The 119,108-nt window shown below is 40.1% G+C and overlaps 6 protein-coding genes across 17 annotated transcripts in view; 1 reads left to right on the forward strand and 5 right to left on the reverse strand.

Annotated features, from left to right (window-relative positions):
* Positions 1–15,291, reverse strand: part of LOC123754376 (GTP-binding protein Rhes) — a 62,017-nt gene extending 46,726 nt beyond the window's left edge. For 2 of the 3 annotated variants that reach the window (XM_045736730.2, XM_045736731.2), the window contains exon 1: positions 14,999–15,291. The gene's annotated coding sequence lies outside the window, so the exon portion shown is untranslated. The remainder of the gene's footprint in view (positions 1–14,998) is intronic. The other variant, XM_069326465.1, reaches the window with a different exon arrangement.
* A 6,491-nt stretch (positions 15,292–21,782) lies between these two features.
* On the reverse strand, positions 21,783–39,059 carry LOC138349519 (cytochrome P450 2U1-like). The gene is made up of 9 exons (XM_045736734.2): positions 38,852–39,059; positions 37,293–37,456; positions 35,181–35,320; positions 32,602–32,792; positions 30,621–30,817; positions 27,396–27,558; positions 25,831–26,011; positions 24,198–24,291; positions 21,783–22,829 (listed from the first exon to the last, which is right to left on the reverse strand). The coding sequence occupies exons 1-9, from the start codon at positions 39,010–39,012 to the stop codon at positions 22,633–22,635; spliced, it is 1,488 nt and encodes a 495-aa protein (XP_045592690.2). The 5' UTR covers positions 39,013–39,059; the 3' UTR covers positions 21,783–22,632.
* Positions 39,060–43,990: 4,931 nt separating this feature from the next.
* LOC123754377 (cytochrome P450 2U1) lies at positions 43,991–61,637 on the reverse strand. Its single transcript, XM_045736732.2, has 10 exons — positions 61,479–61,637; positions 49,692–49,886; positions 48,710–48,873; positions 48,272–48,411; positions 47,807–47,997; positions 47,275–47,474; positions 46,705–46,867; positions 46,311–46,491; positions 45,878–45,971; positions 43,991–45,420 (listed from the first exon to the last, which is right to left on the reverse strand). The coding sequence occupies exons 2-10, from the start codon at positions 49,859–49,861 to the stop codon at positions 45,227–45,229; spliced, it is 1,497 nt and encodes a 498-aa protein (XP_045592688.1). The 5' UTR covers positions 49,862–49,886; positions 61,479–61,637; the 3' UTR covers positions 43,991–45,226.
* A 3,609-nt stretch (positions 61,638–65,246) lies between these two features.
* LOC123754378 (ELMO domain-containing protein 3) lies at positions 65,247–87,702 on the reverse strand. 6 transcript variants are annotated; one of them, XM_045736736.2, is made up of 10 exons: positions 87,325–87,700; positions 84,334–84,437; positions 83,905–84,011; positions 83,341–83,421; positions 82,519–82,771; positions 81,748–81,871; positions 81,143–81,264; positions 79,312–79,520; positions 78,436–78,563; positions 65,247–76,587 (listed from the first exon to the last, which is right to left on the reverse strand). In XM_045736736.2, the coding sequence occupies exons 3-10, from the start codon at positions 84,009–84,011 to the stop codon at positions 76,490–76,492; spliced, it is 1,122 nt and encodes a 373-aa protein (XP_045592692.1). In that variant the 5' UTR covers positions 84,334–84,437; positions 87,325–87,700; the 3' UTR covers positions 65,247–76,489. The 6 variants fall into 6 exon arrangements, with proteins under 6 accessions (XP_045592692.1, XP_045592695.1, XP_045592691.1 ...); XM_045736739.2 differs by having other exon boundaries at positions 83,341–83,465; positions 87,325–87,699; XM_045736735.2 differs by lacking the exon at positions 84,334–84,437 and having other exon boundaries at positions 87,325–87,702.
* A 1,090-nt stretch (positions 87,703–88,792) lies between these two features.
* mRpS18C (mitochondrial ribosomal protein S18C) lies at positions 88,793–94,514 on the forward strand. The gene is made up of 4 exons (XM_045736741.1): positions 88,793–88,947; positions 91,299–91,444; positions 92,423–92,630; positions 94,325–94,514. The coding sequence occupies exons 1-4, from the start codon at positions 88,857–88,859 to the stop codon at positions 94,414–94,416; spliced, it is 537 nt and encodes a 178-aa protein (XP_045592697.1). The 5' UTR covers positions 88,793–88,856; the 3' UTR covers positions 94,417–94,514.
* Positions 94,515–97,939: 3,425 nt separating this feature from the next.
* LOC123754379 (peroxisomal ATPase PEX1) lies at positions 97,940–117,310 on the reverse strand. Of its 5 annotated transcripts, XR_011229056.1 has the most exons (9): positions 115,939–116,078; positions 114,872–115,049; positions 112,457–112,605; positions 109,012–111,838; positions 107,007–107,242; positions 104,044–104,108; positions 103,041–103,246; positions 101,667–102,628; positions 97,940–98,074 (listed from the first exon to the last, which is right to left on the reverse strand). XR_011229056.1 is itself a non-coding variant. In XM_045736740.2 (8 exons), exons 4-8 carry the CDS (start codon positions 111,626–111,628, stop codon positions 101,877–101,879), a joined length of 3,876 nt encoding a protein of 1,291 aa, XP_045592696.1. In that variant the 5' UTR covers positions 111,629–111,838; positions 112,457–112,605; positions 115,939–116,137; positions 117,213–117,310; the 3' UTR covers positions 100,536–101,876. The 5 variants fall into 5 exon arrangements, 4 of the variants coding, with proteins under 4 accessions (XP_045592696.1, XP_069182568.1, XP_069182567.1 ...); XM_045736740.2 differs by lacking the exons at positions 97,940–98,074; positions 114,872–115,049 and adding an exon at positions 117,213–117,310 and having other exon boundaries at positions 100,536–102,628; positions 115,939–116,137; XM_069326467.1 differs by lacking the exons at positions 97,940–98,074; positions 114,872–115,049 and adding an exon at positions 117,261–117,303 and having other exon boundaries at positions 100,536–102,628; positions 115,939–116,137.
* Between the last annotated feature and the right edge of the window lie 1,798 nt (positions 117,311–119,108).

Below are 119,108 nucleotides of genomic sequence, written 5' to 3' on the forward strand. Positions count from 1 at the left end.
AGCAAGGCAAGCGACTATATAAAGGTTCTGGCACACCTTTGGCTGGAGGTTCATTCAGTAACTAGCCTGACTAATTTAGCAATATTAAAGTTTATTCCTCTTGGGATAAATAAGTCTCAAAGGTCATTCACATGAGATGTGTAGGATAACAGCATTTAGTTTGTTGTTTCATTAGGAACATCAGAATCGTTTCTAAGGAAACTTATTCTTAGTTAAAAAATATAAAGAAAGAGAGGGGGAGATGTGTGGGAACCGACCTGTGAGATTTATATTTATTTAATTTATATGAATTTATATTTACGTTAATTTATATACTTCGATAGCAATTTGTATAATAATGAGTGGACTGTATTTCTGCAATAATCTCTTAATCTCACAAATCGATCCTCTACACATTAGGGGGGGGGGTTATTAAATTAATATATATGCAGCCAATCAAACTACAGAAATAGACTACATACTATTAAACATTGAAGAGGTTCCTTATCTTATAGTACAGCAGGTTAGTCCACCAGGTATAACTAGGGTGTAGACACCAAATTATCCTCTTTGAGGTAGCTTCCATATCACCCAGTAACTGGTGCACATAATCTTGCATCCTCGTCTTGACCTGTCAAAAGTGCGCTAGCTGTGAAGCCAGAATCCTATATATGACAAGCTATATCAGAGAAAACACTATACAGTACATGGAACATTAAAGACCTGGCTTAATTACCTTTAGTATGAGGCGATTTCGCGTTCTAACCGGCTAACCCTATATCCTGACATTAATGGCCATAAATGAATGATAAACGGGTTTCGGATAGACACTTAACTTGTATTTGTAGACAGCGTGTTGACAATGGTACACCTTTGGGTTCCATAACACTACGTCCAAGTAAATTTAACAGGAGCCGAATTTGCTCCCGTGTGAGCCTCTGGTCTCGTATAACAACAATGGCTGCCCTCCTCCTCACTCTGACGCCTGGCTTACATTGTCCACATTTCAGAAAGTGATAGAAGGGTCACATTTACTCTACTTTAATATTGATAATTAAGTTAATTTATATAAGATGTTTTTATGATGGTAAAGTCCAAAGACTAATGTATTTAAGAATAATTCCCAGCAGAATAGCTGGTGAATTATAATAGTATGTGGTGATGATATCCCGTTTTCTTTAGATGGTAATTCCACTACAAGTTACGTTTTCTATGGGTAACTTGTTTATACAACACAGCTATTATCTGTATGATTATTAAATGGTGTCGGATTTTCCGACATAATTCCCCAGGGGGCTGCTCACGGGTCGAAGTCCTATTTAGAACAGACGAACACCGATACTCCTCCTTCGAATTATTACATTAATTTGATGTTAGTAGTTAGTAATCACACATTTGTGTGTCTGTTCGTACAGGACGGATGTCCCGTACTAGAGTTGCAGGGGTTAGAAGTCTAATGCGATTTCATTTCCCTGTCAACTCTTGAAAGGCTAATATTCAAGCCTTATTACATATTATTTAACCCAGAAGACTGGATGTGATCAAGTACTACAGTCAAGTATGATTCAGGGACTGCAGTGAGATCAGTGACATAGATATAACTTGAAGTTTGTTCAAGTAACTGGTCACTGATATATATACACTGAGGCCCATGGAATACATCTTGATTAAATAATAAATGTATCAAATCAGTCATCAGATTTATTAGGGTTTAATTTAGTTAATTGATTCAGAAGATTGAATAGCTCATCATTAAAGTAAAGTATGGTTCTGAGACTGCAGTGGGTTCAGTGACATTGGTCGCAGTGACTTGTAGCTGTTTTAGGCTACTGTTCACTGATTTGCCACTGAGGCCTCATGAACTCATCTTCAGCTTTAAATGATGATACTAACATCAAGCTCTGTTGGTATAGTCAGCTGTAATCTCCTTAGTATAATGCTACTGGAGAAATATAATCAGCTGACAAATTTAGGTTTCTACTGGTATTGTTTATCTGCAGGCATAGGTCTCCTCAGGCTTGATACTGGGCCTGAGAGTAATTTACCTCCTGCAGAGTTTAACATGGTTATGCCCTGATATTTAGTAGGGCTACCAATGAATTGATGGCAATAGTCTGTCCCTACAAGGAGACCGAAGTCGTTGAGGTGATCAGACTTAATATTATCTGCCAATTTTATTCCTCTATTTCTCAGGAATTTGGCTGTTGCTCTCAGACCTTGAACTTGTAGGTCTACTGGTATTTTGTCCACCACAATGGCTTGTACTCGACAGACGTACCTGCCTAAGCGTACTGATGGTTGTACCACCTGGTAGACTTGAGGTCCTGCATCTGTTACAAACCCTGAGATGTTGAATGACATCTGGGCTACAGGCCTTAATTGTAATTCATCTGCCAACCTTTTAGTGATGTATGTTCTTTGGGATCCTTGGTCAAACAACCCACGGGTATGGACCTTGGCCCTCTTATTCAGGATGGTAATTTGGGCAGTAGGCAAAGTCGTATTACCTTTAGACTTTGCCGATTGGACACTCTTTGTTTGTTGCACCTTGCAGTACTGTACTGTGGTGGGAATGCTATCTTCCACCTTGGGTCTTGAATACGTTAATTTCGTATATTTGCACAGTGCTGCATGGTGCCTACCTCTTCTACACCTGTTACAGGTGTTGAATTGGGTATCACAATAGTCTATGTTGTGTGACTTGAGACACCTCGAACATCTCCCTAATTCCTGGAGTCGCTCAATACGAGTGTCTCTGGTTGGATAATTAGCACAACGGTATGTTGAATGTTTCTTTTTGCAGAACATACATGTCCCCCAGCCTACTGCACGTTTGGAAGTTACCGGTTTGGGTGAACTAGTAACAGTAGGCTTGGAGGATGCTGCTGCATTGTCAGATTTTCTGCAACTTGATGTTTGAGTAATTGGTTGATGTTTATTTGGGGTGGTTGTTTTACCCTTTAATTGACTATTATTTTCTATTTCTGAAGGCTTGCAAGAGGCTTTAACTTCCTCATTTGCTCGTCGTTTGCTTATGATGGAATGTAAACCTTCAGTGATGTCCTGTACTGTCAGGATGGTGTTATGTTGATGTGCATATAATTCATCTAGTATATCGCTGGACAATTTTCGTTGAAGGACTACTTTGGTCATCCATTCACTAGTAGTTATATCAACCTTAAGTCTGAATGTTCTTAGTAGTGACTCAAACTCCATGCTGAAGGATTGTAATGAGTCAGCAGTCTGATCAGGTTGAGGTAAATCCAGCAATTGTAGTACTAGATGTATGACAGTTTTCTCATTGCCAGCATTATTCCTAGGAGGCTGGACTGGGAAATTAGTGCTGTCGCTATTTTCATTTACATTTTCTACTACTGGTTCAGCTTCACCTCTAGTTTGGAGGCATGTTAACTTAGTAGCTTCAGGTATTGGGTTTTCAGAAACCACAGAGACTGTGGATAAATTGTCTGAAAACTGCTTAATTTCTGGTGGTATATTATTGGGTGAAGCTGTAGTGGGTGAAGCTTTACTGGGTGAAGCTTTATCCTTGTTGATTAAAGGATCTAATCTGGCTTTACATTTATTCTCAAAAAGATCCAGATCATCCATAACATTATCTACTTTATTTGATGTACTTGCTATTTGTTCTGATTCAATTATCCTGTGTAAATGTTCCAACCTGCCTTGAGTTTCTTCTTCATATTGTGCTAGGTCAGACAGGAATGGTTCCACATCTTCAACTACTACATCATCGTGGACTTGATTTTGGTAAGATTTCCTATTTGCTTTCAATATATGCAATTGGGTTTGAATCTGTAACAGTGGTATTTTCAACCGATGATAATTAATTACAGGCTCATATAACAACTGTTCATATTGGTTGAGATCTCTTGTTAGTTGGCGTTTGCTTGATATTAAAGCACGCTTTGCTTTCTGTGGATTAGTCATGGTGACTTGTTAATTGAGCACCACTGGCTCATAAATTGTGAGCAAGTACTAATGGTAGCCTAGGGTAAATTCTGCACTCACTAGGCAATAATCCTACCTCTACTAGAGGTTAGCACTTAAAATTAATACACATTATATATATATACAATCATACACACTAATGATTTGAGTGATAAACCAGTGTCACTGGAAGTACCTTTAGGTTAGCTCTTCTATATCACCCTAGGATGGAAGAGACACTAATTAATCACTCAAAGGTGTAATGATCATAAGTAATTTATTATATATACAACTCAACTCGAGTTGATAAAAATTACACCCAAAATAGGGTCTGGACCATTCATTAATGGTGTTAGGTTGTTCAATATAGTACAACTGACTATTGTAATAATGGGACTAGGATGAACAATAATAGTTCAACTAGTCATATCCTACCCTGTTGTGGGTTGGCAATTAGTAAATATTATACTGTGATCACTAGTGCAATATATATGAAATAATTCTCTATTTTGGAGAAATAATATACACAATTATTGTTAATAGCCTCTTAATTAGCCTCTATGAAACTTCTAATATTATCAAGAAGTATTAAATATTATTAGTGACCTCGCGAAATAAAGTCCACAAAATTCGTAGATAATCTCTCGCGAAATGTAACACCACGAAATCCGTGAACAATCTCGCGAAGACACAGTCACTAATTTGGCTGGATTCTATATTAGCGCTGTCATTTCACGAAATAACACGCCACCAAATATCTGTGGGTGTGCATGAAACCGCTGACTAAGGCTGAACTCGGCTGAGGGAGGCTCCTGAGCTCCCTCGAGGCTACGCTTCCGTCTTTGACTGGCTGGCCTTTGTTTAAATAACACTGCACTAGTATATTTAATGAATCCACTGGTTTGGTTAACTGGTTCATCCGGTACTAAGATGACCAAATGTGGGTTCAAGGGATCAAATAATCCGTCATCCGGTTCGAAGATGACCAAATAATGTGGGTTCATAGGATCAAATAATCCGTCATCCGGTTCGAAGATGACCAAATAATGTGGGAACCGACCTGTGAGATTTATATTTATTTAATTTATATGAATTTATATTTACGTTAATTTATATACTTCGATAGCAATTTGTATAATAATGAGTGGACTGTATTTCTGCAATAATCTCTTAATCTCACAAATCGATCCTCTACACATTAGGGGGGGGTTATTAAATTAATATATATGCAGCCAATCAAACTACAGAAATAGACTACATACTATTAAACATTGAAGAGGTTCCTTATCTTATAGTACAGCAGGTTAGTCCACCAGGTATAACTAGGGTGTAGACACCAAATTATCCTCTTTGAGGTAGCTTCCATATCACCCAGTAACTGGTGCACATAATCTTGCATCCTCGTCTTGACCTGTCAAAAGTGCGCTAGCTGTGAAGCCAGAATCCTATATATGACAAGCTATATCAGAGAAAACACTATACAGTACATGGAACATTAAAGACCTGGCTTAATTACCTTTAGTATGAGGCGATTTCGCGTTCTAACCGGCTAACCCTATATCCTGACATTAATGGCCATAAATGAATGATAAACGGGTTTCGGATAGACACTTAACTTGTATTTGTAGACAGCGTGTTGACAATGGTACACCTTTGGGTTCCATAACACTACGTCCAAGTAAATTTAACAGGAGCCGAATTTGCTCCCGTGTGAGCCTCTGGTCTCGTATAACAACAATGGCTGCCCTCCTCCTCACTCTGACGCCTGGCTTACATTGTCCACATTTCAGAAAGTGATAGAAGGGTCACATTTACTCTACTTTAATATTGATAATTAAGTTAATTTATATAAGATGTTTTTATGATGGTAAAGTCCAAAGACTAATGTATTTAAGAATAATTCCCAGCAGAATAGCTGGTGAATTATAATAGTATGTGGTGATGATATCCCGTTTTCTTTAGATGGTAATTCCACTACAAGTTACGTTTTCTATGGGTAACTTGTTTATACAACACAGCTATTATCTGTATGATTATTAAATGGTGTCGGATTTTCCGACAAGATGGGAGGGAGACTGGAGAGAATCTTATCTTATGTATTATGTATATATATATATATATATATATATATATATATATATATATATATATATATATATATATATATATATATATATATATATATATATTTATATATATATATATATATATATTTATATATATTTATATATATATTTAAATATATATATATTTATATATATATATATTTATATATATATATATATATATATATATATATATATATATATATATATATATATATATATATATATATATATATATATATATTTAGTTTGTGCTAAAATCAGGTCATAGAACAGTGTTGAGCTAAGCACTCCACTCTGAGGTGTACTCCCAAGTCAACGGGTGCAGAATAATTTCTTTAACCCCATTATACACACACGCACACACACACACACACACACACACACACACACACACACACACACACACACACACACACACACACACACACACACACACACACACACATACATATATATAAAGTGTCAGATAATTCCCCTGCATATCCGTGAGAAGCTACCTCTTCCTACCTCCCTTAACACCTTCATGTTACAGTACACCTCTACGAAAGCAAAACCAGGCAGCCGGCCAGTCATCTGTTTGGATACCCTCCACCTGGTCACCCTACCTGTGACCCCATGCCAGGTGCGTTCGCCGGTCCTCGTTAGCGGACGCCAACTGGTGGCTATCTCGCCGGCTTCTCGTCACACGGCACCTTGCCACCAGGCGTGACGTCACTCGCAGGCTAATAAAGACCCCTGCTGGTGGCCTGGAACGGGCCACCACCATTTACGGGCTCACCATAGCCCGTGCTACATAGACACTTCGCTCTGAGTAGCTAAATCTAAAACGACAACAACAAGGCCTGGAACGACTCTCTGCCTTCACTCGCTATTGCTACCTGCCACGACGTGTGGATAGTGTACATAGTAATATAGTCACCATTATTTTCTTTGCAAGTATAGTAACATACTCATTTGTGATTGTGTTTTGTTGTAACTGCCAACTAATGTTTCAGGAATTATTATTTTATGTTTAAGGTTAGAGTAAATTGGTTTAAATTTTCCTGTTTTTGTTTAATCCCGCAACTTTCACACCGCAAGGGCAGAGCATTATTTGTTTTAACTTTTTTGTTTGTTTGATGTGAGTGAGAGCAATTTTCCACCTGCCCGGTATAAGCTGCACTACCAAAACACGTCACAATATATATATATATATATATATATATATATATATATATATATATATATATATATATATATATATGTATATATATATATATATATATATGTATATATATATATATATATATATATGTATATATATATATATATATATATATATATATATATATATATATATATGTATATACATATATATATATATATATATATATATATATATATATATATATATATATATATATATATATATATATATAAAGGTTAGAGTAAATTATTATAGTATTATATAATGGTACGTATTTTAAAAAAATGTAACCGAGCAATGTAATTTAAATATGAATTCGTAGTACCACGTACAGCATGGTACACACACTTGTTCCCTGACTTGCATACCAACCTGACCAACATACCAACCCCTGGCGGCCGCGCGCCCCAACACTCACATACATCTACGACAGATTAGGACGTAAGAGATGGAGCATTAAACAACAATTTTATCAATCCGGTCCAATCTAGGAAAGTGGTATAAATCTTGGTAAATACGAGCAGGAATATTTTGTTAGCGTGTAACTGGAGACATTAACCTGGGAATGGGCAGTGATGGTTCCTCTCCGTACAAAATCCAATTTTTTATTTTACTGTGATAGCTGTGACAAGTAGATATGTGACTGGTGAGGGATATATCAGCCTCTTGCCTCCTGACACGAGTTTTACCCTAGATTTTCCCTAGATTTCCTTTCCTCCTAGATTTTAAGCTCTGCAGCCTATGTACACTTGAATCTTGAATTTGATGTTTACTTCCGAGAATTTTTCACCAGCCTAGTGCTCCAGACTGAGGCTTAAGGCGGTCGTCATGAAATAATAAAAAACGGAAATGTCTTTATTTAATACGAATTGCTAGCCATATGTTCTGGTCAGATCTGGACAAAGCTTGACAGCATTTGATAAGTTGGTATCGCTAGGCGTGTCTGAAGGTGACCTAGGAAGCATCTCCAGCAACTTAAGACTGGCGTTTTTGTCTAATTTCAGTCAATTTCGCATAATAGCTGCTTATAAATTCAGGAAAATTACAAATTGGTCTCTCGGTAAACTTCCCTTTCCTCAATTTGCAACAAAATCCAATCATCATCTTCGCATGATAGAGTTAAGTTGCTAAGGGGCTTGAGGGAGAAACATCTGGACTATTTTACGAAATACATGAAAATTACCAATAAAGTAATAAATGATTTGAAGCCAGATTTTTCATAATAGTAAATCGGTTTAAAATATTTTATCATCATATTTTAACACCGAAAATTTTAGTTATCGTATTTAATTTCGCTTTTTCCACCGTATATTTTTTTTCGTATTTCCAGCGTAGATATAGACATTATATGAATCCGCTGCATACATATACACTGTACCCGTCCACATCAGACGTGGACAGAACAGATGTATACTACACACAGTACTGACAAGGGTTGCTCAAAGGATTAATTCAAAGGATGATTATACACGTATCAAACTGGAAGGAGAGACGGAGGTAATAAGCGGCTTTTTTTACGTTGCCTCAATGTTATTTTTTGCGTTGCCTCAACGTTATTTTTTACGTTGGCTCAATGTTATTTGGTATTTTATATTGGTAGAGTTTCGATGAGGCTTCCGACAGTGATGGTGCAGGTGGTGGTGGGATGATAGTGATGATGGAGATGCAATTGGTGGTGGTGGTGATGCAGGTAGGGGAGTTGCAGGTGGGGATTGTTGCACCATTATGAGTGTCTGTGGTGGGTCCTGGTGAACATGGCACCAGTATCAGTGCCTGTGGTGGGTCCTAATGAGCATGGCATTATTATCAGTGTCTGTGGTGGATCCTGGTGAGCATGCCATCATTATCAGTGCCTGTGGTGGGTCCTGGTGAGCATGGCACCAGTATCAGTGCCTGTGGTGGGTCCTGGTGAGCATGACACCAGTATCAGTGCCTGTGGTGGGTCCTGGTGAGCATGACACCAGTATCAGTGCCTGTGGTGGGTCCTGGTGAGCATGGCACCAGTATCAGTGCCTGTGGTGGGTCCTGGTGAGCATGGCACCAGTATCAGTGCCTGTGGTGGGTCCTGGTGAGCATGGCACCAGTATCAGTGCCTGTGGTGGGTCCTGGTGAGACTCGGGTCCAGAGCATAGACAATTGCTCTCATTGTGTCAGTTTTAACACGCCGTCTGCTGGGTACTTAGGGGGGAAGACGACATACAGAGCTCGCTAATTTGACGTGCGGCCACTTCCTTCGTTACACTGTGTTTACTTCCATCGTACACTGACACTTCGTTATACTGTGTGTATATTCAGGTCGTACTGTGGCTATATTTTGATTTTAATTTATACAGTTTATTATGCTTGCCAAGATCGTCGTCTGATCTAGAGCGGAATGATATGATTGAAGGGTTCAGAAAATGAAGTTGATTGTCCCACGTTTTATTCATGATCCCAATCACATGGTCTCTAGATCGGTACAGCGACGGTCTCGCCCCTTACGGGCCAGGGTTCGATTCCTCGATAGTCCAAGTGGTTGGGCACTGTTTTTTTCCCTCCAAGGAACAGCAGGGGGAATGTCGTTGTAGGGGGACAAAGTGGCCACTTTGTCTTGCTGGATGACCACACTAGTCAGACTGAGGCCGGTTTTTTTCACACTAGATGGTCACCCTGGTCGTACAGTGACCACTGTGTCACACTGGATGGTTACCCTGGTCGTACAGTGACCACTGTGTCACACTGGATGGTCACCCTGGTCGTACAGTGACCACTGTGTCACACTGGATGGTCACCCTGGTCGTACAGTGACCACTGTGTCACACTGGATGGTCACCCTGGTCGTACAGTGACCACTGTGTCACACTGGATGGTCACACTCATCACACTGGAAGGGGGTGGAGGAGGAAGAGTTCCGTGTCGTGGTTCCCAGTTATGTTAATGACCTTCACCAAACCGTTACAAATGCGACGTGTTAGTAAAAATGCAAGCACCATTATATTGACGTCTCCTAAGTGTCGGTCAGCCGCTTGGGTACGTATACGTTTCTGATTAGGTCAAAACAGTTGTATTTGTTACGGAGTGTGGGGCCAATTCGAGATAACGAGCTGTTGTATGATCATCGCCAGAGCTTCGTTAACACGTCGTGAGCCTGGCTCTGTCTCGCGTTCAAGTTCAAGTGCCCTACACCAGTCCACCGGTGCCTCCAAGAGTGCAGTTGTTGTGACTGAGAGATGGGTCCTATTCTGAGTGAAGATCTCGTATAAATATCTGCGTCTACTTCTGATAGATTTGTTCGCTCTAATCCTTTCACTCCAACGAGTTTATCCAAGTCGACGCGTTAGTTGAAGCTCCTTATCACCCTCGCGTGCACTCACCTCGTTAGCTGTGCCGTGCGTGTGTCTAGAAGATGGGCACAGATATAAAACGATGATGGAGTCAGAGTGTGTGTCCTGTGGAGTCCTTCTCGTACTAGCCTCCAAATGCATGATAGAGAACGGATGAGTTAGCTAAAGCACGTGTTCTTCGAGAGGGAGTTTGATGACCATCCTGGACTGCCTTAGAGCAGCCTGATGGCAGTAATATACCGGGGAACTGGAACATGATCTAGCAGACTTGAGGCAAAACTAAACTCACACAGTTATCAAATCTATCACCATACTAAGAGTTATTTCATGGGTCATCCAGTAAGGTTAATAGACTTCTAGACGTTACCACTGCTAGGCTTAGGTTTGACAACAAGTACCTCAGAGAGTTTGCACTACCTGCTGAAGCAGGCTTGATTAAATGTAAACTCTTGTCAGTAGAACTATTCACATAACCTACGTCAATGTATTTGTATGTGAAGAAAAAATCGCTGAATTCAGAGATAACTCTTTGCGAATGTTTAGGAAATATAAGTATTTCACTCCAAATGATGTACTGGCAGAAATGTTAGCCAAATATCCAAGATTGTCTTAGTGTACGTAGTGTACCTACTATTATGTGGTCCGTCCGTCCCTTACGGACAACCGACCAAAGTCTGTAAAGTGCTTATACTTTGATCAGGAGATCACTCTGTATGCTTCCTGCTCTTAGAGAGGGGCTCTCCACATCTAGAGGTTCACTACCCTGAACATCTTCAGGTTCTTCCAGGATTATCTACCAGGATTCTCTACAGCTCTTCCAGGCTGCTACACCATGAAGTTTTCCCTTGAACAGCAATGGTGCTTCACCACTGGTACTAGAGAACATGAAACTCCACTTCACTGCTCCTCCTCACACAGCTCGAGGTTTCTACTCACTGAGGGACTACTCTTCCTTCAACTGCTCCTTCAACTGCCTTGGAGTTTCATCCATTAACTCCCTCTACTGGCTTCGAAGTTCTCTCAGCAATTCCTTCCCCAGACAAATCTGCAACCCATTGACACGCCAATGAAGATGTTCCTCTATAAACATATAACTAAAATAAACTACACAATAAATGTCTTCATCCGACATCTCTCTGCTTCCACACATGCCGTGAGGGGACTCCCCCAAGTTCGGACGGGTCCATCGGTAGGTCAGATGCCTCCATGATCTCGACAGGAGAAGACGCGCAGCTCCTCTCCTCAGCTAGAGAGGAGAGGATATTGAGTGAGAGGATATTCTACCCACTTCAAGACCCCGAACCAATACAGTAGCAGCAAGAGGAAGTATGGGCCAATAGGCCTTCTGCAGTTACTTCCATTCTTATGCTCTCATATCCAAGTTATACCAATTGATTCGTGTTCTGTCATATCTATGTCACCTCACCCAAAACATTTGTGCCATATCACCTCACCCAAAACGAGTATAAGTATGAATGTATTTTATGCGTAAACTAAGTCTTTGAAAATGTAATAAGCATTACGAAACGCGTTCAGGCGTCAGACCAGAAATAAAGAATAAATATTGGAGAGTTAATTCATTAATTACCCTCGACAGTGAAGAAGAATGTAAGAAATATTGAGAAGATTCGTGTTAGAATTATTAATCTTACCCTTTCGGTCATATTCAACAACATATGTTTATATGTTTACAAGAAAGACTGCTACCAATATATATATATATATATATATATATATATATATATATATATATATATATATATATATATATATATATGCATATGTAGCACCATTTCGCACTAAAAACGCGTTTCGTTCGCCTTACGTCTGTGGACGTAGAAACGTCCTGTGTCTCGCGTCTTGGGGGTGACGCCCGACCCCTCCTTACCCTTGTCTGGAGCACTGCTCTCACATAGGGGGGTGTTCCCCGCCCCCATCATCTTCTTTTACCAAAAATGTTGACGAAGCCCAGAGACGCAGCTGTTTGTCTGACCATATCCGGTGCCAAACACACTCACACACACTTCAGTATTATGACACACACTCATTCCACACGTACACTTCAGTATTATGACACACACTCATTCCACACGTACACTTCAGTATTATGACACACACTCATTCCACACGTACACTTCAGTATTATGACACACACTCATTCCACACGTACACTTCAGTATTATGACACACACACACACACTTCAGAATTATGCCACACATACACTTCAGTATCATTCCACACACACACACTTCAGTATCATTCCACACTCTCATTCCACACGCATACTTCAGTATTATCACACACACACACTTCAGAATCATGCCACACACACACACACTTCAGTATCATTTCACACACACACACTTCATATTATGACACACACACACACACTTCAGTATCATTTCACACACACACACACACACACACACACACACACACACACACACACACACACACACACACACACACACACACACACACACACACTACAGGATGACCTGGATAAACTGGAGGAATGGTCTAGAAAATGGCTGCTGAAGTTCAACTCTGGAAAGTGTAAGGTGATGAAATTAGGCGAAGGGAGCAGGAGGCTGAACACAAGGTATCATCTGGGAGGGGAAATCCTGCAAGAATCAAATAGAGAGAAGGATCTGGGGGTTGATATCACACCGAACCTGTCTCCAGAGGCCCACATCAAAAGAATATCATCAGCGGCATATGCTAGACTGGCCAACATAAGAACTGCCTTCAGAAACTTGTGTAAGGAATCTTTCAGAACCCTGTATACCACTTATGTAAGACCAATCCTGGAGTATGCAGCTCCAGCCTGGAGTCCATACCTAGTTAAACACAAGACAAAGTTAGAGAAGATTCAGCGGTATGCCACCAGGCTCGTCTCGGAACTGAGAGGATTGAGCTACGAGGAAAGGCTAAAGGAGCTGAACCTCACATCCCTGGAAAACAGAAGAGTAAGGGGAGACATGATAACCACCTACAAAATTCTCAGGGGAATTGACAGGGTGGACAAAGACAAACTCTTCAGCACGGGTGGGACACGAACAAGGGGACACAGGTGGAAACTTAGTACCCAGATGAGCCACAGAGACGTTAGAAAGAATTTTTTCAGTGTCAGAGTAGTTAATAAATGGAATGCATTAGGAAGTGATGTGGTGGAGGCTGACTCCATACACAGTTTCAAATGTAGATATGATAGAGCCCAGTAGGCTCAGGAATCTGTACACCAGTTGATTGACAGTTGAGAGGCGGGACCAAAGAGCCAAAGCTCAACCCCCGCAAGCACAATTAGGTGAGTACAATTAGGTGAGTACACACTTCAGTATCATGCCACACACATACTTCAGTATCATGTCACACACTTCCGTATCATGCCACACACACACACACACACTTCAGTATTATGATACACACACTTGTGTATCATGCCACATCATATTCCTCCCAGGGCTCTACCACTTCACACCCAATTAACACACACTCTCCCCGTACCACCCTCCCTCCCATGCACACCTCCCCCTTCCCCTTACACCTCCTCCTTATTACCCAACATTCCCCCCACTTTACTTCTACACACACACACACACACACACACACACACACACACACACTCACACACACACACACACACACACCTCACCATCAACTTCACACTCCCTCTCCACCTTATCCCCCACACATATCCCCTCCCCTCTTTCACTCTCCCCCCCCCACACACAAATATATTCCCTCCCCTCTTATCATCCCCTCCCCCCCCCACACACAGTTCCTGCCTCGTTGCAATCCGCAATGCAAAATTATTCAGCTGCGCAGCATTATAGATGATTATACGAACACTGTGTCGCTGTGTCATTGTTTCTCTCCTTCACAAAAGGCGTCCTTCCCTCTTCATCCTTCCCTCTCCATCCTTCCCTCTCCATCCTTCCCTCTCCATCCTTCCCTCGTGTTAGTGCTCTCCTTCACAGTACTTACCATCTCTTATTTGTGCTTATAATATTTCACCTTCACCTCCACATACACATACATACACTTGCGTTCTGATGGAAGGGTCCCAGTAGTGGAATTGGGTTCGTTTTCGACTCATAATCGAGGATTCCAGGTTCGAATCCCGGGCGGGACAGAAATGGTTGGGGTGCATTTTCTGTCACCTAATGCCCCCTGTACACCTAGGTGTCCAGGAGTTAGTCAGCCTATTGTGGGGTTGCATCCTGTGGAGCGGGGATCTGTAATTCGACCTGGGGTGGGGTAGGGGGGAGAGGGAGATCTCGACATAAGCCTAACGTGTATAAACACACACACTGGCTGCCTGTCCCCCCGATACAATGAATTATTATAATTATTATTATGATTCATCTGCGTTTTTTCCGGTCCGGCAACTCGCCGAGGTGACGCGATGAAGGTAAACCCACCAGTTGGACGGGTGACCGGACAACCTCACCTTGGGTACCTGCCTCAGAGGGCGACCTCGAGATCCAGCGGAGACGGAGGCTTAATATCTGTGTTGCATCTCCATTAAGTCCAGAATTCACTTTGATCACGTGTTTTGAATCTTCGATGCTCTTGGCGGGAGATGAAGAGGGGACCAAAGGGCAGGTGAACTGATGGAAAATATCAACGGGGGAAAGTTTGGGTTGGTTTTAAGGTATTAAATGACGCGGGATCCGAGAGAGTGGGGTCGGGGGGAGGTGAAAATGGGAGCCGTGGGATCCGTGGTCGTCTCCGACCCTCCCTGAATAGAGACTGACTCTTGCGTGGTGCCGGGGCCACCCCCCTAACGGACACTTGTTGCCCCACGCACGCGCGCGGGAACTTGACCCCCCATCCCCTTCTCTCTCTCTCTCTCTCTTCCCTCTTCCTTCACCCATTCCCCCCTACCTTCCTTCCTTTCCTTCTTCGCACCACCGTTTTTTGTCATTAACTTTTGGCTTCGTCTCGCTTGGCAAGGTCCTCATTGGACCTTGTGTGCTTGAGATCAGGGACAGCTTCTGTGTCTTCTTGTACCCTCTTCCGACGCCGTGATTGGCCCCGACGACATGGGTCTTACTACACATTTTGCCTGTCGGCAACCATTTTGCCTCTCGCCACACCTGTTGCCTCTCTCCACACCTGTTGCCTCTCGCCACACCTGTTGCCTCTCGCCACACCTGTTGCCTCTCGCCACACCTGTTGCCTCTCGCCACACCTGTTGCCTCTCGCCACACCTGTTGCCTCTCGCCACACCTGTTGCCTCTCGCCACACCTGTTGCCTCTCGCCACACCTGTTGCCTCTCGCCACACCTGTTGCATCTCGCCACACCTGTTGCCTCTCGCCACACCTGTTGCCTCTCGCCACACCTGCTGCCTCTCGCCACACCTGTTGCCTCTCGCCACACCTGTTGCATCTCGCCACACCTGTTGCCTCTCGCCACACCTGTTGCCTCTCGCCACACCTGTTGCCTCTCGCCACACCTGTTGCCTCTCGCCACACATTTATCCTCACACCAAACATGTCTCCACCAGCATTAAATATATTTTATCTAAAGTTTTATCCAAACTTCTTTTCCCCAACACCACGCCACGCCTCCCCCCCCTCCTCTCAACACAACAGCTGCTTCTCCCAATACAATACTTATTTCCGCATGCCGCACCTGTTTCCCCCAATACCACAGCTGTCTACTCAACAGCCACACCTGTTTATCTCTCACAGTGTCACAGTAGTCAACAGGAAGAAGTACACCGACGCTGCCCTGAGTGTGTACAAGCTGCAGTGTGGCTGACGTAACATGTCTTGAGCGACAACAGCCATGTTTTGTCTGTCAGCGGCTTCTTCTTCCCTCTCTCTCTCTCTCTCTCTCTCTCTCTCTCTCTCTCTCTCTCTCTCTCTCTCTCTCTCTCTCTCTCTCTCTCTCTCTCTCTCTCTCTCTCTCTCATTCTCTCTCTCTCTCTCTCTCTCTCTCTCTCTCTCTCTCTCTCTCTCTCTCTCTCTCTCTCTCTCTCTCTCTCTCTCTCTCGTTTGTTCTAATGTAATTGCACCCTCAGGGATTGTCCACGAACTAGGGCCAGGTCCTAAGTCCTGAGATCACTGGTCTGACACAGCGAGTCCAGCCTCTTCACTTCTCTCGTTGAAAGCTCTCTTGTTCTGTCTGGTCTCACCACAGCGAGTTAACACTCGACAAGAGTTACAGGTTGCATAGGGTTGCATAGTCAGCACTTAATACCAGAGATGGTGTTACTCTTCCCTGTTTCGATCATATTTGTGTCTCCTTGTTAGCTAACACTGTCTAAAATTCTATTTTTTTTTTGTCATGGAATCATAACATGTTGTTTAGGTAAGTAGTCATTAATTAATCTAGCAATATCTTCTGTTTTTGTCGCTAGCTTTCGGCTTCGTCTTTCTTGCCAAGGTCCTCATTGGACCTGTTTCAGCATTCCCTGTTCTGTTAGTCCGAATGTATTCTACCATAATTAAAGTGATTATTGTGTGAAAATCCTGGTCTGGGTTCAGTGGAAGCCTCAGGAATCTCTTGTGTGTTTAGTAGAACTCCAGGTTGAAATCCTTTTGACCATGTGGTGGCCTGATTGTCTGGGACGTGTGCGAGGAACTACCCACAGCATAGGTTCGAATCCTCATCACGGCTTCTATGGATTGAAGCATAACGTAAGTGTGATTACTCTCTGTGTTAAAACTAGATATCCCTAGATATTTCTTAACATATGTGCCTTTTATCCACTCGGTCAAAGTTCGGTGGTCTATATAAACGCAATTATTATGCTATCATTATTTTCAATTCTGTCAAAATAGTTTTTGTGCGGTTCATTTTTCCTGCCATAATTGACACTACATTATTCACTTTCCCTGGCATATTTCTGCTCTCCCTTCTTTGTCTAGTCTGACCATTATTGTGAAATAATTTGCATCCCTTAATTTTAAATTCGCCTAATAGTTTCCTGCTTTCTATGTTCATCTATGTTTCTGTTAACCCAATAATATATAATGTGTCTGTGCACACAAGTGCATTTAAGTCAATAATTTTGTTTCTTAAACGTCCGCCGTTTCTGTTGTACACCTTAAAGTATTGTTATATTGACGATTGTGTCCACCCCATATCCCTGTTATTTTCATCCAACCCTTTCTCACTCACTCCACAACCTTCCCCTGCCAGCACACAGCCTCATTATCTCCTTTCCCCCAAGTACATTCCCAATCTTCTGTCATCTGAGTTCAGTTCTAGGCAAGTTTCGACCACCAGCAGATTCCAACTAAGAGGCAAGAGCAACAACCCGAGCCCTGGATACATGAAGCTCATTCCAGCCATACATATCATTCCTTCCATAGAAGTGTTCTCAGCTATCAATGAATGATATAGCAAAGGTTGACCAGACCACATACTAGAAGGTTAAGGGACGACGACGTTTCGGTCCGTCCTGGACCATTCTCAAGTCGATTGAGATTCTCACAATCAACTTGAGAATGGTCCAGGACGGACCGAAACGTCGTCGTCCCTTCACTTTCTAGTGTGTGGTCTGGTCAACATACTTTAACCACGTTATTGTGACTCATCGCCTGGATATTGCAGAGGCTTTGCAATATTTATCTAGTGGGTAATTGATCCCAATTGCCATGGACAGTCATTCATTTATAAGTCTCCTTCTTAGAAGAATGGCACTCCATCCATTAAACATAACCAGCTTAATACCTTTCTTAAACTTCTGTATTAGTGCCTCACTACCAAACCATCGTTACTTTAATTCCTCTTGCACTTACACAAATAGGATTAGCCTCATTGTTTCACATTTGCATCTCTTTACAACTCTTCACTCCTCCAGGCGCCACGAGCAGCGATGCGGCGTAATTAAAGATCTAATGTAATATATGAAAGGCATATTATTGTTGCGTTTGTTATTTGCCCCAAAGCTGTTATACGCCGTCTGCCATAACCTGTGACATTATTGTAATCCTGACATGTGTGACCTTTGCCCATTGCTGATCTAGACCAGAAATACGGGATTTATAATCAAATATAGAAAGAATTTAAAAGCTTCATAGTAATTACATGGATGTAAGAATTTAATCTGATAGCATTTAAACGATCAAACTGCACGGCAATTGTCACGCCAGAAAAAATAAACAACAATTTCTACATGTACAAAATAAACACTCCACTCAAATACTTTTTTTTCGGACTGATGTTCACTAACGAAGAGAAAAAGATTACCTGCGTCAAACTTTGCCACGACCATCAGCATAATCATCCAGGATAGATCAGGTGCGAGCTTCAGGCAGGGAAGAATTCCTGGAAGGAATACTGAAGTAAACATGCTAAGCCCTCAGCCAAACTGGCCCAATCTTGCCCAGACACGTTCAGGCGTGGACACGTTATCGATCCCAGGGGCTGAGTGGGAAGCTCAAGGTGGTTATCGGGCTTTCCCAGCGATGGAAGATGAAGCTATAGTGTCGGCAATAGTCTCTACTGATGTGGGAGCTGCCACGCGGAAGCAAGTGACAAGCAGGACTTGATGGCAAGGTAATTTTGCTTTTTAACCTCAAGCTGCTCCAGAAATTGCATAAAGATATGTATTTTATTATTATTATTTAATAATATAGAAGGGAGTACCAACTCTGGCTGGAAGAAAGGGACCCTTAGCCTTGGAGAAAAGCACACAATGCATTAGAGGAGATGTTTAGGTCCCCTCCAATACCGTTTATATATCACACACACACACACACACACACACACACACACACACACACACACACACACACACACACACACACACACACACACACACACACACACACACACACAAACACGTTCTTTTATGTTACAATTTCTTTTCTCCTACCACCCCCTTCCTTTTGTGTTTGGTTGTGCTTTCTTACTTCTGTTGATTGGTAAGTAAACAAATTTTCTTTGTTTACTTCTGGTTTTGTAGGTGCTGACGTACACACACAAGTTTCAGTAATAGAAAGTCGCTCATAAACTGTTTTGTGGAAGCTCCATATATCGACCTAGAGACTCCCTCGTTTCTCCTTCAGCTGCCATATAGTGGTCAACACGAGGATTAAACCCTCGGCCTCTCCAAGGATGGACAGTGTTGGCTCCGAGGACAGCGCAAGGTGTCTGCTGGCGTGACATAGAAGGAAAACACGGTTCAGGGTTTTACTGAAAACACACAATCGACTTGAGAAGGGTCCAGGACGGACCGAAACGTCATCGTCCCTTCATTTTCTAGTGTGTGGTCTGGTCAACACGGTTCAGGGATGTGAGTATGTGTGGCTGAAGTCTTCATCATTAATCGCCAAGAGAACCTGTAATGGGTTTTGATTTAAATTCAGTGTAATATATATATATATATATATATATATATATATATATATATATATATATATATATATATATATATATATATATATATATATATATATATATATATATATAGTCTTCCTAAGTTATCTTTGTTTTCCTCAGTGCCATTGACGCGCCCTCCGTCACGAAGACTCGTTCATTGTGTTTATTTAATTACTGATTATTTGTTTATTTAACTGCGTGGTGTATATATATATCTCCTAACTCGGCAACAGCTAGAGAAACATATAAATAAAGGAGGCTGCAAAAGACCTACTGGCCCATTCGAGTCACCTCCTATATCAACCAAACTCATGTATACGTCTAACCTACGCTTGAAACAGTCAAGTGAGCCAATGTCTGTTATGTTAACATCACCCTCAGCAGCAACTCCCATATGGGCAGCAGAAACATCAACAAGAGCAGTAACAACAACAACAACAATTATAATAACAGCATCAACAACAATAGCAGCAGCAACAACAACACCAACAACAGCAACAACAACAACAGCATCAACAACAACAACAACAGCATCAACAACAACAACAGCATCAACAACAACAGCAGCAGCAACAACAACAGCAGCAGCAACAAAAACAGCAACAACAACAACAGCATCAACAACAACATCATCAACAACAACAACAGCATCAACAACAACAGAAGCAGCAACAAAAACAGCAACAGCGGCATATGGTGAAAGCCTGGTGTCGGCTGACAGATCAGAACTTATCAGTGTAGACCAGCTCTAAATCAATCTATGCGAGCCAGCCCAAACTCCGCGGATTATTCTTGTCTCGGCTTGATTAAAATCCCCCGAAGTTATCAAGACTCCTGATAACCCACAGAAAGTAGTGAGAGTAATTTCAACTTCAAGTAAATGATGCTGATCTGGGAAGACATGTTTGTCGTGGGCGGATTGCGGCTTTATTCCATAATCATCATTTTTGTAATCATCATCGGCTGATATCCAAAACGATCATGTTAATGTCTAATATTTGAAGCCATACAGTTCGCGAAAGCGTAATATCTTATATCTATAAGAGTCTATTTATCAATTTGTCTGTCCAATGTGGGAGGCCAAATGCTTTATCTCTCTCTCTCTCTCTCTCTCTCTCTCTCTCTCTCTCTCTCTCTCTCTCTCTCTCTCTCTCATCTTGTCTCTTTTTAAAATCATGGCATCTCGCAAATTTGACGAGTAGTCACGTTTTCTATTCGTGAGTCTTCGGTTAGGTTAGGTTCGGGAAATTTAGTTGATCACTTTTGTGACGTTTTGACAACTCTAGAGAACGGGTTGACGTGGGACTCGTTGGTGGTTGTTTTGAAGTTGCGTGTTGTATGGTACTCCTGCTAAAGTTTGAATATCAGAAAATTTCAGTTTATTTTCCTGAAATCAGTAAAAAATGTTGTATAATACTTTTAGAAAAACATTCAGAACACTTATTTGCTTAATGTTTTTTTTCTATAATTAATGGGATTTTCAAAAATTAAATAGTTACCAATTTACTTTATATTTGAGGGAAGGTGTGATTCGGCCTTAGTTCCCTTCCTCGCATCATCTCCTATCAGGAGAAAGTGCAAGGCCATTACGAATATATAACACTTGGAAGGGGTCAGCACAAGGATTTCGGATGGGACGGGGGGAAGGAATGGTGAGCAACCACTTGGACAGTCGGGGATTGAACACCAATCTCCATGAAGCGAGGCGATGTTTTACCGCCCAAGTGGTTGGGCACCATTCCTTTCCCCTGTCCTATCCCAAGTGAGAGGACTGATGGATGTATTGAAGTAATGTTTTATAGTGCTTCGGCCAAAGTATGAATATCAGAAAATTTATTTTACTTTTGCTTGCATTAGTAAATAATATATATTAATATAAGAAAAAATCGCAGATATGAAATTATTATTTTATTTAAAAAAAATATTAACAGGGATTAATATTTAAAATTTTTGGCAACCAGTGCAAAAAATAGTTGTGGGAGTCAGTATGAATGTGGCACAATGTTCCAACTTGAATTTTGGGGATCCTGATCATCCTATGTTTGTCCCTTACCCCAGGCAAATACCCCTGCAAATTTTGTTTGTGAGGCTAACCCTAAGCATTTGTACTCCAACTTTTAGACAGAGACGGATATTCTCTCTTACAGTATAGATATAATGTTTTTAAGGGAAAAGTCGAAGATGAAAAAGAAAACACAGAAACAATTCCTTTTTAAGACTGCTCATATCCCAGTCGATATAGAGCATCGGCCTCACGCACGAGGGGTCCAGGGTTCGAGACCCATACAGCCCAGGCGAATGGAATGTTTATTTCCACTTAAGTGTGGATGACAATTCATAGAACAAGATTTTGTATTTGTTAAACTAAGATGACTGACGTGGCTCATTACAACATGTAAACCTGTTTAGGTGGAAAAAAAGACACAAAACTCTCGCCTTGACCGAGCGCATCGCCTTGACAGTATAGCCTGGGGCCAGATTCACGAAGCAGTTACGTAAGTACTTACGAACGTGTACATCTTAACCTCAATCTTTGACGGCTTTGGTTACTTTTATTAAACAGTTTACAAGCATGAAAACTTGCCAATCAACTGTTGTTATTGTTATACACAGCCTCCTGGTACTTCGGAGCTCATTAACTGTTTAATAATTGTAAACAAAGCCGCCAAAGATTGAGAAAAGAGGGGACAGATTCGTAAGTGCTTGCGTAACTGCTTCGTGAATCTGGCCCCCTGGACTATACCTAGTGTGCGAGAGTCGCCGACCTGTTGGAAATCAGGACAGGAAACTCTGGAGGGTTGAGGGTGATGCCTAGCACATAGTGGGCAGAGGGCGCCTCCTGCCCAGGCGGGACGCTTAGCCTGTACCGCTGCAGGAACCCCGTCAGGAACTGGAATGCCTCGATCCTGGCCACGGACTCTCCCAAGCAGTTCCTCTTACCTAAGGAGCAGGGAACGGGAATTATTAGGAGAAAGCGCCAAGCCATTACGACTATATAGCACTTGGAATGGGTCAGCATATTGATTTTGGATAAGACGGGGGCAAAGGAATGGTACCCCAGCCACTTCGATGGTCCGGGATTGAGCGCCGATCCGCATGAAACGAGACCGTCGCTCTACCTTCTAGTCCAAGTGATTGAGTACCTAAGTGAAGTGAAGTGAGGTACAATGACAAATATATGAATGGGATTGGGTGGATATACATAGGAGCTGCATCATATGGATCAAGAGACCCATACGTGGATAATAATAGGATAAAATAGTGGATATTATATCTACCAAATTCCATTCATATATTTATCATTGTACCTGACTTCACTTCACCTCTCTCTTTCCTGCCTATATATGTCCAAATCTACGAACTTGTAAAAGACGGGAGACATCTCCCGTCACGCAGGGTGCAGTCGCACCTCCACAGATCTCCAGTATCATCTATTGATACTGGAAATGGCTCAAAAGGGCCACCACTTATGGGCTATTCATGCCCAAGCCACCTTTTGGGTGGCTTAATCTTCTCTCTCTCTCTCCTCTTCACGACGAGAGACATCTCCCGTCACGCAGGGTGCAGTCGCACCTCCACAGATCTCCAGTATCATCTATTGATACTGGTGATGGCTCAAAAGGGCCACCACTTACGAGCTATTCATGCCCGTGCCACCTTTTGGGTGGCTTCATCTTCATCTTAACACATTCACAAGGGACACATCTCCCGTCATGCAGGGTGCATTCGCACCTCCACAGATCTCCAGTATCAGTTCTTGATACTGGTAATGGCTCAAAAGGGCCACCACTTACGGGCTATTCATGCCCGTGCCACCTTTTGGGTGGCTTAATCTTCATCAATCAATCAACTTGTAAAACCACCATTTGGTCACCATTTGGTCCGGGAGACATCCCCCGTCACGCAGGGTGCAGTTGCGCCTCCACAGATCTCCAGTATCATCTTTTGATACTGGTAATGGCACGAAAGGGCCACCACTTACGGGCTATTCATGCCCGTGCCACCTGTTAGGTGGCTTAATCTTCATCAATCAATCAACTTGTAAATCCATCCTCCTGAAGATGTATTATTAAATACGAAAGTACTTAAGGAAATTCCTGTTTCAATTCTTTCTTCGTGGTCTGATACTCTCATATATATATATATATATATATATATATATATATATATATATATATATATATATATATATATATATATATATATATGTATGGCAACTTTACGGGCTCACCATAGCCCGTGCTACTCAGAAGGTTTTGTTCTGAGCAGCTGAATCTAAAACAACAACAACAACATATGGCAACTTACCGACCGAAAAAACGACCACGTTATCAGAGCGAAGCAGCTGGCCATCTTTATTCAAGAACCGCTCGGGGCGAAAGTTCTCAGGATCGATCCACACCTGTTCAAAACAAAGGCGTACTGTAAGCATTCTTACACTATCGTGAATGAGCAGCACGTATGTATACGTGCTGATATACATAATATCAGGGATATACATAATATCCCTGCCATTGGCGTGCGGGTGATTTTCAATGGAGGGAGCTCATCGGTGTGAAATATCAAAAATTAGAATACACTTTTATACTTTGGGACTCCTGGTTCAAGCTTGATGAAGAGCAGAAGTCTGGACACCAGTTCCGCCTGGGGACCACCTCATCACGTGACGCAATTTTACCCACTGGGTCTTGATACAACCTTCGGGCATTCCTATTCATCTTATCTCCTGGGGTCACTGGGACGGTGATAGATTTTAAACGTTTTCTAACTGGTTCTTCGGGCGGGGAGACGGTGTCCGGCGCCCTCTTGGCCGAGAGGTGCCGGTGGTGGGCGGGTTGGTGGCCTTCTGGCATGCCCTCAGGGCGTGGTGGGTGGCTGGCTCCTGCTCTGTAGGAGGGTACTGGGAGGCGTTTTGCTATTTCCCCCATATGAGTACGAGTTTAGGAGGGGGCCTTGACTCTGACTACCTAGTGTGGGGGGCGGTGCTTGCCTCCCTGAGGGGTCTCCTTGGGCTCCCTAGTTAGTGTGTTTATTCGCCACAAGGCCCATTCGTTTCCGCCGACAGGCGACGTTCGTTTAGTCGTCCGGCTTTGCGATTTACCCCTCAAGGGCACGCCAGGGCACACACACAGCATCACTGCTTTTGCAACCCCTAACTAAACAACAACAAAATACTTTGGGAAACGCCTGGGGCTTGAGAAAGCTTTCTGAAGCTGTATCAGGATCATCTGTTTTATATTACTATGGCGGACGTATTGATAGTAGGAAATTTATTTGTATTTTTTATGTGTTTAGTAAATATAAGTGTATGTTACTATCAGAAAAAACTTTTGAAATATTTGTTTAAAAATATTTGCCAAAGTGTGGCCGCCGTGCTGTGCCAAAAATCGTCGTAGGGGCAGAATCGGACCCTGGTACGCTAGTCCCTCCTGAATGCTGGTGAACCACCAGCCTATGTCCATCCCATACCCCAGACCATTCCCCCTGCAAATTTAGGTGAAGCTAACCTCCATACATCTGGCCTCAAACCTTGGACAGACAAACCGACATTCATATAGATATTGCTAAAGAACGGATTAACTGGCAAATTTATCATGAAACATTTGTTCTGTGTAAGAATAATGCACATTAACTTAGCTTACTGCAGATTTGGTGATTTAAAATAAATTATTTGAAGCTGGTAATATTTTATATTCGATGTGTTATAATTGGTTATGTAAACTGAGTACCGGATAGGCACCTCAAATAGCAACAATTATCTTGGCTAATATAAAAAAATTACTCATATTTGTTAATATAAATTTATATGAGTTAGGTATCGGCTACAACTTTATATGAGTTAGGCACGTTGGAGAAAACCTTAACTGTCGATTGATTAAGCATCCAGACCTAAGTTATCTATTTGGTTGGCTAGCGACGTGAAGGCCAGACTGCCACCGACCTGTTTGTTCCAGTGTACACCCCGGATGTTGCCGATGACCCAGGTCCTCTCGGGGACGCGGTAGCCGCCCAGGGTCGTCTCCTCCGGGTTGCTGTGGACCACCAGGGGCAGGATGGAGCCATAGCGAAACACCTCCGTCAGGAAGGCCTCCGTGTAGGGCATCTTGAGACGGTCTTCGTACCTGGGGTTGGGACCGAGTCACTGCTCATTAACTGTATTGTGTCGCTCGTCTGGTGCCTAAGGAGTGTCGCAGATTTGTGTAGGAAACTAGGCATATTTGTTTTATTATGAGCATAAGAAAAACAGAATTCTGCATTAAGTCTACTAACCAGACTTAATTTACAAAGTTTTTTCTGCAGTGTTTGCTGCTTCGCGGTTTGTTCCACTCCTCTACGATTCTATCACTGGAGCAGCGTTTACCTATATTCCGCTTAAGTCTAAGTTTGCTCAACTTGATCTGTCAGTACGAGCCTCATACTAACATGGCAGCTCCAACACCCAGTTTATATCCTGCTCTTTATGGCCGTGATCCACTCATACACGTCACCCACATGTTGTTCCCAATTTTATGCCCCACAGAAGACCACTGATACTTAGGAGCAACTCATAACGCAACATGCATTATGAGTTGTATTGTATGTTGCAACATGATACATGCAACTCCTCATTACATGTATCCAAGACAACCCCCCACCCCTCTTTCCTGTCATTACTGCAGCAGGATGACACATCCTGTCATGCAGAGGACACGCGAGGCTTCATCTGCGAAAGACAAAAGAAGCAACACCGCTTCGGTGCTCACCTGGTCAACACTTTCATAGAGGTCATCCTGTCTCATCAACCCCGCCGTTCCCACGTTCATGTTGATGAACGTGTGAACAGCGGGGTTGTCGTCACCTGAAGCTCCCCTGTTATTTTCCGAAATAAACAACAAGAATAGAAATATTGCAAAAGATGCAGCGAAGTTCCTTGCTATCATATGGACAGTGGAAGCTCTGTAGACATGCCTTGTATGTGTATATATTCGACGCACGCACACATGCCCGTGTTCGTGGTTGGCACACACGAATGTATGCCTTTGCCAAATGTTCGTCACTATCTGTTTCATATATAATTCATAAATGACAGCAAATATTAAAGGGACAGTATTAATAACGTGAGGGACAAAAGTTAAAAATTAATGAACTGTTGTTTAGAGCATCATGTGTCTAATACATATATATATATATATATATATATATATATATATATATATATATATATATATATATATATATATATATATATATATGCGAACAAGCCTGAATGGGGTGTGAGTTTTCAGTTATATATATATATATATATATATATATATATATATATATATATATATATATATATATATATATATATATATATATATATATATATATATATATACGATAAACAAATAACGATAAACAACATTGTAACAACGTGAGCAATATAAATATGAATAAAAAAACAGACAACATTATGTGAGAACCAGGACCCCCCATCGATGGCAATACATTGAAAATAGGTTTTCATCCTTCAGTTGTTCTCACGTTGGTAGGCGTTCAGTGCCGATGTTTGCCTCGATCTCGTGGAAGAGGGCGTCCTGGAGGTGCGGGTGACGCAGGAGGAAGAGGAAGCACCAGCGGAGGGTGGTGACGGTGGTGTCCAGACCCACGATGAACAGGTCGCTCAGCAGCCACAGCAGCTGCTGATCTGAAGTAAAGACGACGCTGAGTGAAGGATACGCAGCTTTTTTTCCCCCTCCAGATACATTGAATGTGCTTTTGAAAGGTATTTTCATGACTACGAAGAGAAGGACTAGGAGGAAGGGATGGCATTAAGTAGCTACGTTTTCTTTACGTAAGTGGGAGTGATAGGCCTCAGCGGGAAACTGCAAAATCAAAGTTTAAAAAATATAAAATCTAAAGTTGTAAAAATCAAATTCAAGATAACCAATGTAAGGATTTGCACAATCAGGTTAGTAAGCACCTTATACGCATAGCTGGTGTAGCTGTGAATAAGCATCCATCCACGACTACCTACGTGGCCCACAGGCTGTATAGTTCACGAGATTTAGTTATTTGTCACCTGACTCGCCTTGCAGCACGCACGCACGTACGCACGCATGTACACACACACACACACACACACACACACACACACACACACACACACACACACACACACACACACACACACAACTCCTGTTGATTGACGGTTGAGAGGCGGGATCAAAGAGCCAGAGCTCAACCCCCGCAAGCACAACTAGGTGAGTACACACACACACACACACACACACACAGGGGGGAGCCGGTGGGGCCACCGGGGTGGGGAAGCCGGTCGGCCGAGCGGACAGCACGCTGTACACTTGATCCTGTGGTCCCGGGTTCGATCCCGGGCGCCGGCGAGAAACGATGGGCAGAGTCTCTTTCACCCTATGCCCCTGTTACCTAACAGTAAATAGGTACCTGGGAGTTAGTCAGCTGTCACGGGCTGCTTCCTGGTGTGTGGGGGGGGGGGGAAATAGTAGTAGTAGAAACAGTTGATTGACAGCTGAGAGGCGGGCCGAAAGAGCAGAGCTCATCCCCCGCAAGCACAACTAAGTGAATACAACTAGGTGAATACACACACACACACACATATTCAAGATTCTCAAGGGAATTGATAGAGTAGATAAAGACAGGCTATTTAACACAAGGGGCACACGCACTAGGGGACACAGGTGGAAACTGAGTGCCCAAATGAGCCACAGAGATATTAGAAAGAACTTTTTTAATGTCAGAGTGGTTGACAAATGGAATGCATTAGGAAGTGATGTGGTGGAGGCTGACTCCATACACAGTTTCAAATGTAGATATGATAGAGCCCAGTAGGCTCAGGTATCTGTACACCAGTTGATTGACAGTTGAGAGGCGGGACCAAAGAGCCAGAGCTCAGCCCTCGCAAGCACAAATCGGTGAGTACAAATGGGTGAGTACACACACACGCACGCACGCAAGTATAGTGTGAGAGGGTCGAGGCCGTATACAGCTATATGTCTAGAACATTTATTGGTTAGGATATAATTTGAATAAATATAATAATATTCCTGCCTCGTTGTTGCTAGGGCCCGATTCGTATGTCATATAGCTTAAAATAACTACCATATAACGAATTCAACTCATAACGCATGTTGAAAGATCCGATTCACAATTTAGACGCAACTGACCCACGTGAGATCGCAGTACAGATAGATATACCCCTTTGTCAGCGACGAACACCTTTGTCAGCGACGAACACCTTTGTCAGCGACGAACACCTCTGTCAGCGACGAACACCTTTGTCAGCGACGAACACCTCTGTCAGCGACGAACACCTTTGTCAGCGACGTACACCTTTGCCAGCGACGTACACCTTTGTTAGCGACGTACACCTTTGTCAGCGACGAACACCTTTGTCAGCGACGAACACCTTTGTCAGCGACGAACACCTTTGTCAGCGACGTACAGGACAACGCTCTGGTCGGCTGGAAGTGTGCTCTGCTAGCCGAGAATAAGGTCGTGTTTGATTGATTGAAGATTAAACCAGCCGAGAGGTGGCACGACCATGAATAGCCCGTAATCAGGTGGTGTTTGACAGTGGTTGATATATATATCACTGTCGGCGACCCGGTTTGGTGGTGTGGGGCAGAAACGGGTCATCGACACTGATTAGCGAACAACAGGAAGTCATCTGGGTCACCACTGCAGTGAGTGATCTGCAGGGATTGTTGGTGATCTGCGGTGCTCTGTGATCATAGTCTTTAACAAGATCCTCGGCGACATAGAGGAGACACAATTGAATCGAATGTCTATTGTTAGCGTGAAAAGAAACTACTTCAGTCTTGTGAGCAAACTGTCCTTTACAGCTAGTGTGAAATACAGTTAATATTGCCGTTCAAGTCGGTGCTTGAGTAAAGTGTGGAAGTGAGAGTGGAGTCTCTTCCTGCACACAGAGAGGCAGAGTGAGGAAAGCCCTGAGAAATTGAAATTGAAATACGTTTATTGAGGTAAAATACACACAAAGGGATGAGGTAGCTCAAGCTATTCTCACCCCGTTCAGTACATCGTGTTAATACATACATAGACGCACATCACAAGCAATAAACATATTACCGAACATTCTGAGAGATAAACATATACATTTCCTCAAAGCCCTGAGAGATGCTCAATGAAACTCAGGCTCGAAGGAACTCTGATATAGCGCTACGACGGTGGGGAAGCGTATATGGTCCTGACTCCAGCTCTGTTCCCCAATTGTGTCTTAAAGAGTTGAGCGCGATTAAGAATGATAATGAACGACAATTAATGTGTCAAATTTGGAGACTTGTACACATTTGAGGGGTGCAAAATATATGACGTGAATTAGACTCTGCTCCGGGTTATGGAGTTGGAAACTAGATTTATTCCTCCAAGGAGTGCCGGACCAATCGGGCTGTGGTGGGTATGTGGGCCTGCGGGCCGCGCCAAGCAACAGCCTAGTGGACCAAACTCTCACTAGTCAAGCCTGGCCTCGGGCCGGGCTTGGGGAGTAGAAGAACTCCCAGAACCCCATCAACCAGGTATCAACCAGGCTCTGGGATCAGGAGCCGGTGCCTGGCCAGCCCTAGTTTACACAACGGCCCACCAGCAACTAAGAGCGAATTCTTCTCCTACACCGAGGAACGTTGTCATATCTTTTAGTAGTTGAACTAGTTTATAACGATACAGGAGCTTCTCACAACCCGAATACCCTTATAGTCCTCCCCCTGGTCTTACCCGTGAAGGTCAGGTCATCTTCCCTCTGAGCCTGACGGCGGCTCTCCATCAGGTACTCGTAGATGTAGTCGTTACCCCGGGCAGGGTCGTCAAGGGTGGCCTTGTGCTGGTTGATGACGCTCCTGTAGTGCTTGAGGCGTTGACTCATATTAAGCCCGACCTTCAGAGCTTTGGGCTTCAAGAACGTCCCAACAAATCTTAATTGGAAATAAGCGGGGGGTATTTATTGCATATATGTTATTAATATATGCTCTGAACAAATAGCAATTATTTGATTGGAATCGCCCCAACAAAATTTCTGAAGATTAAAGACGAATTGTTCGTTTAGTTTGAAATGGGGTCATACAAGTTGAAAAAAAAAATATTTACCAGTTTACAGGATTTATATTTTAAAAATTTCGCAGAACAAAAAACTGTATTTTTAATATTGACGTTTCTTTACTTAAGAAGAGTAAAGGTGTCAGTGAGAGTTGTTCATGATCGCTGACAGTGACTAGGTGTAAATTATTATAGAAAGTGACTGAAAATTATTATGCCAGCCACGAAACAACAAACATCGGCAGACATCTTCATTAAGAAATTTAGTAAAAGGTAAAAATCCACTTGTCCGCAGCGCTTTCAGCTTTGACCACTCTAAGGTAGACCATATAGACGTCCAGGTTGGTCTATAGCAGCGTCGGCTGCCACGTGGACGTCCAGGTTGGTCTATAGCAGTGTGGGCTGCCACGTGGACGTCCAGGTTGGTCTATAGCAGTGTGGGCTGCCACGTGGACGTCCAGGTTAGTCTATGGCAGCGTCGGCTGCCACGTGGACGTCCAGGTTGGTCTATGGCAGCGTCGGCTGCCACGTGGACGTCCAGGTTGGTCTATGGCAGCGTCGGCTGCCACGTGGACGTCCAGGTTGGTCTATAGCAGCGTGGAATACCACGTGGATGTCCATGTGGATGGATCGCAAGGTGGGCTGCCACGTGGACCTCCATGTGGGTCAGTGGTAATGGCACCACTGCTGCCAAATTTGTTGTGAACGCTGTCACCAGATGTTGTAACCGCATGACATCAGAGGATGTAATCAAGATGTCAGATGTGATCATAATTTAACGTAACAGAATAATGAATATCAACATAATCAATTCATCCTCAACCAGTCCCTCTGAGCCGTACCGGTCGGCTCACGACACAATGAATTTACAAGGGGGAAAGTTACTGAAACCAACTATAATTTAGGAACAAAATAAATTATAACACAATTATATTAATATGCAGAATAACCACATGTGAAAAATAGAAAATGCTTAACGCGTTTTCGGCTAATTCGCCTTCATCAGAGCAAAATATTAATATTAATATCTATTTCACCCCTTCACAAGATTACGAGTCTCTTAGCCTGGCTGACGAGCAAGCCAGGTTACTGCTACCCCACATACCCATGAACTCTTAAACCCCAGTCCACACAACGTACCCTACTCGGCCCATATAACTTAACCTAACACCCTATCTCTATCTCAGAATTTACTTAAGTCAGTCCCCGGATTGATCACTCACCACTTGCCTATACTTTATACCAAAGACGTTCGACCTACACAGTCGAATGACCTGGCCTATACTTAGCTAGCTCTAGGGACTTGGCCCATACCTAGTTAGCTCTGGGGACCTGGCCCATACCTAGCTAGTTCTGGGAACTTGGCCCATACCTAGCTAGCTCTGGGGACCTGGCCCATACCTAGCTAGCTCTAGGGACTTGGCCCATACCTAGTTAGCTCTGGGGACCTGGCCCATACCTAGCTAGCTCTAGGGACTTGGCCCATACCTAGTTAGCTCGGGGGACCTGGCCCATACCTAGCTAGTTCTAGAGACTTGACCCATACCTAGCTAGTTCTAGAGACTTGGCCCATACCTAGTTGGCTCGGGGGACCTGGCCCATACCTAGCTATCTCTGGGGACCATAACAAATCAACTAAACTAAGCCAGCACTTGTCACTCACTGGATGACGGGGGTGTAGTTGAGGAAGCCGCCCTGCTCCACCAGGGTGAGGGCCATGGCCAGGGAGTTGATGGCCCAGAGCAGGTGAGGGTCTCCCATGGCGTACCTCTCCCCAACCATCATGTGCCACAGGACGTTGAGCACAGAGGTGGCGAGGTCGTGGTGCAGGTTATAAGGCCGCCCCACCTGCTCCTGTGAAGGAAACACTTTGTGACGCACCGTAATTCCTCGCGACCTCCCTTTTTTGGCATCGATGGAAAGTTATCCGAGGCGGGCAATGTACTGGAGTCGCTGAGAGATGTGAAGTGGTGCGGAACTTCAGGAAGGAGGAGGAATTAGATCACTCGTTTTGAACTATCAGCAGCTTGACGTCTATTGTGAGAAAATGGCTTGAATCGATAATTTCAAAAACCCTTCCTAAACACCTTAAAAAAAAGGAATAGATTAATAAAGGGCTCACAGCACGGCTCTACTAGGGTGAGTTCATGTTGAACATTAATTTCGTTCCATTCTATTCCAGCAGTTTTAAAGACAGTTGATAATGGATAAATTTGCGACATCTTCCCAAGGTCGAGCTACTGACCCTTCCTAGGATGCAACCCCCACAACAGTTGCTTAGCTCCCGGGTACCTATTTACTGCTAGGTGAACGGCGGCATTAGGTGAAAGGAAATATGCTCGACCATTTCTGTCCCGCACGAGAATGTCATCCTGTTATCCCCAATTGCGAGTCGAGAACGAAGCCAACTATTCTACGAGATTCTAAAGAGACATTATGAAAGTCTAATTTTCATTATCTAGAAATATGCTAAATATGTCAACAAAAAATCGAACACAAACAAAAATTATACAAATTGGAGAGGTAGATTCAGAAAAGATCCGTGTAAATGTTCTTTTAATAAGAGGCTTGTTGAGTTATGGAACATATTACCGAGTAACGTAATTGACGTGGGATCGTTGGATTATTTTTTGGGTAATACAGTTAAATATATGAAGTAAAACAGTGAAATTCGTTGGTATAAATTGAAAGTGCCTCCTATGATCCAATAGACCATCTGCAGTTTCCTTTATTCATATATTGTATAGCCTCGAGATACACTGTGAATCTTAGGTTTCTTGAAACCGTGTACTTCTAACAAGATTATTAAGCGCAGCACTATCATCTAAGGAGGTTCAAACACGCCGGTTTAATGACTCGTTGCCGTCTGAACCAGACGTTAAATTAGAAATAAAAGAAATCTTAATTCCTATCTATACTGTATTGTTAGATTTCATCGGTACTAGGATCACACGCAGAAGAAATTGGTCCATATACAATGCAGTCGTAACTGCTCACAATTTTTACGTGAGCCTAGTCTCCGTCCACACTAGTCTTTGAAGCTGTAGTTTTATTTTGAATTATGATTAAACGAAATCACGTAAAAATAAGAGGTAAGGTCTTTGTGCGATACCCAACAATACCTGTGAAAAATACTGTATCATATCGGATTCTCAATTTTTTGGGGGCCCTGCATCTTGGAAATACTTCTCAACTCCTACAGAGGCAACGGGTGTTGACCTTCCGGTTCCATTGTTACGTCGGATTTATCTGTAGGAGACTATTGAGATAAAAGAGAGTGCCTTAGGGAAGACCAGTCTTGAGCAGGAAGGCGTGTGCCTCTTTACGCTCGACAGTCTTAAGGGACTCTTAACACTAGACAATAATCAATACCGTCCGACTGTGCGCAAGATCATAAATATTCAAGAGGAACAGTTACACTGTCTAGAATTAGTAGTAAACATTAAGTTTATTTACACTAATGCTTAAACACGCAGAAATAATAATATTTGAATTGCAATATTTTTTTTTAGACAATAAGCTATTGTGTCAATAAAATATTAAATAAACTATTACCCCAAGATGTAATAGTTTATTGTGAACTCGACCCCGTTCATGCTGAACAGTTTCACACATTAAACACTGGGTTTGTTGACTCTCGGCAATAAAGTTTATGATCAAACTAGAGCAGATGCATGAAATACAGCGGTTCTAAACCCAAGTGTCCGGGAACATACGCCATACACAGTGATGTATGTTGAAATACACTTGATCTCTATGGTAGCATATCTTGGCACATTGTTATTAATTGCCCGTCACTTCCTAATGCTTTAGTTTAGTTCATTTATTATGCACCCCCCCATACCCATCTTGTGGGCGGTGGTGGAAAGGGTTACAGAGGCACGTCATGGGCTCAGGGGGACTGAACCCCACAATTCATTTAGCTAAGCAAGTTACAATCTAAAAGTGAACTTTTTTTGGACGTTTCCAATAGTCACTAGTATCAACGGCGGGGGTTCCACAGCCCGCATGTGGTTAAAGCCAGTGGATCAATTTGGCAGAGAGAGAGAGAGAGCGGGGGGGGGGGGGGCAGCGAACTGGAACTGTGCCACACTTTCGGTCTCTCTCAAATGATGCTCAAAACAGCAACAACGTACCTGCATGACGTACCCCGCCTGCATACTGTACCATACCCGCACACTTGAGGTTATATCTACAGCATCACATTCAGGTGGAGGTTGTTGTGTGGGAAGTGAGAGCTACCTGGCAGGTGTCGAGGAACTCCTGTAGCTCGTAGTTGACAAAGGTTTCGATGTTCTTGGTGGCGAGGCCGAGGTCCCGCAGGACCCGAGCCGTGAAGCGCCGGGAGTCACGCCACACGGGGCCCTCCGCGTCGATGATGCCTGCAGGTGGGGGAGGGAGGTGCGGGCATTATCTTCGGATAGTTATCAGGAGAGGGCGCTAAGCCGCTGGGATCACATCGCCTTGCAAGGGGATCGATCGCCGACCCTGTGAGATGCTAAAGGCCGTCGCTGTACCGAGCGGCTTAGGGGTATGTTATGTTGAAGGTTGGATCCTGTTCTGGTGGACTGGTAGTCGAGCGGGGAGGGTTATAGTGCGTGGTGTTGAGTCGAGCGTTGCCAGGTGTGGGTGGTGGTGTTCAAGGGAGTGTGTTGCCAGGTGTGAGTGGTGGTGGTCAAGGGAGTGTGTTGCCAGGTGTGGGTGGTGGTGGTCAAGGGAGTGTGTTGCAGGTGTGGGTGGTGGTGGTCAAGGGAGTGTGTTGCCAGGTGTGGGTGGGGGTGGTCAAGGGACAGTGTTGCCAGGTGTGGGTGGTGGTGGTCAAGGGAGTGTGTTGCAGGTGTGGGTGGTGGTGGTCAAGGGAGTGTGTTGCCAGGTGTGGGTGGGGGTGGTCAAGGGACAGTGTTGCAGGTGTGGGTGGTGGTGGTCAAGGGAGTGTGTTGCCAGGTGTAGGTGGGGGTGGTCAAGGGACAGTGTTGCCAGGTGTGGGTGGGGGTGGTCAAGGGACAGTGTTGCCAGGTGTGGGTGGTGGTGGTCAAGGGAGTGTGTTGCCAGGTGTAGGTGGGGGTGGTCAAGGGACAGTGTTGTCAGGTGTGGGTGGTGGTGGTCAAGGGAGTGTGTTGCCAGGTGTGGGTGGGGGTGGTCAAGGGAGTGTGTTGCCAGGTGTGGGTGGTGGTGGTCAAGGGAGTGTGTTGCAGGTGTGGGTGGTGGTGGTCAAGGGAGTGTGTTGCCAGGTGTGGGTGGGGGTGGTCAAGGGACAGTGTTGCCAGGTGTGGGTGGTGGTGGTCAAGGGAGTGTGTTGCCAGGTGTAGGTGGGGGTGGTCAAGGGACAGTGTTGTCAGGTGTGGGTGGTGGTGGTCAAGGGAGTGTGTTACCAGGTGTGGGTGGGGGTGGTCAAGGAAGTGTTGCCAGGTGTGGGTGGGGGTGGTCAAGGAAGTGTTGCCAGGTGTGGGTGGGGGTGGTCAAGGAAGTGTTGCCAGGTGTGGGTGGGGGTGGTCAAGGAAGTGTTGCCAGGTGTGGGTGGGGGTGGTCAAGGGACAGTGTTGCCAGGTGTGGGTGGGGGTGGTCAAGGGACAGTGTTGCCAGGTGAGGGTGGGGGTGGCCAAGGGACAGTGTTGCCAGGTGTGGGTAGGGGTGGTCAATCGCGTATCATTAGATGCTTACAAAATATCTTGAGCGAAATCACGAGGTCGCTCAACGTCCTCCCAGCAAGCATAAGAAATATTGCCGGAACAACCGTGGACATTTTCAAGAGGAAACTAGATTTATTCCTCCAAGGAGTGCCGGACCAACCGGGCTGTGGTGGGTATGTGGGCCTGCGGGCCGCTCCAAGCAACAGCCTGGTGGACCAAACTCTCACAAGTCGAGCCTGGCCTCGGGCCGGGCTTGGGGAGTAGAAGAACTCCCAGAACCCCATCAACCAGGTATCAACCAGGTCTCTACAGCGCCGTTTAGAAGCAAAGCAATCATACACACACTAAACACGATATATATACACGAGACGATGAAATATAAACAAACTTAAGGCTCCAGACAACTGTGAACAGAAGGTTGAAAATGGTCAACTAATGCCCCGGACTGACCTTCCAGGCACCTGCAATATTAAAAAAATACTGCAGAATCGAACGGAGTTGCATATATTTTCCTTTGTTGTTTATTATATAATTCGTCCACGCCGAGTTGAGTGGTGCTTCTGATCTCTGTCGTCCATAATAAGTAAGTCTGGCTACCTACAGGCGAGGCTCCCAGCTCTTGGCCAGACCTTCATCACCCAAGATGAGGGTGTGACCGGCGCCTCTAAACACCTTTGCCACTCATAATGATACTGACTGTAGTGTTATTAACTCTTAAACTGACCTTTGCCTCCCATGATGAAGTTGAAGACGGTGCCCCTGGGACGGTGGTTGAACATGTCTCCCTGTCTGACGAAGGCCTGAGTCAACCAGTGGGAGGAGTTGATCACCACCACACGCCGGAGGCCCAGCTGGACGCTGTACAGCGGACCGTGCTCCTCTGCCAACCTGAAAGTTTCGTTCTCAGATTTAAACTCCATTTATACATGCCTCTAATATTATTTTGTGGATTGATTACTTGCAAATTAATCTATAATTTAGTAAATTTGATTTTGCAAGCTCTTGTCGTGCGATAAAGCCGGGAATTTAAAATAGTTGCCATCGTTCTGTATAGCTGTGGAAAATAGTCCTGCCTGAGTAGTGAATAATACGTTGCCGCTAGAATCTAGACGCCATACTGTCTCTAAATAATGGGCCGACTAAGTCTTCTTACTTATCCCTTCAAAACGTAAGATCATTCTTAGATTCAAGTTTTCACTAATATATTCCAGCTTTCCTTGTGTATTGTAGCTGCAGGTTTCTGGGTCCTGCGTTCTATGTGTACGGTAGTATCTTCTGTCGTATCCGTCATATCCACACTCATTTGAGCCGGTGCAAACTACTAGCAAGGATAGCAGCGTGGCGTGTGTATGTACTGACCAGGGCTCTAGACAGCTTCACCTCATTTGAAAACTAAATAAATGCCTAAAACTTAGTAAGAGGCTGCCATTAACTCTAGCAAATCCTGGCAGCAGTTGAGCTTGTCACGATGTCACCAGTCTTCATAGATCACAGTAAACAGAGGTTGTCACTGGTAATAAAGAGGAAGGATTAAGAATGGTCAGTTATTGTTCAATAGATGGAAAACGATTACTCGCCTTGAAGACCTTCCTGCAATGGTTAAATATCAGACTCGAGCATAAAAAAAGATCAAAATATACTTTAATGATTCTCTATCTGCCTTCGCGAGTTAAGTTAACGGTAGTTTCGTATCCAGATTGTGGGTGTGGAGGAAGATTCCTACTCACGTGTGTGTGCCCTTGGAGATGAGATCAGCTGTGAGATGAGATCAGCTGTGAGATGAGATCAGCTGTGAGATGAGATCAGCTGTGAGATGAGATCAGCTGTGAGATGAGATCAACTGCTATACACAAGCTTCCGCGCGTAAACTCTCGCTTTTTCTATCCACAATAACTATGGAGTGTTGTATGCGCCCATAGTGAATTATAAAATGGCATTGTGCTTCTGCCTATTCAACTTTTATTCAGATCTTTTATTAATTTTCATAGACAATTCCATTGTGTTTTTGAGTATGGAAATAATGCTGCAGCCTCATACACGAAACTTTTATGATAATAATCCTATAGACTCTTTGAACGCGACATCACTGTCAAAAGTCTGCTTCACCTATTGTTAAAGGAAACTGTGAAGTGTTCACCTAAGTCCAGTTTTGTTATTAACGACCGACACAAACTTCGTCCCAATAAACTCTTATTCACAATAAATATATTCGTAATACAAGGCTCTTCAAGCCCCCCCTGCGTGCGCATATTAGTATATCTGTCGTCTTGGCCACATACTCACCTGCTGAAGAAGGTGACGGAGTCCTCCCAGAGAAGGTCGAAGAGGTTGCCGACGAGCGGGAGGCCCTTGGGTCCCGGCGGCATCCCTCGGCGGTCGGGCTGGTGCAGGATCATGTACAGCGCCCCAAGACCCACCACCAGCAGAAGCGACACCCACCACATCTCTCCCCCAACACACACACACGGGCGGGCTGCTCCGGTCAGAGGGCCACACTAGTCTGGATCCTGACGCGTCATGAAGGATTAGACTTAGTGGGAGCGCTATTGGTGCCTGGCGCTGCTTTCAACATCACTTTTGTTTAAGGAGATGCGCACTTTGATGTTCATAGTATATATTATTTGGTACATTTTGAATGGTTTGCTCATACGAATGCATATAAAAACATATTGCAGTGATTAATTTGTAAGTACAGCATACAGCTAAAATGCGCGAAAGTAATAATGATAACATGATATATCTCTTTAGCATATCGTGGTCCACTGGTTAAGGCGCGCATCTGGTGGTTATCTGATCCCGTCCTGCTCCAAAGATGTTCTCATATATATATATATATATATATATATATATATATATATATATATATATATATATATATATATATATATATATATTTATATATATATATATATATATATATATATATATATATATATATATATATATATATATATATATATATATTATATATATATATATATATATATATATTATATATATATATATATATATATATATATATATAATATATATAATATATATATAATATATAATATATATATAATATATATATAATATATATATAATATATATATAATATATATATAATATATATATATATATATATATATATATATATATATATATATATATCTCACGTTATAGTGATTTCCCTGTGTACAGTGCAAAGCAATGAAGTATGTGACCCTTATATGCACACAAGTTAGTTAAGGACTAATGGACAAATATATCCAGCCAATAGACAAAAGGGAGATAATACAAACAAAATCCTTGATTTAGCAGTTTGATAAAACAAGAAGCAAAATCGAGAGAGCTTGTAAAAGGTAGAGGAGAGAGGAACGGAGGAGAACAGCAATTGGCATAGAGAAGCAATAAATAGACAGGAGTTAGAAGGTAAGCAGAAAGTCTACATACAAATAACAGCATCCAAAACCAAGGGACAAACAAGACTATTACACAAATAAAGGTAACTTTATATGTCTGTGAGTGATGAAGCACTAAGACTGAATATGGGGGAATTGAGGACGGATAGAAAATGATAAGAAAATATTCGAGGTACTCAGTGAAAGTTTTCAGGATGTCTTTAAAATAGAACCTGAGCCGTTCCTGACTACTGAGGGGGGGGGGGAGGACACCACCAAATGAAATACTGAGCAACACAAAAGTGGCAGTAGAGGTGAAGAGGCACCAGGACGGGCTGAATGAAACAAAAGCAGCAGAGGCACTGTGCAAACAACTTTCATTAAGCTTTAATGAGACAATTAAGAGGGAAATTTGCCTGACACATGTGAAAACGGCAAATTTAGTCAAATGAAAGTGAAACTGAAATTACTAATAAATATTAATACATTTACAGTTGGGTTAGTTTACACGAATATCAGTAAATTATTTACCCGAGAGAAAGTCATAATAATAACATAACATGTAATATATGTAATTAAACGCTATACTCAAGATTTAGAAGCTAGACTACAGATCAGTGACATTGTCGTTCATACATTGTAAGGTTCAAGAGACAATAATGAGGGGACGAGTGGAACACTGGAAATAGATTAAATACGTAACCAGAAGATAACATGGGTTTAGAGAAGGAAAGTCCTGCCTAGCAAACTTACTAGAGTACTGCGACTAGTTAACATTAATCAAGCAGGAAAGAGAAGGGTTGGCCTGATTGCATTTTTCTACATTGCCAGATGCTGGTAGAGCAGAGCTGGAAGAGGATTGAATTGGGTGGTTTAGGATGGTGAAATCTGCTTTTAGGTTCACCAAATGCAGTCCCATAAGTCTCACCCTCAGTCCCATAAGTCTCACCCTCAGTCCCATAAGTCTCACCCTCAGCCCCATAAGTCTCACCCTCAGTCCCATAAGTCTCACCCTCAGTCCCATAAGTCTCACCCTCAGTCCCATAAGTCTCACCCTCAGTCCCATAAGTCTCACCCTCAGTCCCATAAGAAGCAAGTTCAGGTAGGTTAATACGTTATCGGAAGGGAAGGGAACTATCAGGAGAGAGCGCCAAGCCATTACGACTATATAGCACTTGGAAGGGGTCAGGATAAGGATTTAGGATGGGACGGGGAGAAAGGAACGGTGCCCAACCACTTGGACAGTCGAGGATTGAACGCCGACCTGCATGAAGCGAGACCGTCGCTCTACCATCCAGCCCAAATACCGTGAGACCCAGTTTTATTGGGTCTCGCGAAGCCTAATTGGCTTTGTGAGTAGAAATTCAGAGTCTAAGTGCAGTAGAAACTGGTCAGTTCTCGTTGATATAAACAGAGACAGATAGGAGAAAGTTATATCCATAATAGTCGTATAGATTTTTAAATAAGAACACTAATTATTAAATATTATCTATATATAATTAATATCTGTATAGTGGTTTGTCTTCCCAGTACAAAAAATACACTTAATTAATCCATCGATAAAGGTTTGGATACACGATTAATATTTTCTGTATTTTAGCAAAATGTACCAATAGACACATTAATTTGAAAATGCATGTTATAGGTTTCTTAGTGGAAAAACTTCCTACAATACCGTAGTAATGAAGGTGAAGAAAGGACCCAATACTTTGGGTCTTTTGTAAGGTGCTGGGAACAATGTTTACATCACCTTGATAAAGGATGTAGGTTTCATCCGAAAATTTGGTCAACAAGATTTTCTCTGAATGCTCTTTATTTCCTTCTACGAGGCTATGGGACCCCACCACTAATCCAGAGGTAATACCGCTTTTTAATAAATCATTAAAAATAAGGGCCTCGTAGTACAGTTGGATTCGTTCTCGACTCACACTTGGGGATCAAATCCCTGGAAACACAAACCGAAACTGTCTCTATTTTCCGCTTGTTACAACTTGTAATAAAGTTGTTACATCTTGGCTATACAGCTTGGCTTGGTTGTTACAACTCGCTATATTGGTTACTATAACTTGTTAGGTGTTGTTAAAACCTATTCGCACGTTGTAGCAACGTCGTAGTTTCGTTGTGTGTTCGGCGGGAAGTTCGTTTCTCAGGCGGGACAAAAATGGTTGGGCACATTTTCTTTCACCCAATTCCTCTGCTCACCTAGCAGTAAATGGGTACCTGAGAGTTAGGAAACTGTTGTGGGGTTCCATTCCAGGAAGTGATCGGTGGACGCTGGTTCTTTCCTCGTCCTGATTCCAAGATTTTCTCAGGCGAAGTTATTCATCGTGTTAGTGTTCACGCAAGAAATATTGTTCATGATTATACTTTAATTCCCCATAATAAACAATCGGGTGTAAATGGAAAGTTGAATAGTTTTTAGCATGCAGAAGGCCTACAGGACCACGCGAGGCAGCCCCAGCCACACTTATTCATGTGTGTCTAACCTACACTTGAAACAATCCAGCGACTCCACTTCTAGTATGTCACATGGTAATTTGTTCTATAAATCAACAGCCCTATTCCCAAGCCAATATTTACCCCAAGTCTTTTATAAATTTAAACTCATCCAATTTGTACCCAATGTTTCGTGTCCTATTTTGTGTTAATTTTGTTAATACATTATTAATAATTCGTTTTATCTACCCTTACGTCCATTTGTATTCTGCCTCCTATGGGCCAATACGCCTTATTCAGTGTCATTTATTCTTAAGTTCTTTCTATAAAAAGTACATTAAGGTATGTAATTAATCTCTCTTTAAGTGTTAGGCTGCTAGTATCTCAATGTTCTGATTCTAAGGTTCCAATTGTACTTCTAAGGTACTTAAGAATACAGTCAAAATATATGACTTAACTCACTATATTAGAGGCAAGAGTATTGAAATACTGTAGTTTTAATTTATAAATTCTTTCCAATAATATTAGAATTGTGAAAGATAAATCCAAATATAATTTGTAGATTATTAAATTGAGGGGAATTAGATCATTCTTTTCTAAGTAACTTAAATTTCGTAATAGGGGAGGTTATCTTGAGATGATTTCAGGGCTTAGCGTCCCCGCGGCCCGGTCCTCGACCAGGCCTCCTTTTTGTTACACATCCCCCAGGAAGCAGCCCGTAGCAGCTGTCTAACTCCCAGGTACCTATTTACTGCTAGGTGAACAGGGCATCAGGGTGAAAGAAACATTTTGCCCATTTGTCTCCGCCTCCACCGGGGATTGAACCCGGAACCTCAGGACTACGAATCCGAAGCGCTGTCCACTCAGCTGTCAGACGCCCTTAGGGTCACAGATATACTGAATAACTTTGGACCAGTAATCAAGGGAGCTGGAGTAGACAGTCCGCTACAAAGGTTTGACTTAGGGATTCAGTATCTTGTATTAATTTACATAAAAATATATTTTCATAATAAAAAAAAGAACCAATCAAAACATAATGTCATCTCTTGGTAAATATTTGAACATCATTCTCCATAACATTAACTTAACCCAAAAAGATACAAATTTGACGTAATCCAGTTAACATAAGTTTCCTGTAGACTGAGGTAACACATTTTACCTGGATTTACCTGAGGGTCACCATCTTTCCAGTGGTCTGAGGGGTAAACATGAAGCCGGTGGCTTGTCAAAAATCCCCACATTATTCCAGAGAATTTTTTTTATATTGGATTTTATCTTGGCATTTACGACTAATTTTACATTTATTTTTATCCTAAAGAAAATCCTAAATAATATGGATAAAAAAATTTTTATCCGTATTGATACTAAAAAAACAATGTTTTATTGATATATTCGCAACTCTAAATTTAACATCAGAATGTTTAAAAGTAACATATGATCTGAATAATTTAATGACAGAAGAGTTATTGAACATTAAAATGGATAATCAACTGTTTTATATATAAAGCATTGGATCAAAAAGTAAAAGACGGCCAAGATTTATTTTATGACCTAAATTAGTCGTCCAAATTAGGACTCAGAGGGGAATATCATAACTATATCATTTACATTTAATTTTTATTGGTTAGCAAATAAAACTCTGTCCTCAACAGTTGTTTGAAGCCATTTGTAATATCTAGTAAAACCAGCTAATTTTTAATTACATCGTTATTACAACAAATCATTTTAATCAAGTGACTTTTAGTAAACAGAAAAATCTAGGCATAACAGCATCAAAATATAGGAATAATTGAGTGATATTATTTATAAATATAAAAGGAGCCTTTAGCTGTATATTCATTAAAAGTTAAAGGTTGAAAAACTTGGACTAATAATGTTGTCAAGGCTTATTTCAGTGTGCTCAGAATAGGTCTAATTGGAGCACAGAAGGAAACACAAATGCTATATGAACCAACATTACACGGAACACTATCTGTGCAACCTGGTGATCACAGCTCGTCGCACAAACCAGTTATCCACTGACGCCTTATAAGACTTATTAGAACTTGGAAATCGGCCGAGGATTCTGCTAAGCACTGCCAAGATTTCACAGCCTCTTACCAGATTTATCCAATTGTGGGAGATCACCAGGTCGTGGGCTTAAGCCCCGTTACAGCTCTTTGTTTTCACACTATATGATTTGTGTTGCTAATTCGTAGTGTATATGTAACAAATTCAATGTATTCCATGTCACAGGTGATCTTAGAAAATGGGTAAAATTGTTAGATGCTGTGATTAACACAAAAAATAGGAAGAATCCTTGGTGGATTTTCAAGTAAAAGAATTATTTTTATCCAATCCCATTTCTCATCTTATTTCCCTTTCCTATTTCTCACCCCATTACTCCAAACTTTAGATTGTGATATGAATTGAACTCACAGCTACCTCTTGATTTACAGTCTGCAATCGCCAAAACAGTTGGGTTCATTTTCGACTCACAGTCGGGAATCCCGGGTTCAAATCCCGGATGGGACCGAAATGATTGAGCACGTTTCCTTTCACCTAATACCACAATTCACCGAGCAGTAAATAGCTACCCGGGAATTGGCCAACTGTTGTGGGGTTGCATCCTGTGTGTGTGGGGGGGGGCAGTATTTCTACCTTGGGGGCCTATGTATTATATATATGTATATATATATATATATATATATATATATATATATATATATATATATATATATATATATATATATATATATATATATATATATATATATATATATATATTATACATTACACCCGTCTCGCTATAGTCCCTCCGTCCACCCGTCTCGCTATAGGCTCCTCTGTCATCGCGCGTCTAGGCAGCTTTGGCCGATCTTTCAGTGAGGACGACCTCGAACTCGTGGGGGTTGAGGGTGACGCCACAGTGGAAGCTGGTCGAGGGGCGGGCGAGACCTTCGGGGACGCTGAACGTGTACCTCTGCAGCATTCCCGTCAGGAACTGAAAGGCCTCAATCCTTGCTAAGGATTCGCCCAGGCAGTTGCGCCGCCCTGGAAGGTTGTACATGAATGAACAGATTTAGCAGAAATCGCTGGAGCCCTACGGGCTTTCTCTAATTCTTACGTATATTTAAAAATAATTGTTTTATCATTGTTTTAGTGTCTACATTATTTAATTAAAATGTTTATTGGCAGTTATCTTAAGAAGTGATTATGATATGCAGTCCTAAGTTAATTGACACTGATGAAACAAAGTTCTGCAAGTAATAGACTAAAAGGAGCGCCACAGACTGAAAGACGAGGGCGGAGGCTTGCTGTTGCGAGTGACAGTCGAAGGAGGTAGCAACAGAGGAAGACTTAAGGGGGACTCACCCACATAGGAAGTCTTCCCAACAGAGGAAAACTAAATGGGGACTCACCAACTGAGGAAGACTTAAGGTGGACTCATCAAGAGAGGTAGACTTAAGGGGGGACTCATCAAGAGAGGTAGACTTAAGGGGGGACTCACCCACAGAGAAGGGCAGAACGTGTTCGGAGCGGATCACTTGGCCGTTCTCGTCCAAGAACCTCTCTGGCCGGAAGTTTTCCGGGTCGCTCCACACCTGAACACACCAGGAGGGGGGGTGAGGGGGGAGGAAGGTCATTAAACGTGACTGCAGAGATAAATAATTACCACCGGTGTCTTGGCTTTATGTGCACTGATTATATTGGATATATATATTTAGAAAGCCTGCCAGACTTGCCCCTCCAAAATACATAAACAATGGAAAGAAATCATCATTGGTTGATCATTACTTGATATTTATCATATTTGATCATAGATTATAGCGAATATGACAGTATTACTGATATAGATTTGGTCTTGGTGTCGTTAAAAAAATTGGATAATTTCGGATTATCCTAATTGGAATATATTTTGCATAAAGATCTCTTAATCCGACCTTCTTATCCCAGTGGATGCCCCAGATGTTGCCAATGATCCAGGTCCTCTTAGGAATGCGGTAGCCATCCAAGGTCGTCTCCTCGGGGTTGCCGTGGAGGGCGAGGGGCGTGATGGATCCGAACCGGAACACTTCCGTCATGAACGCCTCCGTGTAGGGCATCCTGAGCCGGTCCTCGTACCTGTCAGGGTTCAGGAGAGCATTGCTAGGCTGTCAAACTTTCGTGTTATCAGGCTGCAAGAGTGATATAATGGTTAAGTTTTTGAACTGAACTTTCAGAACTTTGCTGTAACCCCTCGCAACTGCCTGAGTGTTGCGGTAAATCAAATCATGCTTGTGCAAGCGAAGCATCTCTCGTTTGCAATAAGGGAGAATTAAGTCAAATTGTTCTCACGTTGGTAGGCGTTCAGTGCCGATGTTTGCCTCGATCTCGTGGAAGAGGGCGTCCTGGAGGTGCGGGTGACGCAGGAGGAAGAGGAAGCACCAGCGGAGGGTGGTGACGGTGGTGTCCAGACCCACGATGAACAGGTCGCTCAGCAGCCACTTCAACTGATTGTCTGTTGGGAGTCAGACTAGATGGTTATGCAACACACTAAACACTTGTCTGGGAGTGGTAAGATAGGGCAATCATCAGGGAGTCATGATGATCCTGGAGCACTTACAATGATTACAAGGACAGAATAACAGCTGGAATATGAGTGAGTGAAAACGGTGTTCACCCAACTGGACCATCTGGAATTGAACGCTGTCCCTGCAAGAAGCGAGACCTTTCCTCTCCCGACCAGGATAAGTAGATGGAAAAAACAGCCCACTATGAGGTAAATATGTATTACATTCTGAAATAAACCCGTCTTCCCCATATTTACATTTTGCCAAAGGTAAAAATTCTAATAGACATAATTCTATTCTAATGTTTATTTCGATTTATGAAGGTTCGAACTAAGCGAAGAATGCTTTCTCTCACCAGTGAATATTGTGTCTGAGTTGCCCTGCTGCAGCTGCCGCCGCTGCTCCAGCAGGAACTGGTAGATGAAATCAAAGCCTCGCTCAGGGTTGTCCAGGTTGGCTTTGTGCTTCTCGATGAGTTCCGTGAAGTAGTCGAGGCGGTGCTTCACACTGAGCCCCACCTTGAACGCCTTTGGTTTGATAAAAGTCCCAATGAATCTGAAAGATAAAACCACTGATCGTAAATATGTTTGTGTAACTCCTGTAAATCTGCAACCATGATGACCAAACCACATCCCAGAAGATGAGTAGACGACGACGTTTCGGTCCGTCCTGGACCATTGTAAAGTCGATTGTGGACGACGATTGTTTCGTTCTAGGACAGACCGAAACGTCGTCGTCTCCTCATCTTCTTGTGTGGGGTTTGGTCATCATATCTTCATCATGATTGCGACTCATCGTCTGTAAATCTGCAACTAATTATTACAGAAACAAATCCAAAAATGCTCCCACAAAGCCACGAAGAATGGTCAAGTATCCCTGGCACTTACTGTAATAAAGGGGTGTAGTTGAGGAAGCCTCCTTGCTCGACCAGTGTTAGAGACATCTCGAGGGAGTCAATGATCCACTTCAAATTCTTGTCTCCCATGGGAAACCGCTCACCCACGAACATATGCCACACTATGTTGAGCACAGAGGTGGCTAGGTCATGGTGCAGATTGTAAGGCTTCCCAACTTTTTTCTGAGAACCAAAAAAAGCAAAAAACAGGGAGAGGCATAAATTAAGATTTATTTACCAATGCTTCTATTTCTGCGTACTAATTTTACTGTGTCTTAATCTTATTATAAGTTGTGAATATAAATAATTGGATCACCTGAAGAATCACCAGCCAAGCGCTACCTGGGGGAGGAGGGAGGGGGTGATTCTCCAGATGATCACAGCATTCTACAATCAAATGAGAGTAGTGATAAGATTAAAACACAGCTCAGAACTGAGGAAAAGCCTGAGTGCACACCTGCGTGGCCTCGAGGAAGTCCTGCAGCTCCCGGTTGACGTAGGCCTCGACGGAGCTCTTGCCCATGCCGAAGTCCCTCAGGACGTGGAGGGTGAAGCGTCGAGACTCCCGCCACACTCGGTCCTCCGCGTCAGCGATGCCTGCAGGAGGTAATGCTAATTAACGCTGCCAGAAGACTTTGTAAGAAATATTAATTCTGTAATCATTTAAGTACGACAGAACACACTGTATTGTGGACATGCTGTTGTTGCCAGATCATTACCGTCCATGATGGAGCGCGGGAACTTATCACCCTGAAGAACGATGTTGGATAATCAATGAGGTCTGCAAATTATATCTCTGAAGCTTTCAGATTTGAGACAGATTTCACTGGATCAAGGATTAGACTTACCGTCAACGTTGAAATTAGACGATGGTGTTCCTAGCTCTAGAACTGACCTTTGCCTCCCATGATGAAGCTAAGGACGGTGCCCCTGGGACGGTGGTTGAACATGTCTCCCTGTCTGACGAAGGCCTGAGTCAACCAGTGGGAGGAGTTGATCACCACCACACGCCGGAGGCCCAGCTGGACGCTGTACAACGGACCGTGCTCCTCTGCCAACCTTTTCAAGAGAGGAATCACTTACAAAATTATAGATAATCAAGTTTTTAGGGCCTATTCTTATCAGTCAATAGCCGATAGCAGCTATTCTTATCTGCTATCGGTCTTTTATCGTGACTGAAAAGAATTCGTGCAATCCGATCTGAGATTTTCAAAAGGCCTGCAGTCATTATCTTTCAAGTATAGATCTCGGCACTTGACACCTACTTTCCACTTCTCACATGATATCCTGTAAACCTCACTCTTCCTGACTCCATTAGCTCACTCTTTGCCCTCCATTGTCTTACTCTTTGCCCTCCGTTGTCTTACTCTTTGCCCTACATTGTCTTACTCTTTGCCCTCCATTGTCTTACTCTTTGCCCTCTCTCTTCTTGCCTTTCTCCTGTTTATCTTTACCATCAGAAACACAATTGTCGATGATTTACTGCAAGATCTTTCACTGTAACTGGCAACCAAGCCTAGTTCAGCAGTACACAAGTATACAGTGAAGTACTCAAGCAGTAGTCGTACACTGTGAACTTGTGTACATTCCAACATACTTGAGCCGTCGTATGGACCACACTTCTCTTCTCCGCGCGTTGTCTTTAAGCTCTGTAATGTAACTGTATTTTCGCATGATGATATACCAACTCATAAATCTCAACACTGCTTGAAAGCAATGAAGACGAAAAAACATAAATAATGACTTCTTGATTACGATGCACCCTCTTACTGCCTAGGCACAACAACATTAACGTTCATTAGAAGTAAGATTATTAGCTAACTGTGGCTGCTTAGAGCTTGGTTCTAGTGTAAACGGGGGGGAGAAGGCGCCTTTACCTGCTGAAGAAGGTGATGGAGTCCTCCCAGAGAAGGTCGAAGAGGTTGCCGACGAGCGGGAGGCCCTTGGGTCCCGGCGGCATCCCTCGGCGGTCGGGCTGGTGCGTCGCCGCGTACACCACCAGCATCAGCAGCGCCACCACCGCCGCCAACACCACCGTCAGCCACATCTCTCCTTTAAGACCCACGCGCTCTCTGTCGTGAGATAAAACCCCAAATGTCAGCGTCTTCAACCAAAAGAAAAGTTGTCCTCAACAAAGCACTTCAACTCTTCACTGCCTCTCTGAGAAAGCACCGTGCATCCCTCAACTCTACACACCACCTCACCATTCCATCCATCCACCCGCGCCTCGACATCAGTCAACCCGTCCTCTCAACTACTACGTCACATTTTACACGTTATGGTCCGCAATGTCCAAATTACAAAGTACTATGGAAAGCAACGACTCGCAACCATCCACTGCATCGGTAGGTCACGTCAGGTTAGGTTAGGTTAAGTCAGGTCAGGTTAGGTTAGGTGGGTGGTGTGGGTTCCTACTTTCCTGGTTAGATTAGAACGTCGTGTACGTCTGAAAACATACTACTTGTGAAGGAGGAAATGTATTTGGTGTTTATCTCTCAGAATGTTCGGTAATATGTTTATTTGTGATGTGTGTCTATGTATGTATTAACACGATGTACTGAACGGGGTGAGAATAGCTTGAGCTACCTCATCCCTTTGTGTGTATTTTACCTCAATAAACTTATTTCAATTTCAATTTCAATAGAACGTTGTATTTTGTTCGTTGTGGCACTTCAAGGGAGAACTGGCTGCATCGCTACCCACTAGCGATGCAGTGGGTAGCGAAAATATGTATACAGAATCCATCGCGGTGTATGGGGGAGAACACACACACACACACACACACACACACACACACACACACACACACACACACACACACACACACACACACAACACTAATAGTGTATCTGATCGAGAGACTTTGACTTGGTCCGTCTAAGAGTTCCTTAGGAGCCGTAAGGTAACTCTTCGTACCTACAGACTAACGTTACTAAACGTGGGGGACACTGCGAGAGTTTAAGATAACTGAATCTCTTCCCCACAGTCTGGACACTCATGAGGCTTGTCACCTCAATGCACTATCATGTGTTTTTTTTCAGGTTTCCTTAAGATAAAACCAGGATCTGAGATTGAATACATCAGTGTGATTCAGCTGGTAATTCGGAATCTAGATTACCAGCTGAATCACACTGATTCTAGATCATCGGGTAAACTGGGGTATTCTAAACAGTGTGCATTCAGTGAGCCCAAGTAAACCAGGGTTTTATTGAGCAAACATGGATCATAAAATAAAAAATAAAATTGGGTCTCATCATCACAGAACCACATAATTACACCACATTACTTTATTAAACCCTCCATTAGTTCATTAAACCCCCATTAGTTCATTAAACCCCCATTAGTTCATTAAACCCCCATTAGTTCATTAAACCCCCATTACTTCATTAAATCCCATTACTTAATTAAGCCCCTATTATTTCATTAAATCTCATTACTTCATTTAACCCTATTACTTCTTTAAAACCACTGTTTCATTAAATCTTATTACTTCATTAACCCCATTACTTTAGACAACTCCATTACTTAAATCCCCTTACTTCATTATGCATCTATTGCTACATAAAACCCCATTATTGCCTTAAACAGATTACACCCATTACATGCTATTTTTCCTCTCAATCTTTGTATATTTTCCCATTATCCCCCATTACATTACCTGGACTTCTGGTGGAGAACCCCAGACACAACTAAATAGAAAATATTAATTCTAGAAATATGTCTACAAACTCGTTAGCAAGTGTAGTAGTGGAAGTGTTTTTTTTAATCTACGTTACCACAAGTGGACTGAGACGCCCAGACGGTCAGGCCTACACCCTCAGCAGCGAAGTACACCCCTACACCATAGGCCTATAGGCCAATTAGCCATGAACGTATATTCTCTCCCCCGATTAATATACGAGTTTTATTTCTGATTGTTAATAGTGACAATAGTTACAGTCTAATTACAAAATGTTTACAGTATCGTTGTATATAGAGATTTGTAAACAAAAACCAATGTGTGGCTCTCAAAAACATTTGGAGGAAGAGAGAGAGATCTTAGATCTCCGCCAATAGATCTTAGTCTGGTGTCTGACTGCATGACCTCCGTCACTCCCCGTCAGGGTCAAGCGTGATGCATGGCGGCCCTGGAAAAGGAAGAGTCGTCCAGAAAGGTCGGTTTTCGCGAGAGCAATACGTCTTCCTGTCAACCGGTTGCAGAATCCAGTTACAAATTGATGGGCTCAAGAGACCAGGCCACCAGTGGGAGAGTAAGGAGGATGCACAAGTCCGTATTTAATTAAGGAGTTATCATGGGATCGTACAATGGACGTAAATAGATTTATACGGTATATATCTATGTCTGTAAGAGAGTGTATGTCTGTAAGAGAGTGTATGTCTGTAAGAGAGTGTATGTCTGTTCACAGTTGGAGGCTGCTAGCATCATTCCCAAGATCCCCTTTAGATTTCCCCAGCTGTAGATCCCCTAGCCTCTTGTGTCCCTGCCTGTGTGCCATCGCCCAGGAATCAGATGTTGATTTCGCTGGTCAACCTGCTTGTGACCTCTTCAGCAGCCATGCAGAAAATGAAAGGGGCAAGTGGGTCTCCCTGCTGGACACCTTCCGCGGAAACAACTTCATGTTCCCCAAACAACAACCCGTTCTCGCACTTGTTTATAGTCAATATTGGCTTATTTAATAAGTGCATATGTGACATACTAATTGATTGTGAATATTTTAGTTTACCTTGAAAAGCTTCATAGGAAACACCGACCTCACCTAACCTTCTTAGTATGTTAAGATAAGCATCTTATTGCTTCTTAATTACAATTATTACTTAACCTATACCGTTGATACGTTAAGTAATAATTGTAAATAAGAAGCAATAAGATGCTTATCTTAACATACTAAGAAGGTTAGGTGAGGTCGGTGTTTCCTATGAAGCTTTTCAAGGTAAACTAAAATATTCACAATCAATTAGTATGTCACATATGCACTTATTAAATAAGCCATTATTGACAGAAGCAAGTGCGAGAACGGGTTGCAACCAACAGTGTCGATTCATTACTGTATCCTGCTGAAAGCTTGTTCGAAATGTTTCCTGTATCACATCTTTTTTTACCTGGTTGAAAGCATTTTTTAAATCTAGTAAAATTAATGCTCCATCTTCAGGGAGGTGAAGTGATATCAGCTCCAGGGAGGACTCGCCATTCACAAGATGGTGGGTCCTCCCTTATTTACCTTGTTGGTTTAGTAATGTGTTGCTGCAAGAAACGTTTGTTTGTTGTGTCCACTAACTTTCCATGTATCTTGTTCCCCCTCCCTTTTCTCATTGGGTTCCTTTCACCCCTCCCCCTCACTGGGGGTCTTTCCCCCCCCCTTACTGGGGTCCTTCCCCCCCCCCTCACTGGGGTCCTTTCTGTCTAGTCTACTTCCCCGTGATCAACATCACCGGGTTAAGGATTGGAAAAAAAAACATCACCGAGCAATATGAGCTTAGTCCTCGCTCCCTTAGCCAACAGGACCACCATGTCCATGAGATTCGGGCACACGTTGTCGATAGCATCATAATAAACTGGGTGTGTGGGGCGGGCAGCGTGTGGTGGGCAGCGTGGGGTGGGCAGCGTGGGGCGGGCAGCGTGGGGCGGGCAGCGTGTGGTGGGCAGCGTGGGGTGGGCAGCGTGGGGCGGGCAGTGTGGGACAGGCAGCGTGGGGTAGGCAGCGTGGGGCGGGCAGCGTGGGACAGGCAGCGTAGGGCGGGCAGCGTGGGGTAGGCAGCGTGGGGCGGGCAGCGTGGGACAGGCAGCGTAGGGCGGGCAGCAATGGCTTCTTTTGCAGTATTTGATCATGCTTCATCAAAGACCAGAAAAAAGAGAAGAGGCTCAGCGCACGTGCAGTCCCAATCCACCGCGAAGATTATGAAGGGATTAGAAGTGACCGGCTTATGAGACTAGTGGGTATTCTGCACTCTCATGAGATTATAATTAACATTTATATTTTCTGGCTCGTAAGATTGGATGACCAGAGCAAATCTAAATCCTATTTACACTAGACATTAACTCGTTAACCTTGGCGTGGTGCGCATGCACGCACGCACGTAGACTGGCTCAGGAATCTGTACACCAGTTGATTGACAGTTGAGAGGCGGGACCAAAGAGCCAGAGCTCAAACCCCGCAAGCACAATTAGGTGAGTACACACACGCATATGGAATGCATTGGGAAGTGACGTGGTAGAGGCAGACTCCATAAACAGTTTCAAGTGCAGGTATGATAGAGCCCAGTAGGCTCAGAAACCTGTACACCAGTTGATTGACAGTTGAGAGGCGGGACCAAAAAGCTGAAACTCAACCCGTTTCGGTTATATTTTGAAATTGGTATTACCTGCCGATGTACACGTGACTAAATGTCAACTGTGTCAGCAGCCAAACTATCAGCATCACGCTAGTGTATATATATATAGTGTAGTGTATATATATATATGCTTAGTCGTTTCAGCTCAAGGATTACGGGCTATTCATGCCTGTGCCACCTCTTAGGTGGCTTAATCTTTATCAATCAGTCAATCAGCTCAAGGAGACAAAGACTGAGGTTCGGCGGAACCCATCCAGACGGGGAGGTGCTCGCTGCTGCCTTACGCAGCTGCGAGGACGCAGCTACATTGGCCTTGAGGTCCCACTGCCACAGTGTAGCCAGACTGATTAGTCAGTGTTGAAAGGCTCGAACTTTCAAGGTTGAGGCGGGCTGTCACCCACCTGCTATGGCCACCTGTCACCTATGGCCACCTGTCACCCATGGCCACCTGTCACCCATGGCCACTTGTCACATATGGCCAATGTCAGCACTGTGGAGAAATGCCCGACAGACCAGTGGAACATTGTCTAACACAGTGAACTGTTACAAACCCAATAAGATTTCAACCTAGGTTCAACAGAGCAGAAGAAGTTGTTAAACACATGGGGGCAAAATCTTATTGAAGTGAACATACGAGTCATAAATACTAATACTCCGTCTAGGTAAAACAGAAAAAAAACAAGTAACACTTAGTGGGCCAGCCAGAGGCTTAGGGCCCGCGCAGCAATATACCTGCTAAAAATAACAAATAAATAAACTATGGCCTACTTATCACCAATGGCCACCTGTCACTTATGGCCACCTGTCACTTATGGCCACCTGTCACCTATGGTAACCTGTCACCTATGGTAACCTGTCACCTATGGCAGAAATGCAAGAATTACACAAATGATTGAACCTTTCAAATATTAGATCTTTAATCAACTATACTGCACCACCCTGTTTCTCTAGTCAGTCTAGTGCCTGGAGGATTGCTGGAGGTCTGGAAAAGATGCAAAACGTAGCCATGAGGATCATCCTCAGTTTCCTTCGTACAACAAAATTTCTGAACACGAGGAAGGAACTCGATAGCTCAGGTGATCGTATCAATCAATTTTTCAATCAGTATCAAGAATTCAAGATGCTTAGGCTAAATCATCTCATCCCCTGTCAGTGTAGGGGATGCACTGACACAATCCAAAACTTTCTTTATAAAAGTCAATATCCATCAAAAATGGATTTAAAAACTACAGCTGAATTCAGAATGTATAAGGTTCATGACCTCTTCTAGGATGGGTATCGGGTACACTAAATATGTATGGGGGTCGTCCCCCCACACTACCCGACTCCCCTCACAGGCTGGGTGTGGGGCACACTGTGCTCACACAGGTGTACATAGGGTGTACACCTGCTTGTAGGATTTATATCCACATACAGAAAAAGTATAGGGTGCATTACCGCACACTGGAAAGGCACAGGGTGCATTATAGTTCATAAAACGAATACGGGATACAGTACCGCTCACAGGATGGATATGGAGTGCACCACCGCTCAGGGAATGGATATGTGATCCGCTGCCGATCACAGGACTGGCAAGGGGCGCGTAATAAATTAACTAAATAAACGCATTAGAGAATAAGGGCAAGCACTGAGGCCTAGAGACACGTCATGATGTTACACGACCAAAGACCACATTCACTCCACACATCTACCACCTACGAGCTTCTCATGCCCGTACCACTCTTGTGGTAGCTTAATCTTCATCAATCAGTTCTCACTCCCCGAGTGTGCCTCCAGACAGATCAAGGGGATGAGTCCATCTCCCGCGTTCACACTCAAGAGGAGTCTGGAATGATGCAGTGACTAGGGACACGATTTGATAATTGTATTTTGAACACAGTGAAGATGAGGATATGTGGCCCAAGGCATGGCTAGAATGGTAGGCCAGCCAGCCTACCAGCCTTGTCGTAATGTTACATTACCACAAGGCAGTAGTTTTAATATTTTACTGTTATGTAATCGCTTTCTTTATTGTATCTTGACTCCATTGTATTTACATTCAAGCTGATATTGACCCTGAACTAAACCTTCTGTCACAAAATTACAATAACCAGCATATTGATCATCACTACTGCAGGTATTACACAGCAAACCTGCAAAAAAGTAAACTTCATAATAACACTTGCTTATCAGTTTTCAACCAAAATGTCAGATCACTTGGTAAAAATTTTGATGATATAAATGCACTACTCACAGCACTAGGTCCTAAACTATCGTTCATTATTTTAACAGAAACATGGCTAAGTAAAGACATGTTTATAACTTAGACGATTATACAACCATTCACAACTGTAGCACAAGTAAAAAAGGAGGTGGCACAACTATATATTACCAAAATATCTTCATTTGCAATAGTGTCATTAGTGATAGAGACGACTACTGTGAATAAACTTTTGCTCAATTCTCGATTAAATCCCTTAAATCCTTCTTGACCATTGGAGTATCTATAGATTTCCCAATACGAATATAACTGCATTCTCAGATAACCTAAGGAATCTTATCATAAACAACAAGCTCAACAAAAAACCCTATCATTCTAGGAGGTGACTTCAATATTGATATGTCAACAAAATAGCCCTCAAGTCGATTATTTCCTAAACAGCATGAACTCCTGTATGCTAATCACCAAGCCCACCCGAATCACTCAGACATCCGCTATTACCTTGGATCACTTATGGACTAACAAAACAGCTCCCCTTGCATCTGGTATAATCACCGGCAGATCAACTGACCACTATCCTACCTTCCTCATAGCAAACATAGAATAACACCACCAGATACCAAGAAACGTACCTTCAGGCTACACAGCGAAGCACCAATAGGCAATCTCACAAATGTACTTCACAATACAAACTGGGAATCTAAATTCAATAATACACAGGACATAAATTAATTACCCAACATCTTCCTTTCCAAAACTCTAAGCCTCTACAACACGCACTGTCCTCTCCTCACCAAGCAAGTAACTGCCAAAAGATTAAACCCTTTGGTTTTAATCAAGGGGGTTTAATTAAACCCCTTAAAGATTTGGCTCACAAGTGGCACACTCAAAACAATCAGCAAGGAACATGAATATGAAAAAAACAACTTAAGATTGGCCTAGTTACAAAAGAAGTAGTTAAGAGGTACTCCTCAATGCTTACCAGTATAATAAGAAGAGCGACACTTTCCTATTATGGGAGTAGATTCAAAGAAGCAAAAGGAAACATGAAAAGCACATTGAAAGCCATCTCTAGCATCCTAGGATCTAAACATCAATCACATAACAAGCAGATAAAACTCCCCAGGGATGGTTATACACCTGCAACAGGTTTAGAAACGGCAACTGAATTTAATAGCTTCTTTTCATCAGTTGGTGCTAACCTTGCCAGAAAAATCCCACAGACCCCAGACACATGTTAATACTTATCTTGCAAGCAACAATCCTAACTCTCTTCTCCTTTTACCAGTCAGCCCGACAGATGTTATATCTATCATTCACTCCCTAAAAACAAAAGCTGGGAACATTAGTGAAATACCAACTATGGTATACAAGAGTTCCTCCCATGCCCTTGCACCACCCCATAGCTTTGCTATTCAACAAATCTCTAAAGTGTCATACTTCCCCGATATCCTTAACAAAGCACTAATAACACCATTTCGTAAAAGAGACGATACAGCAGACATAAACAATAACAGACCAATATCAAATCTACCTATATTATCAACAATATTTGAAAACATTATTTATAAACAGGTCTTCTCCTACCTCGTAAAATTTAACATACTAAGTCCCTGTCAGTTTGGCAACCGTTCTCAAAAAGAGTACCAACAATGCAATTATTAATCTGATATAATCTACACAGCCTTTGCCAAAAATGAATTCCCAATTGGACTCTTCATTGACCTGAGAAAGGGCTTTGATACTGTTAACCATAACTACCTCTTCTTTAAATTTCACCATTATGGAATTCGAGGCCTTGCCCTGAACTATACTCGATTCCTATCTTAGTGACAGACACCAATATCAATTATATAACCTCCCCCACTCTACCTATTAACCGTAAGAGTGCCACAGGGCAGCATCCTAGGACCTCTCCTATTTATATATATATATATACATCAATGATCTGCCTAGTGTCTAATATTCTTAAACCTATATTATTTGCTGACGATACTACCCTCATTTACTCAGATCCCAACCCACACACACTAAATAATGTTGTAAATAACGAATTAAAAAAATCCACTCATGGATGTCAACCAACAAACTCACACTAAACATAGAAAAGAACTACTACATTTTGTTTGGAAGCAAATCAACAAATGCAATTAAACATCAGATAGACAATGTTAACATCAGCAATAAAAATGATGGAAAGTTCTTTGGCCTATACATAGACAAGAGACTCAACTTCAGCACATACATGCAACACATGACAAAAAAGATCTCAAAAACGGTCGGTATACTTGCTAAAATCAAATATTATGTTCAAAACTCTGCTCTCCTCTCATTATACTACGAGCTAATCTATCCCTATCGTACATACGATATCTATGCATGGGGTTCAACTATTGCAAACTACCTCAAGCTTATCATCACTCAGCAAACATCTGTTATCATAATAATAACAAACTCTGTTTTCCGACAACACTCAGCACCCCCCATGTTTAAATCCCTAAACATGCTAAACGTAAACTCACTACACACACATTCTCTTGTGACATTTACATATACAAAATCTTGTTCCTAGATGCAAATCCTGATCTGAAACTCTTCCTTGACAGATGTAATAGAACCCATAATCACCACACCAGAAATAAATATCTCTTTGATATCCTTAGAGTCAAATTAGATACGTGTAAACAATCAATGCAAATAAAGAGATCTAGTCTATGGAACTCACTCCCTAACGAATTAAAAAGCTGTCCAACCTACGCCTTATTCAAAAGTAAAACCTAAAGTTCCTAATTTCATCCTTATAGTTCCCTACCTAGTGCTTTAAACTCGCACTGTATCTTGTGCTACCCACTCCCCCAGTATATGTGGCTAAGCCATGCAACTTTACCGTTGTATTCACTGCCATCATCTTATATCATGATTATTATGTTGAATGCAAATTTTACTACAATGTACCTAAAAATAATCCTCAAATTATGCTACAATGTACCTGTTGATAATCCTCAATTTTCACTATAATGTACCTACTAATTTTGTTCAAATTTTCTTACAATGTACCTGTTAACATTTTTCAATGTTGCTGCAAATTACCTACTTCAATTTATCCGTTAGATTAACGCAATGTTAATGTTAGATTAACGCAATGTTAAAAGGGAGCCGGTCGGCCGAGCGGTCAGCACACTGGACTTGTGATCCTGTGGTCCCGGGTTCGATCCCGGGCGCAGGCCTGGTCGAGGACCGGGCCGCGGGGACACTAAAGCCCCGAAATCATCTGTGGCTTTGGGTAATCAGATGGACCTAATTTCGTTATAAAATGATATTATTTCAGAGTAAAAATATGTTTTTCATGTTCTACATTCAGCACCAACATTATAGTGAGTAAATATAGCATAGTTTATTACCAACGTAATGCTAGGAAGCTTTGGTAGGTAGCTTTGTGTAGATTAAGGTAGCTTAATTTGGGTAATTAAACGGACCCAGTAGATGTTACAGTGTACCACTTACGGGCTATTCATGCCCGTTCCACCTCTTGGGTGGCTTAATCTTTACCAATCATCAATCATGTTACAGTGACAGACAACTTTTGACCCCTGTTACAAGCTTATATAGACGTCTCCTGCCATAGCTCGTGTTAGGCAGAGACTAAAAAGGTTCGATCCCAAGCAACCCACCATTCTTATCGATCCCGATGCACAGAAAACGTAGATATTTGTGAGCCGTTATTTTTCATAGCAGATTGGCATTTGTAACGTTGGTTGTCATAACGTAAAAAACTAAACAAAAAGCGCGACCTATAAGTTAAGAGGACAAGCTGAGTTTTCACTAGAACACGACCCGTCAATCGGTTTACAACCAAGGGTCCCCCCGCTTGCTGCTGAGTAAAGAGGGGCGAACAGATATCTTCCCACCTCTCAGTTTGGTGGGAAGATATGTGCCAGCCCCTCTCACTTTGGCGGGTAGATATGTACCAGCCTCTCTCACTTTGGCGGGTAGATATGTACCAGCCTCTCTCACTTTGGCGGGTAGATATGTACCAGCCTCTCTCACTTTGGCGGGTAAATATGTACCAGCCTCTCTCACTTTGGCGGGTAGATATGTACCAGCCTCTCTCACTTTGGCGGGTAGATATGTACCAGCCTCTCTCACTTTGGCGGGTAGATATGTACCAGCCTCTCTCACTTTGGCGGGTAGATAATGTACCAGCCTCTCTCACTTTGGCGGGTAGATATGTACCAGCCCCTCTCACTTTGGCGGGTAGATATGTACCAGCCTCTCTCACTTTGGCGGGTAAATATGTACCAGCCTCTCTCACTTTGGCGGGTAGATATGTACCAGCCTCTCTCACTTTGGCGGGTAGATAATGTACCAGCCTCTCTCACTTTGGCGGGTAGATATGTACCAGCCTCTCTCACTTTGGCTGGTAGATATGTACCAGCCTCTAGCTCACTTTGGCGGGTAGATAATGTACCAGCCTCTAGCTCACTTTGGCGGGTAGATATGTACCAGCCCCTTTCACTTTGGCGGGTAGATATGTACCAGCCCCTCTCACTTTGGCGGGTAGATATGTACCAGCCTCTCTCACTTTGGCGGGTAGATTATGTACCAGCCTCTCTCACTTTGGCGGGTAGATATGACCCACCAAAGTCGATGTAACTCACTTATTTGTGGTCTACTGTATTTACATAAAATCTCTGTCTAATTACGTTACGCCTAAAAAGATACATCATCCTAAATTTTTATAATTATTATTATTAGTATAATCAATAACTTAATTATTATTATTAGAGTAATGATGTGCTGTAGTTTTATCGATGTGAAGAACTCGACAAAAGTGCGCAGTTCTTTGACTATAAACAAATGTTCTGTTATACTTTATGAGCATCAGTTATACTATCACGTTTCCCTTTACCTAATACATCTGTTCACCTAAATAGGTACCCGGAAGTTAGACAACTGTTGTGGGGTTGCGTTTTGGGGAAGGTCAGGTTCGACCTTGATAGAGTGGGGTTGGGGGAGGACATCGATAAAAGCCTAAAATACATATATATATACAGTGTTCCTGTCCCGGACGAAGGGAATTAACCATAAATTAGGTAGCAGCAAGGCAGGGACGTAGTGATAGGCGTTAACTGACCTGTGTGGGGGTAGAGGAGCCCATGTGTGGGACCAGCCTACAGATGGACCTCGGTGCGTGCGTGTGGTGCGCCGCGTCAAGGTGCGACTCACACTGGCTGCTGCCCACAACTTTTTGCCTGTAGCGACTCCTAGCTGTTATCTGGGTGGGTGGGACGAGGAGCTGGTCGTGGCTGGGAGTGGGTGTGGGTAGAGCTGGTCGTGGTGTGGGGGGCGGAGCTGCTTATGGGTGCGGATGGGAGTTGTTCGTGGCTTTGTTCAAATCCCTTAACATGCACTCACTGGACACTTTCTCATGTGCTATTTACCTTCACAAAACCTTATTCCTAAAGTCTAATCCTGATTTTAAATTCTCCCTAGATACATGTATAATAGAACCCATATGAGTATTACACCAATATCACATCACATGGAGTACCTAAGCAACAGGAGACAACGAGTCAGTGTGAGGGGTGAGGTCTCAGATTGGCGAGACGTTACAAGTGGAGTCCCGCAGGGGTCAGTCCTTGGACCTATACTGTTTCTGATATATGTAAATGATCTCCCAGAGGGTATAGAATCTTTTCTCTCAATGTTTGCTGATGATGCAAAAATTATGAGGCGGATTGAAACAGGTTGATAGTAGGAGGCTACAAGATGACCTCGACAGACTGAGCGAATAGTCCAACAAATGGCTGTTGAAGTTCAACCCGAGTAAATGCAAAGTAATGAAACTAGGCAGTGGAAACAGGAGGCTAGACACAGGATACAGAATAGGAGATGAAGTACTTAATGAAACGGACAGAGAGAAAGATCTAGGAGTTGATATCACACCAAACCTGTCTTCTGAAGCCCACATAAAAAGATTAACGTCTGCGGCATATGCGAGGCTGGCTAACATCAGAACAGCGTTCAGGAACCTGTGTAAGGAATCATTCAGAATCTTGTATACCACATATGTAAGACCAATCCTGGAGTATGCGGCCCCAGCATGGAGCCCGTACCTTGTACAAGCACAAGACGAAGTTGGAAAAAGTCCAAAGGTATGCCACTAGACTAGTCCCAGAACTAAGAGGCATGAGTTACGAAGAAAGGCTGCGGGAAATGCACCTTGCGACCCTGGAGGACAGAAGAGTAAGGGGAGACATGATCACAACCTACAAAATCCTCAGGGGAATCGACCGGGTAAACAAGGATAAACTATTCAACACTGGTGGTACGCGAACAAGAGGACACAGGTGGAAACTGAGTACCCACATGAGCCACAGGGACGTTAGAAGGAACTTTTTCAGTGTCAGAGTAGTTAACGAGTGGAATGCATTAGGCAGTGATGTGGTGGAGGCTGACTCCATACACAGTTTCAAGTGTAGATATGACAGAACCCAGTAGGCTCAGCAATCTGTACACCAGTTGATTGACAGTTGAGAGGCGGGGCCAAAGAGCCAGAGCTCAACCCCCGCAAACACAACTAGGTGAGTACCAGAAATAAGTATAGCTTTTAGGGGGGGGGGCTCCGCCGGAAACCCCCCTTCCCCTTACCACTCAATAACTTTAACTTCATATAAAGTTGTTGTACTACTTTGTTAATTTACCCAAGGTAGCACTTTCAAAAATGTAAGTCCCCATTGTTAGAAGTGTTAATTTTAATTAATTAATTTAATTATTAATTTAATGTTAATTTTTCAAGTCCTTTTAATTCAACAAGTAAAGTGTGCATTGTTAACTTTACAACGTTATTTTACTCACAAAGATATTTTAACTCAAGTTTTTTTTACCCAGGGTAAAACTTTCCCCTATGTTTAGTACCCATTCACTGCTGGGTGAACAGGGGCGTGCAGGTAAAAATTGGTGCCTAATCAATCCTTCTCGGCCAGGATAAGAACTCAAGCCAAATCGATGGTGAAGCGCAAGTAGAGTTGGGGCCATAGCTGCTACATTAACTCAGTTTGTTACTAAAGAAATGCAACTTCATCAGTATACTGTAATTTATTTTATCCATTTATAACTTAGCTATTACGTTGCTTTCAAATTCTATTACAATATACCTATCATTACATTTACTGGTTAGTTTAAGAACCAAACTATGTGTATTAATGGATTTGCAAGAACGTGCCACTTAATCATCAATGTACATTCACAATCCAATAAAAAACGCTAAGATTGTGTATCACACCCTCACTTACACACGGCAGCTTTCGTTAGGTGGAACTAAGGAAAGAACCGCTTCGTGACTAAGATAATTTGTTTGTCTCGGGGCTTTGCTGTCTCGTTTTCTATATTCTCTTTACATTGCTGCTGTATGTATGTTTTGGTTTGGCCCAACTTTCTGGTGTTCTTTTCTTGGTTAGGGTAATCTAGGATTCCCTTCTTGGTCGTCTTTAGAGGGAGCCAAGATTTTGGCCTCTGGTTTCCGTAAGCTCATAATATTTCGGCATGGATTGAATTGAGTAGAGCTTTCCTTGGAGCAAGCACAAAGGGGCCACTGTAGGAACCCTCCCGGAAATCAATCAGGATGGCTAATATGAGAGTACAAAAAACATGAGTTATATCAAAGGTATCAGTTCACGGGGGAAGGGGGGGGAGAAAGTCTAAGCTACTCTATCCTTTTGAGATGTATTTCTTCCTTTTCTCAATAAACATACTTGAACTTGAATCAGTTCACGGAGGGATAAATGACTTGAAGTTAAGATGGATTTTCAATCATCCTGAAAATCTGGACATTCTATGAGGTGAGAGACCATTAGCAGGACAGTGAAGTTTCGACAATTAAATAATAATCTTTGATAAAAAGGTGCAAGTCCTCTGTTCCAAAGTGTCCATGAATTAATCATGCAAGGCCAATACATAACGTGGCCATATATTTCCCACTTCTTGTTACTGTGATAGGAGGAAGACTAAGGGGGAAGATATGCATTAAATAGCAATATGGTACATGTACAGTACTTCACTGTAGCATCACAGAGCCCAATGAGGGAAGAATGCAGATGTAGAACAAGTATCGCTAGGATATCCTGTACTATATACGCAGGTCACCATCGAGGAGTCTGCTGGCCCACTAGGGAGCAAATGGGGTGCTAACCCCTCAATGCCCCTAGTTCAGCTAGTCTAGACGACTCTAGCAGATTCCCCATCAAAGAATTGTGCTGCCCCGTTGAGCCCCAGCTTCCCGAGTAGACTTGATTCCCAGGAGGCAAAATAAGGAATACAAGAGTCTCCATATAAGGCCAGCACACTGGTGGGAATTAAGTCTAAAAGCTTTAGTCTCACACCACACTTTAAGCCAGAAGAGAAGTTTCTATGACAGCTTTAGTTGTTTTTTGTGATGGACATAGCACCGTAAACCGATTTTTTCAGTACATCATACAAATTATTCTATTACATGTTGGAGATCATTTTAAAGGTTGTATCGATTACGTGTCAATGTTTGGGCTATACAGTACAGTACATACATGTCATATTTCTTTTAGTCTTAATGACTTTTCTCCAGTCTACATTCATATACAGTACAGTACATTTTACAGACTTTTATGGGTAAAGTTTGGTAAGCTCCCATTCTAATGCAAATGCTTAGTTGGTGGATTGGATCAAATATTTTAGTACAATACAGCTAGCTGAAGCATATATCAGACTGTAAATCTGAAAAATACATGTGTTATATGCCGAGTATCACCCCATTTTGGTCACATTCAGTGTTGCTTATTTTTATTACGTATTAAATCACCCGTTATTCTTTAAATTATACTTTTTAGACTCTTAGATACCAACTGGAAGGGTTAAATAAGACGAGCAGTCTTACATTATGTGCCTGTGTTTTGATACAAAGGTGGAAAGTTATACATTTAACAACAGAGCAGAAGCTCAACTGACAAATCACAGCATTTGATACATCATAGTACATCAGTTTATTTTCTACACATGTAGGCCTACTAGTACCTGTAACACTTAACACTAGTACCATGAGAATTAATTATCATATAAGCCATCACATTATTCTTTTTCTAATTTGCAGCATGTTTAAAAACACCAATTCATGATGTAAGCAAACAGATAAATAAAAAATATTTCTTAGGTCATTGGTCAATCAAAACAATAGTATATGCAAGCTTGTGTAGTGATCATTCAATAAATTAAAAATACATGTTCCTTATTGTTTGTAGTGATCATTCAATAAATTAAAAATACATGTTCCTTATTGTGTGTAGTGATCATTCAATAAATTAAAAATACATGTTCCTTACTTGTATTTCCTGCAACTAGTGATCTCAGATATGTTAATTTGTAATACCAAAAATTCCATCAAACAGCAGAAATTATTTATTTAGCAAAGAAAGTATAAAATTTCTCTTTAAACTCAAAAAGTTTGCCTATTTTTTTTTTTTATATAAAGCACATGAAGCAAACATGAAACATTAAATTATATAACATCATACAAAAGTAAGATTCCTTGTAGCACATGATAAACAGTACAGTATTGATGATGCATGACTTTCAAACAGGAACTTTTAGGAAATTCTGTTTATCTACATCATCAAATGAAAAACCAATATTGGTAACCATTCAAAGCACAATGGTCTTTAAAAATATTCAGTTTATCCTGTTTTGATTCACGTTACTTAAATCAATCTAATGATCTGGCACCAAGTAACACACCCCATATTTCAATAGCTTGTTAATTGGTATTAATTGACAGTTTAAGGGTGTTACAGTATCTTCACTATCTCAAAATAGACCCTTGTTCAACCTCAAGGTGTGGCATAGTTAGTAGTGCTGCTTCCCGCAAGATGAATGCCAAGGATTTCTTTCTCGATAAAGCTCACCCCTGAATAACATGATGGGTTGAATGAGATATATAAATGTAACACTGTTAAATTAAAAAAAAGCACCAAGACCAAAAGCAAAATGCACATACCGCATTAAAAGTGTCAAAAAGGCTCCGATACCTGTCTCTTTAGCACCAGTTTCTTTTCAAGGATTAAGGATACATTCAGCACTATAATGCCATTCAAGATCAGTAGTTAAAATATACACAACTCATATACAGTTGTTCACAACCACAGTTTTACCCAAATAAATCGATGATACTATGAGCACTATTTAAGTACTGTATAGCCAAATAGGGGAAAATGTTTCAAACATTATATCAATAAATACTGTGTTGTGTGTTAAATGTTTTAATAAAATTTCAAAGGTTGGAAAAAATTTACCGTTCGAATTATTAAAGAAATAAATTTTCATAACACGAATAAATGTGGCTAAACTCTACAAATACTTAATCAAACCAAAGTTGGGTATCGGAAATTGGGATCAAATAACTACCAAGAATACACTTTTTTTCAAGTTGGACAAATGTGTATTATTCAATCATAAAAATTTACTTAAAATATACAATATGAGAATACATGCTATGAAAATTAAGTGAACCAGTTTGAAATCAACACAACTCTTAAATCTAGGTCACTAACATTGGTACATGTAAATGATTAAATCTACTTATCTTTGTCTTCCTCTCATCTTATCACTACTGCCAATTTATGTTGGATGATGCTCTCAGACTCCATTAAATCTACCATAATAACAAGATTGTACGTTTTTCTGAGCTTGTGCTGGCATCCTGAATACCATCAAGGAACTCTTGCATATTGTGCCACAACCATACAGGCTAACACCTTTCTGATATTTACTTATTTCTTTCCCAGGATAGGAACTACAACAGAATTTGCATCACACTTGCAGATTCCTTTGTTTTCTTCACTACCAAAACAAGTACTGTGCTGTACACAGCCAAAGAAATTAGGAAAATTAAAGATGCTAACACGTATCACAATGAAGAAAAATTAATGATGGAAGAACATGAAGCTAAAGTCTGATTGGAGATACCAGTGAGTTACTGGAACCCTGTGCACAAATGTTGGTATTCAAACATTGACACAAAATGTGGATCAAATGATGATGATGATGACTGCATTGCACTAGATATCAACACATGACTACAATGCCACACTGAGAATTAGCAGACTACTGTAACTAACAAAAGTTAATTTTACAATTTTAATGGAAGCTACAGGATGAATTTCACTCACTGAAGCATTCACCAACATCTTTGGAGACGAAGAAAAACTTAAAATGATGCAAGGATGCTAGACACAAGGGAAGCATCTCGGATGAAACAAATTTCCGAGCCTTGATCATAAACACCTGTAGGGAAAAGGTGAAGGCAATCACAGAAAACAATAATCAATATGCATTACCCTTTGTAGAAACACAAAGCGCCAACATGTATGAGGAGCTAGGCTCGGCACGACTGCACTGCCCATTGCAGTGAACAAATCCCATACACTACCCAGAAGTCAAGTGAATCACGACGTGTCACTTTAACAAGAAAAGCACAAATGTCAAGTGGAGGATACACAGACAAAAGGGCTAGTTAAAGGACAAAATGTTTAGGAATGTGGAAACAACCTTCATGGTGCATTGAGCAGACTCTGAATGTTATTTTGAACATGGACTTAAATACAGTATATTTAAAAAAAACTTTAAACACTGCTGGAATAAGCAAGAAATGGCTTAAAAATAATGCATGATAATAAATGCAATTTAGATGGCATACTATCATAAAATATTATAAATATGAACACAAGTATTAGAAATTAAACTTTATTCCATCTTACATATACCTCAAAAGCTCTGCCAGCATTCTTGTATTCATTTTAACTTACACAAAGTTCTATTTTTGTTTACATTTATTATCTGCGGGGACGTTGACCCTCGGAATCATCAACAGGTATGTGACAGGTATACCTAAAATTAAGACTTACAGTATTAATATAAGCTCATCACAAAGTACAGTACTTCAGTGTGTGTTCAGGTGAGCCAATTTCTCTCCCCCCTCAATTAAGAAGTTGAAAACACTAGCATAATGTATTCACCTTAAACCGGACAAACCAGAAAAAAAAAATGTCAATCACATGCCTCACCATTTCCAAACTGTAACAAAATCAGCAAAGCAATGGTCAGGTAAATAATATACAGTATTGTACTAAGACACACTGTACACTTGACTGCACATGTAAAGCCTCTCCTGAACTGTAAACACACTGAATATACCCGAGGGGCCACTAACACTAGTGGCCTCGACCAGGACAGGAAGCCAGTAGCTTGTTAAAGCACCCCTCCCCCATTTGTCTAGATGCTTTTTTCAAGCTGGATTTTGAAATTCAGCAGCAGGCTATGGCAGGTAGGCAGTTCCATGGGTTTATAACCCTATAGGTGAAAAAGCATCTTCTGATGTCTGTCCTATATAATGGCTTGTTGAGGTCGAAACCATTACTCCTTGTTTGCGTTACTTCTGTTCGAATACTAATTTCAAAATTACAATGTTTAATTCATACTACTGTATGATGAAAATTTAACCACAGTAATATATCCCTCACCTATTTTATAATACTGTACTCATATTTTCTATACAAAAAAATCACTGCACTTGTGATACTAGTGAGGCTTCTAAATGTAGTTTTCAGTTACAGGTAATGATAAACAAATATAATATTGAAACTTGAAAAATCACAATTCATTCTACATAAATACTTTACCAGGTACTATAAAGTAACAATTATTCACCTCCATACATAATTGAGAAAGATTTGCAGTACAATACTATACTCGTGAACATTATTTTTATATCGTCACTTGTTTTTGTTAGATTCCTCTATAGCCACAAAATGTTTAAAACATATTTATACTGTACAACTATAACCCCACTTCACTACAAAACTTGTACAGTATGTTTTACTTTTTAGAAATGCCTGCCATATTTACATTTTCTTGACCAGTATTTAAAAGCTACTTATTACCGGTCCCAGTAGTTCAGTCAGATCTGTTCTCAACGCACAATCAAGAATTCCGGGTTCGAATCCCAGGCGAGACAGAAATGGTTGGGCACATTTCCTTTCACCTAGTAGTAAGTAGGTACTCGGAAGTGAGTCAGCTTGTTGTGGGGTTGCATCCTGGGTGAGTCAATAATTCGACTTTGAGCATGGGGAGACCTCAATTTAAGCCCAACATGTATGAATACACACCGTCTTCCTGTCCCTCAACACAATGAATTATTATTAGTACTAATTATTTAATACCCTCAATAAACGAGAACACACTAGATGCCGTACGATGGGATTGAACTCGCATCCATGAACTCAGGCACGTGCACTACGGACTGGACCTGACTATCAGAGTTTAGGGATGGGTGTTCAATCCCATCGACAGCTTCAATACCTTTCACAGATACTGTATATAACATTCTTGTGATTGCCCTGTACAGTATACCCTCCAACTATTACTGCAAGCATATTTTTTTTATTTGTACAATATCTTTTCAAATTATCTTGGATATTTATGTGTGCATCTATTCCACTTAAACTGAAGTACTGTATTCACTTACATTGATCTTATCAAAATAAAGTTTCAGTATTCTTTCATGCCAGTCTTTTTTTTTCATAGACTATTTGCAATTTTGATTTAATGATAATGTTACAAACCTTTCATAAATGTAGACGTTACTTCTTAAATACCACTTTTACTAGCAGATTATGTATTTCTGAGCAACCTTTGATATAGTAACCATGTTAATATTGCACAATGGGAAAATATTAATGCATAACCTAATGCATAACCAATTATTTCAGTTACAATAGTTCCGTGTTTCAGTTAGCATGATACTGGCTACAGTGATCATGAGCTAAAGCCTTAATTACCACAAATAACTCAAATGAGAACTAAAGCAAAATAGTGGTAAACTATTTATACCTAAATACATGTACTTAGGTATAACAATAAGAAATTTCATTAGCTTGCACCATTCAGAAAGTAAAAAAAAAAAGAACTTTTCTTGCAGTTAGAGAAGACGCTATACCTTCTCGAGACACACCGCTTGATCTTGCATCTGAGGTATTGCATACATATGAGATGGAGTTATTAAATGCTCATGCTCAATCACCTCCATGATATGGCTCATCACACTAAGAAAAACACACAAAACAGTGCACTGTATAACAGCCAACTGACATGCAAACACTGTCATACTATCATCTGAGAAGCAATACACAAATATCTATCACTAAAAGTGTAAGGTTTCATTTCTAAGCCAAGAGATTGTCATAGTTTAGCCTGTAATATTGGAAGCATTATCATCATACAAGAGTGCATCACATGTTCCTCCTACTAACACCAATGACAATGCGTCTCAAAATCAATACAATAAAGTTCTACAACTGATAAATATGTCTTAAATAAAAATGATGAATTTTAAAGATACAGCAATAAAAATACACAAAATATACATGCAAGCTTTAAAGCACTTAAAAGATCTACCTAAAGGTAAATACAGCATTGTACTAAGTACGAATCCCTCAACACACACATAAAGCTAGCTAAAAGCATGTAGTGTCTACTACAGCAACCTTTGGTATAGGAAACACGAACATAAGGGATGCTATTTTTAGATAATATCTACGTACTACTACCAGCAGGTAACAAATCTTCAACCCAACACATTGACCCCCTATTACAGTATCAACCGAGGCATGCTGCGTGGATTCAACCCTTTAACCCTTATTTTTTTTTTAAACATGGTCCCTAGGTACTGTATTCTAAACTAAATATATATATTTATATTCTATTCCCACAGACGACTTCCCACAAAATTTTCCACCAAGACTTTATTTTCTTAACAAGATCAAAAACCTTTATAGCTCAGAGGCTACAATGATTTTCAACATTACAATGTTTGAAACTGTTGAAAGTATACAAGTGGGAGTACAATAATATTCACAAAATACTATACACCACAATTTCACATAAACTACATCAATACAATGATTCATATCTAGGTGCACAAAAAATTCAGCCACTTTAGAAGAGAATTAAAAACGCAGCAATAAAGCAAATCTATTCTGAACACAAAGGTTATATTTGTTTTTTATGCACCAATATTTGTAAATGCTAAAGCTAGATAATACTGGTACCCTTACCAAAAATATATAGGATTCAAAATTAACACATCAGCCTCATCTTGTGTGAAAAAATAGCTTGTCACTAGCATATTTGTTTCAATCTCATTAAAAGTACAAAAAATCTAGAATTGCATTATCCCACCAGATTAAGCAGGAACACACACACTAAACCCGAGAAGGATGAGTGTAATTTTTGATTCGTGCCAAAAAGATTTAATTCACCTCAATTTCAGAAAATGTTAATTTATTCATATCAAGATAGTAAAAACTGATTTACTGTATCTGTTTAATTCATTACTCCTTGAAACAAAGGAATTTCCTCTCTCCCTGCACACAAGCATTTATGTTAGGTACGAATGTAGAGGTTTATAACCACAACAGTACTTGTAGTCGCACACACACACACACACACGTGCAGTGGGGGGGGGGGGGGAGGGGAAATAAGTTAGTAAACAGTTGATTGACAGTTGAGAGGTGGGCCAAAAGAGCAGAGCTCAACTCCCACAAGCACAACTAGGTGAATACACACACTTGCCAGTGACAGTCTCGTAATAATGAGATGAACCATCATTCAAGAATTCAGTAATACAGATGAATATTAAACAAATGTAGGTGCAATATAATTGAATTTAGTCAAAACCAAATTAAACAAGAAAAGCGAGTGTGTAATACAAGAAATCCCAATTACCTTTTATATTGCTGAAGACAGAGATTAACGACACTAGATGGAATCCCTTGCTACATCACTTGCCAAGAATTGTGGTAGGAGATAAGACAACACGGCTAGTTGGGCACATGCAGTGTCTTCTCCCTGACCAATGTAAACAAACAACAAAATAAACTGCTTCAATTGCACACCAAGAAGCCGACAACACTGAAGCGCTACCCCAAAAAAACTAACAGAAGTTTTACTTGTACTGTACAATTAAACAGGAAATATTCTTAAAATTAATATCTTAAGATAGGTTTCATTACCCCATACACCGAATATAATCTTTTTTTTTTTTTTGCATATCTTTGAAAATTTGAACCATATTTTGTATTGTTCCCTGTATTGTCCTGAATTCTATTATGACATGCCAGGTCCAATCCTCTCTGCACAGTAACAGCTACACTACAAAACCTATTTTCATGTTTTGATACAAAAAATGAAATACAATATTACAGTCGATATTTATACAATGTGCATTTATACAAGACATATTCGACATAACCCAGTTTTAATCGAGTGATCACATTTAAACTGTATGCACTATTATTTTATAACATGCATTCATGGTAGGTTCATCTGTCCTCTCCAGAAAACACAATCATGATATTGGCTCCCACTTCACACCCACCAACTCTCACAAACACTCTCATACTTACTCACCCACTTCACTCCCCAACCATTCACACCCCTTTCATCAAATGAACCCTCTTATCCATTCAGCTCCTCATTTACTAAATTTGTTATAAAGCCTTATGTATTTTCTTGGTAATACGTAGTTTTACCAAGAATTTTCCATTGTATTTTCTTGGTAGTTTGTGATGGGCCAGGTCAGCTGATATTTATGTAGTTGTATCTAAACATCATCCCTTCTAGAATAAAGGTGGTATAGAATATCACCTCATCCCTTCTATAGTCCCGCCCAGGGAGGGGAACAGAGTCGGCGCGACGTGTGTGGATCCTGGTTGGCATGTTTGAGTCACTTGACGAGTTGGCAGTAACACAACTCCACTCACTACATCTGTCTTTACGCCCACTTTCTACCACACACTCATCCATCCACCAACACACTACCACCCACCCATCCATTGAAAGGTAAGCTATGATAGGCAGGCATTAATGCACTACCACCTGCCTAACCAACACTTCTACCTGACCACCCACTACAGCTCTCCCTGCCATCCCCACACGGTTGTCCCTGTCCACTCACACGCATACACCATTTGCATATTAACACCACAATTTCTCACAACTTCAATCTCAATGCAGTATGCAGGTAGTGTACAACTCTGCCATAACTGGGAGCATAACCTAATTTTTCCAACATGTTAGCCCATTTATACTACACATTTTAAGATAACATGCCATTTTCCAGTAAATGTAACTGCCATGTTATAAAAGGCTTGCATGTATAGTACATGAAAATGCAATATCCTATTTTAGAAGGGCATATTTTATTCTACTAAACAACAATTTCTATAAATAAATCATGCACAACACACACACAACGCATGCACACCTACGTCCTTCACACTTTGGCTCACTGAAAAATAATCAGGTTATATCAGTGAAGTACTGTATAATGAGTTTTCTATATTAACTTGACACTATGATATACAGTACAGTACTGTATATGAATATAACTTCATTTCCTCCTGATATGAACTCTTACACACTTCTTAGTCAAATGTTTGAAATGATTGGATTCATCTTAACCAACCTTTATCCAGACTAAATTACAAGTTCCTTTCAACCATCCATATATCTTCCCACCATATTTTAAGTTTTAATATATAATTTTTATTCCTTTAAATATAAGGTAGGCCAGGCCTCTTTAGATATTCCTCTCATTGTATTAATCTTAACATATGAAAATTGACTTCACGTATATAAATTATTGAAAGAATGCAGCTTCTTGCAAAATTACACAAAGACGTATACACTGATAAGAAAATAGTGACTGAGGAAATCTTCGACTCTTAAGCCCTTAATAACATTTAACTCGTTCTGTAGCATCTGCTTTAATAGTAAACACCTCATATAAATATTTACAAATAACTAACCTCAGCATGAACTTGGAATCAAAGTTCTCAGGCTATTTGCCAAACACTGGAATACACTACGAAATACACTTTCGCGTCCCCGGCGTGTGCGCCCCAGCCCACCACAAGGTGGGCCTGGCATTTCCCAGGAACGTGCACTCACACTAAAATATGTATACTCTTTCCAGTGTTATGACCTCAATTGTTGTGCTACACCATTCTTTATGGTATCAAATTGTTCGCAATCTAAAGGTGCACATTTTAGAATTTGTTCCATAATAATCGAACAATAAATGGAATTTTAACAAATATTTAAATTTTGGATGCAAAATGTGTGTCTGCCGGACATTCGTCAAGTTAATTATGGACTCAATATCCATCGCCGCCGGACGAAAGTGTTAATCTTGCAGTTCTTCGCATACAACTGATAAAGCATATAAAACAGTGTCAGCAAACTTCTGTTGCCATTCCTCCTAAAATTTACTTTTTCCATGCACACTTAACCTATAAAAATGTTCCAAGTTCTTTTCTAACTTTGCTAAAAAATATATCTGCAAAGGCCCCTGTAACTACAGTGCATCACAAATCACAACTCTTATATTGTCCCAGAGAAGCATCTACAGTATGCCTATATTGAAAAAGGATAAACTCTTAAAAGTGAGATAATACTGGGACCGTATAAAGGGATCAAACCTACATCCGTAGACCCCCCGGGCATATGCATGAACTCAATCCGTAGTATGTGTGCCCGAGGTATTCAGGGATGCAGGTTCAATCCCATCATATGGCATTAATATTTTCTCAGAGATACATCATGTTAATGTTCTTGTGATTTCAAGTGCCTTTTACCCACCTATCCTAAATTAAGTCCATATGCAACAAGACCAGATCTCAGTTGGTTTATATGCATTGGTTATTCTGTGCTTGACAAAAGCTGTTCCTGTACAGAAAGGAGAGATCTGGCAATAAATAAAAAGAATAACCAATAACCTTTGCTGTAAAGGATAACCTTCACTATAACCATTCTTTTCTATCCTAATATTTCCACATCCTTAAAATAAATTAATATTAAGATCTCGTTATAACTAAATAGGACAAGTGCAGGTAAATTTCACATTCTACCCATCTATTTTCTTAAATTAATATTAATGACTTATTTACACAAGATAACAGCCTTCTATTCATACCCTGCCATTCACCTCTTCAACACTTTCAAGCTTCAACGTTAAATAATCAAGCGAGAACGAAACCACACTGCTCACCGAGCCTTCCCTATGACCAGGACCACTGTTAACATTTCCCCCTCCATCGTGTTTGTATTGCATTGGGAATGTTAACACACAATTACCAGAGCTCATCTCTTACGTGTTAACCTACACCCCTTATCAAAATCAGATTTTTCTAAGAGAAACTAAAATCGGTTTGAGCTACCTTCAAACAACTTACATAAGTAGGTCGGCCTGACCTTATTGTACACATAAATACACAAATTAAAGTGTGTTGTACTATACATCAATACTACAGGGTTCACATAAATAGTTAACATTAATCATGTACTATAACGGTAGAGAAGTGTAATAGAACTGATGTGCAACAGCATTGTGTCAAAATTAATGAAGATATCCATATAGTCTTGTGCATTATAAATGTAATTTAAGACCTGGTTATAAACCAATGGAAAGATCTGTTCCAGGGGAAAATTAACAGGATACAGGTTAATATGAATTGTAGGAAGGGAGAACTTTAAGTCTGCTAACAAGAGCCAGAAATTATCTTCTTCACATATACAAAAAAATACTAATGCAAACAAATACTTAATTTATTGACTTGAAATTGATTTCTTGAAAAGCCAAGACAAACATATGCTGCACATCAGATCGGCACAAGGTTCTTTTTATTTCAACTCTTTAAAAATTCTCCTATAGATACATGACAAAATTTCAAATGCATATATAGATGTTTTGCTCAATAAAATTATTTGTACCTACACAAATCTGAATATTGAAAAAAAAATCCTTAAAAATAATAATGAGGCCATCTGTCATCTGTATTTGGTATTACAGTTTTCTAACTTAGCTTTTATAAATGCCAAAACTTTAAATGGAAAAATACGTTATACTGTATATTTATTTATCTAGCTTCATTCACAGCAGCAATGACACGATAATGTAAACATAACAATCACAACCTGACATGCCCAGCTCTTGTTTACTCTAAGGTCTTGAATTATGTATGAGATCTTTGAATGAGCCTAAGAATAGGGTTACAGCACTAAACTTTACAGCATTTCTGCTTCGTCGTGTGAGTATTTGCGTAACTGTGCCTGCAGCTTCTGCAAAACAGTCTTCACATTTCGCTTACAGTAGGCTTCCGCATCTGCAATGAAAACAAACATTTCAGAGACTTGGAAACATCATTTCATTACATCTGCATTACTTATAGAGAACCACGCAATATTGTATCTTGTTAAACTAATTTACCAATTTTTCATTTTCTAACCTTGTTTATATTACTAATAATCAAAAGAAGGCATCAAGCCAGGAAGACTATGTAGCACCACCAATGTTGCTGGATATTCAAAAGGGGATAAATATAACTTTGGATGACAATATGAGACCATATGACATAAGTTGAGCAATAGCAAGGATATTAGATTCACCAAGGATTCTATCGAGGGGACAGATGACCTCAAGAGACATTAGGAAAACAAGAATGACAATTGTCCTGAAAACCCGAACATTCTAAAAGATGTACGACCGAAGGTGAGACAATGTAGCTTGGACAATAAGGAAAAGGTGTTTCATTAAGTTCCCCATGAGTTAAGCATGTATGGCCAATATGTTACCTACCCAGAGCAGTTTCCCACCCTCGATTATGGTGGTAGGAGGAAGGCCAGGGGAAGAGGTTACTTTATAAGAGTACATAGTTTGTTATCTGTAGCCCCTGACAAATGACCCTGCCAAAGTTCATGGATTGAGGAATGAATGACCGGATAGAAATCTAAATATGGAATGCCTTTCTAGGAAACAGGATGTGCAGATGGCCTTCTTAGTGGCAGTGTCAGCACATTCAAGTTTAATACCAATATCTCTAGGAGCCCAGCAAAACTTGAGTCTTAAACCTGATAGAGATATCAAACAGCTTATATTGGATTTCAGCCACAATAGGATTAAAAGCATTAAATGACTCCAGAGCCAAGAGGGGATTATGAGAATCAACGACAATGACAAAGGAACATTGACTTCCAAAAGGCAAGTGTCAAAGAGCATACAAAATTGCATAAAGTTCCACCGTGAAGATGCTAGTCTACGGGAATAGGCAGCACAAACAGGTTAGGTCAGGAATGATAATGAAGTAGACAACACCATCAGCAAACTTAGACCCTTGGTGAATAGGGCAATGGAGTGGGAGCACGAAGAAAATTGTTCAAGGAAACTCCATTTCGTAACAGGAGGAGGGGGTACTAGCCTTTACCCTGTGGGTCAAGGTCTTGCAAAACATTTTAAGTGGGACTCTTCATGGGAGTAAAGATGGAACGTCACGAGGAGATACAGTATTGGAATTGTGTACCGAGAGGGAATCTTGCGAGACATTCTTACAGAAAAATGCAGGTGGTGAATGGGAACAGGGCCCATCTGAAAATGGGCAACAATCAAAGCACAGCATAAGTGAGAGTGAGGATGTTGCAGGGACCGTGCGAGGCAGGAAAGCCAGTAATGATCATGACAATCCTGTTGAGACAAGATGCCAATTTCAACATCAAAGCTTTCAATAAAAGCTATCAACTCTTTCTTTCCAATTGAAAGTTTAAAGTTTAATCTAGTAACAATCTTCTCATACCACCTTGTTTTTCTGTTATATCAGTGTTATGTAGAACAGTACAGTACTCGCCTAGTTGTACCGGGCGGAGGGAGAGGGGGACTGAGCTCTGGCTCTTTGGTCCCGCCTCTCAACGGTCAATCAACTGGAGTACAGATTCCTGAGCCTACTGGGCTCTATCATATCCACATTTGAAACTGTGTATGGAGTTTGTTAACTATGACACTGTTAAAATTCTTATGACTGCCACAAAACATGCAGTCCATATATGCTTACATGTGTGTGCATAATAGCATAAGTGTCCGATCATATTTGAGAGTGTATTTGGTGACGTACAAATGTGTGGTGGTTTATGTAATGTGTGAGCAAGTGTTGGCAAACAATGTCAACTTTAAATACACTAACCTTTTATTATGAAACCAGAATCTTTTATAGTCTTGGATTCAGTTTTCCAGATCCAATAGATGTGGAACATGACTGCAGTGAAGAACTGATTGAGCACATGCCTTACATTACTACGACTATTGCATTCTCTGTAAACAAAAATAATAATTACCATTATATTATATACTTATGCACAGTAGAGTATGATTAGAAGACAAAAGGTGAAATTCTGTTTGCCATAAAGATCTAAAAACTACAAAAAAATGCTTATCATTTATTTTGACACGCAACACAAGGATGTTCAAGTCTCTCTCATCAACTATTTCAAAACTGAAGTAGGTCAAAACAATATCTACTTATTCTATAGATTTAACTTTTGCATCCTTAACCCCTAACATGCCAGAAATTGTATGGCAAGCCTTGGAGCTTTGGCCCAAAATTCTAAACACTTTCAAAATCACACAAAAATGAGTTTTTCTTGAATCGTAGTACAGTATAACCATAACCAATAGAGCCTATAAGGTTGCCTGCTAGTATGTGGCAAAATGAGAAGAGTCCAGAGACCTTCCAAACTAAATTTTTTTTTATGTGTTAACCAGCATTTTAAGTTTTTAAAAGAGAATAGCATACGTATATACGCTTCATGGACAAGCTTACTTACAGCCACATTATTCTCTGCTAGCACGTGGATGGAATATGCCATATACTCTTGCAAGAGATAAAAAATCCTGTCTCCAAAAGCATCTATAATTGTGATTCAATATATATTGTAGGCAGGAGCATAGCTATACAATTAACACTATTATTTCACTATTTTCATATAATATTAGTATCAGAATTCTAGGGAATGAAACTTGATACAAAATAATTACTGCATGACAAATTACTATGGCTTACTTATTTAAATATCCTTCTCGGAGAGTTTGTAGAGATATTCTTGTGACATTGATTGAGAGCACCATGAGTGGGAACTGAGAGTGTGGGTCGTGACTCAAACGGAATATATCCCGAGCAAGAGGCAGCAAAGGCTCATGGGTTAATAAATAGAGTGCCTGAACCAACCCAAGCAGGCCAACACCACGTAGATCAGTTGCAGGGTCAACTCCCTTTAAGAGAAATAAAAATCTTGAATAATTACCATACATTGCCAGTAAATCCAATAATAAATTTGGTCATCAATAATTGTTTCAATAAATATGCCCATGTGTACTGGAATAATAGGGGGGAAATAATATTTATAGAGGCAAAAGGCAACATAAAGTGACCTGTTCCAAGTACAGCACCAAATTTCTCAAAGCACTACACTCTGTCAGAAAATTTACATCACTAGTGCTGCAATTTAGGACTGTAGAAGTCCCTGGGCAATGACTGGTCAATTATTCAGCCTATGACTGCATCAACAAGAGCACACCATTATATCATCAATATTTTAATAAAAAACAATTAAAAAATCAATTTTGGAGACTCCCATAAAAATGATTTTGCAAAAACACTATTTTACTGAGGCCCTAATAATACTTACTTATGACGGTCCCCATAAAATCTACTTCGTGGGGGGATAAAAAGAGGAGGAGTAAATGGGCAACTGCACAGCCTAACCTGCCCTAAATCTTGCACTTGACAGACGACAACTTGGAATATAGTCACCTGCTAAAGCTTTTTTTTTACTGTGGGTAGAAAAGGTAAGGCTCTATTTAACCTATGCTTTTCAAGGGTAAAGAGCATGCCTGGGAGGGGGGGGGTTAGGGCAGAATGCCCTTTAGGGAAATTGAAAGAGTAGCATTAGGAGTGTCCTTCAGCAGTGAATGATAGGGAGGGAGAGAGAAGGAAGTGTCTTGGGGAGGGGGTGGAGGGATGTAATGTAATGTAATTATCAGAAGAGAGTACTAAGCCATGACGACTATTCACCACTTGAATGGTAAAGTGGGGCAGTATCCTTGGGGGGAGTGGGAGGCAATATCCTTGGGGAAGTCAGGGGGCAGTGTCCTTGGGGGTAGCGTCTTTGGGGAAGTGAGGAGTGTGTCCTGGCAGGAGTTGGAAGTGTGTCCTTATGAGAACGAAGGGAAATTCCTTACGGGAGTGAAGGGAGTGTATTTACAGGAATGTAGAAAGTTCCCCTTACCCATAATTATGTCTGGTATTTTTTCTTGACTTCTAGGTTTACATCAACAGGTACTTTTAGTAAGACTCATTAATTTTTCTACAAGTTCACTGCTTAAATACAAAGTAGGCTGAGCAGCATGAAAAATTACTTCAGCAAAATATTTTCAAGAGCTCATTTTAATATTTAAACTTTAAAACACAGGATAATGATTGCCATCCTCAATACAGCATGCATTACCTACTGCCTTTTTTTTTTACCATTATAGAATTTCAGATACAATTCAGTAGTGAACTGAACATGCAGAAGGAAATACAGATGCACTTCCTGTGTAAACAGACAAACGACAATAACAACGTCATGCACTCCATTGGAAAAAAAAATGGCAATATTACAGATCCCGAAGTTAAGGGTTAGGACTGTATCAGTTCTACTTATTCAATTTAATTTAATATTCATAATTGTAATTTACAAAAGAACAAAAATTATGAATACAAAATTACAAAAATTATAGCTTACTGCCATGTTTCTTCTGCTGAATAATGTGGCAAGACTTTGTTATCCTTTATGATAACTTTCTCTGGTTACAAATTAAACCAACAATTTCAATGAAAAGCAATGTCTTACCTGGAATCCAATTACATCCCAATGGCTACCAAATCGAGGACAATCAATCTTGGTACCAGTGAGGACCTTATACACTGTTTGTAAAATTTGGAAGTGAATTGGTTCATTATTATCAAACTGGCCTGTAACAGAAGAAATTATTAAAATTAAAAGAGGCTCATGACTGAAAATATGATTCAAATTTGCCAAAAACTCATGCACAGGACCACAAGCACTATAGATTTATTATTATGGATATCTTCTATTAGTTTAAAAAGATGGGACTTTGATAACAAAGCTGTAACTTTTCCAAGTTAAATCCTCAGCTATCTAAAAGCTTATTTTCAGGAATTTCTAATACTCAGACCAAGAGATAACAAAATAAACTGTAGCTCGAGTGCTTTAAGCACGCAGGCCCAAAACCAACATTCAAAATATTTAATAAACTATCCTCAACTTCAAACAACTGGGTAAAAAGTAAAATATGCAGGCAGGGAGTGCAAGAACAAGAGTGAGTTGGTCAGAAACATTTATGGTAACTGAAAACAAAAAGGTGTTTAGATTTGTGTTCATTTGTGACAGCTAATAAATGGGCCAGCTCTCATCGAAAATAGTACAGTACTCACATTGTGCAATAGCAAAGAGCAAATCTCTCTCTTCGATAAGTTCAGCTTTCAGCTTCTTGGGTCCAAAGATTGAGCGAAAGAGACCATTTATCCCTCTTTGTTCAAGTGTTGGTTTGATGGAGCCCTGAAAAAAATATATTTATATATACCTGTGCTGTATATGAATCAAGTACAAGTTCCTGTGTGCATCAAATTAGTACTGGTAACTATATCAATATGAAGTTTAAAAAATGCTAGTATACATGTTAATATGCTTGCATTATTTATAATTTGTATAGATCTATTCAAGAGTATTATAATTTTAATTGGCAGATCAAAATCACCATCATGGTATAAGGTGGGATATTTGCAAACAATTAACAGCTAATTATTGCAAACTCAAAACTAGCCCAAAGTTAGATTAGAAGACAGAACATACTACAGTTTACTGATGTTGACCAATTCAAACGTGAATCTTAAAAAATTGGATATTTAGATGAATCGAATATCTAGAGATTAGATAATCAGGATTTAATTCTACATGAAAAAAGAAATGCATTCAATTTACAATTATACCTATGTTAGTACCCATGAGGTGTTTGCTGAAGCACATTAAAAAAGATAACTTTATAGCCATTAAGTAACTTAATTTACACTGACATTCCATTATCCTGCAAGTCTCTGCATTAATTTGTCAGTATGATACCTGCTGCTGAACAAAATAATTTGTAATTTGTTTTTTGGTACCGTAGTAGTTCAACAACACTGGCCTACAGAAAAGCTTTTATTTACCATCACATGACTCATATCTTGCCGTGTGAAGAAATCCCACACCTCGTCAAAATCTGTGTGTGGCGTGATCTTAACATTGGGAGGTGGGCCTTGGGGTGACTTTATAGGAGATTTGGCTGGAGAGGAAGATGATCCATCAATATACTTTTTGGGACTTTTGTGAAAGTCTTCCTTATGAGGTGAGCACAGAATAGGCTCCACACATTGAACAGCTTCCCATTCCTCCTGTGCAGCTGCGAATTCTTCATCTTGGCTGTTAACAGAAAGGGCAAAATTCTAGTTCCATGCATAGTATACAGAATTACAGCTTTTATGCATAAAATAAAATAAATTCTAGTTCCATGCACAGTATACAAAATTACAGCTTTTATGCATGAAATATAATAGTCTAAACAGCAAACAGCAGACTCACGTAGTGTGAGTTGGTGCAGCTCAAATACAGGTACATCATGTGACCACATACCGTACTGTGACAAAAAAACAAAAATAGCAAGAGATGTGGCTCTCATGACACGGAATTTACTTGTGGTTTAAATACATTTTCAATAATATTCTTGGATTGGTAACCTATTTTTTATTACGTTGTATGCACTATTAAGATTATATTCTTGGATCAAGGCCCATTAACATTTTGAAACTCCTGTTTCACCCCAAGAAATTCCCCCATTAAAAAAATCAATTATAAAGCCTATTCAAATTGTCATTATAAGTGCATAAATCTGCTTTACACAGAACAGATGTTCAGGTACGTGCTTTATGAGATATGACTGGGAAAGGAGATTAACTTAGGAAGGTCTATAGAGTGCAGCCATATAACATTACCTTTGAATAGCATGATTTGTTTTGTAGCATGCAGTTTTCCCAGACCTCATCTCTTGAATCCTCATCTTCTTGCCCGAAACGCTGTGCGTATTAGTGGCTTTAGGCATAGTATGTACTAGCTCTATCTAGAAATCCAACATCATGTTTGTAACTCATTTTGAATGTATGTACTTTTACCTGAATAACCATTATCTTATCTTATTTAACTACCGTATGTGAATGCCTACTTTAACACATATTTTAATTACTAGTATTAGCTAAAGATCACAATCTTCCTTTGATCACCTCACAGGCAGCGAACCTCTTCACCATCTAATTTCATAACAAATTTACTAGAACACTAAAAAACACAATAGGGCCTATATCTTCAGCTTGTTTTCAAGTATCTTACTCCTACTTGTAAAGGAAGCCAAATATAAAGGGTAAATTTGTGTGTTTTTGTAACTAAAAGTCTTTTAATAATGATTATGCATACAATATAATAGTCTAAACAGCAAACTAATTAATTAAACTACAAACTAATTAACTTCATGCATTATTGTTGGCCATTGATTCCTTACATACCTTAGTCGGTCCACACGGTTCACCCCATGACTTTGGTTCTTTCTGTTCCTCTCGGCAACGTCAACAAATTCAGATGGTGGTTCCTTTTGATGTAAGCTTTCTAACATCTGCAATATTCCAAAAGGAGTATGGAAAATAAGCTTAAATTTTATATCATGTACAAATTAGTATTCCATTAATAGTGAACAGTTTTTACATGTTAATAATGGTTTGAGAGTCTAATGTCTAAAATTTCAAAGTCAATAGTTTTAATATGTAAATTTAAAGAAAAGGGAGGGGGATATTAGTTAAGCATTTATAAGTGCCAAGAATGTAATATCAACTTTTTTAATTAAAATAATGATTAAAATCACAAATTTAGCATAGTGATGAAAATACAACAAAAACAAGTTTTTATAAGAACATGCAAAGACTGGTTAGCTACTGTACCTTATAACGTAAATTTTGAAGCTTTAGTTAATGCAGTGTCTTGATTAAAAGATGAAAACAGTAATGCCAAAAGCTGTCCAATACTGCCATGTTAGAACAGCATGCTGTAAAGTTGATTAATGTTAAATGTTTTGCAAACAAAATTAACTAAGCATTTGAGGGGGAAATAACAAAAAATACCTTGCATCGAGTCTTCATAAAATGTAATAATCTCGATTCAATGCGTAGCACAATTTTATTAAGCCCGATCCCAGGACCCAGAACCCCAGAAATGTCAAACTTGATAGAAATATAAAGCAGCGAGATTAAGGTAATGTTTCATTCCGTGCCCGTCCTGTCAGCTGGTCCCTTGAACCAGAAGTCTATATGGGTTCACAGACAGTTTGTTTGCCAGGCTCTAATGACCTGTTCATTCACCATGACCAGTAATATTCCAAATTGTCTGGATAAGTGCTTGGACAATGGAATCGGTGGCAAATCTAATTGAAACCATCACCAAGAAACCATCTCACTACTGCATACAGAAGCATAAATATAAGACTCTATAAACCCCATCCAAACAAAAAGTTAATCAATTTTAATTACCGATTTGCTACCAGCTGGGCAATTAGCCGCTATCCTGACCACCACCACAACAAAGTTGTGAAGCAAACAACCTCATTTCTTACACAGGCTACCCAAGGATGCCTAAGGAAGATGGGACAAAGGAAGAGGGAAATGGAATAACTGAAGGAGCAATTAACCCTTCACCACCTCCTCGATGAAGCCTTTAAGAGAGAAGTTTCATTTTACTGAGCCAACTCTAATGGAGGAAACTTAAACTGACAAAAGATAAGAGAGAAAATGGATTTGCCCAAGTAGATAGAAGAGAAGCAGTGACACGGGAGGGAGACAAACTGGTGCCAAGGAAGAAGAGCATCAAACAGGAACCAGATGGAAAATTGGCAGAGGGCAACACACCACTGCTTGGGATGCAGTTCATTTGGAAAATATTGGTGGAAGAGGCACAGTTTAACCTCTAGAACCATGGTGGAAGAGAAGACTTGCCACGGTAAAAAAATAAAACGAGCCTTGGTAGAAAAAAAGATAAACGTTGGTAGAAAAAAAGGCAAGCCTTGGTAGTAAAAAAAATACAGCATTGAATCTAATAAAATGCCTCTCTCTTTGGTGGAGCTCCTGTGGCTCCCTGAAGATATATTACTAAGATTGTTCTATGCTAAGATGTCACATCAGTTGCAGAAGTTTTGTTTGGTCTACTGGGGACCAGAGACAAAAAGTGCCCTCCCCCCCCTCAGAGGTGCAGGGAGGGGAAGGGAGAGAATTATCAGGGGAAAGCACCAAGCCCCAATATATATAGGGAGCTGGTCGGCCGAGCGGACAGCACGCGGGACTTGTGATCCTGTGGTCCTGGGTTCGATCCCAGGCGCCGGCGAGAAACAATGGGCAGAGTTTCTTTCACCCTATGCCCCTGTTACCTAGCAGTAAATTAGGCACCTGGGTGTTAGTCAGCTGTCACGGGCTGCTTCCTGGGGGTGGAGGCCTGGTCGAGGACCGGGCCGCAGGGACACTAAAGCCCCGAAATCATCTCAAGATAACCTCAAGATAGCCATTAAGACTATATAGCACTTGGAAGGGGTCAGCACAAGGATTTGGGATGGGACGAGGGAAAAGGAATTGTGCCCAACCACTTGGGCGGTCTGGGATTGAACACCAACCTGCATGAAGCGAGACCATCACTCTACCGTCCAGCCCAAGTGATTGGGCAAGTGGCAAATGACAATTTGCCCTCTCGGCCCAAAAATTGGTTGGAAGAGTGTCTAATTTAAAACCTCAGACAATCCCTGAACCAGCCATCTTGAAAGGATACACGATGTGAAACGTGACTCATGACAAGTCGAGGATCGACCGAGGCTTGGAACCAATCGCTTTCATTATTTTATGACAATTTTTGTTTATCAGTGCTTTGTCATGTCTACTCACTCCAATGTTTGCTCTTCTGTACAACAGCGAGATGATCTTGTGACGACTCGAGTCAACTTGCCACAACCGCACCTCAAATCCCCAACGGCTATTTAGAATGTTGTTTTGGTCACAGTATGTGAACAGGTCATTACAGCCAAGCTAATGTATGAATAGATCCACAGAGCCAGCAGGATTAAGGGAACAAAGGAGGGGGAGGGGGGGGTGTCAAGCACAGAAAGAGATATGTAATGGTAGTAGTCTAGGATTAAGCACTAATATACAGTTTATGGTTTTAACAAACACCAAACGAGCTTCGTCAAATAGTCTTCGTACATCACCATATCCCCCCAGGAAAGACAACTTTACCAATGGGACAAACTTGTCTAGTTTGCCCCTATATTATACCTCTGGAAATTTAAAACGGCTAAAGTGACATAATCTAACCTAACATACCCTGACCTATATATATATATGCTGAACGTTGGCCCTGGGGGGGGGGGGGGGTGGACACTAAGAAGTTGGAGAGAAGCGTAAAATTTAGCACAAGAATATCACCAAGAGGTAGACATAATTATTAACATAGGCCTTTGTAGACATAATATATACACCTTGGTAAGGTATTGTGATAATTCATGGCTCTTTCTAAATTTAAAGCGAGAGCAAGAATAATAGATTCGAGGAAAGGGAGAAATTGGAGGGAGGGAGGGAGGGATGGAAGGGAAGGCAAGGGAGGGTAAGCCAAGGGAAGGGAAGGGATAGGAATGGGCGGTGAAGGGAAGGGATAGGAATGGGAGGTGAAGGGAAGGGATAGGAATGGGAGGAGAAGGGAAGGGATAGGAATGGGAGGTGAGGGGAAGGAATTCGAATGGGAGGTGAAGGGAAGGGATAGGAATGGGAGGTGAAGGGAAGGGATAGGAATGGGAGGTGAAGGGAAGGGATAGGAAATGGGAGGTGAAGGGAAGGGGAAGACCCAAACAACACACCACAAGATGAACGTCAGTGATAGACAACGGCGAGGGAGTGTCATACCATAGCCCTGAGGTACACAGGCGGCACCACAGTCAGTCACTTGCTGTGCCCATCCGTGGCGTGTGGTGGAGGTCGTGCTCGAGGCGTCCCCAGCTGCGGGTCGTCCTTGTCGTCGTCGTCGTCGTCAGGGCGTCGGGCCGATGCACTTAAAACCGCAGCGTTCTCCCCCACCAGTCAACCTCCGCGGCTGGAAATCGTCAGTATTAACCTCCCTGGCGGCCAACGACGCTCATGTCAGACAATACCCTACGCCGTGACTGATGGACTTGCAAGTCTGACGTACGGCTCGTGAGGTTAGAGGTGTCGGGGAAACGATGCTGAGGTCGGGTGTGGCCCAAAGATGAGGCACATCGCTTCGTACGTTAAGGAGGCTTACACACGGATGTTTCATACTGTTCGTACACACAGTGAGGGACGTTTCGTATAAAGGCCTCTAGCCAGTTTTCAACCCATTAATATAATCTAAGTTAAATTTCTTATGCTTAGTCCATATACATTGTTTGGACTTCATAAGGACTGGCCATAAGCCAATGTAAAAATGTTTTTATTTTCTGCAATGATATAGAATGAGAATTCTATATCCAGAGGAAATTAAACAATGTTTAATTGTATTGTGCCTACCAATTTGTTGTCAATAACCATTCAAGCTGTCATTGCAATCAATCTTAGCTACCTATGTGCTTTAATATACTGTACCTACAATTTTCTCTCATCTTTTTTTTTTTCATTTCATGTAATCTGTTATCATTTTTTTGTCTATAAATTTTGCAAGTATTTACCTCCTTAAAATTTTCTTAGATTAAGGACCTGCCCGAAACGCTGCGCGTGCTAGTGGCTTTACAAGACTGTAATTACCATATTTGTATCCTCACATTCCTTATGTACATTCTTGTATATGCATAAATAAATAAATAAATAAATGTTTATGATTCGAGTATCAGAACGTCTTTTAATATCTTTGAGTGAATGAAATAGTTATAATGATTAATGTGCCACTGTAATCCTTTACACCACCGCCCACGGGATAGGTATGGGGTGCATAATAAAGAAAGAAATAGAATTGAATTGGTCTGATTAAGACTTTATGACTATGTAATCTATGTTTTGCTCCACTACTTACTGGTTGAGTATGGGGTGCATAACAAATAATAGCCTCCTTCGGGGGCGCCTTGTTTCTAAACGTGTTAGTCTTAAATCCTTTAATCTCAAATCTTGCTACAATGTACCTCTTAATATATGTTATGTACTCTCGCAACCCAATGTACCTTCTTGTATATAAATAGATTTCAACTGTAAGGGGGTATGGTTTGCACCTTGTTATTCTAATAATGGATAAATAATTCTAATAATGGAAGCGCTAATTATATGAACAAATGCCATGTATTTATTCAGATGATAACAACAGCGAACACAAACCAGCGCATATACGAACGGAATGGTTTGTATGTACAAACTTCTCAGTGAACGAAGTTGTTTCTAGCCCGGTATCCGAAATTGCAGTATACGACTTGACCAGTCCCCCTTTGGTCGTCATGGCGTCAGTGAGCGGCAGGCCAATACTTGCTTCCCTGAGGAGCTACTCCATGGCCAGACATATCTTACCGAGGGGTCACCATGTTCCTCGTAAGCTAATATAAACCTTATCATTAATGCTTTATATACTGTCAACCCCCCAAGGAAAGTTGTGGCAAGTATTAAAGGTGGACGCAGTCACTCTGGTCAAATCGTACACATATTTCGTCAACTCTTATTAGCTTTGTCGGGGACAGGAAGCCTGTGTATATATATATATATTTTTTTTTTTTTGAGATATATACAAGAGTTGTTACATTCATGTACAGCCACTAGTACGCATAGCGTTTCGGGCAGGTCCCTGGAATACGATCCCCTGCCGCGAAGAATCGTTTTTTCATCCAAGTACACATTTTACTGTTGCGTTTAACTGAGGCTACAGTTAAGGAATTGCGCCCAGTAAATCCTCCCCGGCCAGGATACGAACCCATGACATAGCGCTCGCGGAACGCCAGGCGAGTGTCTTACCACTACACCACGGAGACTGTCCGTGGTGTAAGCGATATATGCTTACATACGCTTATATGCATATAAAAGCGATATATGTGCTTTAGGCTAGTATTGAGATCCTCCCAAGGTCGAACTACTAACCCTTCGCAGGATTAAGATCCATATGCAAATACAGTAGTCTTTTGAACAAGATGGGCATCATTACAGCTGCTATATATTCCAACTTTGTTCAAAGATCAAGAACAACTGCTTTAATATTCTCCCACTGACTTACTTGAAAGAGTGATTCTGAAGTTGGAAAGCATAGCATGTGCTCTTCGCACAATATTAATTATATGGTCCTCTAGTGACAATTTTCTATCCAGAAGCACCACCAGATCTCTCACAAGAATTCTTTAGAGCTATTTCACATAATTTATAGGTTGTGTGTGGCCTATTATCTTCTATTTCATAATCCATAAGATTGCATTTATTCACATTAAATTCATTTGCCAGGCCAGATGGTAATTTCTCGACGAGCAACGAGGTGCAGTCGTCGTGAGTTCAGTTTTTGGCAAGCTACTGAGAGGAACCAACTAGATATTAAATCATTGAATGTAATGAAATGCTCTTTTCTGGTGGGCCATCAGTAGTGCCCCAATTCCCGCTTGGCTCCTTTCTTCCCCATGGGGTGTTGGGGTGTCTTACTTGGGGCAGCTTGAGTGAGGTAACAATTGGTAACAATTACCCAGGATTTGGCTTCCCTCAAACTGTGTATAAGTTGACACATTGAGCGGTTGAGCAATGATCATTTGCTTTGTTCACCTCGGGGTTAGCACTTCAGAATCAGAAGATTATTAATCAGAATTACTAATTAGTGAATTATTAATACAGTACTGTACTTGTTTTGTTGCTCTTGCCCTTTGTGGTGGGTTATTCTCGGTTTTGGGTTGAACTTTGATCTCACCTCAGAGAGACAGCCTGATTCCAGTCCTGGCATCTGGTAGGCGTGGATGGGTCTCGGAGGCTTAATGCAATTTCCTTTAGGGTTGGCAGGACCAGCACTCAAGCTCAGGAAGCTACTGAAGTCTATCGGAAGAGATCATTTCATTACATTCAATGTTTTATTTTTGAGGTGCACTACCTTGTTTCTCTAGCTGAACTTAACTTTTATTTATACTGTATATGTATAAATATTTAAATACAGTATATATAGCCCATTTATGATGATGCAGCCCATCCTCTGACTAGATAGTACGTTTTAATACTAAATGTAATAAGTACAATCCTGACTATCAACATAGTACATAAATACACTTAATCGCCAGCATTGCACCAAAATATTGTGAATACAGTATTAGAGTTTTCATGAAAAACTATAGAAAACTATGACCTAACCTAACCTTAGAAGTGTAGAACAAGCATGTAAATAGCATTTATTGCTTCTTAATTACAATTAGTACTTAACCTATAGCTATATTGATATTACAATTTTATAAAACTAATAAAACAAAACTAAAGTCTTTCAATAAATTATAAAGTAACTCGGGCTATTTTTTTTTTTTATAAAATCTCTATTGATTAATAAAACTGAAAGAAATTCTTTATATTTAAAACTTGTGTATATAGAATGGAACACGAAAACTTCAACCTAAAATTTTTTAGTGTATTAACAGAAAATGAGAATAAATGGGGAGGTAAATGTAACAGCACAATTAAGTGTATTTATGTACTATGCAGACAGTCGGGAATGTACTTATTACATTTAGTACTAAAACGTACTGTCTATTCGGAGGAAGGGTTGAATGATGCTGTACTATATATTAGTGACAGTAAATGTTTTTGATAGTACTGTACAGGTAAATGTTTTTGATGGTAAATATTGTTGATAGCAAATATTAATAACAACAAACTTTTAACACGCTCATGAAATGACCTCATATATTCTAGATCAAATTTGTTCATGATGACAGGTGTGGCAAAAGCATTATGCAGTTCTTCAGCAAAGATCAACAACGTGAATTCCATAACCAGCGAAACCAGTCCAGATACCCCGAAGTCATATGTGCGGGACTCTTCATTTGAGCAGATGCATATGGAAACTTCACAAATAGACATGGTAAGTAGGCATACATGAAGTTTGAGATACGTGTATAATATATGAAAAATATTGCTGCACAGATTATGAACAATTTTGCATTAAAATCTTTGCATAAACTGTGAATATAGCGTGTTTGAATTGTGACATTCTTGGCAAGTTTGTCTAATTGTTAAAGCTCTTATGTTAGTAAACAGTGACGTTATAAATGTTGGAGTGAGTCTATGTGAATTGTCTGTCGACTCTCTACTAGCGAGGTGTTAATGAACAAGAGGTTTAGGAGTTTCTGACAAGGGAATATGAAGAATTGGTCTACAGTGGCACTCCAAAAATCTGGACCTTGATATAGTGGATTTTGCAAAAATTCAGACCTAATTTGCCCACCAGATTTTTCCTCTTAATTCATATTTCTAAGAAAAACAAAAAATCTAACTTCTATGAAAGATGTGTTGAAATCCACATTGTCAGTTCATCATGTAAAATAATTTTCATCAAAGAGTATTTTTTCTTTTTCCAATCTTGCATTTTTTTTTTAATGTTGTGCATGGAAAACGAGGCATCCATACGCTGCCATGTTGAATAGAAAATCCTGAGTAGGACAATTTGGCAGGAAGGCCTCGGTCTCTATAACAAACATGGGTGAAGCTTTGTCTGGCTCACACCTCCACACTGTGGCTTGCTCCATTTGATTCACATTAGTATATCCTGAAAATGAGTCGCCTTCAACATGCTCAAGGTCTTCAGGAACATAGTGGCATAGGTTCACAATGCCTTGTGAGTCTGCCGGTGGCAATGGTGTTGGTGGACAAGGTCAATGAATGGCTGATGGTGGGTGATATGAGTACAATACTGAATGAACCATATGGGTTCATTCAGTACTCTGACCCCCTTTGAATGCTCCCTGAGGGGGGCCATAGGTCAGAAATTTACTGTTTTTAGAATTTTGTTTTATATTATAAACAAGTGTATCTGCAACTAATTGATTTATTATTTTTTCAGCCCATTGAAATGCACAACCCTTATGAGAGAGAGAAGATTTGCTGTCTTCTTTGCAAGTACAACATACGTCTTGATTTTAAGAATGCAAGGCTACTGTCTCAGTTTGTGTCCCCATATACTGGAAAAATCTATGGGCGGAATATTACTCGCTTGTGTCAAAGACAACAGGCTGAGCTGGAAAGAGAAGTAGAGAAAAGTATAAATGCAGGTCAGTTATAATTGTTGATGTTTATTTGCTTAATTAATTAGACATCCCTGGTAGGGTTACCATAAGGATTTGTCAAAATTATTTGTGAACTCTTATTCTGCTGCTGCAATAGGCATAGTGATTCAGTGCCTTTAATCACTACAGTATCAGCAATTGCCTCCTGTGGTAAAATTGCCAAATGTCAATTTTCTTGAAGGGTTCCTAATGGTAACTTCTTGAAAGCTTGCTCTGTTCAGTCCATGCCAGGCCCTTGCAAGTCATATAAGCCTACTTGGGACCAAAGGAGCAGGAGATCATGGACTACTGTATCCAAATATAAAAAGGCCATCAGAAAGGTGGGCAAACTAAAGCATACAAACAGCAAGGTAAATAAAGTATATCAAATGGAACAGTGAAGCCCTTTGATTCACGAACCACTTGGTGGTGAGGCAATTCTCTTGTTCTACCTGCACATAACACCAGGGGACTGCACACTTTCCTCAGTCCACCTACCTTGACACCTCAGTCATATTGCCTGGTGCTAATGTCTGACATTCACTTACACTCCTCTTCCTTCCGCATTGCCCTTCTGGTCCCGGATTTTCAGATAATCACTGACCATCCTGGACTATTTGCTTGTGTATTTATTGTTTTATTTTGGTATTTGCTTCATGATGCATGCATCTTTATGCCTCACTTCTTGCATGGGCCTTCATCAACTGTTAAGCTTGAACTGCATGTGACTAGAATGATCTCTAGGTACTGTATTCCCGGTGTTGCCCCCCCCCCCCCCTTCCTGTTTGGGCATTTACTTTTTCTGGGGGTTTTCAGTGGCTGTCTCTGACAGGCCAGCTTCCAGTTGGACAGTTTATTTATATATATATATATAATTATATAATTTATATATAAATAAACAAGCAATTAGACTTCACTTGGTAAAAATAAACAGGGTGAGAGTATATTTATGTGGAAGATTTTACTATGATACTGGCCAGTACTTTGCCCTTAGCTGTGCATGGGTCTTTGATTACTGTGAGGATTTGTGTGGATGGGGAGGGGGGATTATCTGGGTTTGCATTTTCCTCTAGGCTGTTGTCAGTGTTTGTAATATTCGGTGCCTCGCGGTCACTTGTCCCTCGATAGAATTCTAGGTGAATCGGATACTTTTGATATCATTCACCTTATGCATTTTTGTTCTCGTATTGGCATTCTTGGTGATATTTAGTGCCCTCTGATTATTTCGCACTTTGATGGTGCTACATAGCCTTCCCGGTTTGGTGCCTTCTTTTGATAATTACCTTACCTTGTAATATTCGGTGTGTGGTGCCTGGTGTTTGGTACCCAGGAAGACTTCTGCAGTTTTTGGAGGATTTATTATAGACTGACCCTCCAATTCTGCCCTCACAGAGTGAGAGTTTGAAGTTTGCCTTGGTTTTGTTGTATTCTGATGGCCATTCTTACTGCCTTTGTCAAGTTGCATGTTGGGTAGGGTATATGTTCCACCCTTGAGACTTGTGACATTTGTGGTTATCTAGTCTGTTGTAGCCATATACAGTACAGTACTGTATATAATTTGTGGCCTAACATTAATGTGTTTGCCCCTGGTTCCTCTTTCAAGATCCAGTCTTCAAGCAGTTAGTGTTTTCTATTTGCAGAGAGAAAATATTATATACCATAAATAAATACTGTACAAATAATTTTTTTTATCTTTGCAGGATACATGGCTGTGAAGCTGAAAAATGTAGAGTTCTTGAAGGATCCCAAGTTGTTTGATCCCAACAATCCTCTGAGACCTCATAATTATTAGTAACCCCAAATAACTGTGCTACTAGTGACTAATAATTATGCAAATACTGTGCACCATTTTTGTATTTGCATATCAAACTGTAAATATGTTCCTAATTGTATCGAGTTTTATTCCAACCGAGAATTCTCTATTGACTACGTGCATTTGTTACAATGATTGTACTGAACAATATTTAAAATGTTCTTCAGTTCATGCCAAGTTTTGAATACTGAAGTACTGTACTCTGTCAGTAAACTCTTATAATGGATCTGAATGGCAACAGTCCAGTATGAAAGTTACATACATTTTCACTTGTGCCATTTTAAAACTTCAAATTACTAAGTGCTAACCAAAGGGCTAATTTAATATATAGCTTTAAGAAAAACTATATTTGCTACAGTATAGTGTTATTACACTGGGCATGACACTTTGGATGATGTGTATTTCATTTGCTTGGGGAGCCACAAGTGGCTTTCCACCAGACACAAAAAACTATGACATTGCTACAACGTTCGAATAAGATTTAACACTTCGCATCCAGTTAACAGTATTGACAACCTAAAATCAATGCACATACTTATCCGGAGGATGCCAGTGCCGTCCAAAATTAAAATATTTGTAAAAATTCCATTTATTGTCCAATTATTATGGGGTTTGTTTTAAAGTGTGCACCGTCTTCCCATCCCCTGTGGCTATACATAATGCTTTTGTGTTATACAAACACTACACAACTGATACCAAGAAATCATTTGTACTTGCATTCCTCCAGTTCCACGAAGTAGTCATTTGGTCCCTAGTATACAGTACTTTGAGTATAAGGATTGGCCTCTCAAAAATGACATCATATACAGTATGCTGGTGATGAACATGAGGATGATAGCAGTTCTACTAGTGACAATGTTGCAACACCTGGACCATCAGGTGTGAGGCTGCTATTATTCTTTACTTTATGTACAGTACTATACTTTTATCTTATGGTACTGGTAATGTTGTTCTTATATGTAAATATTCCTATAGAGCATTCTATTGCAAACATTTTGATACCAAATTGAACAACATAGCACCAAAAATTGAAGGTGGAAAAAAAAGTACAGTATAAACATTGCTCGCCCTACCTTGGCAGTGGTGAAAAGTGTTAACACCTAACAATTGTACAATCAATATAGCAAGTTGTAACAATGTTCTAATACGTTATAACAAATTGTAACAACTTTATTACAAATTGAAACAAGGGAATCATAGGGACTGTTACGTTGTATGTTAGCACGGTATTCCCCAGAAATTTGTTATAACTTTGCCCATATGTAAACCAGTGTTATAGTTTTGTAAATGAAAGAAAATATTTAATTTACAATATACAATAATTCTTTTATAATGTGCAAAGTGTAGAAGCATACAAATACTGTACAGTCATGCGACTTCATGATCACAACTTCATGAAAGCACCAGTCCCATACTACAGGCAAGGAGAATTTAAATGCTAGTTTTTCTGCTCCTCCTATTTAACTTATTACAATTTCTAAAGATAAAATATATGAAATATTTTAATAGATATACAATTTATGTATTTTCCACACTTGAATACAGAGCTACAGTACCATTTAATAAGAAAACTTAATTTTTTTTTTTTTGTCAGTGTAGCAATTGCAGGACAAGGATTAAAGAATGCCATACTGTATGGTGTCTAAGACTGATAGTGACGAATGTTAAACAAAGCTGTTGTATTTTATTTGCGTTACAAGCTCAATACAGTAAGTCATGATGTAGGACATTAAATAAATACTTTTTGCCAATAGGGTTATAAATCCATGGCACTGCAACCTGCCTAAGTCGTAAATGTCAAAACACTGCTGCAATTTAAGGTCCAGCTTAATAAAATCATCAGGACATTTAGGGGGGGAGGGGACTTTTGACAAGCCACTGTCATCTTGTCCTCATTGAGGCAACTAGAGATATAGTGGCCCTCGGGTAAATTCAGGGTTGTAACACACTCTTAGCTAGAGTTTTATACAAATATTGGTTGGTTTTATACAAATATCATAAACTTCTTGTCAATATTATGACACTAAACAAAGTAAATCTTGTTCAGTGCTACTGTTGCCATAATTAAGATGGAAAATGCTGATTGTACTTCCAGATGAATACAGTGAGGTGATATAAAATTACAGTTAGGACAATTAAGGGAACTGACTGATAAGTTTATCTTGATATACGATGCTTCCCAGATTAAGTACTGTATGTAGATATTGGTCTCCTTGGCACACAGTGCCATGGAGAGAGAGAAGAGGAGGAGGAGAATATTTGTGTTTCTGGGAAGCAGATTATGTTAGTATTGAAACATGAACAATATCATGGGTGAACATAATGTTCTGAAAGAACATTATACAAACAGCAAGATCATTATAAATGTAGTTGATGAATTTACAAATTCCTGTACTGTACTTGTGTGTATACTTGTAATCATGAAAATATGGATGAATATTGAATCTAGGAAACTATTGGCATAATTTAAAATAGATACTGTATAAAAAAAAATCACACTGACAGACCAATTAGACAAGGAAGAAGCATAGTAGTCTGTCAGAGAATGTAAAATATAGTGTTAAACAAGATATTAAAACACTTCCACATGAAACAATTTAAACCGAATTAAAAAAAAAGAGCAATGAAGGAGTTATAATAGAATTTATCCACCAGTACTGGATATAATAACTTTTACAGAATAGAGGGGAGACATGCATAACAACTATTTGGTCAAATATAAACAAACATTGTTGACTGAAAGTTAATTTTTGTATAACTTAATTTTGGAAAAGGCACAAAAATCTAATCAAAACCAAACATTTTTTGGCCCTAGAATAACACACATGTGCTACATTAAGACTAAAGTAGCATATATTAGGCCTAGGATTGGTGGGGACAGGTTAGGGGTCTTTAGTTACATTTTAAATATTTGAGTACACATAATTTTGGCTAATTCAGTAATACAAAATATGAACTTTTTGGGGTCTATAACAGTCCATTTTTTGTATGTTTAACAAAATAGTTACTATAAGTACTATAATTTTAGAAGAATGTTCTGTACCTGGGTATCTGTGTGCAATTACACACAGTATTATAAATAGGAAATGATGAGGCAGAATAGTTTTGGAAGTAGTTTAAAACTGCATTTTCAAGCCAACCAGGGGCAATAATATGTAGACAATCCTAGCTAGAAGGAAAAATGGTCTCCCTATGCACCAATATGAACCCCTGTGGAAACGGCTAAAAAAAAGATACCGGCTCCTCCAAAATTGTGGAATTGGATACAGATATAATTTAAAAATTACTTGGATTAACATATTCAACCTAATGTTGTACAACATTTATTAATCATCTATGGTATAAAGAATTTGATAAATGCATCTTAAATTTAAATGATTTTTATTGAGTGCTTTTTTTCTTTTGTATTTTAATGGTGTTTCCATAGGACTTTCACAAGTACAGTAATTCAAAGTTATTTTTCCCCTTTAATCCACTTCATTAATGGTCGAAGTCCTTTACCAGCAAGAGCACTAATTTCAAAAGTAAAAAGCTGTTGTGGGGCGTGTTGTTTAAGGTTGTCGAAACGCATGACGTTCAGCAACTCATTTGTGCCACGACTCGTAGCACTGTCCGTTTTGTTCAAAACTATTGCAACCTGAAAAAATAAGAAGTGGCATCACTTTGCATTATACTCATGATGTATAGATATAAGAACAAGTTGGGGTTAAATATTAAATAATTGGTTTTCATACATTAATACATACAAATGATTTCAAGGATGGATATTAATACAAGTTTGTGAATAGAGCCTCATTGATAACAGATATTTTTACCTGCTTGATGGGGTTCTGGGAGTTCTGCTACTCCCTAAGCCCGGCCCAAGGCCAGGCTTGACTTGTGAGAGTTTTATCCACCAGGCTGTTGCTTGGAGTGGCCCGCAGACCCACATACCCACTACAGCCTGGTTGGTCCTGCGCTTCTTTTAGAAAAAATCTAGTTTTCTTTTGAAGATGTCTATGGTTGTTCACCATTGTGGTCCCTATTAACTTCATAAACAGAAATATGACTCATTAACTCATGAGGCGTGTGGCGGGTCGCACGCCAGGCTTGTGAAAGTGTTAAGACAAGAAAGGCAGTTAGTTGTGCAGGCAAAAGCCCTGAAAACTCGGCAGGACCAGATTACTCAACTGCCTCTGCCATCGACTGGATGGGGCAACATCACAAAAAGGCCAAGCTACACGCCGAGTTAAACTCTGACCCAAACTCCAAAACCCTTGGATGCTTCGGAGCTGGAACCAGGAAGGGGAGGGGAAGCCTCCATCAGTGGAGGCTTCTCTCTTGTGGGGAGTGGAACCAAAAGCCACTGAGGCTCTTTCCATAAAAATACTTCCACAGCCTATAATGGTTATTTAGATACCATGAAAGTCAAAACATGACTTTCATTCCTCAATCCGCCACTGCTGGCAGGGTCACTGGTCTGAGGTTATAGGTAACAAACTGTCCACTCAATAGAAACAAATCGCCTTCGCCGCCCTCTTACCACCATAATAGACAATGGGAAACAGCTTTGGCTAGGCTACATAGTGGCCATACATACTTTCTAATAGACATTTAATTGAATGCCGCCCTGCTCCTTACTTTCCAAACTGCATTGTCCGTCCCACTTAGTTATGCATCTCCTTATGGAATGTCCTGATTTTCAGGACAATCGTATCTCTTGCTTAACTATCTTACCAGTTATCTTGAGATAATTTCGGGGCTTTAGTGTCCCCGCGGCCCGGTCCTCGACCAAGCCTCCACCCCTAGGAAGCAGCCCGTGACAGCTGACTAACTCCCAGGTACCTATTTACTGCTAGGTAACAGAAGCAGCAGGGTGAAAGTGACTCTGCCCATCGTTTCTCGCCGGCGCCCGGGATCGAACACGGGACCAAAGGTTCACACGTCCAATATTCTGTCCGCTCAGCCACCGGCTCCCAAAACTCATGTACTAATGAGTTTTGATAATAATGTACTAATGATAATCATGTACAAAACTAATGTAACTCAAAAAAATCCTTGGTGAATCTGATACCTTTGGTGAGTTTGACATTGCTCGCCGTATGCGTTATTCTTTTCACATTGGCATCCTTGGTGATATTTAGCATCTTTTGAATATCCAGTGACACTGATGTGTCATAGTCTCCCCGGCTTGGTGCCTTCTTTTGATTACTCGTTTTTGGTACCCCACCAGGATCTAATGAATTGTGAGTGCCTACAGACCAGGACCAAAATCTAGGCCCCATCACTAGAGGTAATGGAAGTCTGGGAATATGAGATTACCACAAAACCAAAGAAAAACACCAGAAAGATAGTACACACAAAAACAAACAACTGTGTTGATAACATTTGCAACCCTGATGTGAACTACGTACACACTCGATGCCTATGTTGAATCGCTAGCTAGCAACACTCACTTGCCACCAGATAGCAGCCCTGGTGATTAAGGAATGGTTCCTGGCCTTATTTTTTTTTTGTTTTGTTTCAGGGTCTCCTCTCTGCAGAGTTTTGAGGACATAGCCTTTTTTTGGCTGGCAGACATTCTCCTATTTTCTTGTTTCTTTGGTATGCTTCCTGCCATGGTAACGTGATCCTTCCCCTGGCATTCTTCTGGTCTGATTCGACTCGGTGTTCCCTTTTAGTGAGGTTTTATAGTTCCATTAAGTGCCCATAAGTTGAGTGTGTGAGCCCTCTCCCACCATTTATTATGGTGAGAGGTCACCTCTAAGAGCATGCAGTTTGTTACCTGTAATAGCACAGGCAAAACCCTGCCAATGGTCGTGGATTGCAGAATGAATGACTGGGTAAAAAGTAGAATAACGAACCCCTTTCTGGGAAATGGAGCAAGTACAAATGGCCTCCTTGATGGCAGTGTCTACAACTTTAATCAAGGTAAATACAATAGGTCTACAAATGCAGGAAAATTCTATGATCTTATCTGTTAAAGAGATAATAAACAACCAGTATTAAATTTGAACCACTACAGGACTGTAGAGGGTTAAAAAAAAAAAAAAGACTACAGAGCCATAAGGACACTGAGAGTCAACCACAATAACAAAGGAACAAAATGACAGCCTAAATTGTATTGAAACATTATTATCTTTCATATTTCATGTCTTTAAAATAATTACTTTTAAAATTAAATACAGCACATGTTTAAATATCAGGCTTGTTTTGCATATACAAATATTGTTTATAATGAGATATAACTGACAAGAAACACTCCCTCCTGTGTCCGAATCTACCATGCAAATTTTATGTTACGGATAATTTACACACCTCTACTTAAATATTAATACAGGTACCTCCGAGGTTTACTAACACAGCTTTAAACAATTAAGCTTGATTATAATTTACATTCCTAAAGTCTAAAATTATATTCTAACTGACAAATTTCAAATTATCTCTTGTTATATGACCTTTGTATAATTCTGTAATTCTTTTCAACAATGCTTTTACCAACAACCCTTAACTTTTCAGTGCAATGGTGAATTTCTAACGTTCGTTAGGAATGATACTGCGTAATGTAATAACAATAAACAAAATCACTGAAAATTGGGGGAAAAAAATATATAGTCTGAATTTGCAGGATTTGCTGTGAATTATATCTAATTTGCATGAACAAATTTGGTGACTGACTATGTGCACGGACACAAAACCGAGGACTTGGTTAAATAAACAATTGCTGTTTATCAGAAATGAAGTATGTAATTATCAAAAGAAAGTGCTAAATCAGGATGGCTCTATTGTATAGAGCACTGTTTGTTACACAAAATATATATAGAGGTAGACATGAGCATTCATTCATTATAATTTTCTGTTTCCCCACTTTCACGGGTGGGGAGAGATCAAATAATAATGAAGACAAGAAGTCACAACATTGTTGCTCAAACAACAATAATATTAATTACTGGAGAATATATTAATTGCGTGCACATTACAAATTCCTTGGATTAACATATTCGCCAAGTAATTACTGGAGAATATACTAAGTGCATGCATGCATAAGCTTAAATGCGTGCACATTTAAAAGTAAAATTGGCTACCTTGTAAAGCACACAAAATGAAAATAGTATGATTTTAGGTACTGTATAATGAAACTGGATAGACAATATGGATAGCAATTTCCTTTATAGTAGAGCAAACAGTGTATAGCAATATCAGTGTGCTTACTTACTGTCAGTATCTTACATTCATAAAATGATACTTACCTGGCAGAGTACAGTTACACTCTTTATTAAGTATCTGCTAACAAGCTAATATCTGTACATTTATGACAAACGTAACAGCCCGAGAATCATAATTAAATCTGCTTAACTCTACTGCTACACGCTGAAATTAATTTTCATTAGCTTCATATGTTATCTGTTCAGTACTTTATTGATATTGTGGCTGTTTACTATCCAATGTTATTGTCCAACTTATGCTAAAGTAGCTCTCTTCCCTGGAGATGGATGACCAAAGCTGCCATCTTTAGACTTTGTGAAAGTTGCATATAAATGTTCATACTTTAGCCGCTCTGCCTGTGTAACAGAAGGTTTCACTTCCTTCAATGCTGCATCAATATGTCTTTTAAATACTTTAAGTTCTAAGTTCCTAGGTAGGTCACAATCACTAGCATTGTATTCTAAAGGTTTATCACATTCTAGTTTCTCAGCAACAAGTGCAATTTGAATGTTTGTATCTTCATTTTCATTTCCAACAACTAAATTATAATCCTTTTGGACACTGAATCTTTTCTGACTAAATGTCACTTTTTCTATCTCCTTTTCAATTATCACTTCTTCCAAAACGTCATGCTGCAAACCAGTATCCATTTCTTTCTTATGACCTATGCTATATTCCTCGGCTAATTTAAGAGATTTGTTCCCCTTTTTTAATTCAGCTTGTTCACAAGGGTCAGTGGAGTATGTAGTTTCTTCTTTATTATTAGACTGGTCAGACTGGATCACACCCTTGTACAAATTATCTCCAAGAGCTTCTTGTGCCACCAAAACCTGTGCTGTAGACAAAACACTCTGGAGATCTGCACCAGTAAAGTTTTCTGTGGAACGAGCAACCTGGCTCCAATCTACATCTTCACCAAGCTCAACAGCTTCACTAAGGACCTGGAGAATTTCTTCTCTGTCACTTAATGATGGTATAGGGCAAAACACACACTTGTCCAGTCGTCCTACAAAAAGATGAGATAATATGTAACATTTTAAATATTCAGGACTGTAGTATCTTAATTAAATTTGCATCAAAAATGACTTTACCATCCATGTACAGTGCCATCTATGATCAATTATAAATAAAAGTGTGTTTGAGGATGAGATTCTCACTTATAAATCATCACAGGAAGCAACATCAACAATTACCAGTAAAGTACGTCAAAAGGAAACATGAAACTCGACAGACTTAAGTTTTGATTTTTTTTTTTTTACAGCAGGAAGGCTTTGTGCTCCCATCCTGCTCAAAGTACTGCACTAGACTCTGGATTAAGGCCAAAATTATGTATAGATGTATTAGATAATACTTAAAATTTGCAGTGGAAATGTTTTTGTTCAGATAATCTGCTAAAACCTAATGGCGTTAGTGAATACCTGGCCGCAGCAATGCTGGATCAATAAGGTCTGGCCTTGAGGTTGCAGCCAGAATATAGACACCTGTGAGCCCTTCAACACCATCCATTTGTGTAAGCAGCTGATTCACAACCCGGTCGGTAACGCCTGTGCTGTCGTGCCCACGGCGAGGTGCTATAGACTCAAATTCATCAAAGAAGAGGACACATGGCTTTGCACTTGAAGCTCTGTTAATGGGAAATAATATGCGATAAATACAGTACAAATTTAGAAAATTATCTTTACTGTATCAGTAAATTCCATACTTGATACAATGAACACCTTTAATTTGACTAACCAAAAGTTTTAACACAAACATGAACTTTTGAAAAAGCTTTATTAAGTAATAAATAAATGCATGTAAAATGGAAAAAATTTAGTAATATCTACAGGCATAAAGATACAGAGAGTCTGAGAATCTGAAAAAGAGACGGAGGTACACAAAGACACAGAGAGATAGAGAGATAGATAAAGATTAATACAGAATCTCTGAAAAATACAAATTTGTGCAGTATGTTTGTAGTCTAGCTATAGATATTACAAGATACAAAATTATATAATACCATGATTATTTGAAGACCTGACAAAGTACAATGTAATACTGACTAAAATAACATTATCCCCACTTACTACTAATCTCTAAATTCTTGGATTTGTTTCACATCCATTTACATAGTGGTTTAAGAATTTTTTTTTTTGCTGACAAAGATTACATTTAGTCAGATCTACATCAGTAGAAAATGCAAACTCCAAACAGTATCCGATCTTAAGCTTAGCAGTAGTAACCTCTACAAATCCGCTGACCTTAGTGGATGACCTATATATACAGTATGTGTTTCTTTCTGTATAGTAGCACAGTATGATGATAGATGGAATAGCTAGTATAGATTCATTTTTTCTAGGGTCAATTCAATTTTATTGGAAGCAAAGTACTGTACATGGATATAAATGCTTACACAGCTGCACAATGGAGATGAATATTTACCTCTCAAAAGCATTTCTGACAGCTTCTTCACTAGCACCAATATATTTTGAGAGAAGTTCTGGTCCCTATAAAATAAGAGAATGCAGAAAAATATTAGTAAACAATATCAAATATTTAATATATTTAATAAATAAATAAATAAAATAAATACTGTATACCATATACCTATATATATATAAAAAGCACTACCTGACCAATTATGCAAGGCCCAATGTGCCTTACAGAGTTATTTTTATTATTTTTACATATTTCCTTTCAAATTGGTTTATTATTCCATTTAATATTACTGTAGTATGTTAAGAATATGAATTACTGACTTAGGTTAGGTTAGGATATATTTGGTTTGGTTAGGTTACGTGTGATAATTTTTTTTTTTACTTTTAACTAAAACAAAACAAAATTCAAATCATATATAATGTAATGAAAAACTTAATCCTTTCATAAGAAAAAATAAGAATGGAGCCAATGGAATGATAAGCCGGCAACCATCTACTCCGTAGCATTGAAACCAAAATGATACTGTCTGTGAGCACAAAGGACACATTGCACACACAAACCATTCAGAAAGGCAAACCCCGAGAATCCAATAGACGAGCCACCCCCAGAGTCCAGTATCACAACCAAAGAGACCAAAGTGGCTCCTGTTATTCAAACAATGAACCACTGGCAAGCAGTCAGAGTGGAGTCAACCTGTGGAGCCTGAAGGAAGACAAATGAATTGAAGCACATGCCATACTGCGTAAGCTCAAAAATTGTACTGTGCCCAGATAAAGAGGATGCGATCAATGGCCTTGAGACACCTGGGTAATGATGCCTCTGACTCTAAACCCAGGTCTGAGGCATCAGTAAACATATTAAGTGTGAGGGGGAAGGAAGGTGCCATGGGACTGAACCATAAAATTCTTGGAGAGGAAAATGGTATGTGAGAAGCCAAAGGAGGGCAAATGGAGTCCCACACCAGACAGTACAGGCAATGGTGAGAAGCAACACTGGAGAAACCAGTACAGTACTTGAAGCTAAACCACTTAAGCAAGATTCAGGCTCCTGCACAACTTCCTGAGCTGTTGCCAGGAAACCCAGGCACTATCCACCACTAGATGGAGGCAAGAAGCCAAACGGTCCAACGCTGCCAGAGGCTGACACGGAGACACCAACTGGGAATCCCAAACTAAACTCAGACCAGGTCCGAACTTACAATGGAATTAACTGGGACTGTTGCCAGTTGGCCAGAAACTCAAACCTTGTCAGCAGAGAAAACACCAGATCCCTGGTGTGTAGATATGCAGACTGGCTGAGAGCTCAAACAACTGTTGATGTTTCAAAATCAATCCCAACAACTGAGAATCCACAACAATGTGGAGGATCTACATTGATGATTAACAAAACCTGTGTTAATCTGGTAAATCTGGGGAGCCAGGTTCAAGCCAAAGGGAAAGAACCCAAAAGCAAAAAAAGTTAAATGATCACTTCAAACCTGCCTCCGAAATAGCCTTTTAGACAAAGATTTTTTTTGTCAGTTTAATGCAGCATTTTTTTTATTATTATTTTCTACCACAGACGTGGTCACACATTTATAATGCTAACCAGCATATATACATTTTCTTCTGTCCTCCATGGACGGGGTGAGAGATTTGTCAAACATACAGTTCAGGGATTTATTGAACAATCAACCACAGAAGGTGATTGTAGTGCTTTTAAAATGCTAGGCTAGGCTACATATGTAAATACATAGATACACAGATTTATGTATGCTACACAAAGAGTTTGATGTGTCTTTTACATAGTGTCATTAATGTGCATTTACAAAGGCGAAACGTAACTCTGATCAGCTTCCACATATACTTTATACTCATACATACACACACATATACATACATATTTACACACACACATACATTTGTCTCTTTTACTCTGACAGGGTGAGATAGCTGATAGAGAAACTAGTGTGCAATTAAGAACTTAACGACTGAAGGTGATCAAGATGCTTTTACAAGCTCAGGTTATATAGCTACATCACATACATACATTGTATAATTGATACATTACATGGTCAATCTAGGGTACAAGTCCAATATATCATCAAGTGTTCCAGTACTCATATAGTAGTTACAGAGTTCAGCATACCTCAGCCCAGGAGGGCAAAAATCAGTCAATATGGGACATTCTATAATATAATGTTCAAGTGAGTGCATGTTTTCTCTTTCACAAAGTTGACACATTGTTTACTCGACATTTGGGGTTTGAGAAAGCTGCCAGATATGTCTATATCCCAGGCGTATTCTGGCAACTATAACATCACATTGCCGAGTTCAATGCAGTAATAGTTGAATAACATGTTAAGCACATAAACCAGAAATTATTCTACTCCATTTACATTGACCCATAATATAGACCTACCATTACTGTGTCACATTCTCTTTATCATCATTTCCTTATCCTCACCCCTTTACTATAATCTTTCCTCTTCTTCTACAATAAATAAGGAAGCTAGAGATGATCAAGATGTAGGCATTTACATCCTGCATAATATCACATCATGCAGTCTCTCCCTCACTGTATTTTTGTGTGGATCCCCTCACCATCATCCAGTACTTGAACAGCAGTCCTCATATGGACATTAATAAGCAACAAAAAATATCAACAGAAAACAATGGCTATACACTGGATAAGTTTATATTCAGAAAGAAATTAGTTAAATTCTGATTTGGATTTAGGGATGTGGATTTATGTAACAAGTTGCCAGGTAACATAAGATTTGAAAAGCAGGAGCCCTAAAGCCACTTTTTTTTACTAATTTGCAATGCTAATGCTTGTAGAAATTACAATGTTCCAATCACATTGGTTGACTACTTGTACACACACAATTTAGGGAAATAATGATGATCTGGGTCATCCACGAGAATGTGTTGCAGATATGAGATGAATGCTGGTGTTTCCAGGTATCAAAACTATCTTAAGCTTACCTTGACAGAAATTAAATTCAAACTGCAGTTGGCGGTGACAGTGTTAGCAAGAAGAGTCTTGCCACAGCCAGGAGGGCCATAAAGCAGCACTCCAGAGCGAAGCCTCAACGTAATCTTGCTAAACAGGTTTGGATATGTAGATGGCCAAGTTAGAGTCTCTTCAAGTATGCTGCTTGCCTCTGCTAGACCACCAATGCCGAGGTTCACAGTGCTTTTCTTTTCTGATAGGGCCAAACCTGCAAAGGTATAATACTAGTATACAGTACATGTATAAAAGTTGACCTAACTTTTCACACACCTCCCTCTCCAGTTTACCCATTCCCAAGCATATTATTTATAGTCTTGCTCAATTCTGAATTAAACATCTTGCAATAGACTCAGTTTATCTTTAGAAAAACAAAGTGAATAATTAAGTATTTCACAGTGATTAAATACTTCTTAGCTATTTATATAAACAACAAACTTTTAAAAACATTACATATAATCATGCAACACTGCCACTCTAATGTATTCAAAATAAAGTTTTGAGTGTACATGAAAAGCACTCTTCTAGGCATACCAAAGGCAAGATCCAACTGACTTTTCTGACCAACTAACCTGACCTGAAAGTCAGAACTTTCCAGCTCACCCTACCAAATTATATTGATGCAAAGGAGGCATTGGAAAATATGTACTAGGAGGCACTGTACTAGAATGTTGAAACCAGCATTGAATGTAATGGAATGCCTCCTGGTGGGTCTTTGGTGGCTTCCTGTTGCTAGCTACCTTGATAGGTTTACCCAATTCAATCCATACCAGTCCCTTGAGTCATTGTAAGCCTACTGGGGACCAGAGGCCAAAACATGGTCCCCCTCTATAGGGAACCCCCTTGCATCCAATGCAAGGAGCATTGGATACTAGATCATTCTAACCAAGAAAAAGCCACCAGAACAGTGAGCAAGATAAAGCAGACCATCAGCAAGATAAACAGAGCACAGAAAATGAGACATGAGACACTGAACCCAGCCTTTGAAAGGGAAAAGAAGAGTCCAAAGGGGCAACTAAGGACCCACCAGAAAGAGGCATGTCATTACGTTCAATGTAGGTTTTCTGGGAGGGTTTCTATGGTGGCTACCTGTTGCTATGTCACAATGGAGAACAAAACATAAGGGGAACTTGTCAGGGGCAGAGGAAAACCACAGACAGTAACTCTCATAGTAGAGAAATAGTAATGAATTACCTGCCCTAAATTCACACAAGCCTAATGCAGACCTGGCATGTTCATCAAGAAACGAGAAACGACCGGGGATACCTTCAGAAAGATGATGTTCTTTATTTGAGGTTGGTGAGGGTGAACAGGATCTAAGACACATTGGTACTGCCATCTAGTGGTGGTGGTGGCTGAAGCAGGCATGTGCTTTGTCATTAAATTGGTAAGAACCACCCATTCGTTGTAATGATTTGTAATATCTATTTGGGTTTTGAAGTGCTTATGATTGTGAATAGATATATTTCAGTCAATTTATTCTTACTGGATTGACACTGACTCCAGTTTTCCCAAGTACCCTAAAATAATTTTGCAGGGATGCCATAATCCTTGCATCATGGGTGCAGCATAAATCCTATCCGACTGGCCAATGACCCTATGAAAGTGCAGAAGATATATATATGCCTCCAGGAGTGGCACACATGCAGGAGCCTGCATAGAAAAGAGCTTTTCATAAGTTCAAAGCATGTTACTGTACACTATATATATTTTGTGTGATAATAAACACAAAATGTATAACAATACATATTAGACAGCTGCAATTATAATACAGTACTATATTTAATTTTATTCTGAAGTTGGCCGTCTATAAACAAACTACTGTACAAACATTTAAGAAAATAAACAGAAATTAAAGAGCACACTGAATTTGTAATGAATCTGAATACTACATTTACAAAATAAATACTGTAGTGACAATTTTATATCCAGAAATTGTTATATACGCAAAATAATCATATACTAGAGCCACACACTCACCTCGAAGAGCCAGAGGTATGTATCCCTCGAGGGCAGCAGCAACATCAACATTCAGGATAACATCGGAGTCTGAACTTGGAGTCTGAGCACTGGACTCACTGAAGCTGGTACCTCCATCTGGGAAACACTGTATATGAATTTGCTCAAGGATTTTTGCTTTGCTTTTACTCTTACTAACTTTTTCATTCAACTTGCATCCCCATCGCTGCTTCGCTTGCAAAAACGTCCTCAGAGCAAGGTGGTTCAAATCCGGCAGGACAAAACTTTCTGTCAGTCTAGTGATTAGCTTGGCATCTATTTGTAGGCATCGAGACAATGGGTCCTCATCAGCTTTACTGCCTTTATCAGTCCCAGTGTCCTCTGAGCAACTCTTGACACAATCTGATGGCAAACATTTTTTTTGGCACATATATTTTTTCATGTGAGCTTGAAGCATACCATTCAGAGCTTTAACTCTGCCCTCAGCTTCTAATGGAGGGATTCCAAAGGTACAGGGGAAAAAATGGTGCCCTTGAGGGTTTACTAGCAGAGGGTGAACACTTGTCCTTGTTATGCATGTCGCAATCACAATTACAGAACCAGATTTAGGGTTGTGTGTGTGTAATGGAAAATGAGTATCACAGATGAAGTCTACCAGCTGATCTAAGAGTCCTGTGATCATACTGACCATTTGCATGGTATGTTCATAAACTGGTCCAGAGTCCTGATCTTGAGATCCCTGCGATGGCACTAAATGATCAATATCATCTAATATAATGATTGAGGGTCTCTTAAAAATAGCTTCTCTGAAGATAAGCTGCAGCTTTTTCTCAACTGTTTGCATTTTCTTACCTTTCAGTTGCTTACAACTGACAATATCAGCATGCATATAATAAGGATAGGTCGACAGACACTCAATAAGTGATTCAACTAAGCTAGTTTTCCCTGAGCCTTTGCTGCCATGGAGGAGGGCAAACTGAGGCCCGGCATTACAGAAGTCAGTCTGGCAGCCTTGGGTGAGCAAAACATGCTGCTTTAAATTTGAGAAGACACCTTCATATCCAACATAAGGAAATTTTGCATGGTAATTTCTATTAAGATCACTAACTGAGCTGTGAATATATGGAAGACTATCATGTTGCTTTAGGAGTGTTACTTCCAACAACACTACTGACTTGTTATCAAGCTTCAGAGGAACTCCATCCCTTGTTGTAATGAATACATCAATCCTTTTGCCATTTAAATTAATTTCCATCAATGTCTTCTGATTAATAATTACAGTATATTCATCTACTAAGTTCTTCAACTGTGACTTAACAGTATCAGTGAGTAACAATGTACAGGAAGCGTCTAACGGTGTGAGAGGTAATACATCAATTGATACTGGTAAGGTTTTGACAGTGACATCTGATGTCTGTAGTTCAATGACATTCAAAGTGCTAAGTCTCATAAGTCGTCTTAAACAATTACCAGCCACACAATTATTGACTTTCAAAAGAGCACTGATCTTTTTAACAAAATCTACATTTTCATTACTTTCTGCAATAAAGTTTTCCCAAACAATAACTGTGCACAAACAAGATGCCAGTACTACACCACTTGATTTGCTATCTTGTTTCTTGATTTCATTTGATCTTTCTTCTCTAGAGGCATTTGAAATTGTATAATTTTCCTTGTAGGAATTAATTTTTCTCAAGTGTCCAATAAAACTAACTTCATCTTTCAAACAAGTATATAATAGGCTTTCTCTACTGATGATGATTAGTGATGGATGATCAAGCATACCGACACTGAATGAAGAGTTCAACTCTTCTGGCACAGGAACAACCCTATAACCCAACTGTATGTCCCTCCTTACTGGCAAGTCATACACTGATTTTTGCTCTTTACGTTTCATGTATATGTAGTTCAGTATCATTGTAAACATATTTTCTTTAAAACTATTCTGTTTCTGTATGTCCTCCTGATTTCTAGATTCATCAACAACATTTTTAGTACATTCATGATCTACCACTTTTTGATTGCCATCAAATTCTTCACTTCTACTATCAGATTCTACACTGGTTGGTGTAAAATTAATTGCTTTATAATCATGGGATCCATCTTTTTCTAAAGGTGGGAGGACTTCTACTTGAGTCATGGGTTGGAGGGTGCCATACTTAAGAGGAGGGTTAAGGCTGGTAACAGTGAGGAAGACACAAGCTCCACCCTCCAGCCAGAGAGGGACACACTGCCGAAGGCCAATTACACGCACCTGGCTTAAAATTGCAGACTGGGCAACTTCTGCATTGAGTGCCAAATCTTGCCACTGTGTCAGTGATCCAACTATGACTGTAATCATTGTGCACGGAGGTGGCACTTGAATTTGAGATAACACACCGACTTCTCCGTCACTTATTCCACTATCTTTCAATACTTCTCTGCTCACCAATACAGTGCTGTCACTACCAGCACTTGGATTATGAATGTCCCCTGCCCATGAGAGCACAAGGGTTCGATTCTGTGAAGTTTCCAGGCAAAATGTAGGTGTTGGGGCAGGGAGGGTCATACTTGCCCAGTGGTGGGGAAGAGACACAAAGCAGTGACGAGCAGGCCACTCCTTCACCACCACTGACCGAGAAAATCCTACTCTCTGCATGATTTATATTAGTATAACAGTTAAGCTAATGGAATTTTTCAAACAAAGCTCTGTTCATCATACAATGACAAAGGTAACCAAAGCATACTCAGCAATATACAGTATTCTAACTGTTAGTTGGTCTCACATAATTATTCTTCATATGATTCTTGGATCTTATTCTGTTGACAACTTTCAATACTGCTGATGACCTGAATCACATTAAATTCACTGAAAGAAAGAGAAAACGATGAAGAGTATGCAATGAGTATATTACCAAGGACATAGTGAGAAAATATCTGAAAGCAGTGGCATGCTGCAAGAAAATAACCAGCTAAGAATGCAAGCCACTAAAAGCAAAGAAATCTATTAAAAAATCAAAACTGATGCAAAATATGAAACCAATCATTGGTGCAAGTGAAATGTTCAGCTGTCTTCAAAACAGAGGCAACTGAAACTTTAAAGCAAACAATTTTCATCACAAGGAGTGTGAGTCAATATAATTGCTCCAACTAAATTTTCATCTCAAATGTTTAAGCAATATAAAACCAAACACCTGAAAACCTGACTTTTTATTATTTCTTCATTAACTGACTATACATTTGTCAAACACCACCAATATTTATGATTTAACTAAAAGTTCTAGCATCCAAGTTTTACTACATTACCAAAAACAGTAATATGTATATACAAAGTGTAAATCCTGAAAATATTACTGAAAATTTTATAATAACTAAATCTACAATAAAATATGTACTTATTATGCACAATTTTTACATTATCAAGTGCTGTAGCATCCATGTATTTTGTTGCTTCAAATATACACTCTGCTATATATCTTTATCATACCTGTGCTGTCTTCAGTTTTGGATGAGCCAGCAAATCCATAAGCAGTAGTGTAGCTTCTGCCAGCTGCGTTAAATTGACAGCATCTACAACGTATATTACCTTCCTCACACCACTGTAGTAACTCTGCCAAATTGGAGCCATACTACCCCCTGCAAAATACAGCAAGTCAAAAACTTAAATGGCTCCCAAGACAATGTATTCAATATTAAATTCATATACAAGTGAAAGTTCAAAATTAATCTTCAAGTGTAGGTGAAATGCTCTCTTTTTGAGCTAGTCCACTTAAGTTTCTTTCCTTGGGACATTATGCACTCCAGCCTCTGTCTGTGCAACTTTCATTTCCCAAACACAGCAGAAAGACACAAGATTTTTTAATCCATTCTTTAACCCTTAGACGGCGCATATAACCGCGCATATTGGGGGCCTAGTAGCGAAAAATATTTGTATTATGTAAAAATAACTTAAACATGTTAAACAAATCTCCAACATAATGGCTTCAGTGTCGTGAAACTTTCCTTAAAATATTTTCAGAAATTGATTTTAGATGAATTTCTGGAAAATAAGAACGTTTTGTTGATAAGGAGAACAGCTCTTAATAACTGGAACTGAAGGATTATGCAGTAATAAAGAGATGCAAGCACCTGTCCGACGCTCAAAGAAGAACAATAGTAGTAAAAAGTGTCCACAAAGTGGATATGCAGTTGGTGCTTTATATCATTGCTGAGTAATACATAATAACACAAATAATAATGAATAACTATGTTAATATGATCTATTTTGTTATATATCATATAAATGCATTATCCAATGTTAATAGTATGTTACTTTCATCAATGTCCCCCCAAAAATTTGTTTAGGGGATTTTTTTTTTATGATTTTAGTTTTTTTTCTCCTTTGTTTATTATCTGATTTTGTTGTAACCTTTACATCCTGGAAAATGTATATGTTTCCATAACTAGGTGAAGATAGAATGAAATTGTCAACAAATAAATCAGTCACAACTCGCAAAACTTGCGACTTTGAATTTTTTTGGCTGATTTTTTTCTGATTTCAAACTCTCTTTTCTTTGTCTCTTTAGGTTGCTTTGATGATTAGGGACCATATTAGGGCTTTTTCACCTATATAAAGTATACCCTAAATATATCCCCTAAATCATTATAATTATCCCTATATTTTTTTCTTGACTTAATTTCAACACATATTGACCTACAACTTTCACATATTGAATGCCAAACAATGTTGATTAAAACATACAATTAAATTAACAAATTAAAACTACCTTTATTCATTGAACTTCAATTATCTTTGATCACATAATACGTCTCTCGAGTGCAAACCTGGAAACAGTGCAAGGTTCCGCCTCCTGCACAATCCAGAATCAAGCACAACACACACACACACACTAAATAGTACACAGCTAATTACTTTAACTCCTGCCCAAGAGGCTTTACTTCAGCAAATAAGTCTCAAAGAACTACTTGGAACAGCACCACTTCTACATTAGGCTCCCTAAAAGAGGAACATGATAATCTCAGAAGATAAGTGGTGGTTCATGGTCTTTGCTAGTGGTGCCAAGAAAGTGTGTGTCGGTCAAGAGTGTGAGGTGGTTGTTTTACCAGAGCCCACAGTGCCCTGGGCCACCAACAGATAGTGGGAGGAAAGTTATCTTCAGATTAAAGAGTTCTGTTTGGTAGTTTGTAGATTTCCAAACATTCCTCGAATGGAGCTCGAGTGATTTATAACTTCCTTTCAACTTTTAGGGTGGCTAACCTTGTTAGTGGGGTTGATCTTTAGTTCCCCACATGCTACAAAGTGGAGGAGTAAAATTCTATTTCTTGCTTCCCATGGGTCGATATAGTCATAGGATCCTGGTATATCAAGTGGAACCTCTACACCTACTGCTTCATTGGCAGCATTTGTCTTTTTTACTCTGTGGCAGCTGTGACTCACATCATAGACCTCTCTAGCTGCACTTTCACCAGCAGCATCTGCCTGGGACTCTGTTCTCAGCTGCATTCTAGTCAACTTGCATCCTGCTGCCTTGCCAGCTCCCAGTCATTGAGATGACAATGCAGGGCCTAATGCCTTTGCACTCCTACATCTTGCACCGCAACTAGACTCATTCTCCTTCATTACCCCTAGCATTTTCAATGTCAAGCCTCACCTCATCAGTGTTGTTGTTTCTACTACACGACTAACTGAATACTTTACATATCTCCTGTTCAGTGGGCTGTTTTTTTCAAGACAACGCCTTCAACGTCTCTTTACTGTATGACATTTGTCATACGGTGGTTAGTATTTTTAGTCTATCTGGGGACCAAAGATCAACCCACTAACAATTTCCAGACAAGACATTTGTGCACTTTTCTTTACACCTGATTCCTCTGTTTACATAGCAGAACTTTATATAGATACCTGGGAGTCATGCATCTGTTGTGGTTGCATTTTGGGAACACTCAGCTAATGACTTAGGGGGACTTGGATAAGCTGAACAGGTCTCTTGTCACCAATAATGGGAACCCATTACCACCTCCCGAGTGCACAATACTGGCACCAACTTCAGCCAGAAGATGATCACAGAGCTCTCATAGGCCTGCAACAACAGGATTTTGCTTTATCTCGAGAGCAGTACTGTAGTGACATGCCAAATATTGTAATTCATCCATTTCTATTTCAAATGACACTAACAATTGTTATCCTGTTCCTCAGTAGCCATCCTCTTGGAAAAGCAGTATTGACAATCAGCTGGCCAATCGTTGCTCATCACACTGCTAATTGCACTAAGCTGAGCCTTCAGCACCATACAAATAAATCTCAAACCAATCCAACATTAATCCTTGAACCATCATCTGGAGAACATCTCTCCTCCAACACCAGCCCCAGCCTCCCTGGATGCCATGGATCTGTTACAGCTCTCATTGCAGTGTACTGCTCAAGGCTACACCTCCATAAATCAAAAAAGATTTGTTACCTCTCTGTAATTTATTGAGAATATATGTTGTTGTTTGGTATTGTGTGTTTCTGTACATATCTGTCTGGTTACTCTAATGAATATCAGGAACTGTTTTTGTGTTTGGCAAATCAATACAGTACTCCAAGAGTAATAATATTGAAATTTATGTCAAAAAGTCTATGATGAAAATTGTATGTACAGTATTTTAGTTCAGATATAGATATTGTGTCTGCAGATGACAACAAAATCATATTTTTCATACTCTGTGAACAAACAGAAAATTACCATTAACAGAGATCTGAAATTGCTGGTTATTTGGCTGCATGCATGCTAAAATAAAAATACATTTTCACTACCTGATAATATAACTAAATTAATATGAAGAATTCCTGAATACTTAATTATGCTTCATTTTACATTTGTTCAATATTTTTAAGCAATAATTTATACTCAACAGTATTTATTTTCTTTCTAATTTTCAGAGAATTAAGAATAGGTTATGCATTATACAAAACAATGAGGACCTTACCAAGTTCACGTATATTGATTGGTGGCATTTCAGGGCCTTGCTGAATTGTGGCAATGTTTAATCCCACAGTTGGAACTGTGGTCATAGAAATATCGGTCTTTGTTAAGTTAGCAAGTCTTCTAAGAAGAAGAGTCTTGCCAGTGCCTTCTGGACCCACACATAATAGCATCTTCTAGCAACACAGCCTCAAAACAAGAATCTGGAATAAAATATAAATAATAAAATAACAAAACACACTGTATTAATTAACCACCGTGCTGTGCTGCTTTAACAATAAAATAATAGTGGTGATAATTCTAATAATAATAAACATGAAATTAAGACAATAATATGTACTGTATTGTATATATAATGGTTAAAGGTTTGTAAAATGTTTTGTAAAAGTTTCGTAAAAAAAAAAAAAAAATAGAATTGGAATGACTGAGTGACCTAAGTACTCAGAGATACCTCAGGGACATTATTTTTACACAGAATTACACATTTTTATACAGTAGCCTAGATACAAAATTAAATACACTAGTACACATCTTATTAAATATAAAGCCACTCTAAACTAAAGATTGGTTCTAGATCGAAAGTTGATGTAAAATAACACCTGGAGGAACTATAGAAGCAACAAAAGCAATAGGACCAAACTTGCTATCACCAAAGTTACAGATTCTCCTGAAATTGGAAAAATGACATAGTTCAACTATTTAAAAAACGGAGGCAGACAGGAAGCACTAAATTACCGACTAGTATCAATGATACGAATTCCTTACAAGGTGCTGAAGAAGGTAATCAGTATGAGAATAACTGAGCACTTGAAGGTAAACTTTGTAACAGAGAGACAACATGAATTTAAAAGGGGGAAAGTCATGCTTAACAAACTTGGTACTGTAGTTTTATTACAAGGTCACCAAAATACAACAGGAAAAAGAAGGCTGAGTAGACTGCATCTTTCTAGATTGTCAATCTAAGGAAAAATCTAGATATTTTTATTCATTAAAAGCTCAAATACATGATGTAGAAACAAGTTGCAAAAACTACTGAGCCCTGTGGCCTTTAAGAGTTCCTGATATAAGAGATGACTTAGATATAAATTAAAAAAATATATATATACATACACTGGCTGCTTGCCCCCGACACAATGAATGAATGAACATATATTTACTCCTACTGTATAGTCAAACACTATCCCATCGGTGGTCTTACTTGATGCACGAATTATACTGTGTAAAGTGAACACTAAACACTAACAAGCCCAAGTTGCTTATAAGAAACAAAGTGTGTACGGTGAGTATTGAGTCGCTATCAAGAGGAAGCAGAAGACGCGACGTCACCGTGGGAGAGCAGTATGTTGTTGTTATCATCAGCTGTTGCCATGACCACTGGACGCCAGCTGAGAATCCTCTGCCGTTCGTCAGCAGAAGAATTTTCTTTTAATCTATTTATTTAGTTTTACATATGCAGGCGATAGTTTTACATATATACAAGAAGGTTCATTGGGTGTATGAGAGTACATAGCATTGATATTTTTACATTCTTGCAAATCCGCTAACACACATAGCGTTTCAGTTATTAATATTACCAAGCCTAAGTTATGCAAGGCAATGTGCTGCTGCCCTATTCTATATTAAAGATTTCAGAGTGTATATCAAAATATAGCTATAAATTCATCTAATATCCCAATTTAACAGGATGTTTAGTCATAGTTAGTCATAGCGGACCTGCTCGAAACGCTATGCGTGTTAGTTTGCAGGAATGTAAAAATACCAATCTTGTGTAATCGCAGAATCCCATTGTATCTTCTTGTGAATAAAAAATATTATTATTATTATTATTATTATTATTATTATTATTATTATTATTATTATTATTATTATTATTATTATTATTATTATTATTATTATATGATTATTATATGGTTCGTAGTTGGTTGAATTCTTGTACCAACCCGCAGATCCTGATGTTGCAACTGCTGTGTTGTGGTTACTGTACATCTGTTGCATTGCTGTTTCTAATTACTTTCTTAATCTGTGATAGACTCTGTGGTATGTAAATGACTACATTTCTTCTCTTAGTTGCAAGATTTGCAGCTTCGTCTGCAATGTCATTTCCTATTATTCCCACATGACTTGGCATTCAGTTGATAAGTATCCGACAACCTTGACGTTTGAGTGTTTGCATTAATGATATGACATTTGTGATCAGGTGGATGTTATCACGTATGTGTTCTTGTTGCAAGGTTTCATTAGCAGTTCTCAAATCTGTATTTATAATAACATGTTGTCAATGTTCAACAAGAGTATGTTCCAAAGACTTCTCTGTAAAGTTGAACACCCATTTGAGAGTCTCCAACTATTTACAGAGTTTCCTGCCTTAACTGCAGCTCCGGTTTCTTGTCCCTGCTGGTCTACTGATCCATCTGTGAAGTATGTGAGGCTGTCAGATGCCAAGTTTGCTTCTATATGCATCTGTGCAATATTACGTAGCAGATGATGATTAGTCGACTGGTTCTTTTTTTTCTTCAAAAGCCATAATCTTAAAGTTTACTGGCAGAGATTCCCAAGAGGCTTAATTGCATAACAATCTACATATATTTCGTCGACACCCTTCTCAGTGATTGTGTTTGTTATATCGAATGCATTGATAGTATTTATCGCACAATGGGTCCAGTTGTTGCTATTGGAGGCTCTTCTATCCCGAGTTAGTGCTCCAGTGATTATATATTTAAGTTTTTACTCTTATTTCAATCAACGTTAGCTTGGTTTCTAGTCTTAGGTTCAGTATTTTAGTCCTTCTGGGAGCCGATTCAAGATGTTCGTTTTCTCAGCTAACATGACTAAGCCTAACTCCTGAGTTCAGTACAAAGTTAAGAATATAAACCCATAGAACCTCCAACCCGCCGAAGCCGCAAATGCCAAAATTCTGTTAAATTTTAAAGCCCAACTGGAAAAGATCAAGACAAGACCTTCGATAAGCCCCCGGCTTCCTGTCCTCGTCGAGACCACTAGTGTTAGTGACCCTCAGATAAATTCAGGTAAATATTCTGGGTGATAGGATACCCAGTCCATCAACATATGAGCATAGCTAATGCTATGTTCACTACGAACCCTAGACACAGCTCAGCAAGCATATTAATAATACATTAAACGGGGTAGGACTGAGGACACTTCCCTGTGGAGTGC

This window comes from Procambarus clarkii, chromosome 18 (assembly GCF_040958095.1).
Source record: "Procambarus clarkii isolate CNS0578487 chromosome 18, FALCON_Pclarkii_2.0, whole genome shotgun sequence".
Lineage (NCBI taxonomy): Eukaryota > Metazoa > Arthropoda > Malacostraca > Decapoda > Cambaridae > Procambarus > Procambarus clarkii.

Excerpts from the sequence above, each read along its gene's own strand:
- LOC123754378 (XM_045736735.2), bottom strand. Across the intron at positions 81,872-82,518 it reads AAGATATGAGTCATGTGATG|GGCTCCATCAAACCAACACT; the intron begins GTAAATAAAAGC and ends TATTTTTTTCAG. Across the intron at positions 81,265-81,747 it reads GCTCTTTGCTATTGCACAAT|GCCAGTTTGATAATAATGAA; the intron begins GTGAGTACTGTA and ends CTTCTGTTACAG.
- LOC123754379 (XM_045736740.2), bottom strand. The coding sequence starts at position 111,628 with ATGCAGAGAGTAGGATTTTCTCGGTCAGTGGTGGTGAAGGAGTGGCCT. Across the intron at positions 107,243-109,011 it reads CATACCTCTGGCTCTTCGAG|GTTTGGCCCTATCAGAAAAG; the intron begins GTGAGTGTGTGG and ends ATACCTTTGCAG. Across the intron at positions 102,629-103,040 it reads TCCAGCATTGCTGCGGCCAG|GACGACTGGACAAGTGTGTG; the intron begins GTATTCACTAAC and ends ATCTTTTTGTAG.
- mRpS18C (XM_045736741.1), top strand. The coding sequence starts at position 88,857 with ATGGCGTCAGTGAGCGGCAGGCCAATACTTGCTTCCCTGAGGAGCTAC. Across the intron at positions 88,948-91,298 it reads GAGGGGTCACCATGTTCCTC|GTGTGGCAAAAGCATTATGC; the intron begins GTAAGCTAATAT and ends TCATGATGACAG. Across the intron at positions 91,445-92,422 it reads AAACTTCACAAATAGACATG|CCCATTGAAATGCACAACCC; the intron begins GTAAGTAGGCAT and ends TTATTTTTTCAG.
- LOC138349519 (XM_045736734.2), bottom strand. The coding sequence starts at position 39,012 with ATGTGGTGGGTGTCGCTTCTGCTGGTGGTGGGTCTTGGGGCGCTGTAC. Across the intron at positions 35,321-37,292 it reads CTTCATCATGGGAGGCAAAG|GCATCATCGACGCGGAGGGC; the intron begins GTCAGTTTAAGA and ends CCCCACCTGCAG. Across the intron at positions 26,012-27,395 it reads GGCACTGAACGCCTACCAAC|GTACGAAGACCGTCTCAAGA; the intron begins GTGAGAACAACT and ends TCCCAACCCCAG.
- LOC123754377 (XM_045736732.2), bottom strand. The coding sequence starts at position 49,861 with ATGTGGCTGACGGTGGTGTTGGCGGCGGTGGTGGCGCTGCTGATGCTG. Across the intron at positions 46,868-47,274 it reads CTCAGACACAATATTCACTG|ACAATCAGTTGAAGTGGCTG; the intron begins GTGAGAGAAAGC and ends GACTCCCAACAG. Across the intron at positions 45,972-46,310 it reads GCATCCACTGGGATAAGAAG|GTGTGGAGCGACCCGGAAAA; the intron begins GTCGGATTAAGA and ends TGGTGTGTTCAG.